This window comes from Phyllobates terribilis, unplaced genomic scaffold (assembly GCF_046119375.1).
Source record: "Phyllobates terribilis strain yellow unplaced genomic scaffold, ASM4611937v1 Scaffold_5__5_contigs__length_657084704, whole genome shotgun sequence".
NCBI classification, from domain to species: domain Eukaryota; kingdom Metazoa; phylum Chordata; class Amphibia; order Anura; family Dendrobatidae; genus Phyllobates; species Phyllobates terribilis.
This window is the reverse complement of record NW_027362765.1, coordinates 254,363,565-254,507,743: the sequence shown is the minus strand read 5'-3', so window position 1 is coordinate 254,507,743 and position 144,179 is coordinate 254,363,565. Positions and strand designations below refer to the sequence as shown.

Below are 144,179 nucleotides of genomic sequence, written 5' to 3'. Positions count from 1 at the left end.
AGACCCACTCCCCAATAATGGGACTTATGTTTGTAATATGCTGTACTGCATGGCTCTTGTAAGGGGCATTGCAAGTTGCTCCGTCCTAATTTTTGGCAGCTTTTGCTGGGAAAGCATAAGCAAATACTATGGGAGACCCACTCCCCAATAATGGGACTTATGTTTGTAATATGCTGTACTGCATGGCTCTTGTAAGGGGCATTGCAAGTTGCTCCATCCTTATTTTTGGCAGCTTTTGCTTGCAAGGCATAAGCAAATACTATGGGACACCCACTCCCCAATAATGGGACTTATGTTTGTAATATGCTGCACTGCATGTGACGCGCCCCCTGGGCCGTGTGTACACGTGTGTGGGATACCCGGTGCCGGGTCTCTGGGGTCTGTAGTCTCCGTGGCGGTGACCCGGTCCCGTGGCTCAGGCTGGTCAAACCAGTGGCAATCTTTCTTAGGTTTTGAGGTTAATTGTCCGACTGCGCCACCCGTGGATTGCGGTCAGGGAGTACCACCGCTGCGAGGCAGACCGCTGAGGCTGGTGTTGTGTGCCAGTATAAAATGGGATAACTCCCCTGCGGAGGAGTATAGCCTCAGGGCAGTGAGTGTGGATGATGGGGGTGATGGTGCACGAGCGCAGCAGGAATGACTCAGAGTCTTTGCAGTGCAGTTCAGGGTCTTTACTGATGATTATAAGGTAGACCCTCCCGGGAGTACTGGCTAGCATAAGAGGCCTGGTCAGTCTGTGAGCAAGCAGGAGTTCCCCTGGCCAGGTGGAGTTGTAGGCCTCCCCGTCTGTCTGCACTCTTCCTGGCTACCTTGCTGTAAGCGGGTAGAAGTAGCCCACGTCCCTGAGTGTACCGTGTAGTGCTCACCTGTATGGCTGGTGACTTGGGGCCTTCTGTTAGCCTCCGCTCCACGACGGCGGTGCTGGTCCCTTGCTTGTGACTGAGCCTCCGGGCTTCTATGGCCAGAGGACCTGAAATCCCCTGCCGGCTGGTTTCTGCTGCTGGATATATAAGTCCTCACAGCTTCGGACTCCTGTGTCCAGTTCCTATTGTCTTCTGCCAGGGCGAGCTCTGCTCAGCTTCCAGCCCCTCGTCTTTAGCTCCTAGCTCCTACAGAGCTCCTTGCTGTTACTTTCCCTTGCTTTCACTCTGACTCTGACTGTTCTCTGTTCTCTGACTCACTCAACCCCACCCCAGATCCAGTTTATAAGGGCAGAATTCTCCCCTCCCAGGACTGGGGCAGGAGGATGTTGCATGTTTAAGGGATCCTGACCAGGAAACCTCCCACTTGCTCTCCGACGTAATCTCTATTACTGTGGTGACCAGACCCCTGGGGTGCCACACATGGCTCTTGTAAGGGGCATTGCAGTACCTCATATTTTTTGGAAAGCATTCCATTCACTGCTTAGGCCAACAGTGCACAGGAGACCCAGTTGCTATAAATGGAAAAAAAGGTTTAGTTAACGCCCTCTGACCTCCATGTCATTTCCAAGGGGCATTGGAGTGCCTCGAAATTTTTGGTAGGCATTACACTCACTGTATGCCCTATAACTGTGTAGCCGAACCGCTCCTTTTGTTACTGAAACATATTCTACAAGACATATCTGGTTGACTGGCCTGATATTGATGTGAATGGTCCCTGTTCCTCCTGCTCTTTCTCCTTTGCCACTACCTCATCCATCATTTATCACCTGAAGCTTTGTTTTAACGGGAGTCATAGAACTTGGATAGTAGCAGGAAAACATCCAGCAATCCTCGGAGGAGGTAGGATATGCGCCAAAACGCTGACCTCCTCAGGCCTAGCCGCTACTACATACATGCGCTTGCATTACAACAAAACAAAGCAGATGCTAACTTCTATCATCCTCATCATGCTCCTCACCTTGGCACTCTCAACTCCCCTGATGGAGAAGCCAGGGCCCACCGGAGGAGTCTGATAGTCCGGTGGGCTCGGCCAATGCTGCCCTAAAGCAGGCCAGGCTAAGAAAAGTGTGGGAAAGGTTACCGGTACAAATAGGGGTGGCTGGGGACCGAGTATGGACACCCGGCCACTCCCTGGAGGCTGGGGAGCAAGCGGGGACACCCGGCCACCAGGCGGCTGGGGACTGAGTATGGATACCAGGCCGCCGACACAGCCATGGCGTGGTGGCCAGATTCCGCCTCCACATGCCTAAAAGGCCCAATTTAAAGTGCAAGCAAGCAAGCAGTATGGTATTGCAGCCTGGGGGTGGGTGGGTGGCAGGCTGCATACTTGCGCTTGCATTGCAAGGAATGGGAGAGGTACAATTGAACACTGCCCTGGGACAAGGACTTGAATGGGGATAGTTGCAAGTCTGCAACGACAGGTGCAAGGTGGGAGGCATCTTCGCATGTACCATGAACAGGGGTTTGGCATGCACACACTACAGCGGAATAGGCTCTCCTTCCCACTAAATGCACTGGGGAGGGCACAGGTAATGTTTTGGTATACGCGCTTAATCTTATGTATAAGGCACACCAGGACAAAGAGGGGCGGCTGGGGACTGAGTATGGATACCTTGCTGCCGAAGCAGCCATGAGGTAGTGGCCAGCTTCGGCCTCCTCTAAACTAAAAGGCCCCATTTCAAGTGCAAGCTAGCAGTATGAATTGCAGTCTGGGGGTGGGTGGGTGGCAGGCTGCACACTTACACTTGCATTAAAAGAAAACATAGCAGATGCTAACTTTTGTCATCATCATCATGCTCCTCACCTTGGCACTCTCAACTCCACCGATGGAGAAGTCAGGGCCCACCGGAGGAGTCTGGTTCTCTGGTGGGCTCGTCCAATGCTGCCTAAAGCAGTCCGGGCTAAGAAAAGTGTGTGGGGGGATGTTCCAAGGAGAAATGGGGGCGGCTGGGGACCGTTTATGGACACCCGACTGCCCCCAGGCGGCTGGGGACCATGTGGACACCCGGCCGCTGGGCGGCTGGGGACTGAGTATGGATTCCAGGCCGCCAACACAACCATGACGTGGTGGCCAGATTCCGCCTCCACATGCCTAAAAGGCCCAATTTCAAGTTCAAGCAAGCAAGCAGTATGGTATTGCAGCCTGGGGGTGGGAGGGTGGCAGGCTGCATACTTGCGCTCGTATTGCAAGGAATGGGGGAGGTACAATTGAACACTGCCCTGGGACTAGAACTTGCATGGGGATAGTTGCAAGTCTGCATCTTCTGATGCGGCAAGGATCACTTATGTTGGGCACACTTTTAGACAGTGACCTGGGAGTCAGAGATGCTTCCAGGGGTCTTCCCCATGCTGTTCCCATGTCTCTTCAGCACTTTATGCATGTGTCACACAGCACATGGCCAGATAAGGTTGTAAAATGTTAAAATGACATTTCCCGGTGAATGCATTTGTCATAGTTGAAAGCAATACAAAAGTGCAAAAACGCATAAAAAATGCTACTTGTGAACATAGCCGAAGGTGTGGAGGAGTATTTTTGTTTTTGGTTATTTATTTTAACTTATACACAAGTCTTTTCCCTGGAAAGGATGTTCCTTAACATATTTCACAGGAAAAAAGTTTCACTTTCGTTTTATTGTGAGCCTGTAAAAGTGGCTTAATACCTCTGACCACGTTGTTGACAGCAGTGACCTGGGGGTCAGAAATGCTTCCTGGGGCGATCCCCATGCTGTCCCCATGTCATTTGAGCACTGTCACTATCGTTTTGGGCACTTGTTAGGCTTTTAAAAGACTGCCGGGGGTGCCACCGCAAAAATGCTCGAGTCTCCCATAGACTAACATTGGGCTCGTTGCTCGGGTCGAGCACCCGAGTATCACGGCGAGCTCGGCCCGAGCTTCGAGCACCCGAGCATTTTAGTGCTCGCTCAACACTAGTAAGAAGCATTGTCTTTTCACCTGGACCTAACAGATACAATCTTCTGACACGTTTCCATGCTAGATCAGAAGTTTCATTTTTGGAACCATAAAGGGAATCTGCCAGGAGTTTTTTGCTATTTCATCTGAGAACAGCATAATATAAGGCAAGAAAGCCATATAAAAAGGTCATTGTGAAGGGAGCAGGGACAGCTGTGACATCACCTATTGTGATTAGTGGATTCTGTGTTATCAGTTATTGTTGAAAGTGTTACCTGTCATTCTAATTCTGCCTCTGATTACATGCTGTACATGCTTCCTGAAAGGACAGGAAGTATGAGTCTAAAAAAACCTCAGTGTCCAGTGTGAAAATTGCCAAATTGCTACATTTGTTTTTATAATAGGGATAGTAATATGAAAAAAAACATTGCAAATTTTTTGTTAAACCTGATTTAAACAATAGGGCATTTTTCAATGATAGCTTTCCTTTAAAAGAGGGATGGACAAGCTTTTTTCTGCCAAGGGCCATTTGGATATCTATACCATCATTCACAGGCCGCACAAAATTATCAACTTAATAATTAGCCTTCTATATTTGGTCAAAGATGTAATTAAGTTACCTCTAATGTGTTGGCTGGAACTTCTTCTCTTTGGTGAGATGTATGATGTCAGGTGGTATTGATGATATTGCTGCTCCCAACTGCTTTTCCAGGTTTGCATTTATCTTGATCACAGTTGACTTTTTGCAATGATAACTTTTGAATAGAACTGCTGTCAGCAGTAAGTTGTTCCGAACACCGATGTATATTACACTGTAGTTCTACTCACAGTGGGAAATTCATCACTGCTCATCTAGCGTTTATAGATCTCAAGCAGTGGGAGGTCTGCAGTATACATAACATAGGAGATGCCGAGACTGCTGTGTATACATCACATAGGAGACACAGAAATTGTTGTATATACATCACATAGGAGACACCGAGACTGCATATGTACATCACATAGAAGACACAGACTGCTGTATACATCACAAAGAATACAGTGAGTTAGCTTTATAAACATCCATGTATATAAATCCATATCCAGTATCTCACATCCATACATGTGAGATACTGAAACTGCTGTATGTACATCACATAGGAGACACTGAGACTGCTGTATGTATCATATAGAAGACACTGAGACTGTTGTATGCATCACACATAAGACAGTGAGACTGCTGTATACATCACATAGGAGACAACAGAACTGTGTCCCAGGGAATCTGCCCGGGGGCCAGAGGAAATGACTTTGAAAGGTTGAAAACCAAATACAACAAGAGACATATATCACTAATGTGTCTTAGATTGCCAAATAAAACACAACTCCTTAAATACTATTCAAATATTTCACTAAACCTCCTCTTGGTTTGAGCAAGTATCTCTAGGAGACTAACTGAATTTCCAGTCAAATAAATGACAAAGTTCATTATTTAGCTTTATAGAACACATGAAAACACATTTACCGTGTTTAAAAAAGTAGTTAATGTCCAAGCAAAAGAGTTTTTACTAAAATAGCAATTAATAAGAATAATGGACTGAAATATTAAATACAACAGCTCATTGTTCAGAGCAAGCACTGTATAATTAACAAGATTCGGGAGCGCAATGTAATCTATCAGGCTCAAGGAAGAGCGTACTGAATTATCATGGACCAAGTGCATTGTGGGGGCTCAGCAGAATAGAAGGATCAGACGATCAGACAGTATTTGTTGTGCTCCACAGAAAAGTGCTTACTGTGTATAAAAATAAACCATCTTTTATTTAAGGTATTGCACTAGAGATTGGCATTCTGCTGCTTTCCTGATTCAGCATTTCAAGGTACAGTCGTATCGATCAGTGGAAGGGATTCAAAACCAAGGACATTCGCTCACAAAGATGTGCAATACTGTCTTTTAGAAACAAAGTACCCTACAAGTTCATCTACTCACAAACCTGCAAATAAGCATCTGTTAGAGGAGCTGTCCATCATAGGACAAATCTCAGTAACAGGCAGGTTATGTTTTAAAATAACAAAGGGAATCTGTCAGCAGGATTTCACCCAGAAATTATTTACCGTATATGTGTATGCAGCTCTTTCAAAGACAAGTCTAGCAATACGTTTACATGGCCAGTCTGTCCCTCTGCTTCTGAGAATCAGCGTTTGAATTGATATGCAAATGAGATCGTTCATCTGAAGCCTCTGTCACTCCAACTCTATTCCTCATCCTCCTGCTTGACTGACAACTTCTATGCTGTGTGACTTCAGGCAAACGAGTCATCAGTCAAAAAGGAAAAGGTGGCACTGAGTGAGAGATAGAGCTGGAGTGACAGAGGAGTCACATCAACAAATAGCCCTTCAGCCTCATCTGCATATAAATTCAAACGCTGATTTCTCAATAAGAGGAAAGGACTGGCCATGTAAAGGTATTGTTCGACTTGTCTCTGAAAGAGCTGCGTGTGCATATAAATAGTGGTGTAGTGTGAAATTCTACTGCCAGATTCATTTTAAAGGGTTTGTTCACTGCTAAATATAGGCACATATCAGCAATAAAATAAAAAGCACATATCTAGACATATCTTGGTTTCAGCTTCCAGGTGGGGATTCACTCTCCTGACTCTTCCAGATCAGATGAAACAGTTGAAGTGCTCACCTGATGCCCCCCACCAAAAGGGGAAGACAGAAGACCAGCTGCAGAAATCACATGCCACCCGTGACCTCCTCCCCCCCCCCCCCCCCATCAAAAGAAGAAGATAGGAGACCAGCAGGGGACACTGACAGCAATAAAGAAGGGAGTTGGGGTAGGTGAATATTTTTTAAACTATTTTTATTTTAGTACTGCTATGGGCCAATTTTTTTAAAGTTTTTTATTAGTAGTAGATAACTCCTTTAATTACCACATCACCTATCTGCTGATCCACTAGTCCTTGATTACAGGGTTGCAGTGGTAAATTCCCATCTCCCTCACATGACTGGCATAGCCAATTACTGAATTCAGTGGTCTCATCTTCACTGGAACTACATGCTTTCCATTGCAAAAGTCAGAGGACTGAGAAGAAATGAACAGTACAGAGAACTTCAATTCCATCCAGGGTAGGATGCAGGGGTGTGACGGTCGTGGTCACAGAAAGTGCGACTGTGAACTGGCCTGGATCCTATCTGGAGGCGCAGAGATCCACAGGATGAGGCACAGAGACCCACCAGCCAATCAGGGGCTGGCAGCTGCCATCAGTATTCCCTTCAAGAATGGCAAGGGGCAGTGATATAATGCATTGCCCGTGGTGAGTATGCCGAAGTCAGCTGCCGGCAAGTCATAGGAACAAAGGAAGATAAGGAAAAATGTTTATTCTTTTTAAAATGTGTTGGAAAAGAACTGCAGAACAAAGGACATTTTTACAAGAAGGGGCCAAAATGGGGGACATTATTTCAGAAAGGGGCCAGGATGGGGGACATAATAACAGGAAGAGGACCAGGATAGAGAATCTTTTTGCAGAAAGAGGCCAGAATGGAGGACATTATTACAGGAAGGGGTACTGAATGGGGAACATAATAATAGTGTTATGACTGCCCCCAAACACTCACACAGGGATGAAAAAAACAAGGGGAGATGTTAAAGCTGCACAGTACAGGTTCGTATACAGACTAGGCAACTCCCTAACCTGATCTTTATTTGTCCCTGCATGACCACAGAGGTTGGCATCCTAAAATTACACAATGGCGCCCCCACTCAACATCCGCTGACTTTGAGTGTTCTTAACTGCACCCTCAACTATACACAGAGTGTAACCCAAAACCACAACAACAGAATGGAGTGCACACAGACAGAGGGTGAGAAACAGGGCTAGAGAGTAGAGACATGTTCGTACAGTCATATATGAAAGATTGAAGGAAAAGAAAGGAACCCAAAGAGACCTTTGGTATATGTGGAAACCTCCAGACCCTGAATGTAACAAAATGGGAAAAGAGCTGAGAAGGGGACTATGCAAACAAACTGCAAGAGAAGCAATAGAGAAAACCTCAGCTAGATAATCCTACACTGGGGGGCTAGGACTCCAAAATCCATCTAACTTGTAATATAGCCAGCAAAGACTGCATGAGCTAGAAGAGTATAAATAGCCCTTCCTAAGGTGTGATAGGACAAACCAAAACGAGGATGTGAAAACATCTGCATAGAAGCAACACAGCAAAGCAAAGACAAAAGCATCATCAGCAGTTGGACAGATACAACACAGGCTTTGGTCTAACAGAGCGAGAAACCAAACCACACTCAGAGATCACCGGATCGAGTCCCGGAGCCGAGCCGTGACGTGACAAATAGAAATGGGATAGGGAAAATTATACTGAGGGGCCCAGGATATGGGACATTTTTACAGGAAAGGGCCCAAGATGAGCAACTTTATTACAGAAAGTGGCCCAGGATAGGGAACATTATTACAGAAAGGGGTACAGGAAGGTGGACCTTATTAAATAAAGGGGCTTAGGATGGGGAACATTATTACAGGAAGGGTCCAGGATGGGGACATTAATACAGAAAGGGTAGCAGGATGGTGACATTATTACAAAAACGGGCAAGGATGGGGAACATTATGACAGGAAGGGACCAGGATAGGGACATTATTACAGGAAGTGGCCAGGATGAGCAACATCTGTCACGGGTGTGTCGGAGGTAACAGACAGTAGCCCTGCAGTGGCCTGTAGGAGATCTCCACGTTTGGCATTACAGACAGCTTCCTAGATAGGAGGTTGTCTTTAGGACCCAGCGACTACCTCCCTTTGGCCTGGGTGTATATATACCTGGTCTCTCTAGGTGGGCATCGCCGGTTATACTCATTCCTTCTTGGAGCTTGGCTGAAGTAGCACCACATCCTCTTTGGAGTCTTGAGGCCGTGTGCCCTGTTGGAGTTTCTTCTAAAGCTAAGTTGTAATTCCCCTGTGTTGTCTTCCTCTTTTGTCTTTAGAGTGCTAGCGGAGGTTGACTAGTGCTCATCTCCTTCCACACCCAGTTGTAGCCTACGCCAGGGATAGTAGAGCGACAGCTGCGGTGGCTGTATAGGGACTGTAGGGGAAGACAGGGTGACGCTAGTCCAGTTTAGGAGGTCACCACTTCCCCTTTCCGTAGTGTTTGGGCTCCCTTTACCTTTCCCCCCTGTATTGCATTCACACCTGGGGTGACAACATCATTACATGGGGGCCAACATTTATGTATTTATAGGATACATACATCTGACCAACATGCTGGTGGGGCCAAGTTCAAAGTTTGCATGGGGGCCCATTGGACTATAGTTACACCACTGGCAGGATGGATTCGACTGGGTTAGTAGACTTCAAACCAGACTAGTAGTGCTTTATATACAGAATGTATATATGTTAAGCGACACTATGTAATATGATTTTGCAGAAACATGAATATCCAAATCATTATTTTAATGTAGGAATAATGCTCTGAAACATAACTCTGATAGTTTTAAAGCGTTGGGGTACCTGACCATTTTCATTTAAAAAATATCAATGAGCTTGTTGAGTTGTGAGTTTTATAGGAAATTATTTCTCCATCAGTAGCTAAACTACAGTCACAGTTGGACTATTTATGAGAGGTGTTGTCCAGATTTCTGTACCTGTAAAAATGCTATTATTCTCTCTAGTCCTTTTAGAGAGTGGCACATTAGCCATTCCACTGCCAGGGGTTTCTGTGCTTTTTCCTTTTGTTAAATACTTTAGATATACAGTTGTAGGCAAAAGTTTTGAGACTGAGACACATTTTACTTTCCACAAAGTTTGCTTCTTTAGTGTTTTTAGATCTTTTTGTCAAATGTGTCTATGGTTACTAAAGTACAATTACAGGCATTTCAGAAGCTTTTAAACTTTTATTGACAAAGTAAATGAAAAAACTCAATATTTAAAGCGTTTGTTGACTCCTATTTATCAAAACTTCTGCTGTTCACCCAGGCATGCTGGATATCAGTTTCTGGGACAAATCCTCACTGATGACAGCCCATGCTTACCTAATCAGAGCTTGGAGTTTATCACAATTTATGTGATTTTTGTTTGTCAATCCACTCTTTGAGGATTGATCACAGGTAGTGATGAGCGAGCACTAAAATGCTTGGATACTCGTTAATCAGGTCGAGTACATCGTAATGCTTGGGTGCTTAACCCGAGTAACGAGCCGAATGTAAGTCAATAGGAAATCCGAGCATTTTTACGTCGCACCCTTTCCCCCCGGAGGTCTGGAGGGGACCAAAAAATTGGTCAAATTAATGGAAACAGTGCTCAAATGACATGGGAACAGCATGGAGAAAACCCCTGGAAGCATCTCTGAATCCCAGGTCACTGCTGTGAACAATGTTGTCAGAGTATTACGCCATTTTACGGACTAACAATAAAACACACAAAAACTAAACTAAAATCGATTTTCCTGGAAAGAATGTTAAAAATTATTTCCAGGGTAATGACTTGTATATAAGGCAAAATAAATAACCAAAAACAAAAATGCTCCTTCACACCTTGGGCTATGTTCACACTTAGTGTTTTTGATGCATTTTTGCACTTTTGCATTTCTTTCAACATTGAAAAATACATTCAACAGTAAATGTAATTTTAACATTTTACCACCTTATCTGGCCATGTGGTGTGTGAGACATGATCAGACACATCCTGTTTCATTTATGAAAGAGGGACTCTGAAAGTCACAAAGCCTATTTTTACAAGGGCCATCAGGCGGCCTTTACTATTGTTAAAGGGCCAGGAGTCGGCTCTCACTATTAATAGAGGGCCATCAGCCAGCTATGCTTTGCATAGCCATACAGTGGGTACGGAAAGTATTCAGACCCCTTTAAATTTTTCACTCTTTGTTTCATTGCAGCCATTTGGTAAATTCTAAAAAGTTCATTTTTTCTCATTAAAGTACACTCTGCACCCCATCTTGACTGAAAAAAACAGAAATGTAGACATTTTTGCAAATTTATTAAAAAAGAAAAACTGAAATATCACATGGTCATAAGTTTTCAGACCCTTTGCTCAGACACATGCTTTCCATTTCCTTGCGATCCTCTTTGAGATTGTTCTACTCCTTCATTGGAGTCCAGATGTGTTTAATTAAAATGATAGGACTTGATTTGGAAAGGTACACACCTGTCTATATAAGACGTCACAGCTCACAGTGCATGTCAGACCAAATGAGAATCATGAGCTCAAAGGAACTGCCTAAGGAAGTCAGAGACAGGCACAGATCTAGCCAAGGTTACAAAAGAATTTCTGCATTACTTAAGGTTCCTAAGAGCACAGTGGCCTCCATAATGCTTAAATGGAAAAAGTTTGAGACCACCAGAAGTCTTCCTAGACCTGGCCGTCCAGCCAAAACTGAGTAATCGTGGGAGAAGAGCCTTGGTGAGAGAGGTAAAGAAAAACCCCAAGATCACTGTGGCTGAGGTCCAAAGATGCAGTATGGAGATGGGAGAAATTTCCACAAAGTTAACTATCACTGCAGCCTTCCACCAGTCTGGCCTTTATGGTCCGATTGAAGCCTCTCCTCAGTGCAAGACATATGAAAGCCCGCATAGAGTTTTCTCAAAAACACATGAAGGCCCCCCAGACTACGAGAAATAATATTCTCTGGTCTGATGAGAAAAAAGATAGAACTTTTTGGTGATAATTCTAAGCGGTATGTGTGAAGAAAACCAGGCACTGCTCATCACATGCCCAATACAATCCCAACAGTGAAACATGGTGGTGTCAGGTGTTTTACAGCTGCAGGGACAGGACGACTGGTTGCAATTGAAGGAAACATTAATGAGGCCAAGTACAGAGATATCCTGGATGAAAACCTCTTCCAGAGTGCTCTGGACCTCAGACTTGGCTGAAGGTTCACCTTCCAACAAGACAATGACCCTAAGCACACAGCTAAAATAACAAAGGAGTGGCTTCAGAACAACTCTGTGACCATTCTTGACTGGCCCAGCAGGAGCCCTGACCTAAACCCCATTGAGCATCTCTGGAGAGACCTGAAAATGGCTGTCCACCAATGTGCACCATCCAAGCTGACGGAACTGGAGAGGATCTGCAAGGAAGAATGGCAGAGGATCCCCAAAACCAGGTGTGAAAAACTTGTTGCATCATTCCCAAGAAGACTCATGGCTATAATAGCTCAAAAGGGTGCTTCTACTCAATACTGAGCAAAGGGTCTGAATACTTATGACCATGTGATACTTCAGTTTTTCTTTTTTAATAAATTTGCAAAATTTTCTACATTTCTGTTTTTTTTTCAGTCAAGATGGGGTGCAGAGTGTACTTTAATGAGAAAAAAAATGAACTTTTTAGAATTTACCAAATGGCTGCAATGAAACAAAGAGTGAAAAATTTAAAGGAGTCTGAATACTTTACGCACCCACTGTATATTGCTATGTAATATACCGTATCCATCTGAGGTGGTCAAATTTTATTTTTCGTATATATTCTGTAAAGTTTGAAATTTGGATGTTCAGCAGGCGGCCCTCACAATTTATCGATGTCCAGCAGGCGGCCCTCACAATTTATAGAGTGCCAGCAGGCGGCCCTCGCAATTTATAGAGAGCCAGCAGGCGCCTTGGGGACAGATGAGACCAAGATAGAGCTTTTTGGTAACGCACATCATTCAACTGTGTACTGTAAATGTAATGTGGCTTACAAATAAAAGAACACAGTACTTCTAGTCAAATACGATGTAGGTTCAAAGATATTTAGGGGTTATTTTGCTGACTCTGGCAAAGGATGGTTTGACTGTGTGCAAGGCATCATGAAATATGAAGATTCCCAAAGGATTTCGGTTTGCAATGTAGTGTCATAAAGCTGGCTTTGCAACCTAGGACATGAGCAGGGCCAGCATTAGGGGCAGGCAGACTAGGCATCTGCCTAGGGCCCCCACTCTCCCAGGGGCCCCTGGCTCGCCGCCACCTGGCAGTGGGGTGCCGGTACACCACACGGCAGCTATGGGCCCGTGAGTCAGGGGGGTCCGACGTCACGCCGCCCCCCACATCGCGTATTCATCTATATCGGCATCATAGAAGCTGATACAGTTGATAGTAATGATGGCGGAGACAGCGTCATGTGACGCTCTCTCTCCCATAATTTCCCCCTGCCTCTGACGCAGCATCATGACGTCATCGTGCGCCACGCTGTACAGGGCAGTGGAGCTACTGCGACACACTGCAGATACCGGAGCTGCGGGGGAAAGAGGAGGAAAGTATTATATTTATTTTTTAACTCAGGCAATAATACTGGAGGAGGACTGGGGGCTACATTTTACTCGATATGGCTGCTGCATTATATGCTATATGGCTGTTGCATTATACTCTATATGGGGGCTTCATCATACTCTATATGGGGGCTACATTTTACTCTATATGGCTTCTGCATTATACTCTATATGGGGGCTACATTTTACTCTATATGGCTGCTGCATTATACTCTATATGGGGGCTGCATTATACTCTATATGGGGGCTGCACTATACTCTATATGGGGGCTGCACTATACTCTATATGGGGGCTGCACTATACTCTATATGGGGGCTGCACTATACTCTATATGGGGGCTGCATTATTCTGTATATGGCTGCTGCATTATACTCTATAGGGGGCTGCATTATACTCTATATGGGGGCTGCATTATACTCTATATGGGGGCTGCATTAGACTCTATATGGGGGCGGCATTATACTCTATATGGGGGCTTCATCATACTCTATATGAGGGCTACATTTTACTCTATATGGCTTCTGCATTATAGTCTATATGGGGCTACATTTTACTCTATATGGCTTCTGCAATATACTCTATATGGGGGATACATTTTACTCTATATGGCTGCTGCATTATACTCTATATGGGGGCTGCATTATACTCTATATGGGGGCTGCATTATACTCTATATGGCTGCTGCATTATACTCCTTATGGCGGCTGCATTATACTTTATATGGGGGCTACATTTTGTGCACGCTTTTTTTTGTGCAAAGTGGCCCCGGAGATAAGTGGCAGTTATTTCAGAGGCCATGAACTAACACCCGTCTTCTTCTCTTTTCACACAGGTACATGCTCTGCTCCTGCACAATTCCTCTGCTCGCTGTATATGTCGTCATCTATTGCTCTGCTTCCCTGATTCAACTTACTGGTACATTTCTCCGCTTGATATTTCTGCTTTATCTGTCCCATTCCTTTCAATACTCACATATGTCTGTCCTTTCCCCACTGTAGATTTTATCTGATGTTTAGAGGTGCTAAACTGCAGAGCCTACAGAGTCCTAGCTCTGTCTTTGATCACCCAGCCATCTCCTGGTGATGTGAGCAGCAGCTAATTTAGTCACAAGCAGCTCCCACAATGCCCCTCACCTGATGGTTTAGTGTGCCCTATATATTTAGAAGCTCCTTTAGGGGTGCACGCGTCTTCTTGTGCAAAGTGGCTTCAGAGATAAGTGGCAGTTATTTCAGAGGCAGTTAGTCAGGTAACCCACACTTTGACCACTTACTCTCTTTTAACTATGCTTTTGTTAGCTTTCACTTTTTCCCCAATAGTCCTCCACTTTCTAGTAACCTCTCAAATCCCTACACCTAGTAAGGAACTGTTCATCTCTCCCTCTATCCTCCCCACTCATCTCACCTCCTCCCCAGAATTATTCCTCAACATTCAATCCTGGATCTCCAAACACAGACAGCCACCTCATGCTCTCTCCTGCTCCCACCTGCTAACACTTTCTCTGCTCCTCCTCACTGCTGGAGATATCTCTCCAAATCCTGGTCCTCCTCGCCATATCCCCACAGTCACTTCTACCTCCTATCCACGACCTTCCACAAACTGTCACAACCCTTCTAATCTCATACCCATCCAATTAATCCCCACTTCCCAAGTTGCACTAACAGGAGCTCTATGGAACGCTCGCTCCATCTGCAACAAACTTTCCTACATCCACGACCTTTTCATTACTAACAAACTTTCCTTCCTCGCCATCACCGAAACCTGGCTCACGACCTCTGACACAGCCTCCCCAGCTGCAATTTCGTATGGCGGATTCCACCTTTCCCACCCCCCCCTCCCCAATGGCAAACATGGTGGAGGCATAGGTTTTCTCCTGTCAGATACCTGTGCCTACACCCAAATCCCACTGCCACTCTCCATTACACTCCCCTCTTTTGAGGTGCACTGTGTGCACATCTATTCCCCCTTTGAACTCCAACTGGCCGTCATTTACCGACCCCCAGGGCTAGCTACCACTTTCTTAGACCATTTCACCACCTGGCTGCTTTATTTCCTTTCCGCTGACATCCCCACTATCATAATGGGTGACTTCAACATCCCCATTGACACTTCCCACTCATCTGTCTCTAAGTTCCTATCCCTCACTTCCTCCTTCGGCCTTGCTCAATGGTCTTCTGCAGCTACTCATAAAGATGGCCACACACTGGACCTCATCTTCACCCGCCTCTGTTCCCTATCTAACCTCTCTAACTCACCTCTCCCTCTTTCTGACCACAACCTCCTCACATTCTCTACCCTCTCTTCTCCAGGTCCACAATCCCCACTCCACAAACTTACACACCCTCGCAGAAACCTCAAACACCTTGACCTACACTCACTCTCTGAATCCCTCCTCCCTCTTACAGACATAAATTCTTTACACATACATGACGCAGATGTTGCTGCTGCTTTATATAACACCACAATAGCTGCAGCTCTCAACTCGATCGCCCCTCTCACACATAGCAAAGCTCGCACAATCAACAGGCAGCCCTGGCCAACCTTACTAAAGAACTGTGATGGCCACCAGGGTTGCAGAGTGGAGGTGGAAAAGGTCTCACTCCATCGAGCACTTCATCGCATTCAAACAATCCCTCACTATTTTTCACACTCATGCAGCATAACAAACATACTTCTCATCTCTCATATCTTCCCTGTACCACAAACCTAAACAGCTATTCAACACTTTCAATTCTCTCCTTTGTCCCCCAGCGCCTCTTCCCTCTTCTCTCATCTCAGCCGAAGACTTTGCCTCATTCTTCAAGCAGAAGATTGACACAATCAGACAAAGCTTTTGCCTAAAGTCCCCACAACCCCTCCTCATATCTACTCAACCTTCCTCCACCAAACCCCACTTCTCCACCATTACAGAAGGTCAAGTCTCCTCTTTACTCTCCAAATCACGCCTCACCTTCTACGAACTTGACCCAATCCCATCCCACCTCATCCCTAACCTTAACAAAGTCTTCATCCCAACCCTAACCCACCTCTTCAACCTGTCACAAACAACTGGTGTCTTCCCCTCATGTTTCAAACATGCCTCAATCACACCCATCCTCAAAAGGCCCTCCCTCGACCCATCCTCTCTGACTAGCTACTGCCCCATATCACTTCTCCCCTATGCCTCAAAACTACTAGAACAACATGTCCACCTTGAATTGTCCTCCCATCTCTCCTCATGATCCCTCTTCGACTGCTTACAATCTGGCTTCCGACCGCATCACTCGACTGAAACTGCCCTGACCATAGTCACCAATGACCTACTAACCGCCAAATCCAAGCGACACTACTCCATCATCCTCCTACTGGATCTGTCATCTGCCTTCGACACAGTCGACCATTCCCTCTTACTGCAGATTCTCTCATGTCTTGGCATCACGGACTTGGCCCTATCTTGGATCTCTTCATACTTGACAGACAGGACATTCAGGGTCTCCCACTCACGCACCACCTCCTCATCTCGCCCCCTATCTATAAGTGTCCCCCAAGGTTCAGTTCTAGGACCTCTGCTCGTCTCCATCTACACCTTTGGCCTGGGACAGCTCATAGAGTCTCACAGCTTTCAGTATCACCTCTATGCTGATGACACACAGATCTACCTCTCTGGACCCGATATCTCCTCCCTACTAACCAAAATCCCACAATGTTTGTCCGCCATCTCATCCTTCTTTTCTGCCAGATTTCTAAAACTTAACATGGATAAAACAGAATTCACCCTCTCCACCCTCTCATTCATATCCCCCCTCTGACCTATCCATCAACGTCAATGGCTGTTCACTCTCCCCAGTCTCACAAGCTCGCTGCCTTGGGGTAACCCTGGACTCTGATCTCTCCTTCAAACCACATATCCACATACAAAGCCATATCCACATACAAAGCCATCCCATGGCTGCTTAATTATACTCTATATGGGGGCTACATTTTATTCTATTTGGCTGCTGCATTATACTCTATATGGGGGCTGCATTATACTCTATATGGCTGCTGCATTATACTCTATATAGCTGATGCATTAGGCTGTGTGCCCACGATGCGTTTTTTAAGCGTTCCCGCAGCGGCAAAAACGCTGCAGAAACGCTTAAAAAACGCATGGTAGAAGGCCTGCCATGTTCCCCAATGATGATCCGCATGTGCTGTGCACATGCTGCGGAAATTTCCGCTGCGGATTATCATTGCGGAAAAAAACGCAGCACTACCAATTATTTTGCGGAAGCGCTGCGTTTTCGTCGCCATTGACTTGCATTAGATCGCATGGATTACGCATCACTGTATATGTAGATGCGCATTCCATGCGTTCTAATGTGCGGATGGTACCCGGGTCTAGAGGAGAGGAGACTCTCCTCCGGACCCGGGTACCATAGAAAACTGTAAAAAAAAGAATAAAATAAAAAATAAATATATACTTGCCTTCTGGCGGCCCGCGGTGCGCTCCTCCTTGCTTGGCAGCAGTTCACGATGGAATGAAGGACCTGCGCTGACGTCATAGTCATGTGACGGGTCACGCGACGATGACATTGGCAGGTCCTTCACTCTACCGCTACGGGCAGACGGGACGGAGGAAATCAAGACTGCGGGGGCCATCGGAAGGTAAGTATACATTTATTTTTTTATTTTTTGACATTCTTTCGGGTCACAGTATATAAATCCATGCCGTTTTCATGGATTTATATTGTGTGACCAAGTTGACAAGCACTTTCCAAGTGATGCTAAAATCGCTTGGAAAGTGCTTGTTAACCCGCATGCGGAAATGCATGTGAAGAACGCTTCACTTCCGCATGTCCCTGGCAGGAAAACGCATGTACAATCCGCATTCGTTTTTTCTGCCAGGGAGATGCAGAAACGCTCAGGAAAAAATCCTAAGCATTTCTGCATCGTGGGCACATAGCCTTATACTCTACATGGGGGCTGCATTACACTCTATATGGAGGCTGCATTATACTCTATATGGCTGCTGCATTATACTCTATATGGGGCTACATTTTACTCTATTTGGCTGCTGAATTATACTCTGTATGGGGGCTGCATTATACTCTATATGGGGGTTGCATTATACTCTATATGGGGCTACATTTTACTCTATTTGGCTGCTGAATTATACTCTGTATGGGGGCTGCATTATACTCTATATGGGAGCTGCATTATACTCTATATGGGGGCTGCATTATTCTCTATATGGGGCTGCATTATTCTCTATATGGGGCTGCATTTTACTTTATATGGAGGCTACATTTTACTCTATTTGGCTGCTGCATTATACTCTATATGGGGGCTGCATTATACTCTATATGGGGGCTGCATTATACTCTACATGGCTGCTGCATTATACTCTATGTGGGGGCTACATTTTACTCTATTTGGCTGCTGAATTATACTCTATATGGCTGCTGCATTATACTCTATATGAGGCTGCATTATACTCTATATGGAGGCTACATTTTACTCTATTTGGCTGCTGCATTATACTCTACATGGCTGCTGCATTATACTCTATATGGGGCTACATTTTACTCTATTTGGCTGCTGCATTATACTCTATATGGGGGCTGCATTATACTCTACATGGCTGCTGCATTATACTCTATATGGGGCTACATTTTACTCTATTTGGCTGCTGAATTATACTCTGTATGGGGGCTGCATTACACTCTATATGGGGGCTGCATTATACTCTATATGGGGGTTACATTTTACTCTATATGGCTGCTTCATTATACTCTATATGGCTGCTGTATTATACTCTATATGGTGGCTGCATTATTCTCTATATGGGGCTGCATTATACTCTATGTGGAGGCTACATTTTACTCTATATGGCTGCTGTATTATACTCTATATGGCGGCTGCATTATACTCTATATGGGAGCTGCATTATACTCTATATGGCGGCTGCATTATACTCTATATGGGAGCTGCATTATACTCTATATGGTGGCTGCATTATACTCTATATGGCTGCTGCATTATACTCTATATGGGGCTACATTTTAATCTATTTGGCTGCTGAATTATACTCTGTATGGGGGCTGCATTATACTCTATAGGGGGCTGCATTACACTGTATATGGCGGTTGCATTATACTCCATATGGGGTCTGCATTATATGGGCGCTACATTTTACTCTATATTGCTGCTACATTATACTCTATATGGGGGCTACATTGTACTCTATATTGCTGCTGCATTATACTCTATATGGCTGCTGCATTATACTCTATATGGAGGTTGTATTATACTTTATATGGGGGCTGCATTATACTCTATATGGCTGCTGCATTATACTCTATATGGGGGCTGCATTATACTCTATATGGGGGCTGCATTATACTCTATATGGCTGCTGCATTATATTCTATATGGGGTCGGCATTATACTCTATATGGTGGCGGCATTATATTCTATATGGGGGCTGCATTATACTCTATATGGGGGCTGCATTATACTCTATATGGCTGGTGCATTATACTCTATGTGGGGCCTGCATTATACTCTATGTGGGGGCTGCATTATACTCTATGTGGGGGCTGCGGTATCCTCTATATGGGGGCTGCATTATACTCTATATGGGGGCTGAATTATACTCTGTGGCTGCATTATACTCTGTATAGGGGCTGCATTATACTCTGTATGGGGACTGCATTATACTCTATATGGGGCTTGCATTATACTCTATATGGGGGCTGCATTATACTCTATATGGGGGCTGTATTATACTCTGTATGGGGGCTGCATTATACTCTCTATGGGGGTTGCATTATACTCTCTATGGGGTCTGCATTATACTCTGTATGGGGGCTGCATTATAATCTATATGGGGGCTGCATTATACTCCATATGGGGGCTGCATTATACTCCATATGGGGGCTGCATTATACTCTATAGAGGGGCTGCATTATACTCTAAATGGCTGCATTATACTGTATGGGGGCTGCATTATGCTGTATAGGGACACTATAGTATACTCTATGGTGCTGCATTATACAGTATTGGGACTGCATTATACTCTATGGGGACTGCATTATACTGTATTGAGGAATTTGGGGTGCATTATACTGTATGGAGGACTAAATGGAGTGCAATATACTGTATGGAGGACTATGGGGATGCAATATACTATGGGGAGTGCAATATACAATATGGAGGACTATGGGATGCATTATACTATATTGAGGACTGGGATGAGTGTATTTTACTGTATGGAGGACTAAGGGAGTGCATTATACAATATGGAGGACTATAGGGAGTGCATTATACTACATGGAGGGCTATGGGGAGTGCATTATACTACACTGAGAACTATGGGGGTGCATTGTGCTATATAGAGGACTATGGGGCACATTATACTATATAGAGGACTATGGGGGTGCATTTACTATATGGGAGACTATGGTGTGAATTATACTAAACTAGCAAAATGCTGCCTATTCATCGAGTGATTGAATTGTTTATGCTGGAACAAAAATCACTGTTCCCAGCAGCACATCGCCTGGTGAAAACTGCTGTTATGCTGCTGATAACATGATATTGTATGTGGACAGATTGATCTATTAGTGATTGTTTTGTCCCCATCATTCTTCTTCAGCCGGTGTAAAGAAGCTGGAAAACAAGTGCCGAACGACTTCAATATTGTCGATCACGCTCGTTTAACGGCCTGAATTCAACATGTAAATACAATCAAAATATTTCTGTGTGATGGTGCAATATGTGAGCATTTGGGGCCCCACTTTAAACTTTTGCATAGGGCTCCTCTTTGTCTAAAACTGGCCCTGGTCATGGGTCTTCCAGCAGGACAATGACCCCAAACAGAATTCAAGAAGCACCCAGAAATGGATGAAAACAAAGCACTGGAGAGTTCTGAAGTGGTAATTCCAGCTCCAGTAGCATCAAGTCTCCAACCACTACCTCTTACATACAGAAGCTTCAGTGAAACTGTGAATGACACATTAAATCAGTAACATTTTTTAAGCTTGATTAATTTCTGTTAAATTTTAAAAATTTCTGCCAATTTCGATGAATTTTTGTCAACTGTGATACATTTTGGTCAACCTTGATTAATTTCTGAGTGCAGATCACCATAAAAATTATGAATCGGTCAATGAGTGCATGGAAAACATCAATCAAGTTATGCACTGTGGAATATATGTATGCGACCAGAATGAACACTCCTTTCCAGCTGATGGTACCATCTAGCACCTGTCCCTATTTTAAAAGCAGCCAACAGCGTAATCAATAGGGAATAGAATTGTTGTTTTTTCTTCATGGAGTATAATACAATAATCCCTGACTAGATGCCTGTAAGACGCTATCCCAACTACTATAGGTCACCCATACATGAATCTCAGATAAGAAAAGTAATATCGTACAATAAAAAATAAAATTTAACCGGATCCAAAGAGGTTTTTTTGGTAAGTTTCACCACCAAACTGTGAAGGAACGCAAGCAACCCTGCCTGCTTTCATCAATTTCTACTTACAGATCACCGGTAAAAATTAGGAATCAGTCAACGAGTGCATGGAAAAAATTGATCAAGTTATGGATTGTTCTAGGGATGTATGCGACCAGAATGAACACTCATTTCCAGATGATAATACCATCTAGCACCTGTTCCTATTTTAAAAGCAGCTAACAGTGTTATCAATAGGGAATATAATTTTTTTTTCAGCATGGAGTATAATACAATATTCTTTGACTAGATTCCTGTAAGACGCTATATCAACTGCTATAGGTCACCCATACACAAATCTCAGATAGGAGTGGTAATATAGTACAATAAAGAATAGAATTTAACCCGCTCCAAAGAGGTTTTTTTGGTATTTTGCAACACCAAACTGTGAAGGAACGAAAGCTACCCTGCCTGCTTTCATCAATTTCTACTTACAGATCACCATTAAAAATTAGGAATCGGTCAACGAGTGCATGGAAAAGATCAATCAAGTTATGGCTTGCTCTAGGGATGTATGCCACCAGAATGAACACCCCTTTCCAGCTGATGGTACCATCTAGCACCTGTCCCTATTTTAAAAGCAGCTAACAGCGTAATCAATAGGGAATAGAATTGTTGTTTTTTTTCACCATGGAGTATAATATAATAATCCCTGACTAGATGCCTGTAAGACACTATCCCAAGTGCTTACAGGCTGGTACTCAAGAACTGCCCTCTGCTGCTCACAAATCCTTCCCAACATATGCAACGTTGAGTTCCAATGCGTGGTGTCATCGCACACCAGTTGGTGAGCTGGAAGCTGCAAATGCTGCTGAAGCACTGTCAGGGTGGCGGAAGCTGTAACTGACTTTCTGAAATGGGCACATATGCAGCATACTTTCACAAGCAGCTCAGGCAGATCTGGGTAGGTTTTGAGAAACTGCTGAACCACTAGGTTGAGCACATGGGCCAGGCATGGTACGTGTGCGAGGTCGCCAAGCTTCAGAGCCGCCACCAAGGTCTGGCCATTGTCACACACGACCATGCCTGGCTGTAGATTCAGCGGTGAGAGCCACAGATCTGCCTGCTCTGTTACAGCTTTCAACAACTCTGCAGCGGTGTGCGGTTTGTCGCCTAAGCAGATAAACTTCAGCAGAGCCTGTTGCCGCTTGGCCGAGGCAGTGCTGCAGTGCTTGCATTTTGGAGATGGAAGCTGAAGAGGAGGAAGAGGACGAGGTGCAGGAGCTGTGAAATGTAGGGGCAACCCTGATTGACCGAGAGCCCGCAATCCTCGGAGCCGGGAGGACGTGTTCAGTTCCAGGGTCTGACTGGGTCCTGGCTTCCACAATATTAACCCAGTGTGCTGTCAGTGAAACGTACCATCCCTGGCCACAAGCACTTGTCCACGTGTCCGTAGTTAGGTGGACCTTCCCAGTAACTGCGTTGGTGAGGGCATGGGTAATGTTCTGGGACACATGCTTGTGTAACAGGGAGAAATAGTGGCGGCTGAGGACCGAGTACCGAGAAACAGCCGCCACCATGAGGTTTCTGAAACCTTCCGTCTCCACAAGCCTAAAATGCAACATTTCTAGTGTAAGCAGTAGATAAATGTGGCAGTTTAGTATTGTGACCTGTGGGTGACTGCGTATTTGCGCTTGCGTTTCAAGGACTGGGGTAGGGACAACTGAACGCTGTGCTGAAACAAGGACATGGTCGCTGACAGTGATGGTTGCAAGTGTGCAACGACAGGTGCAGGGTTGAAGGCATCTTCGCCTGCATCATGGACAGAGGCTTGGCGTGCATGTATAACAGCAGAAGAGGCAGTGATGTCACCCGCAGAAATTGTATCTGAACCCTAGCGTTTGGCCCAACTAGTCGGGTGCTTTGCTGTCATGTGCCTGAGCATGCTGGTGGTGGTCAGACTAGTAGTTTTGCTGCCCCTGCTGATGCTGGCATGGCAGACGTTGGCAAATGGCCTTTTTTGGGTTTTAAAAAAGAGCCAGACTCAGTAAGACCTAGCAGTTGCACTGGCAACTTCCTTCATATTGGTGTTTTGGGGAACAGTTGCCCACCTTGTGTCTGTAGCCACCTCACTGCTTCTTCCTGCCTGTTGTGGTGCTATACCTCCCCCCCCCCCTGCGCTTCTGTCCTCGCTATGCATGTCACCTTGCCAGGTTGGGTCAGTGACTTCATCGTCCACCACCTCGTCTTCCACGTACGCACCCTGGGCCTCTTCCTGACTTGCTGGTAATTTTGTCTTATCATCATCATCACCCACCTCTTGCGACAGTAACTGCACTTTCCCACCATCGCCTTCGTGTGCAATGGCTGCTCAAATACTTGGGCATCGCTATATGCGAATCTCCTCTTGTACCGCTTGAAGCGGACCGAGCGAGAGGCCAGAATCTATAAATGGAAATGTGAACAGCTCTTCAGAGTGTTCAAGTGTGGGATCACTTGTCTCCAGGCTCTCGGCATGGTGGGAGGAAGGAAGATCAGGGTGAGGTCCAGACTCACAGCTACTGAGACTGGACTGTGTGCAAGAAAGGGTAGTGGTGATGGTGGCAAACTGACTGGAAGCATTATCCGCTATCCAACCAACAACCTTTTCACACTGCTCTGGCTTCAAAAGTGGTGTTCCGCGGCTCCCTAGAAAGTGGGACAGGAAGGTAGGTCAACATGATGTGGGTGTTTGTTATGCTCCCTCAGCAGGCACAGTTTCATCTTGCCCACAGCCTCGGCCTCTGCATGCGCCATCAGCATCACATCCACCTCCCCGTCCGTTACCATGCCCCTTGCCCATTTTAAATGGAGTATAGCGATACTATTGGCCAGCGAACAAGTGTGGATATGTTTTGGACACACAAGCAGCAGACTTTAAATGGAGTATAATATTTTGCAGCTTGCAAAAAAAATGTCAGGATTAATACCGCAGTATTTGATCAAGTCTGATGTCGAATTCTTTTGGCCAGTGCCGGTATAGCGATGTTATTGGTCAGCGACCAAGTGTGGATATATTTTAGACACACAACTAGCAGACGTTAAATGGAGTATAATGTTTTGCAGCTTCCAAAAAAAATCAGGAGTAATACTGCAGTAATTTTGGACTACCTGAGATGATGGACAAGTTTCTCTACTTGCACAATACAGCAATGCTATTCAAATCAGCCAAATCTGACTGTATGCTGCTAACAAGCAAATGGAGCAGTAAAAATTGTGTATTATATTGCTTTTCACCAAAATTAATAGGATTAAGAGCAAAAAGAATATTATTAGCCCAGATATCTAAGGCTATTGATAGGAGTTCCAGCAGCAGAAAGAACATGCAATGGACCCTATTCTGTACTATACTAGTTCTCCACAAACTCAGCCTAACTAGTGCTGTCAGCAGGATTAATATTTTTGAGAATGAGCCCTTACAAAGACTGTTAGAGTAGATTAATAATTGTGGTGTGCAATCTCTGCTTAAAATAACTGCCAATTCTCTCCCTCGTTCAGCTGCAGCTCTCCCTACTCTGCCTCTTTGACCGGTAGACTGTGACGAGCATTGAGTCCGAGGTCTTATATAGACCCGATGACGCTATGCGGTGATCCAATCACTGTAATGCCACAACCAACATGGCTACGGCATTACAGTGACTATCAGGCAATCCCTGCATGGTAATTGGCTGCCTAAGATGCAGCAAACATGTGGGGTGGGGACTCAAGCTCCCGCCCGAACTTTCAAAAAATACTTGCCGAGCAACGCGCATCTCGAACTCTGTGATGCTCGGGCGAGTACCGAATAGTGGCGAGCATGCTCGCTCATCACTAATCACAGGTTCTCCTTGGCATTGAGATTTGGATAGTTTCCTTGACTCAAAATTTCAATGTTTTGTTCGTTGAGAACCTTAGTTATTACTTGTGACATGGTGCTCCATCATGCTGGAAAAAGCATTGCTCATCACCAAATTGTTCCTGGATTGTTGGGAGAAGTTGATTTAGGAGGATGTTTAGATCCCATGCTTTATTCATGGCATTGTTCTTAGGCAAAATTGTGAGTGAGCCCACTCCATGGATGACAGCAACCCCACACATTAATTTTCTAGGATTCTTTATTGTTGGCATGACGCGAAACTCATGGTAGAACTCACCTTTTCTTCTCCAGACAATCATTCTTCCAGAAGTCCCAAACAGTCTGAAGGGTGATAGCACTAGAGAAAGTAACTATGCAAGAAGAACAGGGATAAGACTGCTGAGGACGGAGCTAAAGTTATTAACTCTGATGAATCCCCTTTCAGAGTGTTTGGAACATCTGGAAGAATGATTGGAGTAATCCAATAGTCAGTCTAGTCTATCAATGGCAGGTGAAAACAGGAAATTCATTGATTTGTAAAATAAGATATGGTTGAAGGTTGGTTTGATCTGCCATCTCACCCTCATCGTCGTCATTTCTTCTTTGCTACAGGTCCTTTGATTATGAAATTATCATTGAGTTGATTCAGTACCTGCAGGTAAACCAGTAATCCTGGCATAAACAGGGCTGCAGGAGGTCCAGTGGTAATAGCCAGATTAGGCATCCCCCCACCTCTCTATACTGAGACTACTGTCTTACCGGGGATCAAACCAAATTTGGAGGCGAAGGACCTTTAAAAAGTATGAATTGGGCAGGAGAAGGGTTTGTCAGCTGGTGAAGGCTATATTCTAGTTCTTATCCAGAGCAATTTATCTTATGTTCCAATTAAATACTGACTGTAGCTATGCAGAAATGTAACGTGCTACACTGTACGCTGCTCTTTGTGCTATATCAATATTAAAGTGTATTTTGACTCCAGTGTTTAATTAAGGTCAAAGTAATTTTCAGTATATGTAACATAAAGCATGCCCCGAGGGTTATGAGATAACCAAGCCCAATCAATCTAAAACACAGAATTAAATGTGGGAAAGAGAAGGGGGGAGATCATTGACCTCTAAATGTAAGTGACCCCAAGGATTCGGTAATATCCTCAACACTGTAGATTATTCAAAAAGAAAGAAATTATAAAAATGGTAACATTTACCGAACTTTCCACTGTTCTATAAATACATGGTTATTATTATTAGAAAAAAGGGATTATGTAACATGTCTCAATCAGACAAAGTGGCTAGACAGTTAACAATGTAATATGTAGTAGGTCCATCAATCAGAGCAAGAACCAATCTTTGTAAGCAGATTTCATCTCTGGTTTATAGAGATGGCTCTTGAACGTAAAGAAAGATGTTGTCTACGTAGGAGAGTTTTTTATTTCTTCCGGACTTAAATCAGAGATGTAAAATCTTCATCTTGTAATGTCACTCTGTGTGGCTTTTACCATTTGTATATACACAGGTTCAGTTCAGCTTTTGCACAGATATTTGAGAAAGACGTCGCTGATATGACAGTCATATCCTACTGATACAAATAACAGGTTCCAGTGTCCTGCAGAATGGAAAATAGATCCAGTTGCATGGGCTGACCGGCAAAACTAAATGAGCACCAACTGGTAATTATTTACAGATCAACGGTTTTTTAAAAGTCTATTTACATAAGCAGATGGCACTAAAGGAGGCACATTGAACAATCCTAATAGATTGTAGCAAAGGGTTCCCATGCACGCACCACTCCCTCAAGCCTGTCCCTACTTGGAGCAATTCTCCAACAGGTCGCTAATAGTATTGAGCATTCCGATACTGAAATATCGAGTATCGACCGATATTCGCGGTATCGAAGTTCCGATACTGAGTACCGATACTTTTAGAATATCGAATACCGGAATCGGAAGTTCCCATAATGCCTGCGCTCTGCAGTGTCTCTGAAGGATGACAGGCTGGATGGCAGCGCTCAGCTGCGATCCAGCCTGTCATCAGAATGCCATCCCAGTGTGAGAGAATTCTCCTGCGCTCACAGCAAGTGCAGGAGAATTTTCCCACGCTGTCAGTGACTTGCATGAGGTGAGCCGAGTTCATTGGACATGACTAGTGTTGAGCCACCCCCGTAGTGTTCGGGTTCGGTTCGGTTCGTCTAACACCGGGATGATCGTGGAACTGTTTGTCGAACACCTTAGAACACTGTCGAACACCGTCGAACAACGTTAAAACCAATGGCAGGCAAATAAAAAGACATAGAAAACACCTTCAAAGGTGTCCAAAAGCTGACAAACTGCTCAGAAGACACTCTCTTTAAAAAAGCCGGCCGGCAATTCAGCATCGGTACCCGACAATTTAGAACAGAAAGAATAGAGCATCACACATAGATTAGATAGATAGAAACATGTCAGTCACATATATAAGAAGTACAGTGACAGTGTTGGTTACTGTACTTGTCATTTAGTGTTAAAGGATTTATTTAAAAAAATAATAGTGTTTTCATGCACCGTCTCTTTAAAAAAGCCGGCCGGCAATTCAGCATCGGTACCCGACAATTTAGAACAGAAAGAATAGAGCATCATACATAGATTAGATAGATAGAAACATGTCAGTCACACAAATAATAAGTACAGTGATAGTGTTGATTACTGTACTTGTCATTTAGTGTTAAAATAAAGGATTTATTAAAAAAAAAATTGGCGTGGGATTCCCCGTAATTTTAGTCTCTAGCGGAGGTTAAGCAGACGGCTGGGGCAGATGTTTGAAGCCTGGGAAACGGGTAATACCCATGGAGCTTCCCAGGCTACTAATATCAGCCCCCAGCTGAATACCTAGCCTTTACTAGCTATTAAAATGGAGGAGCCACCAAAAAAATGACGTGGGGTCCCCCCTATTTTAATAGCTAGCAAAGGCTAAGCAGACAGCTGGGGGGCCTCCCTGCGCTGCGGATTCCAGCCCCCAGCTGCCTAGTTGTATCTGGCTGGACACAAAAATAGGGCGAAGCCCCATGTATTTTTTTTTTTAAATTATTTCATGAAATTCAAGAAATAATTTTAAAAAAAAAATACGTGGGGCTTTGCCCTATTTTTGTGTCCAGCCAGGTACAACTAGGCAGCTGGGGGCTGGAATCTGCAGCGCAGGGAGGCCCAAGCTTTCTGGGCCCCCCCCCTGCTGCAAATTGCAGTCCGCAGCCACCCCAGAAAATGGCGCATTCATAGAAGCTCCTTCTTCTGGTGCTGTACCCAACTCATCCAGGGCCCTGGTGCGGTGGCTCACTGGGTAATAAAGGGGTTAGGGCCAGCTTGGTATTATCAGCTGGCCCTAAGCCCGAAATTCATGGGGTCACGCCAATATTAGACATGACCGCCATGAATTTCTAGTAAAGTATTTAAAAAAACACAACACCCAGAATAAAGTCCTTTAATTGAAATAAACACGCAATTTTTTAATATTCTAAATTAAACCATACTTACCATCACGCCCATTCCAGCTGAAGCCAATGTCTTCTGCAATAAAAGTAAAATAATAAAGCAACCTCATCCTTACCTTTCCATAGTTCCCAGGACGGCTCCAGCTCTGCTACATTCACATGACAGGCTGGATCGCAGCCGAAAGCTGCCATCCAGCTTGCCATGCTGCAGACACTGAGAAGCGCAGGCATGCTTGCGCTCCTCAGTGTCTAGCTGTGACGGCATCCAGATGAGCCGAGATCATGTACAATGAACTCAGCTCACCTCATGCACGTCACTGACAGTGTGGGAAAATTCTCCTGCGCTTGCGCTTGCCGTGAGCGCAGGAGAATTCTTTCACGCTCACCGCATGCGCAGGAGAATTCTCCCACGCTGTCAGTGACGTGCATGAGGTGAGCTGAGTTCATTGGACATGATCTCGGCTCATCTGGATGCCGTCACAGCCAGACACTGAGGAGCGCAAGCATGCCTGCGCTTCTCAGTGTCTGCGGCATGGCAAGCTGGATGGCAGCTTTTGGCTGCGATCCAGCCTGTCATGTCAATGTAGAAGAGCTAGAGCCGTCCTGGGACCCATGGAAAGGTAAGGATGATGTTGGTTTATTATTTTATTTTTATTGCAGGAGATCGTTGGCTTCAGCTGGAATGGGCGTGATGGTAAGTATGGTTTAATTTAGAACAATAAAGAATTGTGTGTTTATTTCAATTAAAGGACTTTATTCTGGGTGTTGTGTTGTTTTTTTTTAACTTTGACTATGGGGTTAGTAATGGGAGTGTCTTATAGATGCCTCTCCATTACTAACCTGGGCTTGTAATGCCAGCTGACATCAACCCCAGCCCTATTACCCCACTGCCACCGCTACAGGGCAGTGGGAAGAACGAGGCTAAGTGCCAGAATTGGCGCATCCTATGGATGCGCCATTTCTGGGGCGGCTGACGGCTGGTGTTTCTAGCCTGAGAGGGGGCCAATATTCATGGCACCCTTCCTGGGCTATTAATATCAGCCCCCAGCTGTCTGCCTAGCCTTTGCTAGCTATTAAAATAGGGGGGACCCCACGTCATTTTTTTTGGGGTCCCCCATTTTAATAGCTAGTAAAGGCTAGGTATTCAGCTGGGGGCTGATATTAGTAGCCTGGGAAGCTCTGTGGGTATTACCCTTTTCCCAGGCTTCAAACATCTGCCCCAGCCGTCTGCTTAACCTCCGCTAGAGACTAAAATTAAGGGGAACCCCACGCCAATTTTTTTTTTAATAAATCCTTTATTTTAACACTAAATGACAAGTACAGAAATCAATACTATCACTGTACTTCTTATATATGTGACTGACATGTTTCTATGTATCTAATCTATGTGTGATGCTCTATTCTTTCTGTTATAAATTGTCGGGTACCGATGCGGAATTGCCGGCCGGCTTTTTTAAAGAGACGGTGCATGAAAACACTATTATTTTTTTTTATAAATCCTTTAACACTAAATGACAAGTACAGTAAGCAACACTGTCACTGTACTTCTTATATATGTGACTGACATGTTTCTATCTATCTAATCTATGTGTGATGTTCTATTCTTTCTGTTCTAAATTGTCGGGTACCGGTGTATGCCGCTGCTGAATTGACGGCTTTTCATGTAATACATTTTACATTATTCTTAGTTGTTTTCCTTCATGTAGAATTAACCTACAAGGAAAGAAAGGGTTTATTTTCATTCCGATATTTGTGTCCCATTGACTTGCATTGATTTCCGGTATCGGAATCGGCGATATCCGATATTTTTTGGGTATCGGTCCGATTCAATCCGATCCGATATTTCCCGATATCGGAAAGTATCGCTCAACACTAGTCGCTAACAAATAAAAAAAAATATGGACGCGCATTCAGCTGAAATGTATTACGGAACAGAGACCTGCCGGTTCCTTGCACTGCAATACACGCCAGCCAATCAGAGGTCGGCAGCTGATATTACCATGCCTGTCACGTGCAAGACATGGCTGGCAAAGTGAAGCTGCAGACTATAGAAGAGGATGCTGCACGTCGTTTTTTTGGGGGGATTTGTTGGAAAAGAGAGGCAGAATATACATTATGCCTGGAAGAGGCCCAAGATGGGGGACAAAATACCATGAAGGGGCCCAGGATAGGGACATTATACCAGAATTGGGGACATTAGAGGAAAATGGATGTCATACCAGGCAGGGACCAAGGATAGGATGGAAACATTATACCAGGATGGGGGACATTATACCAGGAAGTGGCCAGGATGGAGGACATCACTATAGGATGGATGGCATTATACCAGGAAAGGGCTTATGATGGGGGACATTATACTAGGATGGGGGACATTGTTACAGGAATGAGCCAGGATTGGGACATTATTATAGAAAGAGGCCTAGGATGGGGGACATTATTACAAGAAGGAGCAAAGACGGGGTCATTAGTACAGAAAGGTGCCAGGATGGGGATATCATTACATGAAGGGTAATCACGTATGCCTTTATAGGATCTAGAATGCTAAATTTTGCACCGGGGCCCATCAGACTCTACAGTCATGGCCAAAAGTATTGAGAATGAGACAAATAGTAATTTTTCCAAAGTTTACTTCTTCATTTTTTGTAATGGCAATTTGCATATACTCCTGAATGTCAAAGAGTGATCAGCTTAACAGCAATTACTGTACTTGCAAAGTCAACATTTGCCCAGAAAATGAACTTTAACCCCCAAAACACATTTCAACATCATTGCAGTCCTGCCTTAAAAGGAGCAGCTAACATCGTTTTAGTGATTGATCCATTAACACAGGTGTGGGTGTTGATGAGGACAGGGCTGGCGATCAATCAGTCATGATTAAGTAAGAATGACATCACTGGACACTTTAAAAGGAGGCAGGTTCTTGGTATCATTGTTTCTCTTCAGTTAACCATGGTTATCTCTAAAGAAACACGTGCAGCCATCATTGCACTGCACAAAAATGGCCTAACAGGGAAGAGTATCGCAGCTACAAAGATTGCACCTCAGTCAACAATCTATCGCATCATCAAGAACTTCAAGGAGAGAGCTTCCATTGTTGTCAAAAAGGCTCCAGGGCGCCCAAGAAAGACCAGCAAGCGCCAGGACCGTATCTTAAAACTGTTTCAGCTGCGGGATCGGACTACCAGCAGTGCCGAGCTTGCTCAGGAATGGCAGCAGGCTGGTGTGAGTGCTTCTGCACGCACTGTGAGGCGGAGACTCTTTGAGCAAGGGCTGGTTTCAAGGAGGGCAGCAAAGAAGCCACTTCTCTCCAGAAAAAAACATCAGGGACCGACTGATATTCTGCAAAAGGTACAGGGAGTGGACTGCTGAGGACTGGGGCAAAGTCATTTTCTCTGATGAATCCCCTTTTCGATTGTTTGGGACATCTGGGAAACAGCTTATTCGGAGAAGAAGAGGTGAGCGCTACCACCAGTCTTGTCTCATGCCAACTGTAAAGCATCCTGAAACCATTCATGTGTGGGGTTGCTTCTCAGCCAAGGGAATCGGCTCACTCACAGTCTTGCCTAAAAACACAGCCATGAATAAAGAATGGTACCAGAATGTCCTCCAAGAGCAACTTCTCCCAACCGTCCAAGAGCAGTTTGGCGCCCAACAATGCCTTTTCCAGCATGATGGAGCACCTTGCCATAAAGCAAAGGTGATAACAAAATGGCTCATGGAACAAAACATAGAGATTTTGGGTCCATGGCCTGGAAACTCCCCAGATCTTAATCCCATTGAGAACTTGTGGTCAATCATCAAGAGACGGGTGGACAAACAAAAATCAACAAATTCTGGCAAAATACAAGCATTGATTATGCAAGAATGGACTGCTATCAGTCAGGATTTGGTCCAAAAGTTGATTGAGAGCATGCCAGGGAGAATTACAGAGGTCTTGAAGAAGAAGGGGCAACACTGCAAATATTGACTTGCTGCATTAACTCATTCTAACTGTCAATATAACCTATTGGTACTCATAATATGATTGCAATTATATTTCTGTATGTGATATAAACATCAGACAAACACTAATAAAAACCAGAGGCCAGCAGATCATGTGAAAATATAATTTTGGTGTCATTCTCAAAACTTTTGGCCATGACTGTAGTTATGCTACTGCCTTTAAATACTACTGGTTTACCATGTCACTTTCTGTAATGAGAGTCACTGGCCAGCACTGATATAGCTGGCACTGTTGTACATACACTTTTAAGTTTTACTCTTGGCCTTGGGAATTGTGCAATTTAAAACACTGTGAAAAGTCTGTGCACCCCTGGCTTAGAGCATATGAATAATTGATTTCTAAAATGAGCTAGTACTTTATATGATTTGATACTGGCTAAAATGCAATTTGCTCCATAAGAAGCCTTCCATTGCTTTGTGTACAAACAGAGGAAACCAAGCAAGGCTAAAAAAATGCCCTTTCTAACAATCAAATTCCCCTTTTTACCTGCCATATCAGTCCATATTTGTTTTTAGTGGGGACTTGCAAAGGATCCGTGCAGAAAGACAAAGAAATGCATCTTTACTTTCCCTTTTTTCATTACTTTCCTTTATATATTAAAAATGTCTGTTTTACCCTTTAATATATGGTATTGTATAAATTCTGTGTGAATTTCATAAATGTTTGAAGATAAAATATGTTGTGTGTTGACCACATAATACAAAGAGAAAATTTTCCGGTATTTTAGGAATCTTATTGGCTATTAATAAGTATAGGTCAAGGATTTCATTCCAAAAATGGCTCTTTTTGAAAATATTCGAGTTGTTACAGGTTCATTTTTATTTTTCTTTGTATAATGACGTCTGCACTGTAATATAAATGTTCCTTCACAGCTTTCATTTGGAAGATTTCACATATTTATGACTGATGCCATGATTTTGAACTATTCTAATATCCATCTTCATTTATTTTTTATGAGCACTGTGCATTTTGAAATATCAAGTAGCAATCGTATGATAGGAAATGAAAGAATCTACTCTATTTCTCTGAGTAGAATTTCTACTATTTTGAAGAGGTGATGAGCATTTCAGACAGGATCTAATATAATGATCCAGGCTCACTCAGGATTACATGACATTTACGGACCACTTTATAGTATTGTCAGCCTTGTCTGCATCTAGAATCATACAAAAGTAAATAAATAAAAGCCAAAATTGAGGGATGCAATTGCAGAATGGCTCACCTCCTCTAGACTCTCTTATGGCTTATTGCTCATAAATAAGGGAGCTAATATTGTGTATACCATAATATATGGCTATGTGCCATTCTTTGCACCTACAATAGGAGATATATTCAGGAGATGCTTCTCATGACTTAAAAATCAGTCACAGTTGCTCTTGTGATGACATTACCCGCTATACCCCCACGAATGATGTCATCACATTCAGCCACAAAATGCAAATTACTTGTTTTTTTTTTTACATATTCTGTACTTTATCATTAAAATCTTAAGGATACATGGACCCAAAAATGAGACATGTTTTCTTTTGTGACTGTCTGGAAGCTACAGGTCCCAGCACTCAGTTTACAGGGGCTGCACCCCTTGTGATGTCATTTCCCACTATGCTTCTAACATTGATGTCATCAATTTCAGCTTCAAACATGTAGTACTCTGCATGTTCAAATTCTGATCTGTATCATTAAAGGGGTTGTCCGGCCTTAGACTAGAAGTCTGCAGCCACTCTATTTGACTGCAGACTTGTGAATCCTAACATCACATTTATTTTGCTCTGTGAGGATTTTCCGGGGCCAGGACCGGGTGGTCATGTGACTGCAAGTATGCGATTTGCCACATTCCGACTAGACGCGTCCAGCCTTGCTCAATACACTTGCATTGAGCGATGACGTCTATTTGTCATGTGACCACATGTATGCAAATTGCATACTTGCAGTCATGCGTCCTCCACTCCCAGTGCCAGAGAATCCTCGCAGTGCATGTGTGGCACCCCAGGGGTCTGGTTGCCACAGTGGCATTGCCTCCCTCACAAGGGGTGATGCCATCCCCTAATCAGGTTTACCAGCATACAACACTTTCCTGGCTCCAGACCAGAGAGGGGAGCTCCCCCCCTTAGCAACTGGAATCTGGAGGCGGGGTTAGTAAGAGTGAGTTGAGAGTTGAAGACAGGACAGCGACGAGGAAGGACCTTAGGAAGGGAGCTGTGTACAAGCTCACCCCAGAGGAGAGAAGCGCAGAAGAACCGGACACCGGAGTCCGAGGTTGTGGGGCACTGAAGGCCCAGCAGCAGAAACCGGAGAGCAGGGGACTGCAGGTCTCTTGGCCCCATCAGACGCCCGGAGGCTCAGCAGCACCATAGGGCCCAGCACCGCCACGTGGGAGCGACACTCCAGGAAGGCCTGAGCTGCCTGCCATACGGGTGAGGAAAAAGACATTTTACTCAGGGACGAGGGCCGCAGCATAGCTTCAAGCAGCAGGGCCAAAGAGATTAGCGCAGAGGGAAGGCCTACAACTTCACCTGGCGAGGTGGATCCCCAACTTGCTTCCAGGCCGCCCGGACCTCTACTACCAGCTAGTACCCGTGCCCCGGGCTGCTTAACAAACCGCAAGTAAAGATAAGAGGAAACCGCCATTAAGCTGTGGACTGGTCATTATCTGCGCCATCACCTGCACTACACTGCACAGCAACATCTACCTCATCAAATCATCACTACACTGCCCTGGAGCTTAGCTCTGCCTGTGGAGAGCTGAACCAACTCTGCTGCGTCACCATCAGCTCCAGAGGATATGCACCGCAGCGGCGACCCCATAAAGCAGCATACCACAGGTGGCGTCACGAACATTATCTCTATAAAAAACTTTATTCCCCTTTTACTTTTCCCCTTTTATTGACCGCCCTGGGTCACGGACCGGGTCACTGCCACTGTGACATCCCCCAGCATCGACCGGCCCGGCTACCGAGTACCCCGTATTTATTCATTCTACCTCACATAAATTGCAACAAGGCTTAGCTCACATTTATCCTGCGCTCTCCGCTGAGCGCTTACATCAGGGTTACTATAAATTCTCCAAAACCAATATTCAGACAAAACCCCAGAAGGAATCACTCACTTATGAGGCAGATGAAGTCACTTAGGACTGGTCTGTGTTCCGGCGGTGTCACATTATTTAAGCATTTTCTTAGCGCACATGTGTGGACCACCACAGATCTGCGCACGTCTAAAAAGATGTATACCACCGGAGCAGTTGCCAAATGGACACCAAAGTGTCTCCATCTGCCTCATTATGGTGGGTGGTTCCATTGGGGGTTTTGTCTGAATCACATTTTTGTGGAATTTACGCGTAAAGTGCCCAGAGTTGAACACAAGAATGTGATCCCAGCCTTATTCTGGAAGTGATCAAAAAATATTATGTTACAATAGAAACTCTAAATTATCCAGCACAAAACTAGCCCCCACTCATGTCCGTCATCTGTAACTTGAACGATAGGGGGCTCCTACATTACTTCTAGAACAAACTCTGGAAAAGCAACATGGCTCCCGCCTCCTCAAATAAAGTCCAGTGAAATCTGTGCTCCCAAATCCAAATGCCTCCCTCCTTTTGAGCCAAACTGCGCTTAAACTGCAATAAGTGGCCACATGTTTGGTATTATTGTAGTGGGGGTGTCACGGGTGTGTCAGATGTGACAGACAGTCGCTCTGCATCTGGCTGCAGAAGGTCACTATGTTTGGCATTGCAGACGTCTTCTTAATCCTTCTCACTTTGGGACCCAGCAGCAACCTCCCTCCTGCTCTGATTAACACACCCTGGTCTGGGTGTTTATAAACTCTCAGTCTGCTGCAGGGAGCCGCCGGTGATATTTACATTTTCCCTTGTGAAGGCTTGGAGCTATTTCAGTCGGCTAGCTTCTTCTCTGGTGCCCTTGGAGGACATTTGGTGTTATCTCTCTGGTGTCTGCTCAAGCTAAGTTCTCCCCCTTTCCCTAGTTTTTCGGCTTCCTTCCCCTCATCCTTTCGTGTTGCACTTAGTCTTTCTCACACTGTGCGTGACATTATCACCGGCAGTGCATAAATATTAAAAAAAAAAAAAAAAACTGACACGTGATTTTTTTTGTGTGTGTTTTTTTTTCCAGATATGGTTGTTTTTTCTTGGTTCATGGATTCCATTGCTGAGCTGTCAGAGCAGCTGCACCGGCTGTCTCTGGAGGTGACTGACCTCCGCTATGAGGTTTAGCAGCAGCAACAGTGGCTGCAGGTCCCTAATGTTGGGGTCTCTGCAGGTAGGCGAGTCCAGCTTGAACCCAAGGTTGTCCTCCTGGACAGGATTTCAGGAGTTAGGGACAATTTTTTTGTGTTCAAAGAAGCTTGCAAACTGTATTTTAAACTTCGTCCTTACGTCTCTGGAGATGAGGAGCAACGAGTGGGAATTGTGATCTCACTGCCGCAAGGAGATCCTCAATTTTGGTCTCTCTCTTTGCCGCAGGGTTCGGTTTGTCTCCAGTCTGTGGAGGTATTTTTTGGGGATCTAGCCCTTATTTATGATGACCCTGACCGAATCTTCTTGGCTGAGTCCAGGTTACGTCGCCTTCATCAGGGGTATCAGTCAGTGGAGACGTACAGCTCCAAATTCCGCAGATGGGCAACTGATACAAAATGGAATGACCAAGCTCTTAGAAGCCAATTTTGTCAGGGCCTTACTGAAAAGTTGAAAGATGCTTTGGCAGTGTATGAAACCCAAGAGTCCTTGGAAGCTGCCATGTCGTTGACTATACGTGTTGATAGACGCCTTCGGGATAGGTGGGTGAGACGACCTTCTCCAGAGCCTTCTTTTTTGGGTAATGCTCCTTTGCCAGGGGGAGGGGCGGTCTGGCAGTGAACCAGTACAGGGGAAGGTGTAAGAAGTTATGCAGTTAGGGGGTGCCTCTGCATCATACATTTCCCCGGAGATCCGCAAAAAAAAAGGGTGTGTGTTTTTTTTGTGGAAAAAGGGACATTTTATTGGGGCCTATCCTTCGATTCCTAAACAAAAGGAAACTCAATTAACCCTTGGTAGTCTGGAGTTGGATAAGCAAAGGGTGCATTTATCATCAATCTGCAGTTCTCAGTTTGTCCTGACAGCAGAAGTGGTGCTAGAGAGCAAAACCGAGAACATTTCTGTGTTTGTTGACAGTGGAGCTGGAGTAAGCATGGTTGATGCTGAGTTTGTGAGAGCTCATGTTTTTGCTTGCTGTACCTTAGTTAAGCCCATTCCCATCTTCGCCATCGACTCAGTGCCATTTGCACAGAGAGCTCTGACTCAGATTGTACATGGTGTAAAACTGAGGGTGGGGTAGGTCCATTGTGAGATAATTCCTTGCTATGTTTTGGACGGTCTTCCCACCCCAATTGTTTTGGGTCTACCCTGGTGGTGAAACATAATCCATTGGTGGATTGGCAATTCAAGGAGATCATTGAGTGGAGAGATGACTGCCATAACAACTGTTTAAATATTTCCCTTTCTACAGTCTCCACAGAGACCTTACCTGCATTTTTGTCTGGTTTTGAGGACTTTTTTCTGAGAGGGGGTGTCAGGATTTTCCTCCTCATCGTGCATATGACTGTCCTATTAAGCAGACCCCCGGAGCTAAACTACCAAAGTTGAGACTGTATAATCTTTCTGGCACTGAGAGACAAGCCATGAAGGAGTTAATTGCAGAAAGTCTGGAGAAGGGACATATCAGACCCTCATCTTCGCCCATGGCGACAGGGTTCTTCTTCGTGAAGAAAAAAGATGGGCTTTACTAATTTTTACCGGAAATTCATCCAAAATTATTCAGTAATTGAGAAACCCCTCACTGACATGACAAGGAAGGGGTCTGATTTTTCCAAATGGTTGGATGCCGCCCTGCAGGCTTTTTCCTCCCTAAAGAGCAGTTTTGCCACGGCACCTATACTCAATCAACCCGATGTTTCCCAATCCTTTATTGTGGAGGTTGATGCATTGGAGGTGGGGGCTCGGGCTGTGTTGTCTCAGGGTCCGTCCCCTGGTAAATGGCTTCCATGCACTTTCTTTTCTAAGGAGTTATCTTCGGCTGAGAGAAATTATGACATGGGTAATAGGTAGCTTTTGGTGATTAAATTGGCATTCGAAGAATGGCAACATTGGTTGAAGGGGGCTGTCCATCCTATTACTGTTATCACTGACCATAAGGACCTGTCGTATCATCAAACGGCTAAATGTCTCAACCCTAGGCAAGCTAGATGGTCCCTGTTTTTTTTACTAGGTTCAATTTTGTTGTCACTTTCCGTCCAGGGGTCAAAAATGTCAAGGCTGATGCTTTGTCCCCAGCTTCCCTGGTGGTGGCGAACATGAGAACCCTGCCCCAATTTTACAGAAGGGGGTAATAATTTTGGCATTGTACCCTGAACTGAAGAGTGAGGTGCTGGAGGCTCAGGGGGACGCCCCTGCCTCCTGCACTTCAGAAAGGTTATTTGTACCATCGAATCTGCACCGCAAAGTAATTAAGCAACATCACAACTCTGTACTTGCTGGTCATCCAGGTGGTAAGGCAACTGCGGACCTCCTCTCTTGTCGTTTTTGGTGGCCGGGGTTGCATCGGGATGTGGTTGAACACGTATCCGCTTGTAGTATTTGCGCGCATTTTAAAGTATTGCATACCCGTCCGTCTGGTACTCTTCTTCCACTACCTATTCCTAGCAGGCCATGGACAAACTTGTCCACGGATTTTATTACTTATCTACCGGTATCTGCAGGCAAAACTGTGGTTTTGGTGATTGTAGATCGGTTCAGTAAAATGGTTCACTTTGTCGCATTACCAGCACTTCTGAATGTCAAGACTTTTGCTCAGATGTTTGTAAATGAGATCATGAAGCTTCTCGGGGTTCCCTCTAATGTGGTGTCAGATTGGGATAGCCAGTTTGTTTCCAAATTCTGGAAAGGGTTCTGTTCTCGACTGGAGGTGCAGCTGTCCTTTTCCTCTGCCTTTCATCCTCAGTCGAAAGGACAGACCGAGCACATTAATCAGAATTTGAAGACTTACCTCAGGTGTTTTGTCTCCAAAAATCAGAAGGATTGGGCATCCTACTTACCGCTCGCAGAATTTGCTATTAATAATGATCGTTAAGAATCTACTGGCAGGTCACCATTCTTTGGTGCATACGGTTATTATTCACAGTTTGGTAATTTTAGTGGGGGAGTTTCTGAGGAGGAACGTTTTGCTTCATCACTTTCCCCGGTGTGGCGGGGGGTTCTGTGTAATTTGAAGATCATGGGAGACAGGTACAAATGTATGGCTGACAGGAGACGCTTGCCAGGTCTGGACCTGAATGTGAATGACTTTGTGTGGTTGTCTACCAGGAAAATCAAGATGAAGGTTCCTTCTTGGAAGCTGCAACCTAAATTTATTGGTCCCTATAAAATAACCACTAAAATGTCATATTTCCATGTCTCAATGTTATAAAATTCTGCGAGGCACCTATGGGTTCAAAATACTCACTACGCCCCTAGATGAATTCCTTAGGTAGTGAAGTTTCCAATATAGGGTCACCTGTGGGGGTTTCTGCTGTTCTGGCACCTCAGGGGCTCAGATAATGGAGCCCACAATCTATTCAAACAGGAATCTGCATTCTAAAAGCCAAGTAGCACTCCTTCCCTTCCGATCCCTGTCGTGTGCTCAAACAGTGGTGTGCAACCACATATGGGGTACTACCACATTCGGGAGAAATTTCATAAAAAATTGTTTAGTCCAATTTCTTCCATTACCCCTCGTGCAAATGATAAATTTGGTGCTAAAACAGTATTTTATTGGGAAAAATTTTTTTTTGTTCTCACATCTAAATGTTATAACGTTTTGTGAATCACCTGTAAGTTAAAAATGCTCAGTACGCCCCTAGATGAATTACTTGAGGGATCTAGTTCCAAAATGGGGTCATTTGTGGGTTTTTTTCGCATGCCAGAGGCTCTCCAAATGTGAAATGGCATTCACAATTTATTCCAGACAAATAGCGCTCTTTCCTTTCCTAGCCCTGCCATGTGCCCAAACAGAAGTTTTTGACCACACATGGGGTATCATCGCGTTCAAGAGAAATTGCGCAACAAACTATGGGGTCCATTTTCACCTATCATCCATTGGGGCTCTCCAAATGTGACATAGTGACTGCTCTAGATTTCAGCCATTTTTGCATTCAAAAGGTTCAAAAGGGTCCCTTCCGAGCCCTACCGTGCACCCAAACAATAGTTTTCTCCTACATATGGGGTATCAGTATAATCAGGAGAATTTAAACAACAAATGTTGGGATTCATTTTCTCCTGTTACCCTTGTGAAAATAAAAAAATGTGGGGCTAAAGGTACATTTTTGTGGGAAAAATGTGATTTTCTTATTTTCACGGCTCTACGTTATAAATAAAGTTCTGTGAAGCACCTAGGGGTTCAACTTGCTCACCACACATCTAGATACATTCCTCGAGAGGTCTAGTTTCCAAAATGGGGTCACTGTTAGAACCCTCCTGTTTGTTTTTTCCATCTTGTGTTTTGCGGTCACGTGACCACCTGCCTTTATATTCCAGCTCCGCCCTTCTAGCTGTGCTGGTCTTCAGTGTTTGACTGTTTTTCTAGCCAGGTGCTTCTGTGCCTCTCTATGTCAGTCCTTCTGGGACCTCTAGTACCTTTTTGTATGTTTGTCTTTTGGTGTTCTACAACAACTTCTCTGTTTAGGAGGTGTCCCATTTTTGTTCCAGTTCTTAGTTCTTTTAGGGACCCATCCCCTTATGCTATAGGTCTTCGTTCAGACTAGCCGAGGACTAAGGTGGGTCTGTTCGCTAGGAACAGGCAGCCCACTACATCGTAGGGATTCAGCTTAGTCTTACTGTAGGGACAGTTTTCCCTTATCTTTCCTTAGTACATGTTGCAGATCATAACAGTAAGTCCAGCCCAAAAAAAAACTAAAAGGAAAGAAATTCGGGGATCAGTATGGTTTCTGTCCAGGATTTGGCTCAACGCTTGCAGGGATTGTCTCTGGTGGTGTCCGAGCTCCAGCAACACGTGAGTAGCTGTTCTGGAGCGCATTTTGTAGGACTGCCTGATGCTTTTTATGGTAAACAGCAAAATTTTTTCCTTTAAAAATGCTTGTTTGTTATATTTTCATTTGAGATCAAGGTCCTCTGGGAATGAATCACAGCGCATTGGTTTTATTATGTCACTTTTGCGCAAAGAACCACAGGGGTGGGCCTTTTCTCTCCAACCTAATGATCCATGCTTAAGGTCTGTAGAAGAATTTTTTTCTGCTATGGGGCTATTATATGACGATCCTGATAGAATCTCATCTGCTGAGGCAGAACTCAGGCGTTTGAATCAGGGGTCAGGTGATGTTGAAAATTATTGCACACACTTCAGAAGATGGGCTTCAGAAGTCAAATGGAATGATCCTGCTCTGAAATGTCTATTTCTTGCTGGTCTGAGGGAAAGGGTTAAGGATTTGCTAATGGCATTCCCCGCACCTGAGACTCTGCAGGATGCCATGCAATTAGCTGTTCGTGTGGACAGGAGGCTGAGATTTAGACAGAATGAGGTAAAGACTCCTGTAATGCCAGGTCCTAGTCCCCAGAAAATCTGCTCTGATGGCGGAGAACCAATGGAGGTTGGGGCGAAGTCGCTCTCCTCACAGGAAATAGACCGGAGGTCCGCCGAGGGATTGTGTCTTTATTGTGGTAAAGCTGGCCATTTGATTAACTATTGTGAGCTTTGTTTAAGTAAAGAAAAAAAAAAGGTCAGGTACGCCCGTATAGCTTGTTTACGCTCTGCAGGAGTATTTCTTTCAGGGAGTACTACTTTGCAGGAAAATTTGATTGAATTTCAGGTATTTGTGGATTGATAATGGGTTTTAGGATAAACTTAAATTGAGATCCAAACCTTTGTCATCACCTATTTCTGTGATTGCAATTGATAACACTCCCTTGAAATGTATTACTCACAAGGTTGCTGCATTTCCCCTCACTATCAATGGAGTTCACCAAGAAATTTTGGACTTGGTTGTATTAGATAATTTACCCTCTCCGGTCGTTCTAGGTTTGCCTTGGTTAAAACTGCACAATCCTTTACTGGACTGGTCTACTAATGTGATTAAGTCTTGGAGTCCGAATTGCTATGATATATGTTGTAATGGTCGCATTGCAACAGTGGAAAAAGGGGAATTACCTGTACCTATTCAAGATTTTTGGAGTTTTTTTTCGAGGAGGAGTCGCAAGTTTTACCTCCTCATAGGGATTATGATTGCGCCATTGAGTTTGCTCCGGGAGCTACTCTTCCCAAGAGTCGCTTGTTTAATCTGACTATCCCTGAAAGAAAGGCCTTGGAGGAGTACATACAGACTAGCCTGGCTGCTGGTCACATTAGACCTTCTAAGTCGCCTGCGGCAGTTGGATTTTTCTTTGTTAAAAAAAAGGGGTTTACGTCCATGTCTGGATTTTCGTGAAATTAATAAGATTACCGTAAGCAATTCCTACCCATTGCCGTTAATTCCTGACTTGTTTAACCAGTTGGTGGGGGCCAAGTGGTTCTCTAAAATTGATCTCCGGGGGGCATACAATTTTTTACGAGTGAAGGAGGGTGATGAATGGAAAACTGCTTTTAACACTCCAGTAGGTCATTTTGAGAATCTGGTGATGCCTTTTGGTCTTACCAATGCACCTGCATTTTTTCAGAACCTTATTAATGACATCCTGAGACCTTTGATTGATAAGAATGTGGTTGTGTATTTGGATGACATTTTGATTTATTCACCAGATCTAGAGTCCCATTGGCAGAGTGTACGTGAAGTTTTGCAGTTATTGAGTGATAATTCACTCTTTGCTAAGTTGGAGAAATGTGAGTTCGCTGTGCCGAAAATTAGTTTTTTGGGCTACATTGTCTCCAGAGAGGGCTTTGAGATGGACCCGGTGAAGGTTCAAGCTGTGTAGGAATGGCCTAGGCCTATTGGTTTGAAATCTATACAGAGATTTTTGGGTTTTGCCAATTATTACAGGAAATTCATTAAGACTTTTTCTGTAATTGTTTAGCCTCTAACCAGGAAAGGTGCGAATACGGTCCAATGGACTACTGAGGCCATTGAAGCGTTTAAGTATCTCAAAGAGAGGTTCAGTTCAACCCCTATCCTTATGCAGCCATATGAGACCAAGCCTTTTTTGGTCGAGGTCGATGCTTCATCGGTGGGGGTCGGAGCAGTTTTGTCTCAGGAGAACAAGGGTGGAGTACATCCTTGTGCCTTCTTTTCGAAAAAAATTTCAGAAACCGAACTGAATTATGATGTTGGAAATCGGGAGTTGCTGGCTATTAAACTCACGTTTGAACATTGGCGTCATTTTTTGGAAGACGCTAGATTTCCTATTCAGGTGTTCACAGATCATAAGAATTTGATCTATCTGGATGCTGCCAAGCGCTTGAATGCCCATCAAGCTAGGTGGGCACTTGTTTTTTCTCGGTTTCATTTTTCTGTTACCTATATCCCTGGTACTAAGAATGTTAAAGCCGATGCTTTATCTCACAGCTTCTCTCCTACGGTCAGTGCCGAGGAGGAGGAGACCATTTTACAGAAAGGAGTTGTGGTGGAGGCATTGGACTCCGTTTTGGAGAATGGGATTCTGAAAGCCCAAGATGAGGCTCCATCGAACACTCCCCATGGGAGGTTGTTCGTGCCTAGAACCTTTAGGAGAGATTTGTTTGTGGAATGTCATGAGTCTCGGTTGGCAGGTCATGCAGGAATTTCGGAGACTAAGAGACTTATCAGTCACAGTTTTTGGTGGCCTGGATGGCAGAAGGAAGTCATCAAGTGGGTGCGTCAATGTATGGTGTGTGCTAGGTCAAAGGCTTCACATACTCCTGCTGCGAGGTTGCTTTGCCCTCTGGAGGTTCCTAGTGCGCCTTGGATGCATCTCACAATGGATTTTATTACTGATCTTCCTGTGTCCGAGGGTTTTACGATAATCTGGGTGGTCGTGGACCATTTTAGTAAGATGTGTCATTTGGTTCCATTCATTAAGTTGCCCTGCGCCAAGACACTCGCTAAGGCGTTTGTTAAGGAGATTGTCAAGCTTCATGGCATTCCCACGGATATTATTTCTGATAGAGGACCTCAGTTTGTGGCTCGCTTTTGGCGTGCTTTTTGTGACAGGTTGGAGTCCATTTGTCATTTTTGTCTGGGTATCATCCTGAGTCTAATGGACAGACTGAAAGAAAGAACCAGGATGTTGAACAGTTTTTGCGTTGTTTTGTGGCGGACAATCAAGAGGTGTTGTCTGAGTTTCAGCCTCTTGCAGAATTTGCTTTTAACAATCATACATCCTCCTCTGCTGGGTGTTCTCCTTTTTTTTTGTTGTACTGGGAGACATCCGTCTTTTTGTTCGTTTTCCAAATTGGGGTCGGCGGTGCCAGAGGAGGAGAATTTTTCCGGTGATTTGGAGAGAGTTTGGACTAATGTACATTGCTACCTTCAAGAGGCTAACAAGAAGTCCAAGAAGTATTTTGACAGGAAACGTAAGGAGGTTTTGTTTACTGTGGGTTACATGGTTTGGTTGTCCTCAAAGAACCTGGGGTTGAGGATTCCCTCTAAAAAACTGGGTCCTAAGTTTGTGGGTCCATTTAAAGTGCTTCAGGTTGTTAACCCGTCTGCGGTTAGGTTGGATGTCCCTACTTCCTGAAAGATTAATCCTGTGTTTCATGTTTCCTTGTTGAAAAAGGCTGATGTATCAGATAGGGATTCCACTGTGACAGTTCCTCCTGTGGTGGAGGACGGCGAATATGAAATTTCTCGTATCTTGAATTCTAGATGGCATAGAGGGAGATTTCAGCATCTTGTCTCCTGTAAGGGTTTCGGTCCCAAAGATAACTCCTGGGTAAGGGCAGATGATGTCTCTGCTCCTAGGCTTGTTAGAACTTTTCACAGGAGGTTTCCAGATAGGCCTGGGCCTGGAGGATCCTCATAAAAGAAGGGGCACTGTTAGAACCCTCCTGTTTGTTTTTTTCATCTTGTGTTTTGCGGTCTAGTGACCACCTGCCTTTATATTCCAGCTCCGCCCTTCTGGCTGTGCTGGACTTCAGTATTTGACTGTTTTTCTAGCCAGGTGCTTCTGTGCCTATCTCTGTCAGATCGCTTGGTCCTTCTGGGACCTCTAGTGCCTTTTTGTCTGTTTGTCTTTTGGTGTTCTACAACAACTTCTCTGTTTAGGAGGTGTCCCATTTTTGTTCCAGTCCTTAGTTCTTTTAGGGACCTCTCCCCTTATGCTATAGGTCTTCGTTCAGACTAGCCGAGGACTAAGGCGGGTCTGTTCGCTAGGAACAGGCAGCCCGCTACATCGTAGGGATTCAGCTTAGTCTTACTGTAGGGACAGTTTTCCCTTATCTTTACTTAGTACATGTTGCAGATCATAACAGTCACATGTGGGGGGTTTCCACTGTTTAGGCACAACAGGGGCTCTCCAAATGCGACATGGCTTCCGCTATTTGTTGCAGCCAATTTTGCGCTCTAGAAGTCAAATGGCGTTCCTTCCATTCTGAGCCCTGCCGTGCGCCCAAACAATAGCTTTCCCACATATGGGGTATCGCCATGCTCAGGAGAAATTGCACAACAAATTTTGGGGTCCATTTCATCTTGTTACCCTTGTGAAAATAAAAAAATTGGGGCTAAAGTAACATTTTTGTGAAAAAAGTAAAATGTTCAATTTTTCCTTCCACATTGCTTTAGTTCCTGTGAAGCACCTGAAGGGTTAATAAACTTATTGAATGTGGTTTTAAGGACTTTGAGGGATGCAGTTTTTAGAATAGTGTCACTTTGGGTATTTTCTGTCATATGTGCCCTCAAAGTCACTTCAAATGTCATGTGGTCCCTAAAAAAATGGTTTTGTGAATTTTGTTGGAAAAATGAGAAATCGCTGATAAACTTTTAACTCTTCTAACTTCCTAACAAAAAAAAATTATCTTTAAAAAATAATGCTGATGTAAAGTACACATGTGGGAAATGTTATTTATTAACTATTGTGTGTGACATCGCTCTGGTTTAAGGGCATAACAATAAAAGTTTGAAAATTGCAAAATTTTCACCAAATTTACGATATTTTCAAAAATAAATGCAAGTCGTATCAAACAAATTTTACTACTATCATGAAATACAATATGTCACAAAAAACAATCTCAATCATTGGGATCCGTTGAAGCATTCCATAGTTATTACCACATACAAGTGACACTGGTCAGATTTAAAAAATTTGGCCTGGTCATTAAGGTCAAAATTGGCTCTATCACTAAGGAGTTAACATAAGAAGGGTACATGGGAGAGCTACAATTCCTTCTCCTTCTAATTTGCAAATGTTTACCAATGTCCCTAAATGTGAAAGTCAAACGCTGGATATATCCACACTAATGTTTCCCTATATTGTATTTTGAATACCGATGTAGTGCTGTTTTTTGGGAGGTGGGGGTTGGAAATGATCCAAATACGCCTTTTAGTTTAGGTGGAAGGGTAAATCCATGTACACCTCTTGTGTGTGAATTCAGCCTTAAGAACTAATTAAACATCTGCAGGGCGCACACAATATAGTGAGAGGTGACTGTAACCGCTCTGTGCACATCGACATGATTAAAAACGAATATATAACTTAATTTCCTCCCAGTAGCCATACTTTCAGTAAGACGGCCAGGCAGCATTTTAACTTTATTTGCCTGCGTTTTTACACATGACAAGTTCCTTTATACCGGCCTTGCTTTAATGCATATGCCCTAAAAGCTGTCATGACAGTGACTCGCACGCTTAGTGGCGCCGTCCTACTCACTGCGTTCGCCGCTCTGCTCCTCCCTGTGTCAAGCCATTTTGCTGGGTTGCTTCTTGCAGCACTCTCTGCACTGCTGCATCTTCCTGCTGTCTCCACCTAGCTGTAGGGAGGGGTAGCCAGACTCTGCAGGAATTTAACCCTCTGTGTCCTACAGAGTTTTCCTTCCCTGGCCTATCCCTTGCCAGCTTGGGATATTTTAGGCAGTTCCTCCCTCCACTCCTTGCCTGAACATAGGTTCTTAGTTGCAATATGTTCTCTTGTATCCTGTCTAGGCTCGTTACAGTTTTTGTCTGTCCTGTTACCTACCCGGCTTGTCTCCTCATTTTTGTTTGACCTCTCCGATCCAGACCCCAGTTTTGTATATTGATCCTGTGCTGGCCTTTCTGACCACAGACTGTCTGACCCCATCTCTGCATGAATGAATAGAGGAAAAATTGTGCACACCGTCCATTAAAATTATTCCTCTTTATTAGAAAATTAGAACATAGGGTTTGCACGGGTGAATGAAATGCTTACAGGACGACAGCCAGTTCTCACCAGCAGTACATATACAAGGACCTGTTGAAGCACCAGTTGGTGGGAAACGGCTATCGTCCTGTAAGAATTCCATTCACCACTGCAAACCCTATGTTTTATTTTTTTAATAAAGAAGACATGTTTTGAAGGAGAGTTAGTGTGGTTTTTTTCCTCTGTTTTTTTCATGCAATGCTGTTCATACTATTTTACACAAACCTGTGTTCCTGCAAGATCTGGTTCCCTGCTTATTCTCTGCATTAAAGGGAGTATCTGTGGATGGTACCAGCACACACCTTTGCTGCATATGACAACATCTATGTCTATGCTTCGCATCTGTGACTCTGCCCCTTCGGTAAGCTGCTGCTGGTCCGGGAACTGCCCTGGAGTGGCATCTGGTGGCTAACCTAACAGCCCAAGTCTATCCTCACCATTAGAGGCTCTTGTAAATACCAGGTAGCCACTTTGTCATGTGCCTCCAGGATAAGAGTGGCCAGTGGCACAGTGGGTCCACACCCAACGCCGTTACAGAAAGTTCAGGTCATGGACCCCGCTGACAAATCGGGACCCAGAGACCCCAAGTCTCATGTACAAGTCCTGTTTGAAAAGCTCCATTCTCAATGTGAGCACCAAGACCAGCTGATGCAGGCAATCAATGTGGTTGGCAACTCAGCTGCAGTATTTGTCCACCTCTGTTTCCACCTTAGCCACGATAGCCCATCCTCAGGATTGACATCCTCTCCAGGGGATCCGTTTAAGGCTCCAGCTCCTGTTGGAGCAGCTAAGCTCCATCTTCCACTCCCATCCAGCTACGATGGAGACCCAAAGAAGAGTCAAGGCTTAATTAACCAGTGCAAAACTACACTTCACTCTCCACGCTTATCTTTTTCCATCAGATCAAACCAAGACTGCATTTATGATCTCTCTCCTATCCAGACAAGCACTGGCTTGGACAAATCCCATTTGTGAACGTGGAGGTCCTGAGAACCCACGATTTAGGATAATTCATAGAGCTGTTTAGAGCGAGGCTCGATGTACCAGGCACTTCCTCAGCCGCCTCATCTTTTTTGACTCTGAGTCAAGCAGAGGACACCATGGCTCAGTATGCTTTACACTTTCATCACCTGGCTGCAGACCTGGCTTGAAATGAAGAAGCCCTGGTGGTGACCTTCTGGCAGAGTCTGTCCGGTCATATTGAGGATGAATTGTCAGGCTGAGATCTACCTTCTTCCCTGGATGCCCTTATACACCTGGCTACTAGGATCAATCTCCTCTTCCATTAGCAAGCTCTGTAACAAGTTCAAGTATCATCTCGAGTCAGAAGACCACCCAGGCTGGCTCCAACCTCCCAGTACCCCTTGCTGCCACAAGTCACATCTCCTGCTATAGAGCCGATGCAAGTGGAGCAGGCCAAACTTTCTGTACAAGAGCGACAGTGAAGGCATAACGAGAACGAGTGCATGTACTGTGGAGGCAAAGGATATTTTGTTCATCAGTGCCCAGTAAGGGTGCTTTCACATTTCACATTTAGACACTCGTTCAATGGCCCCGACAGGGCTTATGTCCGAACCCCCTGCAAAAAGGAATATGGACGTATGCGCCGACGGGGCCATAGACTATAATGTTGCAGACAGAGCGAATGTGAGCTCTGCTGTGCATCATTTTTGGGTGTGTACCCCTACTGGAGGTGGACAATCAAACATAGCAAACTGCATCTGGGTGTCCGCCTCCAGTAGGCGTATACGCCCGAAAATGATGAACGGCAGAGTGCACATTGGCTCTGTCAGCACCATTATAGTCTATGGCTCCGACAGGGCTAATGAATGGGTGCCTAAACACAATGTGGGGTCCAGTTGGATAAACACGTAATCATCATCTCTGTAGTAAATCAATTCTTCAGAGATGATGACGATGAAACGGCTTTTTATTAACAGCGTCTTTTTCAAGTTAAAAAACAAAGCCAATTTTGCGTTCAAAAAGTCACACAGTGCTCCTCCCCTTCTCAACCCTGCGTGCGCCCAAACAGTGTATTGTCCCCACATATGGGGTATCGGTGTACTCAGGAGAAATTGCACAACAGTTTTTGGAATCCATTTTCTCCTCTTACCCTTGTGAAAATAAAAAAATTGGGGCTAAAAGATAATTTTTGTGGAAAAATTAGATTTTTTTCATTTTTACAGCTCAATGTTATAAATTTCTGTGAAGCACCTGGGGGTTCAAGGTGCTCACTACACATCTAGATAAGTTCCCGGAGGGGTCTAGTTTCCAAAATGGTGTCACTTGTGGGAGGTTTTCACTGTTTAGGCACATCAGGGGCTCCCCAAACACAACATGGTGTCTGCTAATTATTCATGCAAATTTTACATTCAAAAAGTCAAATGGTACTCCTTCCCTTCTGGACCCTGCTGTGACCCCAAACAGTAGTTTTCCCGCACATATGGGGTATCCGCGTGGTAAGAAGGAATTGTGCAAATGTTGGGGTCCATTTTTTCTGTTACCATTGCGAAAATAAAAAAATTGGGGTCTAATGAAACATTTTTGTGAAAAAAGGTAAATGTTCATTTTTTTCTTCCACATTCCAAAAATTCCTCTGAAGCACCTGAGGGGTTAATAAACTTCTTGAATGTGGTTTTGAGCACTTTGAGGGGTGCAGTTTTTAGAATGGTGTCACTTTTGGGTATTTTCTGTCATAAAGGCCCCTCAAAGTCACTTCAAATGTGATGTTGCCCCTAAAAAAATGGTTTTGTAAATTTTGTTGGAAAAATAAGACATTGCTGGTCAACTTTTAACCCTTATAACTTCCTAACAAAAAAAATGTTGGTTCTAAAATTGTGCTGATGTAAAGTAGACATGTGGGAAATGCTATTTATTAACTATTTTGTGAAACATACAGTATGTCTCTGATTTAAGGGCATGAAAATTCAAAGTTTGAAAATTGTGAAATTTTTGCCAAATTTCCGATTTTTTCACAAATAAATGCAAGTCATACAGAAGAAATTTTACCACAATCATGAAGTACAATATGTCACGAAAAAAACAATCTCAGAATCAGTGGGATCCGTTGAAGCGTTCCAGAGTTATTACCACATAAAGTGACAGTGGTCAGAAGTGTAAAAATTGGCCCGGTCATTAACGTGCAAACCACCCTCGGGGGTAAAGGAGTGGTCAAAAGGCAAAGTAATTTTGCTCCTAACTCTCTATCTATTTGATGCCATAATCTAAGCTATTTTCTAATAGAATTGATTTAAAAATTCCCTACTGTTCCCTAACTACATTGTCTAACAGATATTGTATTTTTCTTTCTACTTCCTGTGTGATGACGATTCGTTTGAGAGCCCCTAGTGCATGCTGGGATACTCAAGCACAAAGCGTCATCAGAGCAGGGGGCAGAGGCTGTCGCATCATCAGTGAAGCTCGTTTCAGGGGCGTTGCTGTCCCTGCTGTGCCCCCCTGTATTATTGTCTCCTCTGTGCGATGTATGCAGTGCGCTGTCTCCCTTGTATCATGTGCACAGCTTGCTGTCTCCCTTGTGTGCGCTTTGTTGTCTTTTTAGAGAAATAGTAATAAGCCTGCAACAGAGCGGTGTCACTATACCCAGCAGAGACGAGTGACGTCATTGCAGAGCACGGCTCTGTCCATTTATAACACTTCATTTCAGGGAGGGGGCAGGGTTTGTTACCAGGGAGTACACTGAAATCATGGGGCCCCATAGCAAAAGTTCTAATTGCTTCCCCCCAAAAAAAAATTAAATAAATAATTGTCGGGGTCACAGAAGAGCATATCTCACAACTTTCCAGCCTTTACATAGTAATTTTCCTCCTGCTGAAGTCCTAGATCCCTCTTTCATGCCCCCATAAAGTATTATGCAAATAAAAGTGCCCCCACGTGCAAAAGTGACTTCCTCCACATGCACAGTATAATGACCCTACTGTACCCCACCTCAACTCCCAAGGCAAAGTATGGTGACCCCAAGATAGTATGATCCCCCAACTGTGACCCCCACACAGTTCCCCATGCACTATAATGGACCTACATACAGTATAATTGCCCGAACTAGCCCTCCAAACAGTATAATGGCCCCCACACAGCCCTCCACGCAGTATGATGGATCCCACACAAACCTTCACACTGTATAATTGCTTGTGACACGCCCCCTGGGCCTGTGTTGTGCAGGGGATACCCGGAGCCGGATCGCTGGGGGTTGTAGTCTCCGTGGCGCTGACACGGTCCGTGCCCAGGGGGTCAATTCAGTGGCAGTTTTAGTATTGTGATAATTGTCCGACTACGCCACCCGTGGATTGCGGTCAGTGGGGACCGCCGCTGCAGGGCAGACTGCTGAGGCTGGTATTATGTGAGCAGCTTAGAATGGGATGACTCCCCACGGGAAGAGTATAGCCTCAGGGCAGTTAGTGTGGATGATGGGAGTGATGGTGCACGAGCGCAGCAGTAATAACTCAGAGTCCGTGCAGTGCAGTTCAGGGTCTTTACTGGTATTATAAAGCAGACCTTCCCGGGAGTACTGGTTAGCAGTAGGGGCCTGGTTAGTCTGTGAGCAAGCAGGATCTCCCCCTGGCCAGGTGGAGTTGTAGGCCTCCCCGTCTATCTGCACTCTTTCCTGGCTACCTTGCTCTATGTGGGTAGAAGTAGCCCACGTCCCTGAGTATACAGTGTGGTGCTCACCCGTATGGCCGGTGACTTGGGGCCTTCTGTTAGCCTCCGCTCCACGACGGCGGTGCTGGTCCCTTGCTTGTGACCGTGCCTCCGGGCTTCTAAGGCCAGAGGACCTGGAATCCCCTGCCGGTTGGATTCTGCTGCTGGACCTGGATGTCCCCACAGCCTCGGACTCCGTGTCCGGGTTTAGTGTCTTCAGCCAAGGCGAGCTATCTAGATTCCAGCCTCTGGCACTCGCTCCTGCTCCTACAGAGCTCCTGCTGTCACTTTCCCTCTCCAGGCTCTGACTCACTTAATCCCGCCCCAGACCCAGTTTATAAGGGCAGATTCCTCCCCTCCCAGGTCTGGGCGCGCAGTGTTGCATGCTTAGGGCTCCTGACCAGAGAAACCTCCCACCTGCTCTCAGACGTAATATTTCTATTACTGTGGTTACCAGACCCCTTGGTTGCCACATTCCCCCCTAGTAAAATTTAGTACTCCGGGACTAAACATATTTTTAAAGAAACATAAATGCAGAGTATAAACAATAATACAATAACATATATACAAGTAGCTTTAGTCTGTGGAGGTCACGGCGTTTCCGTAACCGGGTGTCCATATCACCCAAGGTGAAGTTTGTGAAACAAGAGGGCGTCCATGTCACCCAAGGTGAAGTCTTAAGCGAGGTAGGGGACCTGTCCAAAGCAAACCCCTTGCGTTGGCCTTGGGCGTGGCTGCAAGGCTGAAGCTAGCTACTTTGGACCGAAAGGAGGCCACGCCAGACAGGTTTTCTCTTCCGCGGCCGTCTTCGCAAGAGGCACAATGTGCAACTATCTACAAGAATTGTTCCGGTTATCCAGCGTCCATAACCTGTTAGTCCATAAAAATCCGCAGGGTAACTGAGAAACATAATTAATAACAGGCAACAACAAAAACCGTAAACATCTTCAAGAAACAGGTAAATTTACAGTGCATTACTTTATATTCTCCAGCGAGTGGGCATCTGACCTTTAGTGACTCTAGTGGACCTACGGAGCTCACTAACTGGTCCTGCACTACAGGGTGTAGGAGGCGTTATGGGTAAGCTGGGCAGCTGTCTGCGTACTCTTTGGCTCACTAGGGGCACGGCAGGCTCACTACTAGCAGAGGGTTGATCCTCCTGCGTTGCTGGTGTGGACTCTTCTGCCTCCTGGGCCGGCTGCTCTTCCAGCTCTACTTGGTCTTCTGTAGGCACTTGAGGGGCTGGCTGGAGAAATGTGAGGACAGACACCACGATAGCGTTGTTTACTTGTGTCCAGGACCGGGGAAAGTCTCCGAGTACGGTGCTGATCATTTCCTCCTTTTCCTCTACGGGTTGAGGGTCTTCCTGATCTTCATCCGTGCTTTGCAACTTCTCGGGGCACTTTTTCAGGTGGTCTCTGGGGACGGTGGCTGTGGTCTCTCCTCCATCCTTGCTGATGACGTACACCTTTGGATTATTGTGGCTTGAGGGCAGTACGGTGTACGGGTCCTTTTCCCACTGGTCGTCCAACTTATGGAGCCGCCTTTTTCTTTTCAAGACCTGCTCTCCAGGTACCAGGGGAACAGCGGGAGCATGTTGGTTATAAGTCCTCTCCTGCCTTTCTCTTGATTGACAGAGACTTCACTCGACGCTCTCCTGTACTTTCCGGTACTGCTGCTGCCGTTCTGTATCCCAGTCTGCCTCTGGCGAGGTGTCCTCGGGTGTCAGGACTCCCATATCCAGGTCAACAGGCAGCTTACCAGGTCTTGCTCGCATTAGGTAAGCCGGGGTACAGTTGGTGGAACCTACCGGGATGTGGTTATACAGGTCCACCAGATCGGGCAGTTTCTCAGGCCACAGACTGCGTTCTTCCAGGGGCAATGTTTTTAGCAGATCTATCACCACCTGGTTCATCTTCTCGCAGAGTCCATTGGTTTGGGGGTGATAGGGCGTTGTTCTTATCTTCTTGCAGCCATACAGGTTGCAGAACTCCTGGAAGACCTCCGCTTCGAAGGCTGGTCCTTGGTCCGTCAGCACTTGGTCCGGGTACCCGTGTGGGCGGCAGAAGTGCAGCTGGAAGGCTCTAGCTGCTGTTTGTGCTGTTAAGTCTTTGACGGGGACCACCACTAGCAATCAGGAGTAGTGATCCACGATGGTTAGGGCGTAGACATACCCGCTTCTGCTTGGAGCCAGTTTAACATGGTCCAGAGCGACCAGTTCCAGCGGCTGCCTGGTGATGATGGGCTGCAGGGGAGTCCTCTGGCTGGCACAGTCCCTTCTTCTTAGATTGCACGGGCCACAGTCTCTACACCATCTCTCAATGGCTCCTCTCATGCCTATCCAGTAGAACCGTTCACGCAGCAGGAACTCCAGCTTCTTCCATCCGAAGTGCCCTGCCCCATTGTGGTAGGCCTCCAGCACCATAGCTGCGTCCCGTCTCGGTACCACAACCTGCCAGATCAGTTCATGTGTCCGGGAATTGACCATTCTGTGGCACAACTTCTCCTTGTAGAGAAACAGTCTGCTTTTCTCCGTCCACAGTTGCTTGGTCTCTTCCGGAGCGTCTGGATCCAGGCGGGCGTCAGCCTGGGTCAGCATCTCCTTCACCAGACGGACTGCGGGGTCACTGTCTTGCGTCTCCACCCAGTTGTAGTGGGGTAAGGGGTTGAACGTAGCGGATCGCTGGCCCCTCACACGGTGGGAATACTGGGTAATCCCATGACGGTGGAACGCAGGGAGTTCGACCTCTTCCAGTTCTTCTGGATCTTCCCCTCCGTCCGGTAGGTTTGGCATCCTGGACAGGGCGTCCGCGTTGGTATTGGAGCGTCCTGCCCGGTATTTGATCGTGAACTCATAATTGGACAGACGGGCCATCCATCTCTGCTCCAGGGCACCCAGTCTTGCAGTGTCCAGGTGTGTCAACGGGTTGTTGTCCGTGTACACAGTGAACCTGGAAGAGGCAAGGTAATGCTTAAAACGTTCGGTTACCGCCCACACCACTGCCAGGAACTCTAGCTTGAACGAGCTGTAATTCTCAGGGTTTCTTTCCGTGGGTCGCAGTTTTCGGCTGGCGTAAGCAATTACCCGTTCTCTCCCCTGCTGGATCTGGGACAGTACGGCTCCTAGCCTGATGTTGCTTGCTTCCGTGTGGAGGATAAAGGGCTGGCTGTAATCAGGGTACGCCAGGATTTCATCCCCCGTGAGGGCCATCTTCAGCTGGCGGAAGGACTCCTCTTCCAGCTTTTCCCATTTGAAGGGTGGCTTCTGGTTTTTGGCCTTCCTGGACTGGCCTATCAGGAGGTCCTGCATAGGAGCTGCCTTCTTGAAATACCGGGAATGAATCTTCGGTAGTAGCCTACCAACCCGAGGAACTGCCGCACTTCCTTTATGCTGGATGGTCTTGGCCAGTCCTTAATCACGGTGATCTTGTCAGGGTCGGGGGCTACTCCGTCAGCACTCACCACATGTCCCAGGTACTGTACCTTTGGCTTCAGTAGATGACACTTTGAGGGTTTTACCTTTAGGCCATAGTTTGCCAGGGCTTCAAACACTTCTGCCAGGTGTTCCAGATGGTCCTCATAGGTCTTGGAATAGACGATTACATCGTCCAGGTATAATAGGACCGTCTCGAAGTTCCAGTGTCCCAGACAGCATTCCATCAACCGTTGGAAGGTTCCTGGTGCGTTGCAGAGCCCGAACGGCATACAGTTAAATTCGCTGAGTCCCATCGGGGTGGTGAATGCGGTCTTCTCCCGGTCCGCCTCTGCTACAGGAACCTGCCAGTACCCGCTAGTGAGATCCAAAGTAGAGAAGAAGTTAGCAGATTTTAATGGAGCTAAGGACTCCTCTATCCTTGGTAAAGGGTACGCATCTTTGTGTGTGATACGGTTGACCTTCCTGTAGTCTACACACATTCTCATGGTGTTCTTTCTTTTTCACTAGGACTAGTGGAGCGGCCCAGGGGCTACAGCTGCCCCTAATTACCCCAGCCTCCTTCATGTCTTTTAGCATCCCCTTGGCGTGTTGATAGTGTGCAGGGGGTACGGGTCGGTATCTCTCCTTTATGGGAGGATGGTCTCCCGTGGGGATGTGATGTTCTACCCCCTTTACTCGCCCGAAGTCCAGCGGGTGTTTACTAAACACTCTCTCGTACTCTTGGACCACCCGATAGACTCCCTGTTTATGGTGTGAGGGAGTGGAGTCAGTACCCAAATGCAGTTGCTGACACCAGTCCTCCATTGGTTTCTTAGAGCCGTTACCTTCCTCTGGTTGAGATGGAGGCAAGGGTTCCACGGCCTGTACAGAGTTTTGGTTGATGGTGAACAATTTGGCTAGCGTGGCATACCGGGGCAGGTATACTTCTCTCTCCCCGATATTTATGATGCGGACGGGCACCCTCCCATGGCGTACATCGACCACCCCCCGTGCTGGCAAAATGGTGGGCCTACTGTCTGAGTAGACGGGTTCTACCATTGCTTGGTAGTCTCTACCTCTTAGACCAATAGCTGCCCGGCACCAAATCATCATCTCACTTTTCGGGGCATGGCAATAGGGAACGGGTCACACATTCTCACGCTACCACTCTCACCACCAGATAGTTCCACCTGTTGCCGTTTCATCAGTGCCCGGATCTCTTTTTAGAGGACACGCTGCTGGCTGGAACTGGTGTTCTTGGCAACCTGTTGCAAAATAAGAATCACCTCAGCAAGACAGTTTTCAATTACGTTAGTACCTAAGGTTATCTTTGGGTGACTCTCGCGACGGTCAATGTCCACAATGATCAGTCCTTGTGCCGGCAGTTCAACTTTACCGACCTTGATGGTCACCTCTTTAAATCCTATCTGTGGCACGGGCTGACCATTGCTGGCGATAATGCTCAGGTCGTCATCTGGGTAGCGGGTTATGCCCGAGTCATTCCAGTACCGCTTGAAGAGCACGTACGGGATGGTAGTCACCTGTGACCCGGTGTCTAGTAGGGCACTCATAGGAATGCCATCCAGTACCACAGGCAAGACCGGACGTCCCCCTATGTATTTATCACGCCAGTTCGATGGGCCTGATGATCTTATGCCTGGGGGTTGGCCCTCTACCCCAGGTTGTGCCCGTTTAAATGACAGTACCTTGCCATATGTCCGGGTTGATTGCAGCGGCTGCAGATGGGTCGTCCGTCCTCGTTGTATCTGTCGCTGGGTCTTCCTCTGGCCGGTGGGGTCCTCCTCAGTTGGCGCCACGGGACGTCCTCCGGTCCGGATGCCAGCTGGATCTTTCCTGGAGAAGAGACCTATAAAGACTGCACAGTTCTGGTTAGCGCGGCAACCCTCTTAGTCAGCTCTTGGACCTGATGGTGCAGGTCTGTAGCCGGGTTATTGTTCAAAGCCTGCGCATCAGCTCCCACAGGCCCTGCAGACAAGGGCGCCACGTCCTGGTGATAAGTGATAGCAGGGCGCTTGTGGGTCACAGCGCCACCTGGTGCCGGTTCTCGGAGCACCCGGATGGCTCTGTCCTTGAACTGTGCAAAGTCCAGGTCAGGGTCCTGTAAGGCCAATGCCCGCAACTGGGTTCGGTGGGCATTGCACAGTAGACCCTCAATAAATTGTTCGGTCAACAGCTTGTCTTCATTTCCCACGCTGTCAGGGTCAGCCTGCTTAATGGCTCTCAGGGCCTCTTGTAGGTTTAGAGCATAGTGTCTTATACTTTCGTGTGCCCGTTGTTTGCACCCGTAAAATCTGAGCTTTATTTCGGCTGAGGTTCGGGTATCAAATGTGTCTTTCAGCCGGGCTAGTATTTCTCTGACAGTCCTCTTCTTCCTAGGTGGCCAGGACTTTACCTCCCTTTGGGCTGCCCCGATTAACTGGGCCACCAGGATGCTCACTTTTTGCTCTTCCGTGAGGGGGTATACCTGGAAGAGGCTATCCAGTCTTTCCCTAAAGTCACTTAGGTTATGTGACTCCCCTGAGTACTGGGGTAGCCAGGTTGCCCCCGGGATATAGGGCATGGTGAATGGCATGACCGCAGCAGCGGTTGCTCTGGCGGCCGGTGTGGCGGTGGAGCTCCCCTCAGTGTCCGACGTCCTCCTTCCCCCCTAGTGGACCGTGGCCTACCTTGCGATGCTCTTCTTCCGTAGGCCGCGGCTCCGCAGTCGATCGTTGGGGTCGAGGACCTTGCGTCGCGCTCCTGTGACGTCAGCGTCGCTCTTCCTCCCTTCCAGGACGTTACGCAGCGTCGGAGCGTGGGGCGGAGCTTCGGATCTCGTGCGCTTTCGGCGTCCACGCCCCTCTTCTTCCCGTGCGGCGTCCTGAAGATGGCGTCCGATGGCGGGAAGCAGCTGCGGATGGCGGGAAGACGGCGGGAAACGACCCAAGATGGCGTCCGATGGCGGGAAACGGCTCCGGACGGCGGGAAACTTCTCTCAGGTAAGTGCAAAAAGTCTTTTTTCAGGCACGCAATACCCGTTGGGGCGGGTTGGTTTGAATCCTGCCGACTAAGCCAAAGTTGACGCGCCCCCTGGGCCTGTGTTGTGCAGGGGATACCCGGAGCCGGATCACTGGGGGTTGTAGTCTCCGTGGCGCTGACCCGGTCCGTGCCCAGGGTGGTCAATTCAGTGGCCGTTTTAGTATTGTGATAATTGTCCGTCTACGCCACCCGTGGATTGCGGTCAGTGGGGACCGCCGCTGCAGGGCAGACCGCTGAGGCTGGTATTATGTGTGCAGCTTAGAATGGGATGATTCCCCACGGGAGGAGTATAGCCTCAGGGCAGTTAGTGTGGATGATGGGAGTGATGGTGCACGAGCGCAGCAGTAATAACTCAGAGTCCGTGCAGTGCAGTTCAGGGTCTTTACTGGTATTATAAAGCAGACCCTCCCGGGAGTACTGGTTAGCAGTAGGGGCCTGGTCAGTCTGTGAGCAAGCAGGATCTCCCCCTGGCCAGGTGGAGTTGTAGGCCTCCCCGTCTATCTGCACTCTTTCCTGGCTACCTTGCTCTATGTGGGTAGAAGTAGTCCACGTCCCTGAGTATACCGTGTGGTGCTCACCCGTATGGCCGGTGACTTGGGGCCTTCTGTTAGCCTCCGCTCCACGACGGCGGTGCTGGTCCCTTGCTTGTGACCGTGCCTCCGAGCTTCTAAGGCCAGAGGACCTGGAATCCTCTGCCGGTTGGATTCTGCTGCTGGACCTTGATGTCCCCACAGCCTCGGTCTCATTGTCCGGGTTTAGTGTCTTCAGCCAAGGCGAGCTATCTAGCTTCCAGCCTCTGGCACTCGCTCCTGCTCCTACAGAGCTCCTGCTGTCACTTTCCCTCTCCAGGCTCTGACTCACTTAATCCCGCCCCAGACCTAGTTTATAAGGGCAGATTCCTCCCCTCCCAGGTCTGGGCGGGCAGTGTTGCATGCTTAGGGCTCCTGACCAGAGAAACCTCCCACCTGCTCTCAGACGTAATATTTCTATTACTGTGGTAACCAGACCCCTGGGGTGCCACACTTGCATACAGTATAATGGACCCCTACATATTATAATGGCCCACATAGCCTTCCATATAGTATAATTCGCCCCCATAATCCTCCATATAGTATTATACACTCCCCATGGTCCTCCATAGAATATAATGCACTCACCATGGTCCTCCATAGAATATAATGCACTCCCCATGGTCCTCCACCTAATAAAATGCTCTCCCCATGATCCTCCATACAGCATAATGCACCCCCATGGTCCTCTATACAGCATAATGCACCCCCCATGGTCCTCCACACAATATAATGCACCCCCCATAGTCCTCCACACAATATAATGCACCCCCCATGGTCCTCCACACAATAGAATGCACCCCCATACTCCTCCATACAGCAAAATGCACCCCCATAGTCCTCCATACAGCATAATGCACCCCCATGGTCCTCCATACAGTATAATGCACCCTCCAATGGTCCTCCATACAGTATAATGCACCCCAATGTTCCTCCATTCAGCATAATGCACCCCCATGGTCCTCCATACAGTATAATGCATCCCCATGTTCCTCCATTCAGCATAATGCACCCCCATGGTCCCCCATACAGTATAATGCACACCCATGGTCCTCCACACAATATAATGCACCCCCCATGGTACTCCACACAATATAATGCATCCCCCATACTGTATTGTGGCCACCGGTCATTGATTTAAAAACATAAATATCGTACTCACCTCTCCTGGTTCCACCCGATGCTCCAGTCTCCTCAGCGTGTGGGGTGAAGACATCTCAGAGCAGCGGGTGCCCTGTAATGATGTCACCGCGCCCGCAGCTTTGACATATCAGACGCCGAGGAAGAATGATGGGGGTGGACGTGCCTGCTGACGCTCCCTCCTCCATCATCATTGCTCGCACTGGGCCCCCCCTCCGGCCGTCAGTGCGAGCAATGATGATGGAGGAGGGAGCGTCAGCAGGTGCTTCCACCCCCATCATTCTGTGCAGGCGTGTGGCCGGGCAGTGCTGGTGCTGATGGGCGGAGGTGGGGCCCTGTGCGGGGAGGGTCCGCTGCTGTGAGGGCCTGGTGCGGGCCCCCAGCTCACAGGCCCCATAGCATTGGCATAGCATGGCCTGCCGCCATTGACTGTACGCCAGTGGCTGTGACCGCAGCCTCTGACCCTTGCTCTGATGACGCTTTGATTGTGTATCCCAGCAGGCACTCATCACACAGGCAGTAGAGAAAAAAATACAATAGCTGTTAGACAGTGTAGTTAGGGATCAGTAGGGAATTTTTAAAGCAAGCATATTAGAAAGTAGTTTAGATTATAGCATCAAATAGAGAGTTAGGAGCAAAATAACTTTGCCTTCGGACCACCCCTTTAAGGCCGTGTCCCAGATGAAGTCTCATGCAGACAAGAAGAGAGGTTGTCATTCTTGAAAGGTTTCTCCGTCGGTCTGGCCAAAAATTGAAGGGGCGTAAGGGGGATTACTGTCACGCAGGTGACTCGCACGTTTATTCGGCGCCACCCTACTCAGTATTCACTGCTCTGCTCCTCCCTGTGTCAGGCCATCTCACTGAAGTGCCTCTTGCAGCACTCCCAGCACTGCAGCATTTTCCTGTGGTCTCCATCTGGCTATAGGGAGGCATGGCCAGACTCTGCAGGAATTTAACCCGCTGTGTCCTGCAGAGATTTGCTTTCCTAGCCTTTCCCCTGTCAGAAGGATATATATTAGGCAGCTCCTCCCTCCACTACTTGCCTGAACTTAGGTTCCTTGTTGCAGTGCGTTCTCTTGTATACGGTCTAGATGCATTATAGTTTTTGTCTCTCCTGTTACTGACCCGGCTTGTCTCCTCGTTTTTGTCAGACCTCTCCGCTCCTGACCCTGGCTTCGAATATTGATCTTGGGCTGCTTGCCCCGACCACAGACTGCCAGACCACTTCTCAGTCTGTGCACTCTGTGCTTCGCATCTGTGCCACTGCCCTTCGGTCAACTGCTGCCTGGGTGGCTACCCTAATGGCTCAAGTCTATCCTCACCATCAAAGACTCTAGTGAAGACCAGATATCCACTTAGTCACGCCCCTCCAGGGTAAGCCTGGCCATTGGCTCCACACCCGCCGCCATCACACAAGCTGGTTGCCTGTAATTAGTTATCCAGGTGTGTGGGACATCAATCAAGCCTCAAAGTGCATGTTTTGGGACCAGTCATCAGGTAAGTGGCATGACCTCTGTGGCTCATTGGTAATAATTTCCCTGCAGCACATTGGTCTACCACCCTATTTACTGCCTTTCCACAAGATACGCCACAATTCAGGGGCACAGCTGCAGCCACAGCAGCTATAGCAGGCAGAGGGATAGCAGAAAATTCATTTTGGAGGATCTGACCTCAAGCCTAAATACATTTTGGGGCCAGAATTAATTTTTGGCGTCTGGTCTGAAGTCTGGGATAATATTGGTGTTTGGTCAGGGAACTTATTTAGGTCTAATACTGTTGGGACTTGCTTCATTTTGGGGTCTGGAGTTCATTATTGTGCTCTTATCTGCACAGTATAGCGTGAACATATGGCAACACAGGGACAGGTGGTCATAGGATAGTTCTGGGGGCATCTGTGCCCGATCCTTTCACATGGAGCTAATTACATGATTTAGACTCCTGCCATAAATATCAGTTTGGAAGGCGCACAACCTCTAACACCACCAGCTAGTGGCACATGGGACCCCCTATGACACCCCACCCCCCTCCTGACCTGGAAGGGACGCTTCTGCGCATGTGTAGTGTGTTCACTTTATTTTGGCTGCTGGAGCTTTAGCAGCATTGTGCATTACAGTGTTTACTGTAACATGCTATGGCACAGGTCCACGCCGGTAATATCGCAGCGTTGACACTAGAGGGCGGGGCCGCAGGAATGTAGGAACTAATGTCCAAGGCCACCGTGACTGCACATGCGCCCAGGAAACTGGGGAGAGCCGTTTCCATGGGAACGGACGCCATCTGTCAGAGTTCAGCCTTGCCGGCAGGGGGGAGTGTGGGCGGAGCGGAGCTTCTACCACAGTCCCCGGCTGCAGTGTGGCCTGGCAGTCGGCATGGCTCCCCCGTGCAGCTGGATGTGGCGCCTTCCTCGCTGCCCGCTGCTTGGCACAACTAGACGTCTGGGTAAGACTATTGTATTGATAAACTACGGGTGAGAAGAGCAGGGCATGGGACTACAAGTCTCAGCATGTTATACTACTTAAGCAGTATGTGCCAGGCTCACACTGTGTATTGTGGCAATGCCCCTCGCTGGCATGGATGGCACAGTGCACCAGGGCCATGTGGACCTTTCTGCCAGGATCTACATGTGCACACAGAACTGGTGTAATCTGATGTCTCTGATGTTCAGGTGCAGAACGAAGACTTTCTACCTGGTGCCAGCCTCCCCGGATCTGTATCGTGGGCAGCGGCCCAGCGGGATTTTACACAGCTCAACACCTGCTAAAGGTAAATCCCACTACCCCTCCCCATCACCCACCTTGTGGACACGGCGCCTACTCAGTGTCAGCTCCATGTCCGTATCGGGGGATGTAAAGAGCAGCACGTGGCAGAGCGTCTCTTCATTCTCAGTAAAGCAGTACATCTCCGTCAGGCCTATAGACTGAGTAAGGCCACGGCCTCACTATCAGTATTCGGTCAGTATTTTTTCTCAGGAGTGGGAGCCAAAACCAGGAGTGGGTGATAAATGCAGAATTGGTGACTTGTTTCTATTACACCTTTTCTCTGATTGTTCCTCACCTGGTTTTGGCTCCCACTCCTGAGAAAATATACTGATAGTGGGGCCGTGGCCTAAGGCAGTGTGTGACCACTGAACCACTGATCACCCCCAATTCTCATGATCAGTGCTGAAATGTGTGGAAATTGTCCTAAATCCAGTGATTACATGGAGCAGCGCCAGCATCTGTGAGCCGTACAGAGTAGAATCGGCAATATGTCTGCCATTCGGCGGTCGTTTAATACCCTGTTTACACACGATTGTGCTTAGGATGCACACAGAACAATTCGTATTAGGTTGTTCAGTACGCATAAGCTGCCTTTGTTCTCGGCAGCACAGGTGATGTTTTTTTGTTTTTTTTTTAAGCAAGAAGTTATTTCACCTAACACATGAGCGCTTTGCTCATTCATCATGCGATCTGCAGCCTGATGACATTATAGGGACACTTGTTCCCGTTAATTCTGCAGTGTAAATGCGTAAGGCCACGTTCACACGTTAAGTATTTGGTCAGTTTTTTACCTCAGTATTTGTAAGCCAAAACCAGAAGTGGGTGATAAATACAGAAGTGGTGACGTGTTTCTATTATACTTTTTCTCTCATTGTTCCACTCCTGGTTTTGGCTTACAAATACTGATGTAAAATACTGACCAAATACTGAATGTGTGCACATGGCCTTAGTGTGTTAAAAGGGGTTCCTAGGTTCCATTCAGAAGCATGCCCCGTGGCACAGCACTAGGGCTCTATACAAGGAGGATATACTGAGGATAGCCGCAGGTAACTGGATATCAAAGGGTAAAATCTAGTCCAAACAGTAGGCAGGCTGCAGTGTTTTCAGCAGTCACTGACCTCGAGACTTCATTCCGCATGTCGGTACAATTATGGTGATACCAGATTTATACAGATCTTTTTTTTATACTTTATGGCTATTAAAAAAAAAAAAAAAAAAAAAAAAAAAAAATTGGTTTGTGTCATCATTTTTGAGACCCATAACTTTTTCTTTTTTCCATCGATGAAGGTGTATGAGGGCTTGTTTCTTTTGCGGAGGGGCAAGTTATAGCTTTTACATGCCTTGAGTCCCCTGTTTTTATTCCATTTTTTTGTAATGTGGCTGAAAAAAAAAAATGCAATTTTGGGTTTTTCGTTCACAGCTTTCGCTTAAACCATTTTAAATTAAAAAGAAAACTTCTTGGGATGCCACAATCCCAAATATGCTTGTTTTTAATGGAAATGGGGGGTGATTTGAAATTCTAGATTTTGAAAAATATATTTTCTAAAATATACAAACTTTTTTTCAAATGTATTTTGTGTAATCACCCACTGTGATTGTATGATCTCCGATGAAGCTCATCCACAGGCAGGACCTCATAGTACTGTAGTATCACTAGTCCAGCCACAGGGGACTTCAGTAACCATCTCCCACTGCTGTGACAAAGCCATGGGCACCACACATCCACTAGTTAGCTCTAGCCGCCATTGTTGGAGGCTGTGCAAGGCCGCCCGAGGGCTCCTGTTGTGGAGTGTGTCCATCTCCATACATCTGCACCTAACATGTTAGCAAGGGGTTAAAAATCATCGCCTAGCCCTGAATTCTGCAGAATTTCCCACGACTTGGTGGTGAAAACTCCGTCCCCATACAATGTATGTTCAGTACGTAATCTGCTACAAATATTGACAACAATACCCCCATGTCTGCACTCACCCTAAGGTCGGGGTCAGAAGGGCGTATTTCATGGTCTGTATAGAGAACGCAGCTCCCGGACTTGCCGCGGGTCACCCGACGCGACCTTACTGCCTCATAGACGCATATTAGGTCTTATTTCAGCTCAGGAGAGCACGATCAGTCCGGACAATAAAATACACCCCTCTGAACTCTGCCTTACAAGTCAGCACTTAGTGATAAGTTCTAAGCTCCAGAAAGGTTTTCAGGTTATTTGTTTCCATTCACAGACAGAAAGCAGAGACATTACAATGTGTAGGAATTGAAATACACAGGCTGACTTTAGGCTACGTGCACATGTTCAGTATTTGAGTTTTTTTACATCAGTATTTGTAAGCCAAAACCATCAGTGGGGAAAAAAAGGCTGAAGTGATGCACGTGTTTTTATTTTACAGTCATGGCTGAAAGTGTTGGCACCCTTCAAATTGTTTCAGAAAATTTCACACAAGCCCAAAAATGGACCGGACAAAATTGTGGGTAAACAACTTTGTTTCAAGCATGTGATGCTCATTCAAACTCACCTGTGGCAAGTAACAGGTGTGGGCAATATGAAAATCACACCTGAAACCAGATAATAAGAGAATTTGACTCAATCTTTGCATTGTGTGTCTCACACATGGAGAACAGAAAAAGGAGAAGAGAAATGTCTGAGGACTTGAATCAAAATTGTTGAAAAATATTAACAATGTCAAGGTTGCAAGTCCATCTCCAGAGATCTTGTTCTTTTGTCCACAGTGCGCTACATAATCAAGAAGTATACAACCCATGGCACTGTAGCTAATCTCCCTGGATGTGGACAGCAGAGAAAAATTGATGAAAGGTTGAAACGCAGGATAGACCGGATGGTGGATAAGCAGCCCCGATCAAGTTCCAAAGAAATTCAAGCTGTCCTGCAGGCTCAGGATGCATCAGTGTCAGTGCGAACTATCCATCAACATTTGAATGAAATGAAACGCTATGGACCCAGGAGGACCCCATTGCTGACACAGACATAAAAAAGCTTGATTGCAGTTTGCCAAAATGTACGTGAGTAAGCCAAAATCCTTCTGGGAAAGTGTCTAATAGACAGATGACACCAAGATAGAACTTTATGGTAAACCACATCATTCTACTGTTTACCAAAAATGGAATGAGTCCTACAAAGAAAAGAACACTGTACCTAAAGTCAAATATGGTGGAGGTTCAAAGATGTTTTGCGGTTGTTCTGCTGCCGCTGGCACTCGGTGCCTTGACTGTGTGCAAGGCATCATGAAGTCTGAAGATTGCCAAAGGATTTTGGGTTGCAATGTAGTGCCTAATGTCCGAAAGCTGAACTTGTGTCCTAGGTCATGGGTCTTCCAGCAGGACAATGACCCCAATCATACTTCAAGAAGCACCCAGAAATGGATGGAAACAAGGCGCTGGAGAGTTCTGAAGTGGCAGCAATGAGTCGGGATCTAAATCCCATTGAGCACCTGTGGAGAGATCTTAAAATTGCTGTTGTGAGAAGGCACCCTTCAAATATAAGAGACCTGGAGCAATTTGCAAAAGAAGAATGGGCCGAAATTCCAGTTGAGAAGTGTAAGAAGCTTGTTGATGGTTATAGGAAGCGATTAATTGCGTGCAACCAAATATTAAGTTGAGGGTGCCAACAATTTTTGTCTGGCCTATTTTTGGGCTTTTGTGTGAAATTATGTCCAATTTGCCTTTTTTCTGTGTTGTTCCAATGCACATAAAAGAAATAAACTTGTAATTGTAATAATTTTGTGGGAGAAATACTTAATTTCCTGGAACAATTTCAATGGTGTACTTTTCCTCTGATCAGACAATTAGAATCTTTTTTTATCTTCAGTCCTGATCATTCAGAGCAGCACTGTCACCAGGTGAGATAGAAGAGGAGGACTTTTATGTGCTGTAATAATACTACAGATATGCTGAATATAGAGTCGCTATATGTCTCATGCTACAACCATAGTGAGCAGCTTTCTTATGTCCGCAGCACCACACACAAGCTATCGTTGACATTTATGAGAAACTTCCGGTACCCTTCGGCTTGGTCCGTTTTGGTGTGGCACCAGATCATCCTGAAGTAAAAGTAAGTGTTTATAAGGATGTGATAATTTACGGTACTAATGTCCATCTTGTGGTTGCATTTACATATTTTCTGCAAGCTTATTAACACTTTCCTGCCGCAGCCAATTTTAGATTTTGCTCTTTTTCCTGAGCCGTAATTTTTTATTTTTTTATTTAACGTTTTGTAGACATTGTCATTAGGAGACTTTTTTTTTTTTTTTTTTTTTTTTTTTTTTTTGATAAGGAGAACTTTTGAATGACACCAAACATTTTACCATACAATGTACTGAAATATAGGAGTGGGGTGAAATTGTGGAAAAAAAAAAAAAAAAACAATTCTGCCATTGTCTTTAGGCATTTATTTTTATGGCATCTAGTGTATGGTAAAATTACAAAGCTACCTTACCCTCCAGGTTATTACGATTATGGCGATGCCAAACACATATAGTTTCTTTTATAACAATAATAATAATTTTTATTTATACAGCGCCAATACATTTCGCAGCACTTTACAATTCAGTAGGGGCGTGTACAGACAATATAAACAATACAATGTATCACATTTCAACAATTACAGGAGGAGTGAGGGCCCTGCTCGCAAGCTTACAATCTACAAAGGGATGAGATATAGGGCGGTGCAGAACTGTGGAGAGCTTTGTGGGTGAGAGAGATGAGTTTGTATTGTATTCTGTAGTAAATCGGTAACCAGTGCAATGGCTGGCACAGGGTAGAGGCGTCGGTGAAGCGGCTGGACAGAAATACGACCCTGGCGCATTCAGGATGGATTGGAGAGAAGAGAGTTTGTTTAGAGGGAGACCGATTAGAAGAGAGTTGCAGTAGTCCAGACGAGAGTGAATAAGAGCGACAGTAAGAGTTTTTGCAGTATCAAAGGTGAGAAAAGGTCGGATTCTGGAGATGTTTTTAAGGTGCAGGGGACATGAGCGAGTGAGTGATTGTATATGGGGAATAAAGGAAAGATGTGTGTGAAATATGACTCCAAGACAGCGAGCTTGCTGCTTGGGAGTTATGGTGGCTCCACCCAAGGAAATTGAAAAGTTAGGTATATGTAGGTTAGTAGAGGGAAGAAAAACAAGGAGTTCAGTTTTGGAGAGATTCAGTTTCAGATAGAGGGAGGACATGTTGTTAGAGACAGCGGACAGACAATCACTGGTATTTTGTATTAGGGTAGGGGTGATGTCAGGTGAAGAGTTGTATAACTGGCTGTCATCAACATAGAGATGATATTGGAACCCAAATCTGCTGATGCTTTGTTCAATAGGGGCAGTATACAAAGAGAAGAGGAGGGGCCTAGGACTGATCCTTGTGGAACCCCAATAGTAAGGGGAAGATTAGAGGAATAAGAGTTGACAAAAGATACAGTGAAGGAGCGGTCAAAGAGGTAGGAGGAAAACCAGGAGAGAATGGTGACTTTGAGACCTACAGAGCGGGGCGCTGTGAGAAGGAGCTGGTGATCCACAGTGTCAAAAGCGGCAGAGAGATCCAGGAGAATCAGCAGAGAGTAGTAGCCATTAGATTTAGCTGTTAGTAGATTAGAGACTTTAGTGAAGGCAGTTTTAGTAGAGTGTGAGGAGCGGAAACCAGATTGTAAAGGGTCAAGAAGAGAGTTATCTGAGAGATGACGGATTGGACGGAGTGAACCAAGTGTTCCAGAAATTTAGAGATGAATGGAAGATTAGAGACGGGTCCATTGTTAGCAGTGCAGTTCTGGTACAGGGATGGCTGTTACTATTTTCTGAGTCATATAACTTTTTATTTTTATATCGATCATTTTGTGAGGGCTTAATTTTTGTGGGGTATATGCAATGTTATGATTCCTTTTTTTTTTGGGTAGGAGCATCCACTATAAAACTGTAATTTTGGTGTATTGATTTTTGTATTCTTTACCACCCCCCACCTGGATGTCCTCAGCCTATGATTTGTAATACATCACTATAAGGGCACAGTCAGACTGCTGTATAAATTGGAGCGCAGTACACGGACTGGCTGGCGGATGTCCCGCCCTGAGCTTGACAGCTTAATGTATTAACATTACCTTTTAAGCACTCCCATAGACTGGGCTTTATAAGTGTACAAAATGGAGGCTTGCAGTACACCCCTCTCTGTCATTTCAACCTATTGGCACCCTATGACCTTGCTGTGGCGGGGGCACATGGATACCTGAACGCGCCCTGCTCCGGATAGTGCCACTTATTGGGCGCTGTCAGAGATTCCAGGGTATTTTCGGTTAAACAGCAGAAATCAGAGTCAGCTCCGATAACTGCTGTCAGAGGCAGGTGGTGGCTGTATAACACTGCTGTCACCTGCCGTGTATGGTGCGGGCTCCCCTACTAAGACCACTTCATGCAAACACCTAGGACATCTACCGTACATATTAGGAAGGGTTTAAAACCAGTTAGTGGGTTTATCATCACAATTTTTTTCCCAAGTAACATTTTCTCAGATCTGCAGGGAACACGAGGTTCTCTCAGTGACAACATAAGGTCACACAGGATAATGAAGAAAACCAGTCGCCGCAACTCAGACATTGTTTTCAGGGCAGAGTGCTCATGACTACCATCTCCTTTTGTTATGTTGGAAAGTGTAAGTTAACCCTTTCATACATCATGACTTCAAATGTTTGCTGCAAGAAGAGTATAAGCAATAAAATTTAGAGGATACTGTATACGGTATTAAAAGGACCCAGACTGCCGGATTTTCCCCTATAATGTACTAAGGGCGCTTCATCGGTCTCCTAATATCATTTAATTATCCCTGTGTTGTGCCTAAATGTTACATTTGTGCTTTTAAAAACTGTCCTTGCCTCTGATTAGTGCCCTAGTCAACGACCGCCATCAATCGAAAGAGTGGCGTGACTGACATCCCGACATATTCAGTGTACAAGAAGAAGAGAGACTGAGCGTGACCCCAGAGTTCAGCAGCCATGATGGACAGCAGTCCGTGACTAGTCTACTAACACTAGGCAGGGAGCATGAAGGAGAAGAGAGACTGAGCGTGACCCCAGAGTGCAGCAGCCATGATGGACAGCAGTCCCTGACTAGTCCACTAACACTAGGCAGGGAGCAAGAAGAAGAGAGACTGAGCGTGACCCCAGAGTTCAGCAGCCATGATGGACAGCAGTCCGTGACTAGTCTACTAACACTAGGCAGGGAGCATGAAGGAGAAGAGAGACTGAGCGTGACCCCAGAGTGCAGCAGCCATGATGGACAGCAGTCCCTGACTAGTCCACTAACACTAGGCAGGGAGCATGAAGGAGAAGAGAGACTGAGCGTGACCCCAGAGTGCAGCAGCCATGATGGACAGCAGTCCCTGACTAGTCCACTAACACTAGGCAGGGAGCAAGAAGAAGAGAGACTGAGCGTGACCCCAGAGTTCAGCAGCCATGATGGACAGCAGTCCGTGACTAGTCTACTAACACTAGGCAGGGAGCATGAAGGAGAAGAGAGACTGAGCGTGACCCCAGAGTGCAGCAGCCATGATGGACAGCAGTCCCTGACTAGTCCACTAACACTAGGCAGGGAGCAAGAAGAAGAGAGACTGAGCGTGACCCCAGAGTTCAGCAGCCATGATGGACAGAAGTCCCTGACTAGTCCACTAACACCAGGCAGGGAGCAAGAAGGAGAAGAGAGACTGAGCGTGACCCCAGAGTTCAGCAGCCATGATGGACAGCAGTCCCTGACTAGTCCACTAACACCAGGCAGGGAGTAAGAAGGAGAAGAGAGACTGAGCGTGACCCCAGAGTGCAGCAGCCATGATGGACAGCAGTCGCTGACTAGTCTACTAACACCAGGCAGGGAGCAAGAAGGAGAAGAGAGACTGAGCGTGACCCCAGAGTTCAGCAGCCATGATGGACAGCAGTCCGTGACTAGTCTACTAACACCAGGCAGGGAGCAAGAAGGAGAAGAGAGACTGAGCGTGACCCCAGAGTGCAGCAGCCATGATGGACAGCAGTCCGTGACTAGTCTACTAACACCAGGCAGGGAGCATGAAGGAGAAGAGAGACTGAGCGTGACCCCAGAGTGCAGCAGCCATGATGGACAGCAGTCCGTGACTAGTCTACTAACACTAGGCAGGGAGCATGAAGGAGAAGAGAGACTGAGCGTGACCCCAGAGTGCAGCAGCCATGATGGACAGCAGTCCCTGACTAGTCCACTAACACTAGGCAGGGAGCAAGAAGAAGAGAGACTGAGCGTGACCCCAGAGTTCAGCAGCCATGATGGACAGAAGTCCCTGACTAGTCCACTAACACCAGGCAGGGAGCAAGAAGGAGAAGAGAGACTGAGCGTGACCCCAGAGTTCAGCAGCCATGATGGACAGCAGTCCCTGACTAGTCCACTAACACCAGGCAGGGAGTAAGAAGGAGAAGAGAGACTGAGCGTGACCCCAGAGTGCAGCAGCCATGATGGACAGCAGTCCCTGACTAGTCCACTAACACCAGGCAGGGAGTAAGAAGGAGAAGAGAGACTGAGCGTGACCCCAGAGTGCAGCAGCCATGATGGACAGCAGTCGCTGACTAGTCTACTAACACCAGGCAGGGAGCAAGAAGGAGAAGAGAGACTGAGCGTGACCCCAGAGTTCAGCAGCCATGATGGACAGCAGTCCGTGACTAGTCTACTAACACCAGGCAGGGAGCAAGAAGGAGAAGAGAGACTGAGCGTGACCCCAGAGTGCAGCAGCCATGATGGACAGCAGTCCGTGACTAGTCTACTAACACCAGGCAGGGAGCAAGAAGGAAAAGAGAGACTGAGCGTGACCCCAGAGCGCAGCAGCAGTGATGGACCGAAGTCCCTGACTAGTCCACTAACACCAGGCAGGGAGCAAGAAGGAGAAGAGAGACTGAGCGTGACCCCAGAGTTCAGCAGCCATGATGGACAGCAGTCCGTGACTAGTCCACTAACACCAGGCAGGGAGCAAGAAGGAAAAGAGAGACTGAGCGTGACCCCAGAGCGCAGCAGCAGTGATGGACCGAAGTCCCTGACTAGTCCACTAACACCAGGCAGGGAGCAAGAAGAAGAGAGACTGAGCGTGACCCCAGAGTTCAGCAGCCATAATGGACAGCAGTCCCTGACTAGTCGACTAGTCCACTAACACCAGGCAGGGAGCAAGAAGGAGAAGAGAGACTAAGTATGACCCCAGAGCGCAGCAGCAATGATGGACAGCAGTCGCTGACTAGTCCACTAACACCAGGTATGGGAGCAAGAAAGATATAACATGGCTTTTTTTAAACTCACACATTATAGCATTTCTTAGGAGACTAATAATATGGCGTTCTAATATTTCCTAGAGGTGAATCCTGTTGTTGGGAGCCTTTTAAAAAGATTATACCAAGTCTATAAGTCCCTATGGATAGAGGATGACCTACTGGTTGTCCGACTGCTTGGACCCCCACCCATCTCGAGAACGGTGCTCTATAAAGCCCCATCTGCATAGACTGGAGGCTGAGCATGTGCTCCTCCACTCCATTCTTTCCCTATGGAGACAGCTGAGCATAGTGGTCGGCTATCTCCTGCAGTCCTATAGGAAATGAATAGAACAAAGGTGCACATGCTCAACCTCCACTGTATTCAGATGGGGCTCTACAAAGCACCGTTCTCGAGGTTGATGGGGGTCCCAGCGGCTGCACTCCCAGTGACCAGCGAGATATTCCCTATGCATAGGACTAATAACTTGTATGCTTGGTGTTACCCCTTTAGGCCATGTTCCCACGATGAGCTTGTGGTGAGTTTCTGATGTTGCAGATTTTCTGCACCTATTTTGTAAATTAGGCTACTTGCATTTTTTTTTTTTTAAATGTGCTTTTTATCGCGTTTGTGATGCTGCGGTTTTTCGTCTCTTGTTGGTATATCACACTTTACAAATAAAGCTGCTTTGTTTTTGATACTTCCTGGTATTTGGCTTTGACAAAATGTTATTCATACCGTCATGTACAGATTACATACGAATTTAGTGCGTTTCTACAGCAGTAACTCCCGAAAATGAACATTTTTTTTTTTTTTTTAACCTGTGGATTTTGTACATCTTTTGTCTATGGGGAAGATCCGCACATAAACTCAGGAAACCTGCAAGAGAAATTGACGTTGCGGATTTAAAACCCACGCCGCACGTCAATTTACTCTGGGTAAAAAAAAAAATCAGAGGACATGAGATCTCTATAAATCCCATCAACTTTGCTGGAACTGTAAGACGCTGCGTTTTTGACACAGCAAATATACACCGCACCAAAAACTGATCGTGTGAAGACAGCCTTAAAGTCCATAATCTTAGATTATAGTAGGTTTTCAAATATAGGTGCAGTATTTGTGGTGCAGCACTCGTTTGAAGTTGGGGAGGATAATAAAAAGTTGTAACGTGTAGAGAAGAGGGTGACATTCAGGAATCTATAAGTGACATCAACAAGATGGTTCGTCACTTATAGATCCCTCATTAGGCTGTGTGCTGTTCAATAAAATCAGTGTTTTATCAGCAGCATATTATCACTTCAGGACTAATTGTCAACTGCTCTGTATAACCCCGCCCCCACCTCTGATTAGCAGCTTTTTGTGTACACTGTATATTGACAGAAAGCTACCAATCAGTGATGTGGGCGGGGTTATACAGAGCTCAGCATTCCGAGCTCTGCTAGATCTGCAGCAGAGAAAACTGTGATTTATCACGACTGCTGCACCCAGTAAACTAAGAGACACATCGCTGGAAACAGGATCTCTGCCTCTACATCATGCTGCTCTAACCTGAGGTAGCAAAAACCAAGTGACAGATTCCCTTTAAATTAACGATTGCTGACAACTTAATTGGAAACAGATGACCATCTAATGACGACCCAACAGATATTGTCAGGGGAGATAATGATCTGGCATTTTGTTTACAAATAACCCATCCTTTTATTCTCCCCGGAGGTGTCTGGTTAATGGGTACTCTCCTCTCCCCATAGAGAACACAAACACTCCGAGAATTCAATAACTATCCTTTGCCCAACATATGTGTCTAGCTGAAATCGCTCCCCTTTATGATGGTGTCTTGTATTTGCGGATAGCAGTGCTGTTCATCTCATCATTGCGTTCTACGAAGAACATCAGGAAGCTTTGGGGAAATGTCCTAATGCACATGACGGTGACAGTGGGCTCATGGATCTGCCTGAAGAACTTTTTTATTAATATGACTGTGAAATTTGCATTAGATGTACGTAAAATCTCCGGCAGAACTACTGTGGTGTATCACCTTGAGCTGTCCAGAGATCTGATCTGATTCCTCACGGGGATTTTGGGAGCGGCTGGAGGGTTTGAAGCTGATATGAAAGGCTGTATGTGTGAGATAAGAAGAAGAGCCCTTGAACAGTCTGTGGAGATAGAGCGGCCTTGCAGATAAGAGACAGACCTTTTGCAAGGACTCACGTGTGGAACTGAGGTGTCTCATTACGTCATACAGCCCACTCGGGGGCTATGTCCTGAAGGTTGAGCAAATTTCAGGCAGACATGTCAATGTTAAACATACAACCACTAGATAAAAAAATCCAATGTGTCAGATCGGTTACAGTCAGAGTATTTTTGTGATCTCTGGATGTTCGTGATTCCCTTTTACCAACTCCACTGTTATCTGCAATGTGGGAATTTACGCAAAGTGCTTTAAAAGTAGCGAAAGGCTCAGATCACAATAATACAGTACTTTCCATTGAGCGCTACATTGGGGTTACTGTCAGTATTCCCGAAAAACAGGTTTTCAATGGAGCCATTCACTCAAATAAACCTGACGGAGTCACTGTGAACTCTCTGGCCTCCATGTTGGCAGTGGTCATCTTTTTCAGACATTGACAAAAACCTGGGGCTCTTGTCGGAATATTATTTTACAGGGATTCCGATATAGTGCTCGAAAGAGAGAACTGTACGAATGTGGCCCTGGCCTAAGAGATGGAAATTGCATGTATAAATTCCAAGTGTGGTTTAATTAGTGACTTCTATAGAGACAAAACTCTACTTTTGACAAGTACTATGACCCAGATGCATCTCCATATTTTTTTTTTTGGGCTCGGCAGCATCTGTCACTTTTTGCTAAAGGTAAATAATTATTCCAATCCTGTCTGTTCAGGAGCATGCCACTGCACAGCCCCCAGACTTCCTGATTGTTGGGGGGCAAGCGATCCTGCTTCATTGACAGTCCAGACTAGCGGCTTCTTCACTCAGCTGGCCCAAGCTTTGCGCTCCTGATGCTGCAGTATGAAGCAGCTTTTCCTCTGCAGCATTGGAGGAGCATGGTGACAGTGAAGCTGGGTGGACCGGGAACTAAGTGTGCTCCAGTGATCCTCGTCAGCATCAAAGCAGCACTTACAAGCTGTTTTGTAAAGGGCTTGTAAGCACTGCGCATATTCGGTTACCACTGCTACACTGCAGTGGTGGCCAGTATCCTAGGCAATAATCTGTAAACAATAAAATAAATTACTATTAACTTGAGAGCCTGGAGCAGTTGTATATCAACAAGTGAATTGCAGAGTTATTGTTTTTCAAGCACTTTAAAGGGAATTTGTCCCAAGGTTTTGCTATGAAATCTGAGAGCATGATGTAGGGACAGAGACCCTGATTGCAGCAACGTATCACTTAGTTTACTGGGTGAAGCAGTTGTTGATAAAATCACAGTTTTCTCTGCTGCAAATCTAGCAGAGCTCTGAATGATGAGCTGTGTATAACCTTGCCTACACTACTGATTGGCAGCTTTCTGTGTACGCTGTCTATTAACAGAAAGCTTCTTATCAGTGGTAGGGGTGTGGTTGGTGGTTGGACCAGGAGGCAGAGGACACGTAGTCCTGTAGTGATAAATTGCTGCTGATAACACACTGATTTTATTGAAAGAACAACACACAGCCTAATAAGTGACACATCGCTGGAATCAGGGTTTCGGCCTCTATTTCATGCTGTTCTTAGACTAAATAGTAAAAACCTGCTGAACCGATTCCCTTTAAAAGGTTATTCCCATCTTCTTAGATGGGTAAACTTGCAAAGTATACCTGTCATTTAAAAAAGTTTTAGCATGTCAAAGTTTGGTGAAGGTCTGCATGATGGGACCTTTACTAATCATTAGGATGAAGGAGCCAAAACAGTTTCTTCTGAAATGAAAGTATGGTTTAATAGAAATCATTTAGAGACAATTTTAAAGGGGTTGTCCCCTCTCAAAGTCCTGGTTCTTAGGTGCAATTTGCTTTAAAAAAGAAAAAAAAAAAAAGCAAAGCACATTTTACTCGCCGTGCCCGGGTCCAGCTGTGAGTTTCCGCCTCTGCTCCTGCTTTCAGTTCTTGACTGTAGCGCTGATGTCACCTCGACAGCAGCGCTGATGTCACCTCGACAGCATGGCAGCCAATCAGTGAGATCAGCTGCTGTGGCCTTGTAGATGGAACTCTATTCTCAGAGTCCCTTAGCTCGCGGATTGGCTGATGAAGTGACATCAACGCTGCAGCCAATGACAGTCACTGGGAGCAGAAGAGACTCTAGTGGACCCTGGGGATGATGAGTAAATTGCAGTGTGTGTTTGTTTTTTCTCTAATAATAAACAGTGCCCAGGGATCTGGACTTCCTAAAAGGAGACAGCCACTTTAATTATTTATGGCTATGTTCACATTAGTGATCAGTCTGAATGAATCCAGCAGCAATCCGTTGGCAAAAAAGTTGTGCAGACAAACTTTTTAGCCTGTTTTTTAATAACTGATCTCTGCTAAATCTGTTTGTTTTAACATTGAAGTCTGTGAAAAACGGATCCGTTAATCAGCCATCCATTTTTCTTTCATTTGTAACGGATCCGATTTTTGCTTATTGGATCCACTACACTACAAAAAAAAAGAATCGGTTACATATTGTTCATATTTCCTTCATATGGTGGGTTAATGATGTTTATTTGATATGTGGAAATTCTCCAACTGCAGTGTGGGGCCAGGAAGGAAGCATTTTTTTTGTCCCTTTAAAAGCTCAGTTGTCTCCGATTGCCTAGTAGCGTAGCTTTACCTTCCTCCGGATACATCTATAAAGACATGGACAAAATTTTTAGTTCCCTTCTGTTAACGTAAGAATTACCCACGATGGTCACTGAAATAGCTTGTAAATTAATTCAGTTAATGAAAATCAGACATTGCTTTTGAATTGTTGTACAGCAGAAAAAAAACAAACTAATGAAAATGGCCTGGACAGAAATGATGGTGCCCTTAGCATAATATTTTATTTCAATGCAATCACTGCAAACAAACGATTTCTGTAACTCTCAATGAGACTTCTGCACCTGTCCACAGGTATTTTGGCACTCTTCTCGTGAGCACAGTGCTCCAGCTGTCTCCAGTATTAAAGTGCCTTCTCCAGACTACATGATTCAGCGCCTTCCACAGATAATCAATAGGATTTAGATCAGGACTCACAGAATAGTCCAATGCTTTGCTCTTCGCCATTCTTAGATGTTTTTCGCCGTGTTTCGGGTCATTATCCTGTTGAAGTACCCATGACCTTGCTACTCAGACCAAGCTTTCTGACAGTGGGCAGCACATTTTGCTCCAGAATGACTTGATAGTCTTGAGATTTCGTTGTGCCTTGCACAGAATCGAGACTCCCTGGGCTAGATGCAGCAAAGCAGCCCCAGAACATAACAGAGCCTCCTCCATGTTTCACAGTAGGTAAAATATTCTTTTCTTTGAATGATTCATTTATACATCTGTGAACATAGAAATGAGGTGAATTGCCAAAAAGCTCCAGTTTTGTCTCACCTGTCGAAAGGACATTCTCCCAGGAGCTTTGTGGCTTAGAATCATAGAATGGTAGAGTTGGAAGGGACCTCCTGGGTCATCTGGTCCAACCCCCTGCTCAAAGCAGGATTCACTAAATCATCTCAGACAGATGCCTCTGTTTGAAGACGTCCATTGAAGGGGAACTCACCACCTCTCGTGGCAGCCTGTTCCACTCATTAATCACCCTAACTGTCAAAAAGTTTTTTCTAATATCTAATCTGTCTCCTCCCATTCAATTTCATCCCATTGCTTCTAATCTTTCCTTGTGCAAATGAGAATAAAGATGATCCTTCTACAATGTGACAACCCTTGAGATATTTGTAGACAGCTATTAAGTCTCCTCTCAGTCTTCTTTTTTGCAAGCTAAACATTCCCAAATCCTGCAACCGTTCCTCATAGGACATGGCCTGCAGACCGGTCACCATTCTGGTCGTTCTTCTCTGAACTTGCTCCCGTTTGTCAATGTCTTTTTTTAAAATGTGGTGCCCAAAACTGTACACAGTATTCCAGATGAGGTCTAACCAAAGAGGAGTAAAGTGCGATAATGACTTCACGTGATCTAGACTGTATGCCTCTGTTAATACATCCCTGTAAAGTGTAGAATTCAGTGTATATGGAGTCTTGGCATGAGTGCAAGGAAGTACAAGAAACACAGGTCTTGATAAAGTAATATTCTTGTATTACGTCATACAAGCAGATGCACAGTAATATACAAGTCTCTGAGCAAAAGGGAACACCTCCTGGTGTAACTGGATTAACCCCGGATTCCCCGGAGTTGCAAAAGGCACAACAACAAAAGACAGTCTTTAAGCAATAAGCAAAGTCTCTCTTACGGGTGCTGAGAAGTCCTTTGAGTAAAGCAGTAGTCCAGTGATCCAGCAGGTAAGAAGACTCAGATCCATAAATGGGAACTTCAGACAGGCAGGTAAACTATGAGGATTCCTCAGAGAGTGAAGCTGACTTGAAGAGCTTAGTCCAGAGGCTTCAGGAAGCAATGTTACAGACTGGCTGCAGACAGGATTCAGAAGCACTGAACTAACAGCTGAGGCTGCTTAAGTGCAAATGGCAGAAAAACAGGGTGGAGACATAGAGGCTGAAGACTCCATTACAACTGAGGGCAAAATGGATGCACAAAACAGAAAGCAAGATGGCTGCAGGGAAAAAACAAGATCTAAGCACAACATGAAAAAACCATGATAGAAAGTCTCAGAACCTCACATTACTCCCCCCTTGAGGACGGCCTCCGGACGGCTCCGAACCAGGTTTGTCTGGGTACCTCTGATGGAACTGGCGGAGTAAACGGGGGGCATTGATGTTGTCAACTGGTTCCCAAGAGTTATCTTCCACTGAGTAGCCCTGCCATTTGATCAAGTATTGGAGACGATTTCTGTGCAGCCTAGAGTCCAGAATCTTTTCCACCACAAATTCTTCCTGTCCATCGATCAACACTGGATCAGGAGGGGAAGGAGACCGTCCAAGAAATATATTAGGAACTGCTGCCTTAAGTAAAGACACGTGAAACACTGGGTGAATTCTCATAGATTTAGGAAGTTGAAGACGATAAGCCACTGCACTTATAATCTTGTTAATCTTATAAGGACCCACGTACTTTTGTCCAAGTTTAGATGATGGAATTCTTAAGTTCAAATTCTTGGTTGACAACCAGACTAAATCTCCTACCTTGAAGTCTGGTGCTGGCTTTCGAAATTTATCGGCTGCTTTTTTATACCTTTCCCGAGCTGATTCCAGATTCTCCTTTAACACCTCCAGATTTTGTTGCAGGGAAGAAATTCTGTCGGCCACAGCTGGTAGAGGCGTATCTATGGGAAACCGAGGAAGAATGTTAGGATGATAGCCTAAATTGGCAAAAAATGGAGATTGCTTTGTGGAAGCGCTCTGTGAGTTATTATATGAAAACTCAGCCAATGGGAGAAGATCCACCCAATCATCCTGCAGATGGCAAATAAAGCAGCGGAGATATTGCTCCAGGGTCTGATTGGTGCGTTCAGTTTGTCCATTTGTCTGGGGGTGAAATGCAGAAGAGAGATTAACTTTAATGTCTAAAGCAGCGCAGAAACTCTGCCAAAATTTTGAAGTGAATTGCACCCCCCGATCAGAAATGACTTCATCTGGTACTCCATGTAGGCGAAACACATTTTGAACGATTAAGTCTGATGTCTGTTTGGCAGAAGGTAAACCGGTACAAGCAATAAAGTGAGCTGCCTTTGTCAAACGATCCACCACCACCAAAATGGAGTTTTTCCCCTGAGAGTTTGGCAACTCCACAATGAAATCCATAGAAATTGAGCCCCAAGGGCGGGATGGGATGGGCAAGGGCTGCAAAAGACCTGTAGGTGAGGAACGTGGTGTCTTGAATCTGGCGCAGACTTCACAAGAAGCAACATAATTTAGGACATCCTTCCTGTAGGTGGGCCACCAAAAGAAACGGGATAGAAACTCCTGAGTCTTTAGACTTCCTCTGTGACCCGCCATCTTAGAGTCATGAACTAAATGCAGTACTCTCAATCTGACAGTCTCAGGTATATACAAGCGTTGTCCCTGCATCCACACACCATTCTTATAAGTCAGACTTACCTCGTTAGAAGGTTGTTCTAACAAGGAATCCAGTTGATAAGCTTCCTTAATGTCGTTTAATAAATCTTGATTATGGATCACCCCCAGGACCTTGGAATCAGGAAGAATGGTCTTAGGTGTCATGATTGGAGTGGTCTCAATTGAGTGGATCCTAGATAATGCATCGGCCTTTCCATTGCGGGAACCAGGCCTATAGGAAATTACGAAATTAAATTGATTTAGAAAAAGACTCCAGCGGGCCTGACGAGGGGTCAGGCACTTGGCCGACCTAATGAATTCCAGATTGCGGTGGTCCGTCAGTACAACTATCTGCTGAGATGCTCCTTGAAGATGATGTCTCCATTCCTTGAAGGCGGCAATAATGGCCAGCAGTTCTCTGTTCCCTACGTCATAGTTCTTTTCTGCTGACGACAATCGCTGAGAAAAGAAAGCACAAGGATGTAAAATACTGTTCTCACCTATCCTTTGGGAGAGTATAGCTCCAATGGCACAGTCCGAAGCATCCACCTCTATTATGAAAGCGAGTTCAGGATCTGGGTGCACCAAGATGGGTGCCGTCGTGAATCTGGTCTTAAGACGGGAGAACGCTTCTTGGGCTTGAGAGGTCCAGGCAAAGGTAGACTTCTTACGGGTCAGCTGTGTGATGGGTGACACTATTTCAGAAAAGTTCCTGATAAAACGCCTGTAAAAATTTGCAAACCCGATGAAGCGCTGAACCTCTTTCACATTCCTGGGCACTGGCCAGTCCTGAATAGCCTGAGTCTTCCTCACATCCATGGTTATTCCCTGTGAAGAAATTACGTACCCCAAAAACTGGATCTTAGTTACATGAAACTCGCATTTCTCAGGCTTGATATAGAGGCGGTGCATTCTTAGACGTCCCAAGACCGTCCTCACATGTTCATGATGTTCATCTATGGAATTAGAGAAAATTAAAATATCGTCCAAATAAATCACCACAAATGTATCCAAAAGATCCCTGAAGATGTCATTGGCTAAATGTTGAAATGTTGCTGGCGCATTGCATAAGCCGAACGGCATGACTTGATATTCAAAATGTCCGTAACGTGACCTGAAAGCTGTCTTCCACTCATCACCTGGCCTAATGCGGACCAGATTGTAGGCCCCACGAAGATCTAATTTAGTAAAAATCTTAGCCTGTCGTACCCTCTCCAACAATTCGGGGATCAAGGGTAGTGGGTAGCGATTCCTGATGGTGACCTTATTAAGCTCCCGATAATCTATACAGGGTCTAAGAGATCCGTCCTTTTTCTTTACAAAAAAGATGGGTGCACCTGCAGGGGAAGAAGAGGGACGTATAAAGCCTTTAGCTAGATTTTCATCGATATAGTCTTTCAACGCCTTTAGTTCTGGGCCTGCCAGAGGGTAAATATTACCAAAGGGTATTGCTGCACCTGGTAATAGTTCAATTGGGCAGTCATAGGGACGGTGGGGAGGAAGCTGGTCAGCATTCTTCTTATCACAGATGTCAGCATACTCACTATACATGGGCGGCAGCTTGAAGACTGATGGTGTGGAAATTACCGGAGTGGAGCAAATCATAACCCCGGGAATTGTCTTCTTCTCCGGGAAATGCAGCTCCTTGGTTTCCCAATTTATTGTAGGGTTCTGAATCTGCAACCAAGGTAATCCTAAAATAATGGGGAAATGTGGAGAAGTGATGAGCATAAATGACAGTCTCTCTAGATGACCTTTCCCCATGAAAACCTTGACGGGTACCGTCTCCTGATCCACGGGTCCTGAACTTAACAGAGAGCCATCCACTGTCTCCATCTGTACAGGGGTTGTCCTCTTCACAGAACGTATTCCGTGTCTTTGGGCAAAGGAAATGTCCATAAAATTGCCGCTAGCTCCAGAATCAATCATAGCTGAAGTGGACACCCAAACAGCATTAATCCAGAGTTTAATAGAAAGAAGACAATGAGAACTGTTCTTGTTGCAGTTCGGACGAGACACAGCAGAGGAAACCGGAAAAATTGCAGCATTGATATGTGAATCAGGCTCAGATGTGACAGAGTTTAAGTCTGAATAGTCAATATCTATAGGTGCAGCCGGGTCAGACAAGAGTTCCCGAGCCGCCATCACAGACCCCTTTTCACAGCATTCACAGTGTATAACTGCAGCAGTAGCCTTACGGGAATGGCTGGGACAGTTTATAATGAAGTGCCCAGACTTACCGCAGTAGAAACATAGATTCTCCTTCAACCGATGCTCCTTACGTGCGTCACTGACCCGTTTCTGTAGAGAGTCCACTTGCATGGGTTCAGGTTCAGCTTCTCGAGGAGTCAGAGGAACAAAGTCTCTAGTTGGAGAGGGAGGAAGGTATCTGTTAACCCGATTAATTGCCGACCATCTCTCCTGTCTACGTTCCGTAAGCCGGGCATCGATCCGGATGCAGAAATTGATGAAATCTCCCAAAGCAGTGGGAGGGTCAGCACGGGCGAGCTCATCTTTAACTTCAGAAGACAACCCCTTCCGGAAAATGGATTTCTTGGCGGAGCTATTCCAAGTAGTGTCGAGGGCCCATCTCCTAAAATCCAGCGCATATTCTGCTACTGAGCGTTTACCTTGACGCAAGGTTAGCATGGCAGCTTCTGCTGTAGCACTGCGATTGGGATCATCAAACATTTGCCCCAGGGCCAATATGAAAGTATTTAGATCGTCCAGACATGCATCATTAGTCTCAATCAAAGGGTTCGCCCATGCTAGGGCCTTGTCAGTGAGAAGCATGATTATTGTTAGTACCTTAGATCGGTCAGTAGGGTATTGTGATGCCTGGGTGGCAAAAAACAGTTTGCATTGATTGAGGAATCCCCTGAATTTTTCTCGTTCTCCGCCAAAGCGAAAAGGTGGTAACTTGGGGAGGCCCGATGCCGGCGTAGGAACTGGTGCACGAACTAACTCCTCCAAACCTTCAGTCCGGGTGCAGAAATCTCGAAAATTTTGACCAAGCACCTGTAGGCTGTGATCGCTACGATCCTGCAGACCTGCAAAGTTCGCCTTTAAAGTCTGCAAATCAGTGAGGATTGAGTTAGTCACCTCATACAATTTCTTAATGCGGGCATCAATACTCCCAGACCCAGCTGACTCCATCTTGTGGCTTCTGAATCTTGTAAAGTGTAGAATTCAGTGTATATGGAGTCTTGGCATGAGTGCAAGGAAGTACAAGAAACACAGGTCTTGATAAAGTAATATTCTTGTATTACGTCATACAAGCAGATGCACAGTAATATACAAGTCTCTGAGCAAAAGGGAACACCTCCTGGTGTAACTGGATTAACCCCGGATTCCCCGGAGTTGCAAAAGGCACAACAACAAAAGACAGTCTTTAAGCAATAAGCAAAGTCTCTCTTACGGGTGCTGAGAAGTCCTTTGAGTAAAGCAGTAGTCCAGTGATCCAGCAGGTAAGAAGACTCAGATCCATAAATGGGAACTTCAGACAGGCAGGTAAACTATGAGGATTCCTCAGAGAGTGAAGCTGACTTGAAGAGCTTAGTCCAGAGGCTTCAGGAAGCAATGTTACAGACTGGCTGCAGACAGGATTCAGAAGCACTGAACTAACAGCTGAGGCTGCTTAAGTGCAAATGGCAGAAAAACAGGGTGGAGACATAGAGGCTGAAGACTCCATTACAACTGAGGGCAAAATGGATGCACAAAACAGAAAGCAAGATGGCTGCAGGGAAAAAACAAGATCTAAGCACAACATGAAAAAAACATGATAGAAAGTCTCAGAACCTCACAATCCCAGAATTGTATTTGCCTTTTTTGCTGCTGCATCACACTGTTGACTCATGTTCAGTCTATGATCTATTAGTATACCTAAGTCTTTTTCACATGTACTGTTGCTTAGCTCTATTCCTCCCATTCTGTATATGTTTTTTTCATTTTTATTGCCCAGATGTAGTACTTTGCATTTTTCCCTGTTAAAAACCATTCTGTTAGTTGCTGCCCACTGCTCCAGTTTATTTAGGTCTTTTTGAAGCCTTTCTCTCTCTTCTCTAGTGTTAGCTATCCCTCCTAGCTTTGTGTCATCAGCAAATTTAATCAGTTTACCCTCAATTCCTTCATATAAATCATTGATAAAGATGTTGAACAATACAGGTCCCAGGACAGAGCCCTGTGGTACCCCACTTGAGACATTCATCCAACTGGATGTGAAGCCATTTACGACCACTCTTTGAGTCCGATCACTAAGCCAGTTATGAATCCACCTAACAGTTGCCTTGTCCATTCCATACTTGGTCATTTTTTTCAATAAGGATGGTGTGAGATACTTTGTCAAATGCTTTGCTGAAGTCAAGATACAGTGCTGGCCAAAAGTATTGACACCCCTGCAATTCTGTCAGATAATACTCAGTTTCTTCCTGAAAATGATTGCAATCACAAATTCTTTGGTCTTATTATCTTCTTTTAATTTGCTTGCAAGGAAAAAACACAAAAGAGAATGAAGCAAAAATCAAATCATTGATCATTTCACACAAAACTCCAAAAAAGGGCCGGACAAAAGTATTGGCACCCTCAGCCTAATACTTGGTTGCACAACCGTTAGCCAAAATAACTGCGAACAACCGCTTCTGGTAACCATCAATGAGTTTCTTACAATGTTCTGCTGGAATTGTAGACCATTCTTCTTTGGCAAACTGCTCCAGGTCCCTGATATTTGAAGGGTGCCTTCTCCAAACTGCCATTTTGAGATCTCTCCACAGGTGTTCTATTGGATTCAGGTCTGGACTCATTGCTGGCCACCTTAGAAGTCTCCAGTGCTTTCTCTCAAACCATTTTATAGTGCTTTTGGAAGTGTGTTTTGGGTCATTGTCCTGCTGGAAGACCCATGACCTCTGAGGGAGACCCAGCTTTCTCACACTGGGCCCTACATTATGCTGCAAAATTTGTTGGTAGTCTTCAGACTTCATAATGCCATGCACACAGTCAAGCAGTCCAGTGCCAGAGGCAGCAAAGCAACCCCAAAACATCAGGGAACCTCCGCCATGTTTGACTGTAGGGACCGTGTTCTTTTCTTTGAATGCCTCTTTTTTTCCTGTACACTCTATGTTGATGCTTTTTCCCAAAAAGCTCTACTTTTGTCTCATGTGACCAGAGAACATTCTTCCAAAACGTTTTAGGCTTTCTCAGGTAAGTTTTGGCAAACTCCAGCCTGGCTTTTTTATGTCTCGAGGTAAGAAGTGGGGTCTTCCTGGGTATCCTACCATACAGTCCCTTTTCATTCAGACGCCGACGGATAGTACGGGTTGACACTGTTGTACCCTCGGACTGCAGGGCAGCTTGAACTTGTTTGGATGTTAGTCGAGGTTCTTTATCCACCATCCACACAATCTTGCGTTGAAATCTCTCGTCAATTTTTCTTTTCCGTCCACATCTAGGGAGGTTAGTCACAGTGCCATGGGCTTTAAACTTCTTGATGACACTGCGCACGGAAGACACAGGAACATTCAGGTCTTTGGAGATGGACTTGTAGCCTTGAGATTGCTCATGCTTCCTCACAATTTGGTTTCTCAAGTCCTCAGACAGTTCTTTGGTCTTCTTTCTTTTCTCCATGCTCAATGTGGTACACACAAGGACACAGGACAGAGGTTGAGTTAACTTTAATCCATATTAACTGGCTGCAAGTGTGATTTAGTTATTTCCAACACCTGTTAGGTGCCACAGGTAAGTTACAGGTGCTGTTAATTACACGAATTAGAGAAGCATGACATGATTTTTCAAAGGGTGCCAATACTTTTGTCCACCCCCTTTTTTAGGTTTGGTGTGGAATTATATCCAATTTGGCTTTAGGACAATTCTTTTTGTGTTTTTTTTCATTGAAGACAAATTAAATGAAGAGAATAATACCAAAGAATTTGTGATTGCAATCATTTTCAGGAAGAAACTGAGTATTATCTGACAGAATTGCAGGGGTGCCAATACTTTTGGCCAGCACTGTATACTATATTTACAGCATATCCCTGATCCACCCAGTCAGTGATTCTGTCATAGAAGGAAATTAAGTTAGTCTGACATGACTTGTTAGTTACAAACCCATGCTGACTCTGGTTAATCACTTCATTCTTGTCCAGGTACTTACATACATGTTGTTTAATAATTTGTTCAAAGATCTTTCGTGGTATAGAAGTCAGAATCACCGGCCTATAGTTCCCTGGGTCCACCTTCTTCCCCTTTTTGAAGATAGGAACAACATTTGCTCTTCTCCAGTCTTCTGGGACTTCTCCTGTTCTCCAAGAATTTTCAAAGATTATGGAGAGTGGTTCTAAAATTTCTTCTAAGATCTCCTTCAGCACGCTGAGGTGTAATTCATCTGGACCTGGAGACTTGAACTCATTTATGTTAGCTAAATATTCCCTCACAATCTTTCTGTTTACAGATAACCTGGATTCTTCTATTCCTTTAATAGGACAGTGAAGATCAGTTGATGTTACATTTTCTTTCTGAGAGAAAACTGATGCAAAATAGGAATTAAAAAGTTCAGCCTTCTCAACATCCTTTCTTACCATTTCACCATTTTCATCCTGTAAAAATCCTATAGCATCTTTGACTTTTCTTTTACTTTTGACATACCCCCAAAATCCTTTTTATTGCTTTTGACATCTCTTGCAAGCCTTAATTCATTGTCAGCTTTAGCTAACCTGATACGTGCCCTACAGGATCTGCAGACTGCATTATAATCTTCTTTAGATATGCCTCCCTCTTTCCATTTGATAAACATTTCTTTCTTTCTTTTTAGGATGTGTTTAAGTTCTGTGTTAATCCATCCTGGTTTCCTTAAATGCTTCCCATTCTTCCTACTTTTCGGGATTGTTAACGATTGTGCTTTGAGAATCTCAATTTTAAAAATTTCCCATCCTTCCTGGACATTTTTGTCCTTAAGGACATCCAGCCATTGGATCCCTCCTATTCTCTTTCTGAGTCTCTTAAAATCTGCCTTTCTGAAATCTAACCTTGAAGTTTGAGTCTTCACATGTCTTCCTCCTCTAGTTATCCAAAATTCTATAATAGCATGATCGCTGCCTCCCAGGGTCCTAGCCACTTTTACCTCCTCAACCATTTCCTCCCTGTTTATAAGGATTAGATCCAAAGTAGCAGATCCCCTTGTTTTCTCCCCTACCTTTTGGAAGATAAAGTTGTCCGCAAGAGAGGATAAGAATTTGCTTGACCTGTTAGTTTTACTTGAGAGAGATTCCCAACAAATGTCTGGATAGTTGAAATCTCCCATGACCACTACGTCATATTTTTTGGAGAACTTGGTCATTTGATACATAAAGAGTTCATCCATATCTTCAGCTTGCCCAGGTGGCCTGTAGTAAATGGCTGCAATGGTCCTTTCCATTGTTCTCTCCTTGTATTCTTACCCAAACAGTTTCCACAGAACTCCCAGTCTCTGCTTCAATCTCTGTTCAGATATACGCTTTTATAACATACAATGCGACAACTCCTCCTCGTTTATCAAGTCTGTTTCTTGCAAATAAGTTGTATCCTTTTAGCCTTGTATTCCAATCATGTGTATCGTCCCACCAAGTTTCAGTGATTCCAATGACATCATATTCCTTTTCCTGCGTTAGTAGTTCCAATTCTCCTTGTTTGTTGCCCATGCTTTGTGCATTTGTATAAAAACATTTTAGTTTGTGATTGGTTTCTCTTCCTCCCATGTTTTTATTATTTAGATTTTTTTGTCTTTGTTCTTTCTTTCCACTTCCAGTAGCAGAGATCTCAATAGTATTTGTCAGCTGTATAGCTTTTTCTGGCCTTTTGCTTCCCTTCCCACATTGTTCTAGTTTAAAGCTCTCCTGATGAGTGTAGCAAGGCGACTTCCAAATACACATTTTCCAGTCTTCGTAAGGTGCACCCCATCTCTAGCAAGTAGTTCATCATATAGGTAATTCATTCCGTGATACAGAAATCCAAATCCTTGTTGACGGCATCGTCGCCAGTTGTTCATCTGTAGAATCTTATTCCAGCTCATTGTTCCATGGCCATCCACTGGGAGGATGGATGAGAAGACCACCTGCGCTCCCAATTCTTTCACTTTCTTGCCTAAAGCCCTCGTCTCACATAGCGAGATCGCTAGCAAGATCTCCGCTGAGTCATGGTTTTGGTGACGCAACAGCGATGTCGCTATGTGTGACACTTTGCAGCGATCAGGCCCCTGCTGTGAGGTCGCTGATCGCTGCAGAATGTCCTGGACCATTTTTTGGTCTTTGCCCTCCCGCTGGTCAGCACACATCGCTGTGTGTGACCAGCGGGACCAGCGATCAGGCTGGTAACCATGATAAACATCGGGTTACTAGGGGCACACGCGCACTTAGTAACCCGCTGTTTATCATGGTTACCACTCTGCTACAGTGAGCGGTAACCTCCCGCTCACTGTAGCTGAGTGGTAACCATGATAAACAGCGGGTTACTAAGTAACCAGGAGCAGGACATCGTGGAAAGATTCTTTCCACGATGTCGCTGCTCCCCTGATCGCTGGTGAGCCTGCCTGTTTGACAGCTCACCAGCAATTACATAGCGACGCAGCAACGATCCCTGACAGGTCTTATCGTTGTCGGGATCGCTGTAGCGTCGCTAAGTGTGACGGGGCCTTAAGTCTTCAAAGTCACTGCAGATGGTTTCCAGGTCCTTTCTTGCGGTGTCATTTGTCCCCACATGATTAGCAGGAATGGGTAGTGATCTGTAGGTCTGAAGAGTCTTGATATCCTGTCAGACACCTCTTTAATTTATGCTCCTGAAAGACAGCACATTTCTCTTGAGGTTATGTCTGGTCTGCAAATAGCGGCCTCTGTTCCTCTCAACAGGGAATCCCCCATGACCACCACTCTCTGTTTTTTCCTTCACAACATTCTTCTTTCTCCATCCAGGAGGATTCTGAGGGCTTACAAGGTTATTCATTGTGGGCAAAGTCTTACCTTGCTGTATTTCTTCATGGTTCTCCTGCGTAAGAGCCTGGTACTGGTTCCTGAGCAGTATGGGTGCTGACTGCCTCTCGATCCTCTTGCTTCTCGCGGTCACATGCTTCCATTCCTCTGTTTCGCCAGGTGCAGTTCGAATTTCTTCTCTTTCTGAATCATGAAGAGATAATTCTGCTCTGTCTAAGAACTCTTCACCTTCCTTAATGATTTTCAAGGTAGTTAACCTCTCTTCTAGATGTCGCAACTTTTCCTCCAACAGGGACACAAGCTTGCATTTCTGGCATGTGAAGTTTGGCTTTTCCACTGGCAAGTCTGTGAACATGTAGCAGGATATGCAGCTCACCAAATGGCTCCTGGACTCTTCCATGTTCTTATTGTTAATGTGTTATGAAAACAGTGAAAAACGCTCCAAAATTCGCACGCCGGCAGGCGCACGGTTTACCGATGTCCTCCTTTCAGCTCCAACGGCCAAAATCCAGTGTTCTTTGAGCTCGCGGAGACCCTTCACTTATCCCAAAATGCAGTGGGAATATGCAAATTATCTCCTCAGGACTCCTCCCCTGGCTTGTCATTATGCATTTTGGCAAATTTCAATTTCACTTTATGATTTGCTTTCAACAGTGGTTTCCTTCTCGGTTGTCTTCCATGAAGTCCGCTTTAGCCAAGACAGTGACGGATGGTGCGATCTGACACTGATGTACCTTGACCGTGGAGTTCATCTCTATTATTTTTGGAAGTTGTTATGGGCTCTTTGATTACCCTTGGTATTATCCATCTTTTCAATTTGTCATCAATTTTCCTCCTGCGGCCACTTCCAGGGAGGTTGGCTTCAGTCCTGAAGACGTTAAATTTCTCAATAATATGTGCAACTTTAGTAACAGGAACATCAAACTGTTTAGAGTTGGTCTTATAGCCTTTACCTTTAACATGTTTGTCTATCTTTTTTTTTCTAATCTCCTGAGACAATTCTCTCCTTAGCTCTCTTTGGTCCCAGTTCAGTGTGGTTCACACCAAACAGCACAGTGACTACTTTTCACCCTTTTAAATAGACAGATTGACTGATTACAAGTTTGTAGACACCTTTTATGCTAATTAATTGACACGCCTTGGTTTAACATGTTCTTACATAGTTACAAAGGTTGAAAAAAGACCTAGGTCCATCAAGTTCAACCTTTCACCAATTGTACATTTTGTCACTAAATTGTGGTAAAATTATTTTCAACCGTTTCTAGGGGTACCTTCATTTTTATCCAGGTAATTTTCATTAGTTTGCTGCTTTTTTTTTTTTTTTCATTTTCTGTTGAACCACAATTCAAAAGCAAGTGTGAGTTTAATTATTTGATATTCAGTAAATTTAAGTTGAAAATTGCTTTTCCGTTTCAAGTTATTTCAGTCACCATTGTGTTTTTTTTCTTACTTTAATAGAAGGGTACCAACAATGTTGTCCACATCTGAAGGTCTGAAGAGTTATACTTCATTCTTTACATTTCTGTTCCTTCATTGAATCTATTATTTATTTTACTCATTTATATAGCACAGTCATGTTCTGCAGCACTTTACATATATTATTCTCACTGTTCCCATTGGGGCTCACAAGTCTAAATTCCCTATCGGTATGTCATTGTCGTGTGGGAGGAAACTAGAGTACCCATACTAAACCCACACAAACACGGGGAAAACATACAAACTCCTTGCAGATGTTGTTCTTGGTGGGATTACAACCCAGGACCCCAGCGCTGCAAGGCTGGATTGCTAACCACTGCGTCACCGTGCTGCCCATTTAATCCATATTGTAAGAGAGAAAAGATTATTAGGAAAGCGTTCATGGTCAGTACTATATACTAAATACATTAATACTGTCACATTGCTTTTCTCTCCATACAGAATGTTATCAACACTTTTACACAAACTGCCCGCTCTGAGCGCTGCAGCTTCTTAGGAAATGTGACTGTGGGGAGAGATGTAACAGTAGAGGAGCTGCAGGAAGCCTATCATGCTGTAGTGTTGGTAAGTGCTGAGGGACCATAAGAGGGTATCTCAAATGCTGCTGCCATTGGTCTCCCATTAGAGGTTTAAAGGCAGGAGAAATGGCTGACAGATCATTCACTACAGTTGTCAGTCCGACTGTATCATGCCTCTCCTGCAAAGATCCTATCTTGTAAAGTTGCTGTCAAATGGGAGATGAGCTCCTACAAGGAGTATATGTTACCAGAGAGCTGGTGTGGGTGCACCTGTTTGGGGTGAAGGGGGCATATGGTTACCTGTGCAGAAGCAGCATGTGAGCTATTCTTGATGACAAATAACCTGCTTTTATATTTGACTTGTAAAACAGCATTCTGCATTTAGTGCTCTCACTCTGCCTACTAATTGCCTTGGCATCAGTGTCTTTGGTGCTTGGGATCTAGCATACAGCCTAGGTGACTGCTTGAAATCAGAGTAATAAAGGAAAATCTCATAACGTGGCGTGTATACCTTCGGCAATTCTCATAGACTGGCAGAACTGTAGGACAATGTGAGAGTCTCTCAGGACCAGTGGTTGAAGTCTGTCGAGTTAGAAGGCGCCTCTGATATAGTGATGGCGGCTTACTTTATTATTTTTAGGCTCCCTGGAGCATCTCTGTCTTATTTGAGCTTCACAATCCAGAATTCTTTAAAATCCCGTATTGTTGAGTGTCATTGATATTGGATTAGAAGAATGATACTGGATTAGTCTCTCAACTAAGTAACATATCTACAGATATCTAAGTTAATTTAGAAAATGTAATGGTGACTAGTAAAGGACTGCAATCTTTGCAGAGGTCACTTATTTATAGGGGTTGCATGAAATTCGAAAAGTCTTCCCCTTCTCGCAGAACCAATACCACTCTACTAATACATTATTGATGTGATATGCGTTGATCAATTTAAATGAAGGCAAATACAATTGTGCAGCCGTAAATTGTATCAGTAACATGGCAGGACATGAGGCAGGATTATTCTGTTTCAAGTGTCAGTAGTGTCTCTTCACTATGTTAGAACAGCCCTAACTTCAACTTAGTTTCTGGGACTCAGTCTATGGCCGGTGAGAATAGAAGTAATACACAGGCTTGTGATTTCCAACAATCTCCAAGGTTTAAAGGAGTGTTTGATATTTTATACCTTTTGTGAATGTAGGTGCTTTGTATAAAAATATTATTAGCTTTTTATACAATATTATTTGTAATAGCAAATAGCAGAATTGGTAGTTGCGTAATAAGTAAAAGACACTCCACCCAGCTTAGTCACACTCCTGAATAGTTCTTTGTTCTAAATTCTTCTATGAAAGTTATGACATTCTGTGAAATTTAGTAGCTGTGAAAACACTTTGTTATGCTAACGACTATAAAAAATGCAGGCATAATTTGACTTTAATTTTCCTACAGAGCTATGGAGCAGAAGAAAAGAGAGAACTTGGGATACCTGGAGAACATCTTCCGGGCGTATATTCAGCCAGAGACTTTGTGGGCTGGTACAATGGACTTCCGGACAATAGATATGTGAGTTTCTGGAACCTGTGGGGCCTTCTTTTTTGCTTATTTACTAGAGGACATAACTTCTAAACCTAACTGTGGGATGTAAATAATTGTAGTTATTTCTTTTGGGGTATCTGGGTGTTGAGGAGTTAAGTGCATGACTGTAATGTGATGTAGAAGGTGTCAGTAAATTCAGTTGATTTTAATACACTTGATGTAAAGCTTAAATGGTATCATTAATTGAGAGCGCACATATAACATCTACTCTATCAACATGGATCTTGCGAAGGAAATCTAAGGTCATGGAGAATCCAAGGTCTTTAAATGGAAATTTGCCTGGGCCATTATCAGCTTTTGTGAATATATGTTAGGGCTTACAAATCCTGACAATATTATAATGTATAATATAGTTGGTGCTAAGCACTGATCTCAGGGTGTCCAAACTATTGCATATGCTCTTTATTACAGTGGAACATATTAATAAGGATGTGCTGTGTGTACAGAGCCTGTGCATATAGACGTGCGTGTAAGCTAACAGCCTCATCCCTGCAGCAATGGCACCTGATATCGGAGTCTGGGGACTATTTTGCACACTCCTACATCCTGTTAGTTTAGCTTATTTTTGTAACAGACCGGATCTTTATAACATAAACCCTCCAGCCTTTATACATATTGCAAAGGATCATACAGCCTGCAGAAAATGCGATAGAAGGGAATACGTGATGTTCTCTTTGTTCCAGTTATCCCCAGACCTGAGCAGTGAGACGGCTGTCATCTTAGGACAAGGAAATGTTGCTCTGGACATTGGCAGAATGCTGCTTTCCCCACTTGAGCTGTTAAAGGTCAGTGAGCGCTTAGTAAGAAGCTGGTCATTCGCAGAACTGAAACTGAACTATTCAGACCTACATATGGAGGGCTTAGCCCCTATAAAAGTCAAACATGTACTGTGGATTTTAGTAAATGTGTTTTAAGAGAAAAATAGTTTTTATTACATCTGGAAATGAAAAGGCTTTGGTGCACCCTTGGTGTGGCCAAGCGTTCTGTGCACCTTTCCACCCCATCAATTACAATACTCCACCCCTCTCTGTATGAGGATTAGCAGCGATCAATTTTGAGCACTACCTGATCTATATCCCCAGCCCTGCACATACTGGCGCTGACAACGTTAGTGCGTGCATGGGCAGAGTTCTCACCCCGGTCTCCCATATATAGCGGCCGCTCGCTACACATAGGATAACAAAGCAGCGTGTGGCTGTTACACACAGGAGAGGGAGATGAGAAGGCGCACAATGTCGGTGTATGTGCACTCTCATCTCCCTCTACTGTGTGGAGCGGCCACATGCTGCTTTGTGATCTGTGTGTAGCGAGCGGTGACAATAGTGGGAGGACGAGAGCACACACATACTGACATTGTGCAAGTTCTCATGCTTCTGTTAGCATCAGTCGCCACTGCTTTGTGATCCCGTGTATAGCGAGCAGCCACTATACACAGGAGAGGATGATGAGAACGCTGCCCTTGCACACACTGATATGTGTACACAGGCGCTGGACCCCACAGTGTCAGTGGGTGCAGGGCTGTGGAATTGGATGAGGCCGTGCAATCACCAAGGGGCAGAATATTGTAATTCAGTGGGTGGAAAGGTGCACCGAAGCTCCCTCATTTACATATGTAATAAGACACATTTACTAAAATCTACAGTACATGTATGACTTTTATGGGGGCTAAGTTCCCTATACGAAGTTCTGAATAGTTAATTTTCAGTTTTGGGGGCGACAGACTTCCTTTTAAAGGAGTCCTAAAAATGGCTGCTTAATCGTTGGCCTAAACACTGTTGTGTTTTTTTTTTGTACAGAAAACAGATGTCACGCAGCCTGCCCTTGAAGCCCTGTCTCAAAGTAAAGTCAAGAAAGTCTGGCTGGTTGGACGCCGCGGACCCCTACAAGTGGCATTTACGATAAAGGTACATTTTACTTTTGGTATATTTCGTTCTAATAGAACTGTAAGAAATTTCTGTTCAGAACTTGTAATAACTCACTCAAGTCACAATTGGATTTTATGACACATTAGAACCAATGTCACCCAGTACAATACGTCTTCAGCATATCGCTCTGTTCAGATATAGGGGAAAGATGAAGTTTAGGTTCGAGCAATTAGATAGTGCTGCCTGCTTCGTGTCGAGCAGGATATACACCTTGTTGTATAAACTCAAACTTCTAATCTATAATTAATAAAAGTTAGCATACTATGATTTTAATGGGGTTTTCCCTGAATTGAAAATGGAAATGTTATTATAAATTAATTCCTAAATACATTGAATTAGAAAATCACAATCATTTTGTCTATGGAGGTAATCACTAATGATTTACAATGCCTGTCGTCTTGTTACACTGACAGAAACCTGTCCTAGAATGTTAATAGTACCGGAGTCTGTGAGCTCACTTGTTTTCTGTCACTTCCAGGTGTGTACAGGTGCAAACTAAGAGCCGCCATCTCCATATATAACAAATGAAGTTGCATTGTGTAGCACTATAGTATGCAAACATGAAATATATGAAATTTGAATTGCATTACTGCTCTAGAAAATAGGAAAAAACGAGAATACTTAGCACATAAATTGGCCAGTTCATGTATAAGAAAAATTAAAAAACACACATTTGGTATTGCTGCAGTCAGAAATGTCCGATCTATCAAAATATAAAATAAATTAATCCGATCGATAAACTGCGGAACGAGGAAAAAAATCGAAACTCCAGAATTACATTTTTTTTTTTTTGGGCCGCCCCAACATTGTAATAAAATGCAATAACAATTGATCAAAACATTGTATCTACCCCCAAATGGTGTCAATAAAAACGTCAGCTCAGGGCGCAAAAAATAAGCCATGAAACAGCCCCATATCCAGAAAAATGAAAATGCTACGGGTCTCAGAAAATGGCAACAAAAGCAAAAAATTTTATTCATATAAATTTCCAAAAAATGTTTTCACCGCTTTAATAAAAAAAAAAAAACTATACGTGTTTGGTATCTGCTTACTCGTACTGACCTGGGGAATCACATTGCCAGGTCAGTTTTACCATATAGTGAACCATGGTAAATAAATAAAAACAATTGGGGAACTGCAACTTCACTGCACCTGTTTTTTTTTTTCCCGTTTTCCCGTACACTATAGGGTAAAACAAATGGTGTCATTCAAAAGTACAACTCGTCCCACAAAAAACAAGCCCTCATACGGCTTTATTGACAGAAAAATAAAAAAGTTCTGGCTCTTGGAAGAAGGGGAAGAAAAAACGGAGAAAAAAAAAACAACTGAAAATGGCCTGGGGATGAAGGGGTTAAGTCTTTAGTGATTACCTGCTAAGAAAAGACAAATAATTTTGACATGATATTTATGACATTTCCTTTAGTTAATGTTTTTCTGTTCCTAGAGAGCACCATTAATAATTCTTCTTCTTCTTCTTCTCCTTCTCCTTCTTCTCCTTCTTCTCCTTCTTCTCCTTCTCCTTCTTCTCCTTCTCCTTCTCCTTCTTCTCCTTCTCCTTCTCCTTCTCCTCCTTCTCCTTCTCCTCCTTCTCCTTCTCCTTCTCCTTCTCCTTCTCCTTCTCCTTCTCCTTCTCCTTCTCCTTCTCCTTCTCCTTGTCCTCCTTCTCCTTCTCCTTCTCCTTGTCCTTGTCCTTGTCCTTGTCCTTCTACTTCTTCTTCCTTCTTCTTCCTACGTTCCGGACTCGCTGCGTATTTATGCAGTGTCCAAAACGCAGCTGCCAGATGTTACAGCATAGTGGACAGCTCCGTCATCCGAAAAATAAAAAGTTATAACTCTCAGAATAAAGCGATGCAAAAAAAATATTTTTTCTGTAAGATAGTTTTTATTGTGCAAAAGCACCAAAACATAAAAAACTATATAAATGTGGTACCGCTGTAAACGCACTGACCCGAAGAAAAAGCTACCTTATCAATTTTACCGCACTCGGAATGGCATAAAAAGAAAAGAAAAATTCCTGAATTGTTGTTTTTTGTTTATTCTGAATCCCAAAAATCGAAATAAAAAGCAATCAAAAAGTGTCATGTGCCCAAAAATGGTACCAATAAAAACGTCAACTTGTCCCGCAAAAAACAAGCCCTTACATGACTGTCGGACGAAAAATGGAAAAATTATAGCTCTCAAAATATGGCGATGCAAAAACTAGTCTTTGCAACAACAAAAAAGCGTCTTTTAGTGTGTGACAGCAGCCAAACATAAAAACCCGATATAAATCTGGTATCGCTGTAATTGCGTTGACCCGTAGTATAAAGTCTTCTTATCACTTATACCGCATGAGGAACAGTGCAAAAATAAATACCTTCACCTGCTGCTGATTTGTTCATTCTGCCTCCCAAAGATCGCAGTAAGGCTCGACTCACATTTATCCTGCGCTCTGCGCTGAGCTTTTACACTGGGGTTTCCGTGTAAATCTCTGAAATATGTGATACGGATGGAACCCCCGGCAGAAGATTCTCTGTAATGAGGCAGATGGAGGATCTGTGGACGCCGTCAGGCCTGTGATCCCACAGTGTCCGTCATTTTATTAGGCGTTCGTAAATGTTCTGACGGCCTCAGTTTTGTGAACCTCTGAAATAAAGGACACCGTTAAACAGAGGCCAGACGGAGTCCAGATTAATTCTGCTGCCTCATTATAGTGAATGGATTCCTTGGGATGGGTTTAGGGTTGTGTTGGGGTTTAGGGTTGTGTTTCTGTTTGGGTTAACGTTGTGTTAGGGTTGTGTTGGGATTTTTTTCAAAAGTAAAGAAAAAAAAATGATGACAATATGGCAACTAGTGTCGAGCGCAAGTGCTCTCTACTTAAATTTGCATCGGATGCTCGAGTCTCCGCCCCATACGTTTCGGGGCTGCTATGCAGCCAAAAAAACACGCAGGGATTGCCTGCCATACACGAGCAATCCCCGACATGTTTTTTTTTTTTTGGTGTCTAACAACCGTGAAACATGCGGGGCAGGGACTCGAGCATGTCACTTGAGCACCCGCAATATTTGGTGCATACCCGAGTACCCGATGCAAACTCGCGTAGCGAGCTCTTGCGCTCAAGACTAATGACAACTTATTCAATATGATGACCTAATGTTATAAAATTTCGTGTTGTACCTCTGGGTTCAATATATTCACTATACCCCTTGATAAAATCCTTGAAGGGTGTAGTTTCCAAAATGGGGTCACTTGTGGGGGGTTTCCACTGTTTAGGCACATGAGGGGCTCTCCAAATGCAACATGGCGTCCGCTAATTATTCAAACAAATTTTACATTCAAAAAGTCTAATGGCGCTCCTTCCCTTCCGAGCCCTGCCGTGCGCCCAAACAGTGGTTTTCCCCCAACATATGGGGTATCTGCATGCTCACGACAAATTGCACAACAAATTTTGGGGTCCATTTTTTCTTGTTACCCTTGTGAAAATAAAAAAAAGTTGGGTCTAAAGTAACATTTTTGTGAAAAAAAGTTAAATGTTAATTTTTTCTTCCACATTCCAAAAATTCCTGGGAAGCACCTGAAGGGTTAATAAACTTCTTGAATGTGGTTTTGAGCACCTTGAGGGGTGCAGTTTTTAGAATGGTGTCACTTTTGGGTATTTTCTGTCATAAAGGCCCCTCAAAGTCACTTCAAATGTGATGTGGTCCCTAAAAAAATGGTTTTGTAAACTTTGTTGTTGAGAAATTGTTGGTCAACTTTTAACCCTTATAGCTCCCTAATAAAAAGAAAAAAAAAAAAATTTTGGTTCCAAAATTGTGCTGATGTAAAGTAGACATGTGGGAAATGTTATTTATTAACTATTTTGTGTGATATATCTTTCTGATTTAAGGGTATCAAAATTCAAATTTTGAAAACTGCGAAATTTGCCAAATTTCTGTTTTTTTTTGTTTTTTTTTCACAAATAAATGCAAGTGATATCAAAGAAATTTTACCACTATCGTGAAGAACAATATGTCATGATAAAACAATCTCCGAATCAGTAGGATCTGTTGAAGCGTTCCAGAGTATTTACCTCATAAAGTGACAGTGGTCAGAATTGTAAAAATTGGCCTGGTCATTAACATGCAAACAACCCTGGGAGGTAAAGGGGTTAAATGATATGAGAGGTTTGCAACCACAGGCGTGTACAGATGGGATAGAGGTGTAATGTACCGTATTTTTCGGACCATAAGACGCACTTTTTTCCTCCAAAATTTTGGAGGAAAATGGGGGGTGCGTCTTATGGTCCGAATGTTGTGGGGGGGTATATTTATGTGTGGTGTGGGGGGAGCAGTATCGGTGGAGGAGCGGGGCACATGAGGCAGCAGCCGCCTGCTGCAGCCTACACTGTCCCCGCTGCTAAAGAAAATGAATATTCACTGCTCCCCACGCCCAATGAGAGTGGAGAGCACTGAATATTCATGCTCCTTAATAGCGGTATACAGTGTAGCAGCGCTGCGGCTGCTGCTGCTGCCGGCTATCTCCTGTGCCCGTTGTTAAAGGGCATGAATATTCAACCTCTCTCCACGCCCATGGGCATGGGGAGGGGGTGAATATTCATGCCCTTTAATGAGCGGGCACAGGAGATAGCAGCAGCAGCAGCCGCAGCGTGGCTACACTGTGTGCCGGCTATGATGGAGAGTGAAGTCACTGCTCCCCGCGCACACAGACCCGGCATGGGGAGCAGTGACTTCCGGCAGCTGATCTCTCTGAGCCGCGCATGGCAGTGACGTCATGAGCGGCTCACATGGAGAGATCAGTGCAGGCAGACCAGAAGCAGCGCTGGAGGAGAGAAGAGAGGTGAGTAGGAGAGTTTTTTTTTTTTAATGTGCAGCCTGATGGGGATTAGGGGTGCCGTGCATACCAGGACAGGGATGAGGGGTGCCATGCATACCAGGACAGGGATTAGGGGTGCCATGCATACCAGGACAGGGATGAGGGGTGCCATGCATACCAGGACAGGGATGAGGGGTGCCATGCATACCAGGACAGGGAGGAGGGGTGCCATTCATACCAGGATAAGGATGAGGGGTGCCATGCATACCAGGATGGAGGGATGCTAGGCATACCAGGATGGGGATGGGGACCACATATAAAAGGAAGGGGGGGTATATACCAGGATGGGGGATATTGTCAGAATTGGGGGACATTACCTTATACCAGTGTCAGCAGAAGACCCCCTCCCTCTTAAAAGTGCATCATGACCACATTTTTTGCTTAAATTTTTATTTTTTTTTATTTTCCTCCTCTAAAACCTAGGTGCGTCTTATGGTCCGGTGCGTCTTATAGTCCGAAAAATACGGTATATTGTATTACTAGCTTACAGGCTTGTTAGTGGGCAGTAATTGTGTTTTTTTATTTGTTTATTGTTTGCATACTTCTTTATTTGTAAGTTTTAAAAGGTACTTAAATGTCATAACCCGATATAAGGAAAGTTCAAGCGTGGAAAGTATACACAATAAAGAACAAATGTAATTAGAGATAACAGAATCGGGGTTACGACTAGAGCAAGCTTGTGGCATTGAACATAGTACCAAAATAAAAAAAAAGGAAATCCATGCAGTAGGGGGGATATTGAAGGAGGAGGTAGCACAAACAGCCTTCTGAAGGTGAAGACTTCACAAAAATAATGTACATGAGCACCTAAGAGCACTGAAAAGGTTTTTCTTTTCTTCCGGACTTATGTTTTAAGTGCCTATTAGTAATGCTTGATCCCAGTCAGCAAATTCTGTGTGTATCCTGACCTCCTACTGGTATGGAGACATATCCTGAATCATAATGCTGTCTATTTTTTTTTTTTTTTTTTTAATGGCAGAAAGTTTAACTTTTTCTGACTTTAGTTTTTGCCAATCCTAGCTGAGGGTAACTGCTGCAAGTATTTGTTTTCCTACCGTATTGTTATAGTAGTCTTGAAGATCTTTGTAGATAATACAATGAGCAGAATATGACAACATTTTGAGTTTTACTTGTGCCATGAGTGCCCGATCCCCTGTGCTGCAACTTCCTAGGTATGGTGGTGCATACTGGATGCTAGCTGTAATGGCAACCCCACTTTTGCCGCATACTACCAGGCATTGTCAGCTAACAAAATTAAGTGCTGTGATTAAACCCGATACTAGTACTCTTGTAGGCGTGATCTCAATGTCTGGTGACATTATTGAGACACCCTGGGAATAGATAAAGCACCAAAGAACTATGGGCCTGATTAATCAAAACCGGCGTTGTTCACGTCGGTCTTTTATGTAGGGGGTGATGGAGTCAGAGGCTCCTGAATCTTGAATCTGGAGCGCCTGATGAGTGGCGTGAGCCTGTTTTCACTATGCCAGAAATCTGGAGTGAGATTTCTGGCGCACGGAACGCCACAGCTCGTCATGAATTAGACGAGCAATGTCGTCACACCCCTGCTGCACCCCTGTCTTCCTCATATTCGAGAGCCATATATATTTTTTTCCTTTTGTTTAAGTGTTGTATTTTTAATTAATACCTGTCACGGGTTTACCGCGACAGAGAGGGGCCAGAAGATCGCAGTGTCTTATTTCACGTACTCCTGCACTAATTAGAAGCACTTCACCATCATATTAAAAAGTGCAGATTTTTGCTATTAGTGCAGGGGTTAATATGTTCAGTTGAGAACTTCTGAAGTTTTCCTGCTTTGATGGTCTCAGCTGTTCAGTGTTATATATACTCTCATCTGGCAATCTGAGAGTGTTAGTTTCATACTGCCTGGTTCTGGAGTTGGTGGAGCTGGTTGTTTGAGGAGGCATTTGGTGTGTTATTCTAAAGACTTGCTTGGTGATTTGTCTGTGTACATATCCTCATCCTCTCCTATTTGGTTTTTCCTTCCTTCCCGGTGTTCCACTCTGTAAGTGCATATTTGCATGATTGGTATTTTCATATTTCCCTGTATGTCTTCCCTTGTTATTCTTATACACAACTACTCCCCACTTCCGTAGGTGGGGGAGGGGACAAATAAGGGCTGATTCAGGAGCTCAGCAAGGCACGTGGCCCCGGGGTCTTCACAATTAGAAGAAACCCGAGGAGAAGGGATAGCTAGGATGCACCTAGATTTATGGGTAGGAAAGGAGTCCCTGGTCCCGGGATTTCCAACAACAGTGCAATGACAGTACCTTTTTAGGATAAAAACAACTTTTTGTTGGCTTTTTATTGCACTTTTTTGGGGGCTAGACAACCAAAAAAGCATTCTGCCTTTGCCTTTTTTTTTATCATATGGAAAGAAGTCAGTTGAACTTTCATTCAATGTCTGCTGATCGCAAACCAAGTTTTGGTGAAGGGAAATTCCCAGAAAGTTTGTCATTTGTCCAGGGTCACTACAGACAGATGTGCAGATGTGTTTGACTGTTACACAAGATGCAGATATTCACTCGACATTCAATTGTTCAATGGTTGTTCAGCCATCAAATTACTATCTAATGTGTTTTGAAGCTTTTTGTCATAACCTTACCTGGCAGACCCAGTGGAAATTATTAGATCTCTTACTGCCTTAGCAATGATTAACATCCACACAGTTGCATTGTAGAGGTGCCAAACCACTTGGATGCTGTGGTTGATACTGACAGCAGCATCTAAGGGTTTAAAGGACTGATACCAGCCTCTATTAGAGCAGTGTTCCCCAACTCCAGTCCTCAAGGCCCACCAACAGGTCATGTTTTCAGGATTTCCTTAGTATTGCACAGGTGATGGAATTATTACCTGTGCAATACTAAGGAAATCCTGAAAACATGACCTGTTGGTGGGCCTTGAGGACTGGAGTTGGGGAACTCTGTATTAGCGGACACTTCAGTGTGTATATACTGCATAATAAATGTATGCAGGAAGCTCAGAAGTTTAACACCTCTTCATCTGTAAATGTCAAACTGTTACATCATATGTACAGCTAAGAATTTTTTTTTTTTTCATTATTATTAAGGAATTACGAGAGATGATTAATCTACCAGGAACTCGCCCTATCAGTGATCCTTCTGACTTTCAAGGCTTGGGGAATATTTTAAAAGGTAAACTATAGAGCTACAAGCATTTACAGCCATGCATTTAGACCCCCACGTGCAGAATCCACCACATGTATGCACTCAGCTGCAAATTGGCCAATCACGCTGTACATTTCCAAAGGGTATTACACCTAGTTGAAAAGAAAAACACAACATGTCAGATCAAAAAGTTGATTGCTAGGATTATTATACTTTCCTCAATGAACATTCACATAATTGTTCACCACTAATTATGACTTTTATAAGTGGGAAAGGGGTAAGGTGGGGAAAGATATGAATATGCAAGAATTGTTAAAGTATAACTTTTATTGTTTTATCGTATATACTTGAGTATAAGCAGAGTTTTTCAGAACATTTTTTGTGCTGAAAAAGCCCCCCTCGGCTTATACTCGGGTATATATTCGAGTATATAGAAATTCCGTTGGTGGATAGTGGGGGGGGGGGGTTGCGGCGGAGGAGCGGGGCACACGCAGTAGTCGGCTTCTGCAGCTACCACGTGTGCCCGCTGCTAAAGGGAAATGAATATTCCCTCTTCTCCACGCACATAGTCCGGCATGGAGAGAAGTGGATATGCCGGCAGCTCACATCAGTGTCTGAGAGCCATACATACCAGGATTGGGGGACGAGTTGGCCATGCATACCAGGATTGGGGGATGAGTTGGCCATGCATACCAGGATTGGGGATGAGGGGGGCATACATACCAGAGTTGGGGATGAGGGGGCCATGCATACCAGGGTTGGGGATGAGGGGGCCATGCATACCAGGGTTGGTGATAAGGGGGCCATGCATACTAGGGTTGGAGATGAGGGGGCCATGCATACCAGGGTTGGAGATGAGGGGGCCATGCATACCAGGGTTGGAGATGAGGGGGCCATGCATACCAGGGTTGGAGATGAGGGGGCCATGCATACCAGGGTTGGAGATGAGGGGGCCATGCATACCAGGGTTGGAGATGAGGGGGCCATGCATACCAGGGTTGGAGATGAGGGGGCCATGCGTACCAGGATGGGGAAATTTACCAGTAGCTGCTGCATTTCCCACCCTTGGCTTATACTCGAATCATTAAGTTTTCCCAGTTTTTTGTGGTAAAATTAGGTACCTCGGCTTATACTCGGGTCGGCTTATACTCGAGTATATACGGTAATTAATATTGTATGTTTACTAAAATTGATTAAAAAGCCTGACTAGTAGAGAGAGGAATCCATATATTGGGGTCCCCATAATAATTAAAACCCAGTTTAAGTAGGACATTCCTGTTAGGATATCTTTTTAGGGTCAGGGAACAGAGGTTTTAAGTTAGACTATATAAATTGTATTGGTAGCAGAGTATGGTTGAGTAGACAAGTGAGACTATGTCTACTTGTATTAATTTGAAAACACTTAACCCTGTCACTACTGGCTGTTCTAACATGTGTGACCCAACAGTTGTGTTATTAAAGGGTTAATAAGCTTCAGCAGAGGTGTAGCAAACCAAATTATTTCCTGGAAGAAGCCGGGTATCCGACTAAACTAGTTAGGCCTTTGAATCATTTTTTGCAAACACACAAAATTAATACAATAAAAGTTATATTTTAACAAGTCTTGCACATTCACGTCCTTTCCCACCTTACCCTTTTCCAATTTAGAACAGATCAAAAAAGTTGACAGATTGTCTGTCCGATATGAGTAGGGTCAATGAATCAAAGAGGAGTAGGAGTGATACCCCTCGCTGCTTCAGGCCATGTGCACACGAATGTCCGCCCAACTTGATGCCGCATGGTTTAAAAATCTTGGCGACCAGTAGGCATCATGTTGGGTGGAGTGTTGGACACATGCAGCGAGTGGCATCATCCTTTTAGCCAGCGATCAACTTGTGTCTATGGACAGCTTAATTACCAATTTGATAGTGCCTCATTATATATTTATTTTGTTAAAATCCAATGTTTCCTTTCACAACTCCTTGAAGATAAATGTTAAATTCTGCATCCCTGCAGACGCTATTACTGGGGTAGATTGCAGCATACAGATTTATACTGTAGAGCTCTTTTTGACCTTAAAGAAGCCTCCCATGAAAATAAAAATTTTTATGTATATAGTGTGTATGAGTTAATAACGCCGCTTTCTCCTGGATCCAGCACCGTCCTGCTCCTCTTCTCGGTGATGTCACCGCACTTCAAACTCTCCAGGTCATGCTTTGCTCTGTGTGTGAGCTGGAAGTCTTTGTTGCTGCCATCTATGTACTCCCATGAAGCCTTGTGGCTGGGCTTCATAGGTGATCCTTAATTCCCTATTATGTTGCAATACTATATAATTGCTGTAATATTCCAGTATATAGTACAAGCGATCAAATGATCGCAAGTTCAAGTCCCCACTGGAGGACTAAAAATGAAAATTAATGATAATATTTTTTAAATCATAAAAAAAAGAGGAGGTGTAATCTGCTCTTTTTTTCCAATTCAAAAATAAAATAAAAAAAATAAGCACATTTGGTATCACTGTGTCCATCAAAGTCTGATATATCAGTGTATAAAATTAAGTAACCCATACGGTCAAAAAGTGAAAAGAAAAAAGTTTGAAACGCCGGAATTGCTGTTTTTTTAAGTCACATTCCCTATCCCAACAAATTCAGTAAAAACAAAACGCCAAATGTACCCAAAAATAGTACCAATAACAATTGGAAGCTCGCTATGCAAAAATTCAAGGCTTCACACATCGATGGAAAAATAAGTCTTACAGGTCCCAGAACTTGGCGTCGCAAACTAATTTTTTCTTTTTAATGAAGTTTTAAACTTTGTTTATCCAAGAAAATGTCACGATAGTATTGGGACTATAGGCACTAACCAGCTCCCTAGAGCTAGGGGCGCCATAGTCTATCAATGTCCCCCAGATTGCTCCTGAAGGTGGAGACGCCGGGTTCACCGGCCTTGCTATTCTTCTATATCAACCCTTATCTGCTCCTTCCCCAACCCAGGGTAGTGGGAAGCTGAAGTGTATAGGGACACACTAACCAGACAAGCAAGGGAAGACGGACGGGGATAAATAAAAATACCAACCATACAAAATTCACACACCAAACAACAGAGTGGGACACATGGGAGTTAAAGGAATGAGAAACCAAATAGGAGAGGATGAGGATGTGCACACAGACAAAACTCCAAACGACAATCTCGTAAACAACTCCAAAATGCTGACTCCAACCACGAACGACACCTCCAACTCCAGAAACAGGCATTAAGAACTAACACTGGAAATCCCTAAGTGCCAGAGGCAAGCATATATAGCAGAGGGGAGTGGCCAACACTGAACAGCTGAGACAATCCAGGTAGGAAAGCTCCAGGAGCTTTAACCGAACAGATTAACCCTTGCACTGCTAGCAAGAAAAAAACCTGCACTATTTAATAAGACCGTGAAGTACTTCTAACCAGTGCAGTAGTTTGTAAAACCAGACACTGCGGCCTTCTGGCCCCTCTCTGTCGTGGTATACCCGTCAGGGCTGTGGAGTCGGAGTCTGTGCCCATTTTGGTGGAGTCTGAGTCGGTATAAAATGTATCAACTCCGACTCCTAAAATATATAATAAATTGGGTACAATAGTTCAATGTAGTTTGTGGGGAATATTTTTTCATAAGCATTTGGGAAAGTTATGAAATGTCCTATAAATTTCTGTCCTATTCCTGATCTAAGGGTCTAGACCTTTAACTGAGATGAATCTGTGCTACAGTAAATTTATCACTTAAACATGAGCCATGTATGAGGTAGTCTTAGTTAGTCGGTGTCATGAAAATTTCGGAGTCGGAGGTTTGGCTTACCGACTCCACAGCCCTGATACCCGTGACAGAAAGTAAAAATTAAACTATACAAGTTTAGTATGGTTTTTAATAGCACTAACCTGTAGAATCACATCGCCAAATCATTTTTACTGCCCAATGAACGCTGTTAAGACAAATCCCTAAAAACATTGGTGGAGTTGTTTATTTTTTCATTTTTTAATCCTACTTGGATTTTGTTTTCCGTTTTTCTATACATTATATTGTAAAATTAATGGAGCCATCCAAAACTACAACTCATTCCACAAAAAAATAGCCCTAGTTTGGCTATGGCTATTGTTGTCGTCACATAATGTGGGACGTTCTGAGACGTTGTGACTGTTCCAAATTAAATAGTAAAATTCAAATACATGCACGGAAGAACTACACTGATACTTTTGAGCATCAGGGAAGGTCTGTCTTTATTACGTCATCGGTCACTTATATATATAGATATCTCTCTGTACTATATATATATGTGTGTGTGTGTGTACAGTTATATGAAAAAGTTTGGGCACCCCTATTAATCTTAAGCTTAACGTTTTATAAAAATTCGTGTTTTTGCAACAGCTATTTCAGTTTGATATATGTAATAACTGTTGGACACAGTAATGTTTCTGCCTTGAAATGAGGTTTATTGTACTAACAGAAAATGTGCAATCTGCATTCAAACAAAATTTGACAGGTGCATAAGTATGGGCACCCTTATCATTTTCTTGTTTTAAATACTCCTACCTACTTTTTACTGACTTACTAAAGCCCTTTTTTGGTTTTGTTACCTCATTGAGCTTTGAACTTCATAGCCAGGTGTATGCAATCATGAGAAAAGCTACTTAAAGTGGCCACTTGCAAGTTGTTCTCCTGTTTGAATCTCCTCTGAAGAGTGGCATCATGGGTTCCTCAAAACAACTGTCAAATGATCTGAAAACAAAGATTATTCAACATAGTTGTTCAGGGGAAGAATATAAAAAGCTGTCTCGGAGATTTAACCTGTCAGTTTCCACTGTGAGGAACATAGTAAGGAAATGGAAGAACACAGGGACAGTTCTTGTTAAGGCCAGAAGTGGCAGGCCAAGAAAAACATCAGAAAGGCAGAGAAGAAGAATGGTGAGATCTGTCAAGGACAATCCTCAGACCACCTCCAGAGAGCTGCAGCATCAACTGTGCATCGGTCAACTATACAGCGCACTTTGCACAAGGAGAAGCTGTATGGGAGAGTGATGCGAAAGAAGCCGTTTCTGCAAGCACGCCACAAACAGAGTCGGCTGAGGTATGCAAAAGCACATTTGGAGAAGCCAATTTCTTTTTGGAAGAAGGTCCTGTGGACTGATGAAACCAAGATTGAGTTGTTTGGTCATACAAAAAGGCGTTATGCATGGCGGCAAAAAAACACAGCATTCCAAGAAAAACACTTGCTACCCACAGTAAAATTTGGTGGAGGTTCCATCATGCTTTGGGGCTGTGTGGCCAATGCCGGTACCGGGAATCTTGTTAAAGTTGAGAGAAGCATGGATTCCACTCAGTATCAGCAGATTCTTGACAATAATGTTCAAGAATCAGTGACAAAGTTGAAGTTATGCAGGGGATGGATCTTTCAGCAAGACAATGATCCAAAACACCGCTCCAAATCTACTCAGGCATTCATGCAGAGGAACAATTACAATGTTCTGGAATGGCCATCCCAGTCCCCAGACCTGAATATCATTGAACATCTGTGGGATCATTTGAAGAGGGCTGTCCATGCTCGGCGACCATCAAACTTAACTGAACTGGAATTGTTTTGTAAAGAGGAATGGTCAAAAATACCTTCATCCAGGATCCAGGAACTCATTAAAAGCTACAGGAAGCGACTAGCGGCTGTTATTTTTGCAAAAGGAGGATCTACTAAATATTAATGTCACTTTTCTGGTGAGGTGCCCATACTTATGCACCTGTCAAATTTTGTTTGAATGCAGATTGCACATTTTCTGTTAGTACAATAAACCTCATTTCAAGGCAGAAACATTACTGTGTCCAACAGTTATTACATATATCAAACTGAAATAGCTGTTGCAAAAACACCAATTTTTATAAAACGTTAAGCTTAAGATTAATAGGGGTGCCCAAACTTTTTCATATAACTGTATGTATGTATATACATACATACATACGTACATACATACCTTCATACATACAGTTATATGAAAAAGTTTGGGCACCCCTATTAATCTTAAGCTTAATGTTTTATAAAAATTGGTGTTTTTGCAACCGCTATTTCAGTTTGATATATGTAATAACTGTTGGACACAGTAATGTTTCTGCCTTGAAATGAGGTTTATTGTACTAACAGAAAATGTGCAATCTACATTCAAACAAAATTTGACAGGTGCATAAGTATGGGCACCCTTATCATTTTCTTGTTTTAAATACTCCTACCTACTTTTCACTGACTTACTAAAGCACTTTTTTTGGTTTTGTAACCTCATTGAGCTTTGAACTTCATAGCCAGGTGTATGCAATCATGAGAAAAGCTACTTAAAGTGGCCACTTGCAAGTTGTTCTCCTGTTTGAATCTCCTCTGAAGAGTGGCATCATGGGCTCCTCAAAACAACTGTCAAATGATCTGAAAACAAAGATTATTCAACATAGTTGTTCAGGGGAAGGATACAAAAAGCTGTCTCAGAGATTTAACCTGTCAGTTTCCACTGTGAGGAACATAGTAAGGAAATGGAAGAACACAGGGACAGTTCTTGTTAAGGCCAGAAGTGGCAGGCCAAGAAAAACATCAGAAAGGCAGAGAAGAAGAATGGTGAGATCAGTGAAGGACAATCCTCAGACCACCTCCAGAGAGCTGCTGCATCAACTTGCTGCAGATGGTGTCACTGTGCATCGGTTAACTATACAACGCACTTTGCACAAGGAGAAGCTGTATGGGAGAGTGATGCGAAAGAAGCCGTTTCTGCAAGCACGCCACAAACCAAGTCGGCTGCGGTATGCAAAAGCACATTTGGAGAAGCCAATTTCTTTTGAGAAGAAGGTCCTGTGGACTGATGAAACCAAGATTGAGTTGTTTGGTCATACAAAAAGGCGTTATGCATGGCGGCAAAAAAACACAGCATTCCAAGAAAAACACTTGGAACCTCCACCAAATTTTACTGTGGGTAGCATCATGCTTTGGGGCTGTGTGGCCAATGCCGGCACCGGGAATCTTGTTAAAGTTGAGGGACGCATGGATTCCACTCAGTATTAGCAGATTCTTGACAATAATGTTCAAGAATCAGTGACAAAGTTGAAGTTACGCAGGGGATGGATCTTTCAGCAAGACAATGATCCAAAACACCGCTCCAAATCTACTCAGGCATTCATGCAGAGGAACAATTACAATGTTCTGGAATGGCCATCCCAGTCCCCAGACCTGAATATCATTGAACATCTGTGGGATCATTTGAAGAGGGCTGTCCATGCTCGGCGACCATCAAACTTAACTGAACTGGAATTGTTTTATAAAGAGGAATGGTCAAAAATACCTTCATCCAGGATCCAGGAACTCCTTAAAAGCCACAGGAAGCGACTAGAGGCTGTTATTTTTGCAAAAGGAGGATCTACTAAATATTAATGTCACTTTTCTTGTGAGGTGCCCATACTTATGCACCTGTCAAATTTTGTTTGAATGCAGATTGCACATTTTCTGTTAGTACAATAAACCTCATTTCAAGGCAGAAACATTACTGTGTCCAACAGTTATTACATATATCAAACTGAAATAGCTGTTGCAAAAAAAAAACAATTTTTATAAAACATTAAGCTTAAGATTAATAGGGGTGCCCAAACTTATTCATATAACTGTACATGTATACACACATGGTCAAAATTGTTGGTACCCCTCATTTAATGAAATAAAAACCCACAATGGTCACAGAAATAACTTGAATCTTTCAAAAGTAATAGTAAATTAAAAATCTTTGAAAATGAACAAATGAAAGTCAGACATTGCTCTTCAACCCTGCTTCCACAGATTTTTAAAAAAAATTAAACTCATGAAATAGGCCTGGACAGAAATTATGGTTCTTCTTAACTTAATATTTTGTTGAACAACCTTTTGAGGCAATCACTGCAATCAAACGATTCCTGTAACTGTCAATGAGACATCTGCACCTCTTGACAGGTATTTTGGCCCACTCCTTGTGAGCAAACTGCTCCAGTTGTCTCGTGTTTGAAGGTTGCCTTCTCCAGACGGCATGTTTCAGCTCTTTCCAAAGATGCTCAATAGGATTTAGATCAGGGCTCATAGAAGGCCACTTCAGAATAATCCAAAGTTTTCCTCTTGGCCATTCTTGGGTGTTTTTAGCTGTGTGTTTTGGGTCATTATCCTGTTGCAAGACCCATGACCTGCGACTGAGACCAAGCTTTCTGACACTGGGCAGCACATTTCTCTCTAGAATCACTTGATAGTCTTGAGATGTCATTGTACCCTGCACAGATTCAAGACACCCTGTACCAGATGCAGCAAAGCAGCCCCAGAACATAACAGAGCCTACTCCATGTTTCACAGTAGGGACAGTGTTCTTTTCTTAATATGCTTCATTTTTCCGTCTGTGAACATATAGCTGATTTGCCTTGCCAAAAACTTCCATTTTTGTCTCATCTGTCCATAGGACATTCTCCCAGAGGCTTTGTGGCTTGTCAACATGTAGTTTGGCAAATTCCAGTCTGGCTTTTTTTATGATTTTTTTTTTTTCAACAATGGTGTTCTCCTTGGTCATCTCCCATGAAGTCCACTTTGGATCAAACAACGACGGATGGTGCGATCTGACATTGATGTTCCTTGAGCTTGAAGTTCACCTTTAATCTCTTTAGTTAAGTTATCCTGGGCTATTTTGTTGCCATTAATATTATCCGTCTCTTTGATTTGTCGTCACTTTTCCTCCTGCGGCCACGTCCAGGGAGGTTGGCTACATTCCCATGGATCTTAAATTTCTGAATAATATGTGCAACTGTAGTCACAGGAACATCAAGCTGCTTGGAGATGGTCTTATAACCTTTACCTTTAACATGCTTGTCTATAATTTTCTTTCTAATCTCCTGAGACAACTCTTTCCTTTGCTTCCTCTGGTCCATGTTGAGTGTGGTACACACCATGTCACCAAACAGCACAGTGAGTATCTGTAGCCCTATATACAGGCCCACTGATTGATTACAAGATTGTAGACACCTATGATGCTAATTAGTGAGCACAACTTGATTTAACATGTCCCTTTTGTCACATTATTTTCAGGGGTACCATCATTTCTGTCCAGGCCTATTTCATGAGTTTAATTTTTTTTAAATTCTGTGGACGCAGGGTTGAAAAGCAATGATTGACTTTCGTTTGTTCATTTTCATAGATTTTTAATTTATTATTACTTTTGTCAGATTCAAGTTATTTCTGTGACCATTGTGGGGTTTTCTTTCATTAAATGAGGGGTACCAAAAATTTTGACCGTGTGTGTGTGTATATGTGTGTGTGTGTGTGTGTGTGTGTGTGTGTGTGTGTGTGTGTGTATACATACATACATACATACATACATACATACATACATACATACACACATTTCTTGGACACTTGTTGTAGCAATATAATTGGCTCAGCTTATCTCTACATATGTGCTGGCATTAGCATACATACATCTCATTGGCTAAAGGTAATTCTGTTTACACCCATCTTTTGGATTTTAGGAATCTCTTTATATTTTAGTTTTGTTTCTTCCTTATCTCTAAGTCTCTAGACAAAAACATTCCTAAGGGACCCCTTATCTGGAAACACACATACTGGCTCAAACTTCATTTCAGAAAGCAAGGAGTTACACGTACAAAAATCAAAATGGAGTCAAGATAGATAAAGTATAAGGCTATGTGCCCACGATGCAGAAATGCTCAGGATTTTTTCCTGAGCGTTTCTGCATCTCCCTGGCAGAAAAAAACGCATGCGGAGTGTACATGCGGAGTGTACATGCGGAGTGTACATGCGGAGTGTACATGCGGATTGTACATGCGGATTGTACATATGTTTTCCTGCCAGGGACATGCGGATGTGAAGCGTTCTTCACATGCATTTCCGCATGCGGGTTGACAGGCGCTTTCCAAGCGATTTTAGCATCACTTGGAAAGTGCTTGACAACTAGGTCACACTGTATAAATCCATGCAAACGGCATGGATTTATATAGTGTGACCTTAAAGAATGTCAAAAAATAAAAAAATAAATCTATACTTGCCTTCTGATGGCCCCCGGTGTCTTGCTTCGCTCCGTCCTGGCTTGCCGGCAGCTCGCGGTACACTGCACTGAAGGACCTGCCATCACATGACTATGACGTCAGCGCAGATCCTTCAGTCCACCGCGATCTGCCGGCAAGTGAAGACAAGGAGACCGGGGGCCATCAAAAGGTAAATATAATATTTATTTTTTATTTTATTCTTTTTTCACAGGTTCTATGGTACCCGGGTCCGGAGGAGAGTCTCCTGTCCTTCAGACCCGGGTACCATCCGCACATTGAAATGCTTGGATTCCGCATGTACAGATGCAGTGATGCGGATTCCATGCGTTCCAATGAAAGTCAATGTTGGCGAAAACGCAGCGCTTCTGCAAAATAATTGGTAGTGCTGCGTTTTTTTCCACAATGATAATCCGCAGCGGAAATTTCCGCAGCATGTGCACAGCACACGTGGATTATCATTGGGGAACATGGCAGACCTTCTACCATGCGTTTTTTAAGCGTTTCTGCAGCGTTTTTGCCGCTGCGGAAATGCTTAAAAAACTCATCGTGGGCACACAGCCTAAATCCTGCTCTCGCAGCTATGTTGTCACAAAAATAAAAAAGTTAATCTGCCTCCTATTAAGTATTATTATCACCAAATTGATAAAAATATTGTAAACCCACAGCATGCCTGTAAGTTTGACTGTTCAGTAGTGTTGAGCGAGTATGTTGTTAACCCTTTCGCCGAGTATGCTCGGGCCGAGCACCGAGTATTTATAGCTGGTCGATGATATGGTTAAATCGCTCCCGTGTGCATGATTTGCAACTGTTTGACAGCTTTATTACATGGGAGGAAAGTCTATTTCTTACACATTCCTCACATTTAATAAAGCTACCAAACCGTTGCAAATCATGCACACGGGAGCGATTTAACCATATCACCGAGCAGCTGTAAATACTCGGAGCTCTGCCCGAGCATACTTGGACAGAACATACTCGCTCAACCCTACTGTTCAGTAATCCTTACCACAATGTTGAAGATTTTTGCCTGTGCTATGCATATTCTAAGAATATTATGTTCAGTATGACTCATCCCTTGAAATATAGGTGATTCTTTTTCTTTCCCTATAATTCTTAGACCTCCCTAGACCAAGAAAACGACTGACGGAACTACTAGTAAAGTCAGCCCTGGAGGCACCAGGAGAAAAAGAGACTGCTCGTCGGACCCAGTGTAATAGAGAATGGGGTCTACGTTTCTTCCGTAACCCTGTAGCAGTGCTTCCCAGTGAAGATGGGAAAAGAGCAGCGGGGGTCCGGCTAGCAGTCACTCGACTTGAGGTATGAAATGGCATTTGTATTATAGGCTATATGTGTTGTTCTCCATGATTTTGAGTAATGTTTCCTGTTCTTCAGGGATCTGGGGAGAGTGCAGTAGCAGTTCCTACAGATAAAACAGAGGATCTACCTTGTGGCTTAATTCTCAGCAGTATTGGGTATAGAAGTGTTCCGATCGCACCAGGCGTGCCTTTCCTTCTGAAGCAGGGTATCATTCCAAATATTATGGGCAGAGTGCAAGGCACTAGAGGTAAGTGTTTCTAACTTTTCATCACTAGAATGCTGACAACAACCTCTCTAGCAATTTATTCCAACTTTATTGGCAGGACTGTATTGCAGCGGTTGGGTAAAAAGAGGTCCCACTGGTGTCATCACAACTACAATGACGGACAGCTTTGATACAGCTCAAGCTTTGTTGGAGGACATAAAAGCGGGGACATTGAACTTTTCAAACCCTCGAGCAGGAGCTTCAGCAATTAGAGAGCTGCTTCTTCTTAGAGGTTGGTTTTACGTTGTGTTTATGGTTTTTCTACATTTTTTTTTTCTTTTTGACATGATTCCTTTTTTTCCCGATACATCTACCTAACTGCATTATAGGCAGAAAGGTTCATATGTTGTCCTCCATGATTGTCCAAGATCAACATTTGCAAATATTGTTGCTATTTCAGTTTGAAACCTTAAACTGGTTGTCCAGGCTAGGGATGATAGTCTGCAGTCACTCCTTGTACACGCTGTCAGGATTCTCCGGTATTGCTGGTGAGACACGTGATTGCAAGTGTGCTATTTGCATCCTTGTGGTCATGTGTCAACTAGATGTGCTCATCCTCTCTCAATAAAAGTGCACTGAGTGAGGACAAACAAGTCAAGTCAGAATGTGAGCTGAACTATCTAAATTATATATATGCATTCAATTGACCGGGCGCTCACACCAGCAGTACTGGAGAATCCTGACTGCATGCACCGCACACTGTCAGGATTCAGGTGTCTGCTGTCACGTAGAGTGACTGCATACTTTATTCTCAAGCCTGTACAACCCCTTTAAAGAACATTTTATTTAACATTACAGGAGTTCAAACTGTGTCATTCTCTGACTGGGAAAAGATAGATGCAGCGGAAACAGCACAAGGATTGAAAGCGGGAAAACCTCGAGAAAAGATTTTGGACACAGAAGAGATGCTGCAGTTAGTTTCTCGATGATCAATTCATGTACATTGAGCCTTCATGGACTCTTACAGTTTGGACTTATAAAAAGGAGAGAAATAATTGTTCTTTTTTTTCCAGTTTCCTCAAATGCCAATTTATATATTAGTAAATATTAATTTTTAGATATTAAATATCTATAAGATATTGTATTATACAGCCATTTCTGTGTATTCTCGAGGAAACAAATTTGTTCTCCAGAAGAATGAAATCTGCTTCTCTAGTGGCACCGATAGGTGGCTGTCCTGTTAGTCAATGTCCAGCCCTTAAGGAGGACCTGGTCAAAAGTGGGATATTTTTGCTCTTCTTTTATTCCCACTGCTCCCCTGAGTATTCCAGTTTATTTGTTTTAATCTGCCATACGGTTTCAGAGGTATGGCCTTTTCAGTCTGCTGCAAATTTTTATAGGTTTTACCAAGGGGATGTGGCTTACAGGGTAATAATTTAGAGCAGCCTAAACATACGTCCCCAGAAAATCCTCTGGCCACCTCTGAGACCTGCACTTGTCTGCAGAAGGTGTCCCCTGACTCTTGTTCCGTATAATGAAGCTGTAAATAAATGGAGAAATGGCTGTGCTCTTGCCTCCAATAGCAGTGAATGGAGAGAGACGAGTACATGCTCAACAGGTGGATTGTGAGGCCCCTATTTTTGTTGATGGGTGCGGATCCCAGATCTGGTGATCGCATCTATCAAACATGAGAATACACCTTTTAAAAAAAAAAAAAAAAGTTCTTAACATTTGAACAAAATGTAAATCTAAGAAGCTTTAATTGGTGGAATACTGAGATACAAGGGTCAGAAGTTCTCAACTGCTTCAGCTTTGTTCGTCTTTGCGTTTCTGTCTTTGGAGATGCAAGCAGTTTGTATTTTTAGTGAACCCCTCTGCTCTTGTCGCTAAGAAGAGGCCAACAAACCAATCATGGTAGAAGAATCACTTCTTCCCTTTAATTTTAGCCATTGGTGTGGACCCAAGTCCTAATACCCACACCTATCAAAACATTTTATGTGTCACTGTTCTTCGTTGGAACACTAAGGATGTATTTCTATCATCCAAAAAAGTTTATACAGGCAGACAGCTCTTCAGATGCCCACTGTACGATCTGTAATAGATTGCTCAGCGCTCATGTGCTGCCCAGAACAATGGCAGCATGAGTCCTGTTTACACAGGAGGATTCGCTGTCGATAATGATGATCTTATGTGCAGTACAAAAGATCATTTTCCCCAAAGTACGAATCTTTTGCTTGTTTGTCCAGTAGTCAACAGCCCCTGCAAGATTATCATGAAGGAGAGTTCCCGAGGACACTCGTTCACAATAATTTTGCAGTGTAAATGGACCTTAACTTGAAATTAACTGGAAGCATATGCACTAAAAATATGAACCAAATGTGTCTTCAATGAGTTGTTCCTAACTAAAACTGCAATCAGCTCAGTGTTATCATTTAAAGGGGTTGAACGGTCCAAATCGATAAATCTGAAGTTACTCTGTGCGCTGCGGGGATTCGCCGGTTTCTGAGCCTGGGACTGAAGGGTATGTATGAGTTATGCAAAAAAAAGGAGCGTGGACCGCACCTCCAAAAAATCATACATTTGATCTAATGCCTCTCGGCAAAAATATATATAACTGAACATGAGGTTCTTAATTTAACATTCTGATCAGACTGTATGAAGCCCACTGCCACGTCACGGCAAACCTCGTAGTGGGTCCTAACATTTCCTGGCTGAACGGGAGCGGAGCCGTGCGCCAACCACCGCTGCAGCGACAATGCACCAGCAGGGCGGGCGGCCTAGTGCCTCTCAGCACCCATGCTGCAAGACCGAGCCCCCATGACTCCAGGCCACGCCGCCCCACAACCACAAAACCACAGCAACAATGGCCGACACACTGCACCAACACCACATGAAAGGGGCATTGTAGCTCACCTTCCTCAAGCTCTCAAGTGAGAGCAAAGACCCTCTTTGCAGTCTCCTGCTAATTAAAATCGCATGTGCCAAATGGGATTTTTTTGCATTATGTATGCATTATACATACTCCCGGCCCGAACCAGACTAGTGGGCACTCCATCAACTTGTATTGAGCGAGGCTCTGCCCACTGGACGACCACACTCACTGGACAGCCACGTCACTAGACAGGGCGCTTTTTCACTCAATACAAGTGTATGGAGCGAGGCCGTGCCCACTGTACGGGCTCTGGCCCGGAGTATGTCTAACGCATACATACCCTCCGGTCCCTGTTCAGAAACCGGTGAATCCCCGCAGCGCACAGTGTCTGCGCTGGGGGTGGATTCATCCGTCTGCAGTCGCACAGAGTGACCGCAGACTTATCATTTTGGACCGAACAACTTTGCCATAGGAAACAGGATTTGTAGCTACATATGAGAAAAATTGGCCTTCAACATCTCTGAAGTTGTATTCTAAAGTAAATCCGTGCAGAAGAGCTTGCTCGCTTGCTACTATATGGACAAAAGTATTGGGACACCTCCACATTACACCTTCAGGAGTTTTTATGACATCCAATTCTAAATCCATAGGCCTTAATATGGAGTTCCCCCATCTTTGCAGCTAAAACAACTTCCACTCTTCTGTGACTGCTTCCTACAAGATTTTGAAGTATGTCTGTGGAAATTTTACCTATTTATTCATAAGAGCAATCGTGAGTTTTAGACCATGATGGAGGAGAGAGCCTGGCTTGTAATCTCTATTCTAGTTTATCCTAAATGTATTCAATAGGGTTGAGATCAGGGCTTTGTGCGGCCTGTCATGGTCTTCTACACCAAATTCACGCAATCCTTGCTTTTATGGATCTTGCCTTCTGCACGGACTGTCATGAAGGTGCAGAAAAGGGCTTTCCCCAAACTGTTCCCTCAAAGTTAGAAGTTTACAATTGTCCAGAATTTCTTGGCTTACTGAATCATTAAGATTTCCCAGAGGGGTATAGGACAACCCCAATATTATTCCTCCTCAACCAAACTGTACTCTTGGTTCAGATAGTGAAGTGTGACTTCTCACTCTACAGAAGATGTTTTCACTACTCCAGATCCCAGGGGCGGCATGACCCACCGTCCATACCTATTTTTTTGCTTTACCCCCCATCCTATTTAATTAAACCCCCTGTCCATAATTAATTGATTGAATCCCTAGTCCACAATTAATTATTTCCCCAGTCCATACTTATTGATCCCAGTCCATAGTTAATTGTCACACCGTCCACAATTAATCCACCTGACCCACTCAGCTGATCCCCCGTCCATACTTAATTGATACTTAATTGATCCCCCGTCCATACTTAACTGATCCCGCGCCGATATCTAATCGATACACTTGCACATCCCTAATTGATCCCCGTCCATACACCTATATATAAATAATTGTGTTTTGTACTTGTACATATATACTGACTGTATCCCCATATTTAGAATGACGTCCATGTTGGCCGGAGCCGTGCAGTGTACATCTTGCGCAATGTATGCATTCCCTGAGCTACCGCTCAGGGATCCATACTGCTGCGAGAGATGTGAGCATATCGTGCACTTGGAAGCCCAAATCCTGGATCTAAGTGCTCAGATAGCGGTACTGAGGAGCATCGACAACATGGAACGGAGTTTGCTGCTCACCGAGCAGACACTCAATGGGTCAACACTGGGGGTGGAGCTTAGTGGGGAAGCGCAGGCTGAACAGGCAGGGAGCTGGGTAACGGTTAGAAGGGATAGAGGGAAGAAGTATAGGAAGGCTGGTTCAGAACCGGCATTATTGGAGCACGACAGATCCTCTGACCGCCGGGGGAGTGTATGCTCCAGTAATGAGGGGGAGGGGGGAAGTGTAGGGCAGGCTAGACAGGTCCTGGTAGTGGGTGACTCTATTATTAGGGGGACAGACAGGGCAATCTGTCACAAAGACCGGGATCGCCGAACGGTGTGCTGCCTCCCTGGCGCTCGAGTCCGGCACATCGCGGATCGGGTTGACAGGTTACTGGGTGGGGCTGGCGAAGACCCAGCGGTCATGGTCCACATTGGCACCAATGACAAAGTGAGTGGTAGATGGAGGGTCCTTAAAAATGATTTCAGGGATCTAGGTAGGAAGCTTAGGGCAAGGACCTCCAAGGTAGTTTTCTCAGAAATACTACCAATCCCGCGAGCCACACAGGAGCGCCAACGGGAGGTTAGGGAGGTGAATAAGTGGCTAAAGAGTTGGTGCAAGGCAGAAGGGTTTGGGTTCATGGAGAACTGGGCCGACTTCGCTGTCGGCTACAGGCTCTACCGTAGGGACGGGCTGCACCTCAATGGGGAGGGTGCAGCGGTGCTGGGGAAGAAGATGGCTAATAGGTTGGAGGAGTTTTTAAACTAGAGACGGGGGGGGGGAAACCAAGGAAATAGGTGGGATGTGAGGCAAGCAAGGGGGAAGGGGAGAAGTGAATATAATGAGGGTGGAGAGGGGGGTGGGGATAGTACAGTTAGATCGTTAGAGAAGAATAGGATGCTAAATAACCCCAAAGTTTTATCTTGCATGCTGACCAACGCAAGAAGCCTGACCAATAAGGCGGATGAGCTGCGGGCGCTTATATCGGAGGAGAGGTGTGACATCGTAGGTATAACAGAGACTTGGCTAGACGATAGCTACGACTGGGCGGTAAATTTAACAGATTATAGTTTATTTAGAAGGGACCGGAAACAGGGGAAGGGCGGAGGAGTCTGCTTATATGTAAAGTCACGTCTAAAGCCCAGACTAAGGGAAGATATAGGAGAGGGAGAAGAGGGGGTCGAGTCCATGTGGGTAGAGATAGAGGGGGCAAAAAATAATAATAAAATATTACTGGGGGTCTGCTATAAGCCACCCAATATAACAGAGGAGAATGAGAAACTGCTATTAGGACAAATAGACAAAGTAGCAAAACATAATGAGGTGATTGTAATGGGGGACTTCAACTACCCGGATATTGACTGGGAAACAGAAACCTGTAGATCTCAGAAAGGAAAAAGGTTCTTGACAAATATCAAGGATAATTATCTCTCCCAACTAGTGCAGGAACCAACGAGAGGGAAGGCAGTGTTGGACTTAATATTGACTAATAGGCCTGATAGATTAACTGAGGTACAGATAGGGGGGCACCTAGGTAATAGCGATCATAATATTATCAATTTCAAAATGCCCTTCAGTAGGGTTATCAATAAGGGAACAACTAAAACATTAAACTTTAGGAGGGCGAAGTTTGATCAGCTGAAAGAAAACCTTCAACTTATAGACTGGGACAAAGTTCTTAATCAAGGAAATACGAATAGTAAATGGGAAACCTTCAAAAGAATTCTGAATACTCAGTGCGAGAGGTATATACCGTATGGGAATAAAAGGGCCAGAAATAAGAGGAAACCAATATGGTTGAATAAGAACGTAAAAGGGGCGTTAAACAGCAAAAAAGAGGCATTCAAGAGATTAAAACAGGAAAACAGCAAGGAGGCACTAATGTGTTACAAGGAAAAAACGAGAACCTGCAAAAAACAAATAAAAATAGCAAAGGAGGAAACAGAGAGACGTATTGCTAGGGAAAGTAGATCAAATCCCAAACTGTTCTTTACGTATATAAATAGTAAAAGGATTAAATCGAATAATATTGGACCGATAAAAAGTGATGAAGGCAAAATCATAGAGAAAGATGAGGATAAAGCTAATCTATTAAATAAATTTTTTTCGTCAACTTTCACAAAGGAAAAAGAACTAACAGGCGAAATGAGAAGTGACAAGCTTAATCCTCCACTAAGTATGACAAATCTAACCCAAGCTGGGGTACAGAAACGCCTCAGTAACATTAAAATAAACAAATCACCAGGACCTGATGGCATACACCCACGGGTACTAAGGGAACTAAGTAATGTGATAGACAGACCGTTATATCTTATATTTAAGGACTCTGTTGAGACTGGGTCTGTACCACTTGATTGGCGACAGGCGAATGTAGTGCCAATATTCAAAAAGGGAGCAAAAAGTAACACCGGAAACTATCGGCCGGTGAGTCTGACGTCCGTTGTGGGCAAAATTTTTGAAGGCTTTATTAATGAGGCAATCATGGAGCATCTTGACGCTAATAATCTATTAACCCCGAACCAACATGGATTCATGAGGAATCGCTCCTGCCAAACAAACCTGATTGACTTCTACGAGGAGGTTAGCTCTCGAGTAGATCAGGGGGAACCAGTGTCGTGATATGTCGTGTATCTCGACTTCTCAAAAGCGTTCGATAGCGTGCCACATAATAGGTTGGTATACAAAATGAGAATGATGGGGCTGGGGGAAAATGTCTGCAAGTGGGTAGCTAACTGGCTAAAGGATAGAAGGCAGAGGGTGGTTATAAATGGAATATACTCAGATTGGGTAAGCGTCACTAGTGGGGTACCACAGGGGTCTGTACTAGGCCCAATGTTATTTAATATCTTTATTAACGACATAGTCAACGGGATAAATAGTAAAATATCAATATTTGCAGATGACACAAAGTTATGTAAAACAATTAATACAAAAGAGGATAGTGAAGACCTTCAGAGGGATTTGGATAAGCTGGGTAGGTGGAGCATTAAATGGCAAATGAGGTTTAACGAGGAGAAATGTAAGGTCATACATATGGGAAGGAAAAATGGAAGTCACCAGTACTCACTGAATGGGAAATCATTGGGGAATTCAGAGATGGAGAAGGACTTGGGCATCTTGATTGATAGCAAACTAAATTGGAGTGCCCAAAGTCAGGCCGCTGCTGTAAGGGCAAACAGGGTAATGGGATGTATCAGAAGAGGTATAGCTGCAAAGGATGAGAACATTGTTCTTCCACTGTACAAAGCACTGGTCAGACCACACTTGGAATACTGTGCTCAGTTATGGGCCCCAATATATAGAAAGGATATAAATGAGCTTGAAAAGGTACAAAGGAGGGCAACAAAATTAATAAAGGGAATGGAGGGACTGCAATACCCAGAGAGGTTGGCAAAACTAGGACTATTCAGCCTGGAAAAGAGAAGGTTGAGGGGGGACATAATAAATGTGTACAAATATGTTAGGGGACAGTATAGAGACCTTGCCCGGGATTTGTTCAAAAGGAGGGATATTACGGTAACAAGAGGGCACTCACTAAGACTGGAAGAGAAAAGGTTTCAGCACCAGCATAGGAAGGGGTTCTTTACGGTAAGAGCAGTGAGAATATGGAATTCACTGAGTGAGGAGACGGTAATGTCGGATTCACTACACCAGTTCAAGCGGGGACTGGATGCTTTTCTAGATACCAGGCAGATTTCTGCATATACTTAAAAATAGAATAAAATAGTAGGTTGATACAGGGATTTATTCTGACTGCTGGTTTCAGAGTCGGGAGGGAATTTTTCCTCAGGTGAAGATTGGCTAAATCATTTGGGGTTTTTTGCCCTCCTCTGGATCAACTTTAGCAACTACAGAACTTACAGGTCGAACTTGATGGACGCAAGTCTTTATTCGGCTTTACAAACTATGTATACGTTACACCCATTGATCTAACTCTTGTAAGTGCTTGGTAATGTAAGTCTTGCATGGAGCTGATCAGCCATGGAGACCCATACCATAAAGTTCCTGGCATGCATATTTTGTGCTGATGTTAATGTCAGAGGAGGTTTATAACTCTGCATTCAATGAGTCAGCAGAATATTAGCCACTATTTTGAACTATGTGCCTCCATACTTGGCACCCTCTCTCTCTAACTTTTTGTGGTTACCACTTCCTGGCTGAGAAGCTGTTGGTCCTAAATGCTTCCACTATTCAATGATGCCTCTCACAGGTGATAATGGAATATTTAGGTGAGAACAAATTTCATGGAGTGATTTGTTATACAGGACCTTGCTGCTATCCTTGATCGCTTTAGAATGAGCCATTCTTTCACAAATGTTAGTAAAGTCCAACTGCAGGGCGAAGGACTGGAATTTATATACTTTATATATTAACAGCTGTGGCCCAATACTTTTATCCATATCGTGCATGCGTTTTTATGTGTGTATGGTATATGTTGTAGCAGAGCCAGGCAGGACAGGGTTAAGGCCCAGCTCTGCAGGATTTGATTAGATGCATCTGCCTAGCTTTTTACTAGAACTTTTTACTAGAATTTACAGTCAGTCTGCTGGATGGCATACCCACTTATCCCAGATACAAGGGGTAGTGGATTCGCTCAGAGCCGCGGGCTTAACCGCGAGCCCAAAAAAATGTGCAATAGGTTCCGAAGAAGCCCGTTACTTGGGGTACGTGATTCGCAAGGGGATTATCTAACCCAAAATAAACAAAATCGAGGCCATCCAAAACTGGTCCCAGCCTCTTACTACGAAACAGGTAAGAGCATTCCTCGGCATCTTTGGGTATTACTGACCATTTATATCTAATTTTGGCGGGAGATCGGCATCGTTGACCGATCTCTTAAAGGCAGAAAATCGGTCATGGTTCGGTGGAACCCTCAGATGGAGGAAGCATTCCAGTCCATGAAGTTGGCGTTGTGCGGACAGCCTGCCCTCACGAGGCCCAACTTTAGGAACAGCTTTATCATTCAAACGGATGCCCCTGAAGTAGGAACATCCAGTCACCTACTTGAATAGGAAACGTAACCCAGCAGAGAAAAACTATAGCAAAGTGGACAAGGAGTGTTTGGCCATTAAGTGGGCCCTACGCTATTACCTACTAGGGCGACAGTTCTGCCTGGTAACAGACCATTCACCCCAGGCCTGGATGGGAAATGCAAAAAAGAGGAATGCTCGAGTCACCAGATGTTTTTTGTCGTTGGGAAGTGGCAAGGAAATGCGGATGCCCTGTCACAGGCACCCTGTATGGTAACAGGTGTTACCCCCCCCCCCCCACAGCTGTTCAAAGTTGGGGGGTTGATGTGACGTAGCAATGGGAATCATATACGAGGGTCGTTGTGTGTGGAAACCTACAGAACCCGCTGGAGAGCATTGTAATTACAGCCACAGCTGTGGTTACAACACAAAATAAAAGTAAGTATGGACTGTCCAAGCTGTTTGACCAAGTCAGATTTAGGAAAACCTGATATGGGCTTTTATTTTTGGAGAGATCTGTAGGAAGGAAGTGGGACTGATCTCTCCCTCCATTCTGGGTCTTGGAAGTGGCCCATGACCACGATTCACATTTGACCCTGCAGTTAAGGATTGGGTGTGGCAGTGTTGGTTTGTAAGCATCAGAGCTGGAGGTTCTGTGTATGCCTGTCTGTGTGAGACGGAACATAGACCAGAGCCAGAGAGAGCAAAGCCATTACTGCATCAACTAGTTATATGGTGGTGCAGTCGCCACCGTAGCTGACTAGTATAAAGACATTTAAGTTGAATTTTCTTGTGTCACTGCCTTATACTGCACAGATGTGAAAGCCGCTGCCTTACATAAGGTATAGTTATTCTGTTCATAGTTCAGCAGTTCACAAATGTGATGTTTCGGTCAGATTATGACCTTTCTCAAACATCAGATTGCAGGAGCTTATTACAAATGTAGAAGAAAAAAAAAAGCGCAGTGAGTGGTGAAATAACCGCTCTGGTGATAGATGTAGTGTATGATCTGTGACATGAAATAGTCTTCCACATCATCATATTTGTAGCAGAGTTTGACTGTTCCTCACCCAGTTTTAAGCCTCCCACACAGCGGATTCTGTTTCAGTTAATGGCTGTGTTTCGTCTTAGACATGAAAATGATTATACACATGTCTATAAACCTACAAAATCCCTGCGTTTCTGCAACTGTATGTGGAAGAATTGATGCTGTTTTGAAGGTAATAGGCGGTCACTCCAAATATTGATTTGATTTAGATTTCTCTTGAGTTCATTCACTTTGCATTTTAAGTTATAAAAATAAACTACTAGCACTTATTTTAGAAAGCATTCTTGCTTTGAAGCATTTTTTTTTGCTTTTCCACCAGCCTAAAACTTTTGCACAGTATTGTATATGTATGTACAGTAGTGTTCAAAATAATAGCAGTTCAATATGACTAACCATATTATTCACTGTTTTTGGAATTAATTATATTACCACATGTCAAACAATTTACCAGTTGATTCTAAGAAAACCACTCTGCATTCTTGATCTGTATGTTTTTGAGTCTGTGTAGTTGAGTAATTATTTGAAAGGGGATTCAAAATAATAGCAGTGTGTAGTGAGGTCAATCGTTCTGTGAAGAAACAGGTGTGAATCAGGTGGCCCTTATTTAAGGGTGAATTCAGCACATGTTGTACATGCATTTCTCCTTGAAAGCCTGAGAAATATGGATTGTTTGAGACATTGTTTTGAAGAACAGCGTACTTTGATTAAAAAGTTGATTGGAGAGGGTACAACTTATAAAGAAGTGCACACAATGATAGGCTGTTCAGCTAAAAATGATCTCAATGCTTTAAAATGGAAAGCAAAACCAGAGAGACATGGAAGACTACCATTCGATTGGATGGAAGAATAGCCAGAATGGCAAAAGCTCAGTCAATGATCAGCTACAGGATGATCAAAAGTCTCAAGTTACCTGTGAGTACTGTGACAGTTTGACGCCTGTGTGCTGCTAATCTCTTAGCAAGAAGTCCCCGCAAAGTCTCACTGTTAAGAACACATCAATTGGTCTAAAGAGAAATGGAAAAATATGTTGTGGACTGATGAAAGTAAAATTGTTCTTTTTGGGTCCAAGGGCCGCAGACAGTCAGACGACCCCCGAACTCTGCATTCAAACCACAGTACACTCTGAAGATAGTGAAGCATGGTGGTGCAAGCATCATGATATGGGCATGTTTCTCTTACTATGGTGCCGGACCTATTTACCAGGGATCATGGACCAGTTTGCATATATTAAAATACTTGAAGAGGTCATGTTGCCTTACACTGATGAGGATATGCCCTTGAAATGGGTGTTTCAACAAGACATCGACCCTAAACACACCAGAAAACTAGCAAAATCTTGGTTCCAGTCCAACAAAATTGAGGTTATGGAGTGGCCAGCCCAATCCCCGCACCTTAATCCGATAGAACACTTGTGGGGTGACATCAAAAATACCGTTTCTGAGGCAAAGCCAACAAATGCTAAAAAATTGTGGGATGTAGTCAAAGCGTCCTGGGCTGGAATAACAGTTGACAGGTGCCAGAAATTGGTTGACTCTATGCAACACAGATGTGAAGCAGTTCTAAAAAACTGTAGTTAAATAACTAAATATTAGGTTAGTGATTCACAGGAATGCTAATTCCTCAAAAAAAAAAGAGTACATATTGTGAGTTTGTAAAGACAAATGCAGACACTGCTATTTTTTAGAACAACCCAATGTTCATTTTTTGTTATTTTCTGTAAAGTAGTTGAAAATTATATAGATTTCTCTTCATGTTTTGAATTAGAAACCAGTGTGCAATGTTCCCAATGCATGGAAATAAACACTAGTATAAAGATTTTGTGCTTAACTCATGTTTTTGAACACACTGCTATTATTTGAACACTACTGTATGTATATTTAGGCAGCTGCCATTCCACCCTAGATCTCCTCATCTTCGTTGGCCTGATGAGCCTCTTTTTTGCTTCTAAACGACAACCCAAGCAATTGTGTTACCGGAATTATTGAGGGATTCGCAGTGAGTTCAGATTATGAATTACAATGATAAGGTTAAAGGTAGCCATAGGGCAATAGTCAGGATTGGTGATGCAAACAAACCTTTTTTACCTAATTTAACGTTCTACTCTTTACTTAGAAGTGATGTAGCAGCCATATAATGTTAATAGGCTGTGTGAAATATGATGTCGAAGAGCAGCAGTGAATTGGGATGAGTCGGTTAATGATATGCAAACACATGTATTAACTGAATCAGATGACATATTGGGCTAATGTCATGTAGAGCAGCAAAATAATATACAGCGTGTCCTCATTATAATGCAGCATCACTCCAGCTTCAAGTTCATTGCTGTAAGTATGTTACAGGGATGAGATTAGCTAAGAAAGTAGCTCACACTGTGTTACTTTTTTTTTCTTGTAAGGAGGTTGTATCAGTTGCTTTCTATGTCTTTGACCTAGACCACAGCTGGTTTATAGGACCCCCTACTGTGATTCCTCCTTGAGCCTGACAATCAAAACAGATATACTTGAAAAAAATAAGGTTTTCTGACCGCACATTTTTTAACTCTATTTTGCATTGATCGAATATACATAAAATTGTAAATGCCATGGTTACAGGCTGGAATCTGTATTTTGTGCACTTTAATTTGACTACACAGTTAGTTTTCATCCTCATGCATGAATCAGGTGACAGGTTCCCTTTAATATATATCTGTATCTTTTTAGGACGGTGTATTTACTTTGAAAATCCATGTCAGAATGTCTGTTTTACATCTTTATGAAAGCTTAAAGGGGTATTTTCAAGTTTGAAAGTTAAGTTATCCTCCACCATGAGATAGGGGATAACGTGCTGATTGCTGGGGTGGTGGCGGCTGAGACCCTCACCGATCCAAGACCCAGGTCTCTGAAGATCCCCGTGTTAATGTAGCAGAGGTTAATCATGCGTACTACTGCTCAGTTCACTCTTATGGAAGTGCTTAAGACCAGCCGAGCTCAGCACTCCGCAAACTTTGGTGGTCCCATTGCACATGATCAGCCTCCGCTCCAATCACACGAGGCTCTTCAGAGCCGTAATTCTCGGGATCGGTGGGTGCCCGAGCAATAATTTCACACTTGAGAATAAGCCTTTAACTCAATCTCCACTCACTTGATTGACAGCAAATCATTGTCTGTTTCCTCCTGCTGAAATCTCACACTGCTCAGTATAAGCCGCAGCTGTCAAGCAAACTTATGAGCGATTTCATTCTAAAACTGGGCTCACAAAATGCTCATCTTAATATCAGAATTATATTGCCATTCTGACATGGATTTTATGAGTAATACACCAGCCTCATCAGGTCTGATCTATTTTAATAATGTGTACAGTTTGTATTGCAAAATCTGGTGACACCAGCCTAATATTAAGGTGTCAATAAAACACTTGTTACCTTTCTTATTTGCTTCCAGTAGTTATGTTCCAGTATTGGATCTAGCCAACACAGTTGTAACTTCTATTTCACTAGGTGTTACTTGAAGAGTTTAAGAAACATTGATGTAGAAGTTCTGAATCTCTCCATGTTGGGTCTGTGCAGGACTTTGCCTGGACCTTAAATTGGTAACATGGAAGTAAATTTAATATGTGAGGGTTATTTACTTCCATTTCATTGGTATAAAAAGAACAATTAGAATTAAAAATACATAAAGCGTGATACCTTATTAACATTCATTGAGTTATGCAACTAAACTCGCTTCCCAACACCTTGTGTAGATAATATTTTGCTCATCATTTACAAAGAAACCTGATGGGACTGAAAATAATTTTGGGAAGCATTGTACAGTCAAGAAATAGTTAATTATATTTCATTGCAGTGCATCTTTTAGCACCTGAATGCTGACTGATTGCAATGAGAACCTCAAGTGCTACTGGAAAACTTAATGAGATATTCTTCACTTTATATATTTTAGTTTTCATTTTAAAGTCAAAGTACCTGCCCTTTCAAGTCCTGTCCTGGTGATAAGTCCAGGAGCTGTCCCAATTCGCCTGCTCTAACTTGTCATCCATGCTTTAGTGGATGTTTTCTCTTCATCAGCCTTCTGTCAGCACTATATGAGCTATAAATTCCTTTTTTTCCCAAAGACTTACCTGCTGTGAATGGAAAGCCATATACCCTGTTATGTCTGTATAGAGTTTGACAGGAGGGTGAGCAAGTGCAGAGAGACACAGAACTGCTCCAACTTTCTCTAACCCATCTCAGTGTCTCTGCTCTTCGGGATGGATTACACTTGACAACAGGCAGTGAGCAGCTGGTAAATAGTGGCTGCACTGAAAGTACAGTGGCTATATAAGCCTATGCATAGGCAACTGGGTCCCTTTTAATTTAAGACCAAGCCAATTTTCATAGCTACAAAATTTTGCACAAAGTGTCATAAAATTAAAATGATGAAATGTCAATAGGACCTTATGAGTAGAGATGAGCGTTGTTCTACTCGAACTGTTCGCCAATCTCAAATTCGAGCTGTTTTGGGCGGTGTTCGAGCCGTTCGGCGAACACGAACAATTTGAGAAAAATTCGGCTGTTCGAGGTTATGTTCGATAACTGTTCGTGCACCAAAATCATAACTGGATTTTTTCTCAGTGATGATGAAAATTAATGTTAATACGCAGTTTGAGTGTACAGCGGGGTGGGGGGAGGGGCAGGGGATGGATCTCTGCAGGAACAATGAAGATCTCCATTTTTTTTCCTCTTTCCCGCATTTACAGTGGGGAGGTGCAATCTGTCAGCCTATCAGCAGCGCACACACGGAGCGAAGTGCTTTTTTTCACACAAGCAAGGGCATGTGTCATTGGCAGTGTATGTCACATGTCCTTGCCCTATAAGACCAAGCCATTTTCCCCGTCGCCACCATTTTCTCACTGCTGCAGCTGCGTGTTAGACGGCACCGCTGTTGCTGTGTGCGCTATACCTTGTTAATTTCAAGCCAATTTTCGCACAAATATACAGATAGCTTGGGAGTAGGGAATAGTTGTGATTGCAGTCCTTTTAAGGACTAGGTTACAGCATTTCCTACGACTTTTATCAGGGAGGTCTGTGCTCTTAAATAGATAGGTTGTGGGAGTAAAGACTAATTGTAATTGGAGTCCTTTTCAGGACTAGGTTACATGAGTTCCTATCAGTTTTTGCCAGGCAGGTCTGTGCCAGTGCTGTGCAAGTTTTTTTCACAGCATTTGGCTGAATCTAGCAAAGCTAATCCTTTTTGGCCTATTGCAGAGTGTGTTAGTCAGTGGAGTAGCCTATCTGTGTTGCAAGATATACCACCTGTGTATAGAATACCAATTTTTTTACTGCACCTAGTGAAGTAAAATCTTTTGGGCATAGCATCATTCTATTAGTCCATCTATACTGACCTCCATCAGGTTGCAAACTGAATATAATTTTTTTCTGCATCTAGCTCTGAAAAAATATTTGGGCTTCTAGCAGTGTGTGGGACTTGGTCTATTAGTCCTTCTATACTGACCTCCAGCAGGTTGCAAATTGAATATAATTTTTTTCTGCATCTAGCTCTGAAAAAATAGTTGGGCTTCTAGCGGTGTGTGGGACTTGGTCTATTAGTCCATCTATACTGACCTCCATCAGGTTGCAAATTAAAAATAATTTTTTTCTGCATCTAGCTCTGAAAAAATATTTGGGCTTCTAGCAGTGTGTGGGACTTGGTCTATTAGTCCATCTATACTGACCTCCATCAGGTTACAAATTAAAAATAATTTTTTTCTGCATCTAGCTCTGAAAAAATATTTGGGCTTCTAGCAGTGTGTGGGACTTGGTCTATTAGTCCATCTATACTGACCTCCATCAGGTTGCAAATTAAAAATAATTTTTTTCTGCATCTAGCTCTGAAAAAATATTTGGGCTTCTAGCGGTGTGTGGGACTTGGTCTATTAGTCCATCTATACTGACCTCCATCAGGTTGCAAATTAAAAATAATTTTTTTCTGCATCTAGCTCTGAAAAAATATTTGGGCTTCTAGCGGTGTGTGGGACTTGGTCTATTAGTTCATCTATACTGACCTCCATCAGGTTGCAAATTAAAAATAATTTTTTTCTGCATCTAGCTCTGAAAAAATATTTGGGCTTCTAGCAGTGTGTGGGACTTGGTCTATTAGTCCATCTATACTGACCTCCATCAGGTTGCAAATTAAAAATAATTTTTTTCTTCATTTAGCTCTGAAAAAATATTTGGGCTTCTAGCAGTGTGTGGGACTATTTGTATTAGTCCATCTATACTGACCTCCATCAGGTTGCAAATTCAAAATAATTTTTTTCTGCATCTAACCCAGCCAATAGTTTTGGCCTAATACCACAGTTTGGCCACTCAGCTCTGCTCGGTTACCATCCATTGTTTTTTTGTGCAAACAACTCCAGAGTTGTGAATTAGTTAACCACCAAAATGAGTGGAAAAAGGCCTGCTGCTGGTGGAAAGGGGAATAGGCGTGTTGGGAAGGGGAAAAAAGGTTGTGTCCGTGGGGTAGGTGTTAAAGCAACAGTAACATCTGCAGAAGAAAGACCATCTTCCAGCCAAACTAAAATGTCTACTTCTTTTAGCGGACAATGTGATAAGATCCCTTTCTTACGGCCACGCCAATCGCTACAAATTCCAGATGAGGCACAAAAACAGCAGGTGCTTCAACGGATATCAAGTGCTCCTTTAAGTGGGCTCTCCTCCACATCAACTTCAACATCACAAATACTCCAGTCCTCAAAGGTGTCACCCAAATCGCACTTGCTTGCTCACAGCTCCCAAATCTCCAGCTGCCCGTCTGAGTATGAGGTAGAACAGATGGTTGAGTCTGCAGAGCTGTTTACTCATACTATAGCCTGGGAATCAGAGGTCGACTCCAGCGCTTCTGTGAATCCAGACGAGGAAATGATCTGCACTGATGCCCAGAATCTTTATGAGTCGGATCCAGGACCAGACGCAGAAGGTTCTGACCATAATGTAGACCCTCATTCCCAAACTGTAACTCCTGTTGGTGGAGACAATGAGGAAGACGATGATAAGACTCAAATACCTGATTGGAGCGACAACTTTAGTTTTTTGTCAGGGCAGGAACAGGTTGGCTCTGAGGACGACGGGTGTGATAACGCACAGGGTGATGATGATGAGGTCGGAGATCCCACTTACTGTCAACCCACAGTCAGCCAAGAGATGAGGTCAGCAGAGGAGGTGGAGGAAGATGCTAGTGACGACGAGGTCAGGTTGCGCCTTCCTGGACAGAGACGTAGTACTGGAAGCACGTCAACAACTGCATCCTCAAACACAACTCTGCCTCTCACCACAAGTCGTGGTGGCTCTTCAGGTCGCATGGGTGCTAAGCCTTGCATAGCCTGGGCATTTTTTCAGATCGATAAAGATGACCCAACTCGTGTTATCTGTAACATTTGTCAGCAAAAGCTAAGTAGAGGCCAAAAAATACATAGTTTGAGTACTTCATGCATGAACCGGCACATGGACATGAAGCATAAGTTGCAGTGGGAAGCTCAGTGTGCTACAATGCGGTCTAGCCGGCCGGGCCAACCACCGTCTGCCATATCTTGTGCATCCGCGGCCTCTTCATCCTCTGTGACTGGGGGGACAGCAGTCACACCTGTTTTGGGGCGCAGACCTGCCACTTCTTTACCCGCAACAGCCAGCGTGATTGGCAGGTCATCATTTTCTTTGGAGGTGGTAACACCAGCTGGTGTTGAGCGCTGTCCGACATCGATAGCACCACCTTTGGATCAAGGCAACCTAACATGTCCGCCTGCATCTTCCTCACAGACCGGCAGTTTGCCGGGGACACCCTTATCAACCCCGTCTAAGCACAATAGCCAGCCCTCGGTCCCTCAGATGTGGACAAGTAAAAGACCATTTCCTCCTAGCCATGAGAAAGCTAAGAGGTTGAATTTCACCATCTGCAAGCTCTTGGCTACAGAAATGCTGCCTTTCCGCCTGGTGGACACAGAGGATTTTCGAGACCTTATGTCCGTCGCAGTGCCCCAGTACCAGATGCCCAGTCGGCACTACTTCTCAAAGAAAGGTGTGCCTGCGCTCCACCAGCATGTCGCACACAACATCACCGCTTCTTTGAGAAACTCTGTGTGTGACAGGGTGCATTTCACCAAAGACACTTGGACGAGTAGGCATGGACAGGGGCGTTACATGTCGCTGACTGGGCACTGGGTAACTATGGTGACAGCAGGACAAGGGGCTGCTGTCCAAGTCTTGCCGTCCCCACGAGTTGTGCGTCAATCCTCTTTATGTCAAAGTTCCTCCACTGCTTCTGCCTCCTCAACCTCCTCTCGGTCTTCCACCTGCACCCAAAGCCTGTCTGGTCATGCCACAAGCTTTCTAACTGCGCAGAAGGGATCCTGCACACCTCCTTACTATGCTGGCAGTAGGGCTCAACGTCATCAGGCGGTTTTTACATTGAAATGTCTGGGAAATGTGAGTCACACAGCTGAGGAGTTGTGGTCAGCTCTGGAGAACCAATTTCATGAATGGTTGTCTCCACTGGACCTGAAACCAGGGAAGGCTGTGTGCGACAATGCTGCAAACCTGGGTGCGGCCCTTCGCCGGGGCAATGTCACACACGTGCCTTGTATGGCTCACGTGTTGAACCTGGTTGTCCAGCAATTTTTAGCCCACTATCCCAGACTAGATGGCCTTCTGCAGAGGGCACGGTCGCTGTGTGCTCACTTCCGCCGTTCGAACCCCCCGGCTCACCGACTTACATCTCTACAGAAGTCGTTGGGCCTGCCACTTCACCGGCTAAAATGCGATGTGCCTACCCGGTGGAATTCAACTCTGCACATGTTGCAGCGACTGTGGCAGCACCGACAAGCCCTGGTGCAATACGTTCTGACGTATAGCCTGGGCCAACGAGATTCAGAGGTGGGGCAAATCACGCTGGAGGAGTGGTCTCAGATCAGGGACCTATGCACCCTTCTGCACAGTTTTGAAATGGCGACAAAGATGTTTAGTGCTGACGATGCCATTATCAGCATGACTATTCCGGTGATTTACATGCTGGAGCACATGTTAAACAGAATTCGGAGTCAGGTGGTGGCACAAGAGGAGGTGGAGGAAGTAGAGGAGGAGGAGTTGTATGCGGAAGGGCTAACATCTGCAAGGTCCAGACGGTCGGCAGCACCAAGGCGGCAGGCATGTGAGGGTGGGGGAGATGGTTTTACCAGGGCGCATGGTAGCAGCCAAACTAGTGAGGAAGGTGCAGGAGCCCAGGAAGAAGTGGAGGACGAACTGATGGAAGACTCATCAGATGAGGGAGACCTTGATCACATTTCTGTTGTGCGAGGTTGGGGGGAGAGGACAGAGGAAGGAAGCATGATTGTTACCTCGCCACCAACACAACAGGGACTTGGTGCTCCTGGATGCGCAACACACATGAGTGCCTTCTTGCTGCACTACCTGCAACATGACCCTCGAATTGTGAGAATTAGAAATAATCCTGACTACTGGGTTGCCACACTGTTAGATCCCCGGTACAAAAGTAAATTTGCAGAAATTATTCCTGCCATAGAAAGGGATGCACACATGCAGGAGTATCAGCAGAGACTGTTGCAGAATCTTACATGTGCTTTTCCACAAAATACCAGTGGTGCACGTAGTGAATCTCACAGTTCCAACTTGCCAACCGTGGGACCGTCAAGTGTTCAGCACTCAAACCGTAACAGAACCACAGTATCTGCTGGTAACATCAATTTTGCGGAATCATTTCACCTCTTTTTTAGCCCATCCTTTGCAAGGCCACAGGAGACAAGAAGTCTGACACATAGTCAACGCCTAGAGACGATGGTACAGGAGTATCTCCAAGTAAACATTGAAGCCACGACTGTGTCACTGGACCCTTGCTCTTTTTGGGCTTCCAATCTGGATAAATGGCCGGAGCTAGCCACTTACGCCTTGGAGATCTTGTCGTGCCCCGCAGCCAGCGTTCTGTCTGAACGTGTGTTCAGCGCTGCTGGTGGTGTGCTGACAGATAAGCGCACGCGGCTCTCCACTGATAATGTAGACAGACTCACGTTCATAAAGATGAACAAATCATGGATCCGAAACGACTTTTCTACCCCTGTGTCATCCTGGGGAGAGTAAAAGCTTGATGATTGGTTAAAATCACCCTACCAACCGTTTTAAGCTTTCAAATTACTAATCATGTTTATCTGTATCTTGACTGGAAAATAATTTGGGCTTTGTAGCAGTGTGCAGCACTGATCCTATTAGGCCATCTATACTAAAGCTTCACCAGATTTAAAATTAAAAATAATTTTTAGCTGCATCTAGCCCGGAAAATAATTTTGGGGCTCCGAGATGCGCAAGGCACATAAGTGCCTTCTTGCTGCACTACCTGCAGCATGACCCTCATATTGTCAGAATTCGAAGTAATCATGACTACTGGGTTGCCACACTCTTAGATCCCCCAAACTTTTCGATCAACCTTTTCATTTTAATAAAGACCAAAAAAATGGTCATTTTTGAAATTATAAGCATTAGCAGGTTGTTAGAAACTGAAATCAAACAGTTTTCAACTCAAAACTTTATTCTAGGTGATGTTACATTTTCACATAGGACCCCTTGTTCGAAAGGAGCTTCTGAACTCTCTCGTCCATTGAATTTGTCAGGTTTTGGATGGTTTCTGCTTCAATTGTTTTGCATGAGGACAGAATACCCTCCCAGAGCTGTTGCTTAGATGTGAACTGCCTCCCGCCATCATAGACACTCCTTTTAATGATGCTCTAAAGGTTCTGAATGGGGTAGAGGTCAGGGGAGCATGGGGGTCACACCATAAGTTTGTCCCCTTTTATGCCCATATCAGCCAGAGATGCAGATGTTTTATGTGCAGCATGAGATGGTGCATTATCATGCAGAAAAATGATCTTGCTGTGAAATACACGGTTCTTCTTCTTGAACCATGGCAGGAAGTGCTGTTTGAGAAAATCCACATACATTATGGAGTTCATCTTTAGCGCCTTCAGGGATCCTAAAGGGGCCGACAATCTCTCTCCCCATGATTCCAGCCCAAAACATTACTCCACCTCCTCCTTGTTGGCGCTGTAGCCGTGTTTGCGTGGGGTGTCCATCAACCAGCCATCCTCCACTCCATCCATCTGGACCATCGAGCGCTGCACGGCACTCATCCGTGAACAAAACAGTTTTGAAATCAGTCTTCATGTAATGTTTGGCCCACTGGAGCCGTTTCTGCTTGTGTGAAGTGGATAGAGGAGGTCGACAGGATGGCGCATGCACAGCTGCAAACCTCTGAAGGACCCTGCATCTTGTTGTTCGGGGGACGTTGGAGGCACAAGCAGCTTCAAAAACTTGTCTGCTGCTATGACGAGGCTTTTTTGCCGCTGCTCTTTCAACCTGACGTAATTGCCTGTAGGAAAGAGTCCTCAATTTGCCCTTATCAGCACGCACACGTGTGTACTGTGAATCAGCTACATACTTCTTGATTGCCAAGACACTTCATCGCACAATGTTGATTGTAGTCATGCCTTGACCTAAACACTCCACAATTTGTTGCTTCTCAGCAGCCGACACATCCTTTTTCTTTCCCATTTTGGCAGAAAATGTAGGCTGCTTAATAATGTGAGAGAGCCTTCTTAAGTAGTCTTGCCTTTCATTGGACACACCTGCCAAACTAATTAGCACAGGTGTCTGCAATTGCTTACAGTGATATAAAGAGCCCTGACACACATCATTGGTGATTGTGAAAGGTGATGAAAATGTTCTGACGCACCCCCTGGGCCTTGGGACACCCGGAGCCGGACCCTTTTTGGTGGATGCTGGTGGTTGTAGTCTTCGTGGCGGCGACCCAGTTCCGTGGCTCAGGGCGGTCAAACCAGTGGCGGAACTATTTATGTGGTTTTCATGTTTAAATGTCCGACTACGCCACCCGTGGATTGCGGTCAGAGTGAACCGCCGCTACAGGGCAGACCACTGAGGCTGGTGTTGTGGGTGCAGCAGAGCGTAGCATAACTCCCCACGGGAGGAGTATAGCCTCAGGGCAGTGTATGCGGAGGATGGGGGTGATGGTGCAGGGCAGCAGCAGTAACGACACGGAGTCAGTGATGCAGTTCAGGGCCTTTACTCACAGTTCTTATTATCCAGACCACGTCTGCAGGTAACGGCTGCCCACGTCGTACTGTGCTCACCAGGTGAGGGGCTCAGACAACTCCCAGATAACTTTGGAGCACTTCACAGGACCCCCTTTGTGTGTCCTTTGTCTGGCCTTTCTTACCAACACTTCTGTCCGGCTGCCTCGGGCCTCCTCTTGGTAAACTTGGCGCCAGTTTCCCTGACCCTATGTGGTGCCTTCCTAGCGGGTGTAGCGAGGGGCTGCGCCACATAAAATGTCAGAGCCTCCGGTTTCTAGCTGAGGGTCGTTTCCTGCCTCCACTAGTTCAGGGACCGGTCTCCCCCTTTGGCCTGACCCCTCCACGCAGGTGGATTCGGGCGTGCGGTGGCGACTCGCCCGTCCGCACCCCTGGGATCCCTTCATTCCTCGTTCCTGGAGCCTTCTCCGCTCCTCTTCCTTCCTTCTCCCTCTTCCAGGCCTGGGCCTCTGTTACTAGGCCCGCCTCCGGAGCAGAGCTCATGCAGAGCCCCTGCTCCCTGCCACTTCTGCTCAGACTTCTCTGCACTGAACTAAGATGGTGCCCACCTTTTATACTCCCTTCTCAATGCACCCAGGAACTGCTTCCTCCCTGCTCCTGCACTACAGGGTTCCCCTTCCTCAGTGTTCCCTCCCCCCACTCCAGCCAGGGACAGGGACTGTCGTGCCCATCTCAGGGGCATATTGGTCGCCCTGCCCCACGGCAATGTGGTGTAATGCATGCAGGTGTCGGGTCCTGATCCACACTCCATCCTTACCTGAGAGTGAGATATCACACCTCTGGGTGAGGTGCAATACGTCTGTAGCAACCGAGCCCTCAGGGTGCTACAGTTCCATTTATCTTCAGCCTAGGTGACGTATTGCGATACAGGGCCGTGATTTTGGCTATAAAAGGGTCCCCTAGACCCCTACCCCAAGCTTTTTAAGAGAATCATATATGGCGTGCCAGGAGACTCTATGGAATGCTTTCTCAGCATCCAACGAGAGTATCTAATTACAAATTTTTAACTGCATCTAGCCCAGGAAATACTTTGTGCCTAGTAGCAGTGTCTGCTAGTGAGCGGATTATCCCGGCTGTTAAGCAAGCTGCACCACCTGTAGTTTAGACACTTAATTTTTTCAAAGGAAATGCTTCGGGACCATGGGATACTTAGTGAAGAGCATCAGGAGGCACCCCAAGGCATAGGGGCTGGGACTGGCAGTAGGATGCCTTGCGGTGGACAGCCGAGCTCGATCCTTATAAAAGCTTTTTAACTGCAGCAGCTTTAGTGGACGCTACTGGAGCTGGAATTACCGCGGCTGCTGGCATGAGACTTGCCCTCCAATAGATCCTTGTAAATGGATTTAAAGTGTATTCATTCAAATTAGAGAGACAATTTAAATTAAAAAGCTTAGAGCTGCCTCCACCACAGGGGGGCTCGCTCGACCCACCAGCGGACAGGCACCAGTATTGGGAGAGGGGGGCTGGCCGTCAGGGTTCACCGCGGCTCTGGCACAAACCCGGCGACACGGAGGTGGCACGGGCAGGAGCGGACTGGCCGTGTCGGCTTCTCACTTTTTGGATTTTAGAAGGGCATGACATGCCTATATCTGTGTCTCCCTCTCCTTTTACTCCTCCACCTCTTTTATTTTCGCATGACTATATGTACTTGTCACTTTTCCATGTGTTAGTTATGTCTTCTGAGCAGTTTGTCAGCTTTTGGACACCTTTGAAGGTGTTTTCTATGTGTTTCTATGTGTTTTTGTTTGCCTGCCATTGGTTTTAACGGTGTTCGACGAACAGTTCGACGAACAGTTCGGCGAACACACGGGTGTTCGACGAACCGAACCGAACTCGAACACTACGGGGGTGGCTCAACACTACTTATGAGCAATGGCTTACCCCATAGCAAAGAACAAAAATTAGGCACTTTTCTGGTGCTGTTTTAAACAACTGCACTTCTAATCAGAAGAAAGTTCTGCTGACTGAATCCCTTCATCATAACTATATTACATTTTCCTGTTTGCAGCACCTAGTGAGACAACAATTACATGCAAAGTGTGACTATCCATTAAAGTAAGAAAAAGAACTAAAAAAGACTTCACTTGTCCACAGTATTAGAGATAACCATTAGATCGGAAAAGCTTGGAACATGTCTCTCATTCTCCCTTGGCCACAAGATCACGACAAGGAATGAATAGAGCAGCTGGGCGCACGTTTAACTTTGTTGTGCAATTTAAATTGACACTTAAATGGAGCTGCAGGGTGCATTTTGAGCTGCCATAAGGTTAAGGCTATGTGCCCACGATGCAGAAATGCTCCGGATTTTTCCTGAGCGTTTCTGCATCTCCCTGGCAGAAAAAACACATGCGGACTGTGCATGCGGATTGTACATGCGGATTGTACATGCGTTTTTCCTGCCAGGGACATGCGGATGTGAAGCGTTCTTCACTTGCATTTCCGCATGCGGGTTGACAAGCGCTTTCCAAACCATTTTAGCATCACTTGGAAAGTGCTTGACAACTTGGTCACACTATATAAATCCATGCAACCGGCATGGATTTATATAGTGACCGTAAAGAATGTTTAAAAATAAAAAAATAAATCTATACTTACCTTCCGATGGCCCCCGGAGTCTCGCTTCCCTCCGTTCTCCCTTGCCGGCAGATCGCGATACACTGAAGGACCTGCCGACGTCAGCATTGCGTGACCCGTCACATGACTATGACATCAGCGCCGGTCCTTCAGTCCATCGCGAGCTGCTGGCAAGTGAAGACCAGGAGACCGGGGGCCGTCAGAAGGTAAATATAACATTTATTTTTTATTTTATTCATTTTTTCACAGGTTCTATGGTACCCAGGTCCGAGGAGAGTCTCCTCTCCTCCACACCCGGGTACCATCCGCACATTGGAACACATGGAATGCGCATCTACATATACAGTGATGCGGAATCCATGCGTTCCAATGCAAGTCAATGGGGGCGAAAACGCAGCACTTTCTCAAAATAATTGGTAGTGCTGCGTTTTTTTCCGCAATGATAATCCGCAGCGGAAATTTCCGCACCATGTGCACAGCACATGCGGATTATCATTGGGGAACATGGCAGGCCTTCAACCATGCGTTTTTTAAGCGTTTCTGCAGCGTTTTTGCCGCTGCGGAAACGCTTAAAAACCTCATCGTGGGCACACATCCTATAGGTTATTTGGTAACAGCACAGTAAGGTATCCTGGTAAGTGAAATTTTGTGAAACCTTCAGAAATGTCCATATTTTTGCATAAATTTAACCTAAAACTCAGATTTTTACACAAGTCCTAAAAGTAAATAAAGAGAACCAAATCAAACAAATGAGCCAAAAATATTAGACTGTCATATTTTAAAAGAGGAAAGTGATGCAATACCACATGACTTGAGTGGCAAAAGTATACAGGTGCTTCTCACAAAATTAGAATATCATCACAAAGTTAATTTATTTCAGTTCTTCAATACAAAAAGTGAAACTCATATATTATATAGAGTCATTACAAACAGAGTGATCTATTTCAAGTGTTTATTTCTGTTAATGTTGATGATTATGGCTTACAGCCAATGAAAACACAAAAGTCATTATCTCAGTAAATTAGAATACTTTATAACACCAGCTTGAAAAAGCTACTACTTTGGCCTACTGAAATGTATGTTCGGTAAATGCACTCAATACTTGGTCGGGGCTCCTTTTGCATCAATTACTGCATCAATGCGGCGTGGCATGGAGGCGATCAGCCTGTGGCACTGCTGAGGTGTTATGGAAGCCTAGGTTGCTTTGATAGCAGCCTTCAGCTCGTCTGCATTGATGGTCTGGTGTATCTCATCTTCCTCTTAACAATACCCCATAGATTCTCTATGGGGTTAAGGTCAGGCGAGTTTTCTGGCCAATCAAGCACAGTGATACTGTTGTTTTTAGACCAGGTATTGGTACTTTTGGCAGTGTGGACAGGTGCTAAGTCCTGCTGGAGAATGAAATTTCCATCTCCAAAAAGCTTGTCGGCAGAGGGAAGCATGAAGTGCTCTAAAATTTCCCGGTGGACTGCTGCGCTGACTTTGGTCTTGATAAAACACAGTGGACCTCCACCAGCAGATGACATGGCTCCCCAAACCATCACTGATTGTGGAAACTTCACACTAGACCTCAAGCAGTTTGGATTGTGTGCCTCTCCACTGTTCCTCCAGACTCTGGGACCTTGATTTCCAAATGAAATGCAAAATTTACTTTCATCTGAAAACGACACCTTGGTGACTGAGCAACAGTCCAGGTCTTTTTCTCCTTGGCCCAGGTAAGACGCTTCTGGCGTTGGCTATTGGTCATGAGTGGCTTGACACAAGGAATGCGACATTTGTAGCCCATGTCCTGGATACGTCTGTGTGTGGTGGCTCTTGAAACAATGACTCAAGCAGCAGTCCACTCCTTGTGAATCTCCCCCAAATTTTTGAATGGTCTTTTCTTAACAATCCTTTCAAGGCTGCGGTTATCCCGGTTGCTTGTGCACCTTTCCCTACCACACTTTTTCCTTACACTGAACTTTCTATTAATATGCTTGGATAAGGCACTCTGTGAACAGCCAGCTTCTTTAGCAATGACCTTTTCTGGCTTAACCTCCTTGTGGAGTGTGTCAGACTGCCTTCTGGACATATGTCAAGTCGGCAGTCTTCCCCATGATTGTGGAGCCTACTAAAACAGACTAAGGGACCTTTTTAAACGCATCGGAAGCCTTTGCAGGTGTTTTTTGTTAATTATTCTAATTTACTGAGAATGACTTTTGTGTTTTCATTGGCTGTAAGCCATAATCATCAACATTAACAGAAATAAATACTTTAAATAGAGCACTCTGTTTGTAATGACACTATTTAATATGAGTTTCACTTTTTGTATTGAAGAACTGAAATAAATTAACTTTTTGATGATATTCTAATTTTGTGAGAAGCACTTGTATGTACCTTTAGGATTAGCATATAATTTGAAAGTAAAATTAAGAGTCTGGTGTTTTCCATTAAAGGTCTGACAATTAGGTGTGCGTGCATGAGCTACCTGTTTAATTTACAGAGCAGGAATCTGCTTTGCAGATGCGGCTGCCGCTTTTTATAACACCACAACAGCTACAGCTCTCAAATTTGTTGCCCCCTTTCACATACCAAAGCTCGCACAATCAACAGGCAACCCTGGCACACCAGCCTGACTAAAGAACTGAGACGGGCTTCCAGGGTTGCTGAGTGGAGATGGAAAAGGTCGCACTTCATTGCATTCAAACAGTCCCTCACTACTTTCAAGTCCACACTCACTGCAGCAAGACAAACCTATTTTCTCATCTCTCATAACCTCCCTGTCTCAGAGCCCTAAACAGCTATTCAACAGTTTCAATTTTCTCCTCTGTTTCCCAGCACCTCCCCCCTCTCCTCTCATCTCAGCCGAAGACTTTGCCTCATTCTTCAAGCAGAAGATTGACACCATAAGGCAAAGCTTTGGTCTACAGTCCTCACAGCCCCTTCTCATAACTACTCAACCCTCCTCCTCCAAAACGTTTCTCCTCCATTACGGAAGATCAGCCACATTACCTGTGCACTTGACCCAATCTTGTCCCATCTCATCCCAAACCTTACGACAGTCTTCATCCCAACCCTAATCCATCTCTTCAACCTGTCACTAACAACTAGTGTCTTCCCCTCATGCTTCAAACACGCCTCAATCACACCCATTCTCAAAAAGCCCTCCCTTGACACATCCTCTTTGTCTAGCCATCGCCCCATATCACTTTTCCCCTATGCCTCAAAACTACTGGAATAACACGTCCATCTTGTACTATCCTCCCATCTCTTCTCCTGTTCCCTCTTTGACAGCTTACAATCTGGCTTCCGACCTAACCGTTCCACTGAAACTGCCTTGACTAAAGTCACCACTGACCTACTAACTGCCAAATCCAAGCAACACTATTCTGTCCTCCTTCTCCTGGACCTGTCATCTGCCTTCGACATAGTAGACCATTCCCTCTTACTAAGATTCGCTCATCTCTTGGCATCACAGACCTGGCACTATCTTGGATCTCCTCATACCCAACAGACTGGACATTCCGTTTCTCCCACTCACACACCACCACCTTATCTCGCCCCTTATCTGTTGGTGTCCCTCAAGACTTAGTTCTAAGACCCTGCTCTTCTCTATCTACATCTTTGGCCTGGGACAGCTAATAGAGTCCCACTGCTTCTAGTATCACCTCTATGCTGATGACACACAGATTTACCTCTCTGGACCTGATATCACCTCCTTGCTATCCAGAATCCCACAATGTCTGTCCTCTATTTCATCTTTCTTCTCTGCTAGATTTCTAAAACTTAACATGGATAAAACTGAATTCATCATCGT

The 144,179-nt window shown here is 44.5% G+C and overlaps 1 protein-coding gene across 1 annotated transcript; it reads left to right on the top strand.

Annotated features, from left to right (window-relative positions):
* Positions 1–63,155: 63,155 nt before the first annotated feature.
* FDXR (ferredoxin reductase) lies at positions 63,156–116,253 on the top strand. Its single transcript, XM_073684061.1, has 12 exons — positions 63,156–63,410; positions 63,637–63,734; positions 67,698–67,793; positions 91,958–92,080; positions 93,475–93,588; positions 94,305–94,406; positions 95,418–95,525; positions 103,489–103,573; positions 114,700–114,899; positions 114,975–115,146; positions 115,223–115,396; positions 115,963–116,253. Exons 1-12 carry the CDS (start codon positions 63,200–63,202, stop codon positions 116,091–116,093), a joined length of 1,614 nt encoding a protein of 537 aa, XP_073540162.1. The 5' UTR covers positions 63,156–63,199; the 3' UTR covers positions 116,094–116,253.
* Positions 116,254–144,179: the final 27,926 nt, after the last annotated feature.

Coding starts and splice junctions, on each gene's coding strand:
- FDXR (XM_073684061.1), top strand. CDS start 63,200: ATGCGCCCAGGAAACTGGGGAGAGCCGTTTCCATGGGAACGGACGCCA. Junction 67,794..91,957: donor CAGATCATCCTGAAGTAAAA/GTAAGTGTTTAT, acceptor CTCTCCATACAG/AATGTTATCAACACTTTTAC. Junction 103,574..114,699: donor CTTGGGGAATATTTTAAAAG/GTAAACTATAGA, acceptor TATAATTCTTAG/ACCTCCCTAGACCAAGAAAA.